This window comes from Rana temporaria, chromosome 2 (genome assembly GCF_905171775.1).
Source record: "Rana temporaria chromosome 2, aRanTem1.1, whole genome shotgun sequence".
Taxonomy (NCBI): Eukaryota; Metazoa; Chordata; class Amphibia; order Anura; family Ranidae; genus Rana; species Rana temporaria.
In genome coordinates this window covers 260,166,178-260,272,608 of record NC_053490.1, presented here as the reverse complement: position 1 = coordinate 260,272,608, position 106,431 = coordinate 260,166,178, and the positions used below count along the sequence as shown (strand labels likewise).

At 43.9% G+C, this 106,431-nt stretch overlaps 1 protein-coding gene across 4 annotated transcripts; it reads right to left on the bottom strand.

Moving 5' to 3' along the window:
- Positions 1-1,536: 1,536 nt before the first annotated feature.
- On the bottom strand, positions 1,537-85,624 carry LOC120926699 (NADPH--cytochrome P450 reductase). Of its 4 annotated transcripts, none has more exons than XM_040336850.1 (16): positions 85,523-85,624; positions 58,446-58,647; positions 35,943-35,991; positions 34,667-34,795; positions 28,838-28,987; positions 27,785-27,909; positions 27,586-27,675; positions 26,523-26,621; positions 25,288-25,404; positions 24,312-24,430; positions 23,279-23,460; positions 19,104-19,253; positions 15,307-15,574; positions 7,576-7,721; positions 5,814-5,899; positions 1,537-3,518 (listed from the first exon to the last, which is right to left on the bottom strand). In XM_040336850.1, the coding sequence occupies exons 2-16, from the start codon at positions 58,631-58,633 to the stop codon at positions 3,374-3,376; spliced, it is 2,043 nt and encodes a 680-aa protein (XP_040192784.1). In that variant the 5' UTR covers positions 58,634-58,647; positions 85,523-85,624; the 3' UTR covers positions 1,537-3,373. The 4 variants fall into 4 exon arrangements, with proteins under 4 accessions (XP_040192784.1, XP_040192785.1, XP_040192783.1 ...); XM_040336851.1 differs by having other exon boundaries at positions 85,529-85,593; XM_040336849.1 differs by lacking the exon at positions 85,523-85,624 and adding an exon at positions 61,411-61,484.
- Between the last annotated feature and the right edge of the window lie 20,807 nt (positions 85,625-106,431).

The following is a 106,431-nucleotide window of genomic DNA, read 5'->3' as shown; positions in this document are numbered from 1 at the left end:
GCAATTGTCTGTTAAAGCGACGCAGTCCCGAATCGCAAAAAGTACTCTGGTCTTTGGGCAGCAATATGGTCCGGGGGGTAAGTGGTTAAGAGGCGGGTGAACAAGAAATAAAACTCACAAATTCTGACAAACTCCAAGCATTGATTATGCAAGAATGGGCTGCCATCAGTTGGGATGTGGTCCAGAAGTTGACTGACCGCATGCCAGGGCGAATTGCAGAGGTCTTAAAAAAAGAAGGGTCAACATTGCAAATAAGGGCATTAGACAATTATGAAATGCTTGTTATTATACTTCAGTATACCATAGTGACATCTGACAAAATGATCTATAAAACACTGAAGCCGCCAAAAACACAAAAAATTCAATATTTGTTCCATTCGCAAAACTTTTGGCCACAGCTGTAATGGTAAAGAGGTTTCATAGCTTCTCCGGTTCCAAACTGAAGTGGCTTGGAGAAGCTACAAAATATCTTAAAGCGGACCTTTAGTCATTTTATTCATCTTTCCATCTATTAAATCTTCTGCCTTTGTTTTAAATTTGGATGGCAATTTCTTTTTTTCTGCCAGTAAATACCTTATACAGTCCACTTACTCTTTCGCATCTTGTCATTAGCTTAGGCTTATGACATCATGCACAGCTCTCTCTCTCTCTCATTCTTGTGAGAGTTTGCCAGGATGGGTCATAAGAGGGCCAATGAGAGCAGCAGAGCTGGAGGTGTGTGTCTGTGTAAATCCAGGAAGTGAACAGGCAGCAGCTTCAGCTGCCCACAGTTAAAATGGCTGCAGCCAGACTCAGTGGAGGGAGATTTCTGCAGCATATTTGGCAAGTACAGAATCACAGTATATATAAAATATGCAAAGTGGGTGGAGGGAAGCTTCAGAATGGCAAATATGTTTTTTATTACAAATTATGTGGGCAGACTACAGTTCCTCTTTAACACAAGCTCACTTGAATGTAACCAACTACCACTAGCTATACATTGTTTACCATAACACATCATTTTTTCATTTATAAGCTGAACTGTGAGTGACTGTTATACGACACCAAATTAATGCCACTATGCTGCCATGTATCAGGACACAGAATTACTGCTGCTGTGTAACAGAGTGCAACCACTGTTATGTTACGTTACAGGAGACTAAATGGCAATTTATGCCCACTGCCATGTTACTGCAGCCTCCCTCCAGGCAACTGCGACTTTGCCTGCTGACCATGCTTTAACATGCCAATTCTCGGCCCCCATGCTCCAACTGCCCATAGCCAACATGTAAAAAAATAAAAACTATTTTGTGGTAATGCATGCATTACTTCAAAATACAGTGCCTTATCATGGACATGTTTGTGTGCTGGGGAGCCAAATTAAATGTATGGCACTAAGGCAACATTCCTGTGATGCATTCCAAAGCTGACTTTATGCAATGCACTTTAAGGAGTGATGCAATGTGCGTTAATGCACTGCTCACCTGTGATCCTGGCCCTACGGGTTTTTGTTAAGGTCATATTGGATTTTTGTATAAAATGAACAGGACTCCAAGAGAATGGAAAATTTATACTTTATTTCAAAGGTTAATGTGTATTTAAAATTATTTACAATCATAATTTGTAACAATATTTTCATAAAATTCCAATAAGCATAAAAAAAAATGAATTTGATTTGGAGTAAGATGCAGAGCTGGAAAATGTTAAAATTTTTAGTACAGAACATTGGCAGGCAATATGAACTGCAGCAAGACAAGAAAGCCATGCTGTAACCCTGAAACAAGCAGGTGGTGTGACAAATTTGCTTTGTTGTCCACAGACAACCAAGATCATCAGTCCAGAATGAACAGCAGCTCTGAACCAAAGATCTTGGCTTGTGCTCCAAGTGGTTATAGGAGAACCTACAGTTGTACAGAATGGTCATCTACTGTGTTTTTCTTACATAAGGCAAGTAGCTTCCAGGGTTTAAAATCTTAGTACATTCCAGCGGCTTGTTCTGTACACTATGCTTATCAGTGCAGGTTCTTTAAGTAACTGCTGTAAAATCTAATACACTACTCCCAAGACAAACCATTTATAACCGATAAGGCATGTGAAAATCCAATGAATCACATACTGGATACCACATGTAGCCCAAATTATTCTAGAGTACAAGCAGATTAAAATTCATTTACCTAACTATGCTGTATCAAGGAATAAATAAGGTCCTAGGTGTTGGGGTACAAAGCACATTTAAACACAGGGTGTCCTTGGTTCCAAGACACCAAGTCTAAGACTGATTGTGGGAGCACAGAACAGTGAGAAGTGCTTACACAGCAAAGTAAGAGCTTGCGACAGATATAAAAAAAAAAAAAAAAAGAAAAGGAGAGGGGTATACCAAGGTGTCTTTTATATGTAAATATAAAACTTCCATTTATAGAACATTGCTAGAATACACATCTGAACATGTCTTTGTAGCAGTAGGAGGTTCAGACTCTATTCAATAAAGGCCTGCTTGAGAAACAAGCAAAAACATACAGGCATTTTACAATCAATGGAACTTGTATCCATTTCTTCTTTTCACAATTAGTAAGCTTTGATGCACAGGACTACAATAATTGCCGAGTAATATTTTGCAAGAACAAAAAAACAAGTCAAGAACAGAAGCCATAAAAACATTAACAAAGACTGGAAATGAAATGCAAACCAAAGCCAACTATACATACAAGGCACAAACAAAAAACACTGTTTCATGGACAATTGTATGGTAAGAAGTTTTGAAAGGAAGGAGAAATAAAAAGGAAAACACATTAGTCCTAACCTATAATCCACAGTAACCCATTAAACCAGCAAGCTCCAAAGTACTTTATGCCTAGACAAACTGCCCCTTCAACATTACAAATTGGCTAAATTGTATTATTTTATTTAAACGATCACTGAAAATCGAATGATTAAGAGCAAGTTCAAAATTAATTCAAAAATATTTAAGAGGTAACACGATTTGTTGAAGCAAAATGAGAATTATGCCAATTGCCAAACTTTACTGAACAGGATGATAGGTTTCATGATTCTGGTTCTTCTATGTATAAACTGATATTGCATTACCCCAAAGAAAAAAGAAGCCAAAAATGTTTTGGATAGAATAACAGCAGATCCTTGGAAGGAAATGCTACTAGAGTAAATGTCCTTCAATGACTGATAACCGTATGCAAACATAGAAGCTGCTGTGTTGACGGGTACAGTTCAAAACAAACTGAATACAATACATTTAGAACAGTACTAAAACAAGGCAGCTGTGGCTCTTCAGAACTGGTGCTAAAGACGTGCGTTATCTGTAAAACTGTTCATGAACTGGCTCATGTTGAATCTCCGACAGCAGCTGAGTGCCACCTTTAGAATGGGCAGACTGCCTCTATTAACTCCAAACATCTTGAGAATAGCGGCCCTTGGTCATTAGTTTCTTAATGTAATCCACCGCCAGAGCATGATCCATCTTGCCAAATTCCTCCACAATGTCATAGAAAGTATTCTGTACATCACGCGCCATATAACGGGCATCACTGCAGATAGAGAAAAAAAAAAACGTTAATGTTGCCCCAAATGGCTGTAAAAGTCAACAAGAGTCATTAAGTAATACAAACAATCCTGTGCTCATCTGCTTAAAAATTAGGACTTTTATTTTCTGCAGTTCTACAGCAAGCATTTTTCTCTTTTGTGGGACTCTTGTACGCAATATCATGTAAAACGGTCAATGGTGGCTAGAGGAACTCCCCATTTATCATTTGTGCTTTCCATGTACAGTGAGGAAAAAAAGTATTTGATCCCCTGCTGATTTTGTACGTTTGCCTACAGAGAAATATTCAGTCTATAATCTTAATGTTCGGTTTATTTTAACAGTGAGAAACAGAACAAAAATATCCAGAAACGCATTAAAAAAAAAGTTATAAATAGATTTGCATTTTAAGGAGTGAAATAAGTATTTGATCCCCTATCAATCAGCAAGATTTCTGGCTCCCAGGTGTCTTCTATACAGGCAACAAGCTGAGACTAGGAGCACTCTCTTAAAGGGAGTGCTCCTACTCTCAGCTTGTTACCTGTATAGGAGACACCCGTCCAAAGAAGCAATCAATTAGATTCCAATCTCTCCACCATGGCCAAGACCAAAGAGCTGTCCAAGGATGTCAGGGACAAGAATGTAGACCAACACAAGGCTGGAATGGGCTACAAGACCATCGCCAAGCAGCTTGGTGAGAGGGTGACAACAGTTGGTGCGGTTATTCGCAAATGAAAGAAACACAAAATAGAAACACAGAATAACTGTCACTCTCCCTCGGTCTGGGGCTCCATACAAGATCTCACCTCATGGAGTTTCAATAATCATGAGAATGGTGAGGAATCAGCCCAGAACTACACAGGAGAATCTTGTCAATGAGGCAAGATTGGGACCATAGTCAGTAAGAAAACAAACTAGTAACACGCTATGCCATGAAGGACTGAAATCCTGCAGCGCCCACAAGGTCCCCCTGCTCAAGAAAACACATGTACAGGCCCGTCTGAAGTTTGCTAATGAACATCTGAATGATTCAAAAGGAGAACTGGGTGAAAGTGTTGTGGGGGGCGCAGGGGATCAAATACTTTTTTCCCCCCTCACTGTAACTGCATAAAAACACAGCTCCAGTTTTTAAGCTTTTGTCTTTACTGTCCTCATGGTCAATCCTTTCACCAAGAAGTGGCGAAACACTGAAAAGTATCACACAGAATTTTAGTGCCAGCTGTGGCAAGAATCTAGTGAAATCCTGTGGTTGGATTTACAGGTACATTTAGATAGTTATGGTCGCTGAGCTTGTACAAAACAATTACAGGCTGAAAACAGCTGCAGCATAGATGTTCACATGTAGTATTGCATGATTACCTGAGGTTAGGGACACATGATTGCCCCTGGATGCATTAGGTTGTGTGGTCTGTCCCAATCACAGGTATTCCCTCCATGTAAAATGAAATGAAATGCCCAAGGGCAGCTGCGGCCACTATTACCTTGTCCGTTACCTGAACAGACTGAGTTAATGCAACTATCTACATCCATCTGTGAATCCATATGCAGAAATACACTGGATTCTTGGGCAGCCGACACTAAAATCCAATGTGAATGAGGTCTTTAAAATGGCTACTAAACACCAAGACCCAAGGTTACAACTTGTCTCCAAATTAGGGTAAGTAGAACAGTTACAGGTGTACAACCATACCATTGACTTGGAAAGAAAACTAGTCCTGCCTATGTCATTAATATCAATGACCACCCTCGTCCCATATGAATGTTTATACAAAATGCCTTGGCATGGTCACCATGTAGCATATTCTTTGTTCAGTGATCATACAAAAGGTTTTCAGTAAACATGTCCAACTTTAAAATTGGGAATTACATGAATAATGTGTGAATTGGGAATTACATGAATAATGTGTGATACAGACATAATACTTTCTATTTATGTTTTTGGGAGTTGTCCCCAAGAAAATATAACTGGTGCAGTCGGAATGCTATGCAGGGACTACATAAACGCACACGTGCAAGTATTTTTATGTGAAACAACGGAATGCTGTTCCAAATCTACCCCCATTGTTTAGTTATTCATTTGCAGAGATTCAAATTAAACAGTGTAAATCTGGTTACGGACGCTACCAAGAGAACTGCATATGTCAGTGAGATGAAGCCAAGAAACCAGGTTTCCCTGCCGGATCCTCTGCAGCAGTTTCCTTTATAAAAGTTCTGCCAACACACGTAATATTCACTGCAACAGTACAAAGTCTAAACAAATTCAGACATTGCCAGGACTCCTCATTGAGTTGAGATTACTCACCCACATATATAGATATGAGCATTCTCCTCACTAATCATCTTCCACACATGTTCCTTGTTTTTCTTAAGAAGATGTTGGACATAGATCTGTAAAACATGAATTAAAGCTTTATGCCACAAGGCAAATCCAAAGTACACTATATATGGGACCTATACATCAATCCTTTAGACACGAGTAAAAAAAAAAAAAAGAAAAAAAGAAAACCTCACTTGCAGTAAGACACAAGCACAGCTGACAAAAAACAGAAATAAGGACTCAAACCGAAAAAGCAAAAGCTCATTATGGTCATACAACTATACAGACTTTATATACGGAAACAGGAATATATGTAGACATATGCACACCAATTATACATATACACACACTCACAGTACATTAATTCTAATTATCGTCTTAGTTCTATGGTGTTTGCTCTGCCCCACTTTCATGCAATCTTTAGGTCTTGTACTGAGCCGCATGAAGTTATCATTCTGTAGTATGCGGTCATCTGGGGGTGATTTCAGCCATTGCAACTTGTTTACTAATGTAATTTGTAATAATTTACAAACACCTTCTGTTTAATGCTAATTAGGTTAGTCCTTGCTAGACCTTTCCCATATCTTTTATGTTCCCTCAGTGTTATTCACATAGACAGTGCTCAGGAAAGTAAGGGCGTATTTACGCTGGCACTTTTAACAGGTCCCAGGTGTGGTTCACTCCCTTGGTACATTGGTTTGTGTAATGTCAGTGCTCCGAACCATGCCTGGGATTGGTCAGGTATACCGTGCCCGGGACCACTTGGAAAAGATGGTCTGGTAAAGTTTGCTTCAGTGTGAGTGTCAACCATGTCAGAACACAGAACTCTCCACAGAGAACAATGCACAGAAGCAGGGATCACTGTAAACTGGTTAGCAGCAGTGATGCCTGGGAGCACTTCCCCGTTGGTCTACAATCACACTAGACTAAAAAGGAGTGGGTACAATCAAACTCAAGCAAGGTTCAGTTCAACTGGTCTCAGTGTGAGTGTTAGGACTTAGGAGGATGTTGCATTTGGGATGCAGTGTATTTATTACAGGCAGTAATATAGATCCTGTTGTTCTAATGGCGTTTCTTTGGTCATAACGGGTTCTTCTCCCCGCAAAAGCATTGCTTGGGAACATCCCAGCTAGTTATTATAGCTGCTTTGTCCGTGATGTATGATAAAGAAATTAGGTACTTAGGTACTTCATGTGTAGGAGGGGTTATGTTACTAAATTTATATAAATAGAGGAGGACTTTCTGTCTTTTTGGTTTGAGGGGAGAAGAACCCGTTATGACCAAAGAAACACCATTAGAACAACAGGATCTATATTACTGCCTGTAATACACTGCATCCAAATGCAACATCCTCCTGAGTCCTAACACACTTGATAAAACAAATTTGAGCCAAGACTGTCTTTTTGGTTTGCCAGTGTCCATTCACCTATAGGTGGCATATAACCCAGTTAGTTATTATGGCTGTTCTGTGTCCCGTGATGTACGATAAAGAAATATACCATAACAGACCATTTAACTACAACTATAAAAAGCCATTATTAAATTAAATCCAGTATAAGAATGGGATAGATGCAATTGTAATATGCAAACCAGAGACCACCTACCACCACCAACTTATTGCACTCTGGTACTGCTCAAAACCATGATGAACAAATAAGACTTCAGTGAATGTACAGCGTTTTCAAAAAACACACTTTAAAAATATGGCCCATCATAAAGGTCATCTTAATGTTTTTTGTTTTCATACCTTTTCATTCTGATCTCGAGAGAAAGCAACATTTAGCTGAGTAAGAACACCATCTTTGTGAAATCTGGCAAGTTCTTCTTTGTACAGATAGTCTTCATGTTCATGTCGGCAGCCATAGTAAAGAACAGTCTCTCCGACCTCCTTTCCTGAATAAGAAAATGAAGTCAGTAAGGAATGGTACACATTGGCTACATTCCTACATGTCATTTACACCATGGCATAGGAAGAAAGGCAAAACAGTGAGTACAGAACTCTTACAGAGCACTGGTTAGATAGGTGTCTTCTATTAAACATAAGGCTGGCTATAGAAGAGTCCGTTCCCCTCCCCCAGTTAACCAACTGACCCAATTCCCCTATCCACACATTCAAGGTGGATGGGGGAATCCTCTTGCGCCGTTTCTTTGGATTTTGAAAGGCTGCACACTGCGGCGCTGATCGAACATTTGGCCATATGGCCACTGTTGGTTGGAACACATTTCGCCTGGTCCCTGCTGAGCCAGTCAAACTTTGACAAATATATGGCCAGCTTAAAGTGGAAGTAAACCCTTCTATCGTTTTCAGCCAAGGAAGCTGCCATATTTGCCTCTGTTTAATATACAACTGCCACGATGCTGCACATGTGATCAGTTATGACACCAGCCATTGGATGGTTTGACAGTTTGGTTGAGAGCACAACCAATGGGAGTGTTACATTTCCTGCACGTGCTGGAAATGAAACCGTTTTATGGATGGGTTTATTTCCGCTTTAAGCATATGTGGCATTCTAGCTGCAGGCAATAAAGTCATTGAGCTAGTTTGTAATAAGCAAGTCAGGGAATGGCATTTCCACGAGAGATAATTACACTCATTTTATGTCTCATGACAGATTTACTTTATTACAGGTACTTATATAGCACCATCAATTTACACAAAATTTTACATATACAGTATATTGTAGAATCATATCAGTCCCTGCCCTCAAGGCACTTACAATCTAAGGTCCCCAATTCACAGTTAAACATACACATACTAGGGCCAATAAACCTATGACTTTGGTGCGTGGGAAGAAACCAGAGTAGACAAAGGAAATCCACACAGGGAGAACATGCAAACTCCAGGCAGGTAGTACCAGGGTTGGAATTCAAACTGATGACCCTAGTGCTGCTAGGCCAGGTGTCTGCAACCCGCGGCTTATATGAACCTTTGCCGCGGCTCCGGGGCACCTTTTGAGGGTAACGAGTAATCTACCTGATTACTCTTACCCTTGCGGTAATGCCGTTCCCATTACTTGGGCAGGGTTACCGCAATTACATCTACCACGCGGCGTGCGGGGGGGCCCTGTGGCCACAGGCCTGAGCTGGCCTGTGATTCGGTCACGGCGCGTCATGTGACTGGCCACAGAGCTGGCCTGTCTGTGCTCGCAGCCCGGGTGGCACTGGCGCATGCACGCGCCTGGAGTCTCCCGCCCGCCTGTCACAAAGAGAGCTCTCAGCTCAGCCGCCATCTCCCCCGCGGAGGCTCTGCTCCGGATCAAAAGACTCAGCTGAGCTCATCGGCACCGACCGTGGCCCCAGTGCGAAGAGAGAGAGACGAGACGACACAGACAGCAGTAAGAGCAGCGCAGGTGAGGACTGGCATGTGTTTGGAAGTGTCTGAACTGGGGGGGGGCGGCCTAGTCTAGGGCTGGGGGCTGGGCATGTGGGAGGTGGAATCTTATTATCTGATATTGTACAGACAGTTATGCATTTGCTGGGCATGTGGAGGTGGAATCTTATCTGATCTAATTGATATTGTACAGTATTGCATTTGCTGGGCATGTGGAGGTGGAATCTTATCGGATATTGACAATATCAGATAAGATTCCACCTCCACATGCCCAGCAAATGCAATACTGTACAATATCAATTAGATCAGATAAGATTCCACCTCCACATGCCCAGCAAGTTATTTTTATAATGACGAGGATTAATTATTATTTACATCAGGCACTGATTATGATTTATGGTACACTGGGGCCCTGATTAATTTTCTATGGCATTTTGGGGCATTGGTCATTTTCTCTGGCACTTTGGGGCAGCAATTAGTTTTTTATGGCACATTGGGGGCATTGTTATTGGCTGTGTAATGTGCTGTTCAATTGCATTCTTTTTTTTTGGTTGGAGTGCACGATCCTGTATATAGCATTAAGGTAAAAAACAATATATGCAGTGTTATATTGGTTTTAAATGTCGCAATGGTTTTGCGGCTCCCAGTTTTTTTTTTCTTCAGAAATGGGTCCAAGTGGCTCTTTATGTCTTAAAGGTTGCAGACCCCTGTGCTAGGCAGACGTGCTAACCACTTAGCCACTTTACTATCCTTCCTGTACAGTCAGGCAATTTAACTTGCACCAGATGGGTTTAGTTTTCCCTGTACCATGCAATACTATTCTTTATAGTAATATAAAACATTTGTTCTTTTACCGTGCATTGGCAGCCCTTTCCCAAATGAATGCGTATTAATGCATCAAATACAGCAGGTTTGTCTGCATGCAGCAACACACTACAACAGAACAGACAGGTGCGAAGAGGCCCTAAGGCTGGCCTTAACAATGCATTGCAGTTACCCATGGTCAAACATACTGCAATGCATGATGTGTGGTGCCATGGTACTGTCATTCATTTGGGATTGTTCCGGTGGGAACCATCTGTGCGTTGTGGTGCACTGCATTGGAAAAAAAACATTGTGTCCAGTGCATTGGCAGCCTATTAAAATTGGGATGCCTTTTTTTTTAGCAACGCAAATACACTATTTTCTAATACAGAAATAAAAGCCACATCACTGCTTATATGTCCATAGAGTGCATATAGTGCATTCATTCATACACATACTAGGGCCAATTTACCTACCAGCTGTAGCTAAAAAGCAAAAATCTTCTGCACACCCCATCATAAATTAATATGGATCAGTGAAAATTCCATAATGCCCTTGTATGTACAGAGCAGTATTCTTTCTACTGATGTTATCTTGAAGTATTTGTCTATTACAAAACTATGACCTTAACCTATGTTAGACAAGTGAATACAACTCTGGGTCAGTGGAGAAGAAAAGAGATGAAAGGAATCAGGATCTTCGTGTGTTGCTACTTGAATGGGCAAACATCTATGTATGTAGCCAGCCAGGCTGACATCAGTCCATCAAAATATTAAAAGCAACATTAAAATTTAAGTTGCATGCAAGAGAAGTGTGCCAGAAGAAAAAAGAAAAAAACAAAGTGTCAGACCTGATTTTGGAGATCGACGAGAATTGGAATAACTGGACCACAAGGACACAAAGATATATTGAATGTGTAACTCGTAGAGGCTAGTCGTGCTAGGAGTGCAACCTCGTTAGTACCTGGTGCCCACTAGACTTGCCAAAATTGGACCTATGACCTCTCCTCTATGTTTCAGAGGATGTCAGCAAATAGGCATTCAATTCTACGTGTCTTTTTTTTTTTTTTATTAAAAAATATAGAGTAGATACGCCGTCGTAACTCCGAATCCGCGCCGTCGTATATTTAAGCGTATGCTCAAACTGAGATACGCTTAAATGTTGCTAAGATACGAGCGGCGTAAGTCTCCTACGCCGTCGTATCTTAGCTGTCTTTTTACGCTGGCCGCTCGGGGCGCTTCCGTAGATTTACGCGTAGAATATGTTAATGACCTAGATACGCTGATTCACGAACGTACTTGCGCCCGCTACGCCGTTTACGTAAGGCTTACGTCCGGTGTAACGTTGCCCCTGCTATATGAGGCGCAGCCAATGTTAAAGTATGGACGTCGGAACAGCCGTCGAATTTTACGTCATTTACGTAACTGGTACGTGAATGGTGCTGTGCGTAGGTTACGTTCACGTCGAAAGCATTGAGCCGACGTAACTTAGGGAGTATATGCGACGTGACTGAGCATCCGCGGATCATTAGTGCAAAAATTTACATGGGGTTACGGCTACTTTGAATACAACACGCCCACTACCTTCCACATTTGAATTAGGCGGGCTTACGTAGCGCATATGAGATGCGCTACGCCGGCACAACTATACGCCAAGCTACGTGAATCTAGCTCATAGTTTGTGTGACAAACATATGCCAAAATTAGACAGTTTTGGACAAGAATTCATGCACTGATCCACTTAGGTACCAGGATCAACATCCCCAAGAATGCACTCAAGTTTTTTTAAACAAGCCTAGAGGACATGCTTAGACACTTTCAGACACATTCCCAGACACTTATCTTCTGCATATTTCTAGCTGCAAAATTATCAAACACAAACACCTAAAAGTCTTTGGTAGTTGATATCACAACATGAAATGCAAGATCATACTTAACTAGAAAATAGTAAACACCCTGTAAAACAAACGGGTGACAATTGAGAAGGTCTAGGATCCATGGATGCATTCTATAAAACCTCCCACTTAGCCTGAATACTGGGAAATGGATAGAGCGGGACATACACATTCTTTCCTCACTACTTTATCTTTCCACCCATATCTTTCTTCTGCTTACTCTAAAACAAGCTGATCCTTGCATTGCGTTGTACATGCTAGAAGATCACTGAGGCTGAACTAATAATGTTCCAAAATCTAAAGTAAAATGTATTCTGATCCTGGATAGTCTCTACTATTACATAGGGGGAACACTTTGAATACACCCTTTGAATACTTATACTCAGACCCTGCTCTCTAGATTTACAGTAAACTATGCCTTATGTAATGACTTGCAGATATACTGTATTTGTGAAACCTACATTATGACAGTGCTTACTTTGTAAACCTTGTATAAGGCTGGCAATACACAGTTCAAATCTTGCTGGGAGAAGACAGATTTCTTATTCCCCTGTTAGCACTGTCTGTGTTGATGGGGGAAACCTGTGGTTGCAGGAAATAAATTTGCACAGTGTATGGCCGGCCTAAGGATGGGTCTGTACAATTGTATATTCCTTTGTTATAAAACAAACCAAAAACAAAAAGGAAAGAAGCAGAACATCTCTGCAATACATTCACATTTCCCCATGTTCCTTCCATTTTAAAACCCTGCAATGCAGAAAAATAACTGTTGGTCTGCCAAAATGCACCCAGCTATTAAATCCAGTTGCGGGCTGAGAACATAAAGCATTTTTGTGGATTGAGGGGGCATCAGCTCATCCCTGCCATCTTTTGCTAAACTCCCTATTCTACTGTCCACAACATAGAGACAAATCATTCTGTTGTTCAAAAGACAAAGGATTAGGAGGGCTTATTTGACTCCTTAAAGCGGGAGTTCACCCATTTAAAAAAAAAAAAAAAAATCTCCCCTTAGCTTCCTGCTCGTTCGGTCTAGGGGAATCGGCTATTTATATTAAAATATAAGCAGTACTTACCCGTTTTCGAGCTGCATCTTCTTCCGTCGCTTCCGGGTATGGGTCTTCAGGAGCGGGCGTTCCTTCTTGAGTGACAGCCTTCCGAGAGGCTTCCGACGGTCGCATCCGTCGCGTCACTCGTAGCCGAAAGAAGCCGAACGTCGGTGCGGCTCTATACTGCGCCTGCGCACCGACGTTCGGCTTCTTTCGGAAAATCGTGACGCGATGGATGCGACCGTCGGAAGCCTCTCGGAAACCTGTCAATCAAGAAGGAACGCCCATTCCCGAAGCCCATACCCGGAAGCGACGGAGAGGATGCGTCTCGTAAACGGGTAAGTACTGCACATATTTTAAAATAAATAGCCGATTCCCCTAGTAATAACGAGCAGGAATCTAAGGGGGAAAAGTGCCCTCTAAGGGTGAACCCCCGCTTTAATGTGGTTGTAAAGGTCACCCGCAACCCCCCTGGCCGGTCAGTGTCACCCGGTGGCGGCAACATTTACTGCGGGCTTTCCTCCAGGTGACCGTCTTCTAGATCTCCTCGTGTCTCCTCCATTGACCATTGACGGGTCTCCTCCCTCCTCCTTCTGGTGGCCAGCGTAGCTTCTCCTTTCAGACACGCTTCATGATTGACCAGGAGGAGAATTAGTGTGAAAATAGCTTCTCGCCCTTTTGGCTAAGATCAAGTGTCGTATCCGTTCTTATCAGTTGCCAGGAGGTGGCGCTATGCTAACCGTCCCCAGTACAGGGCGAGGTGGCAAGGGATGGCGGTGGCAGATGCAAAACCTTCTGATGGGGACGGAGAACCATTGGGTCTTGGCGGAGGGCCGGGTCCCTGGCCTTCTGGTCTGGATTTGATGCAGTTCCTAGCCTTGCCAGTTTTTCGGGAGGGAACGTTGACCCCACCCTACTGTTAAGGGGGGGTTAGGATTTTGGCTAGTACCTCCTGAATATAATTAGGTAGGGAGCGAAAGAGGCGACGGGGGGGAGCTTTCACGCCTTGGCTCTCTCCCTGAGCTTCCAGAGCTCTCGTTCCTTCCTGGTAGGGAAGGGGGCTGTGACTGTCCAGGCTGTTGATCAGGGTTGAGAGAAAAGCCTGTGGTGATTGTGCACCTGGAGTGGCAGTCCAGGGGTGCCGTACCCGTGTGTGTCACTTTATTGTATTTCTTTGTTGGTTGTCTTACACATTTTGTCACTGTCTGATTAGTAGGGTGTGGGTCCTCAGGCCTGCGCTGTACGTCTTGGGAGTGGGTGGACATGGCCTTCTGGCTTAGTTCGCCTGCTCTAATGGGGTCTCCCTTCGGGGGAGCCCCAACTAGTACTTGGGTGGGTCTGTTTCTGCAGACCTTCCAAAGAACGGGGTCCATCTGGTTTCGGCCAGACGGACCAAGTGAAGTACCTCAGTCCCCATCTGGAGCCTAACGCCCCCGGGGATCAGGGTAAGGTCCTTCCTAGTGGAGGACAAGTGTAAACACCCGTTGCACGTTTTGTGTCTCTCTTTAGGCGTGTGCACTTTTTGGCACCGGGTGGAGTTTTTGGGTGCGTTTCACATGACATGGGCTTTTCAAAAAATAAATAAATCAGTGTGAAAATAGAAAATAATTTTAATTCGCTATTGTCACACAAATGGGCGGGCTCGGAGCGCAGTGCTCTGCGCCAGGAGCCCACCCTATTTTGCAGCCCATTGCAGCCTCTGGCTTCAATGAAACCACCCCCCCCCCCATTGGAATCCATTGTCCGGCGTCCCAGTATGTAGATCAGGGGGCCAGAGGCCGCAGCCCCCCCCCCCCCCCCCTATGGACAGGCCGCCACTGCTCTGTATTAAGGTAAAAACCTTCTGTGTGCAGCTCCCCTCAGCCACCCTTAATGCTTACCTGAGCCCGATCTCGTTCCAGCGATGTGCGTGAGTAGAGACTCTCTAGCCTCATTGTATCAGACACGGCAGAAGCCTTTGGCAATCACAGCCAGTGAGGAGGGAGCAGGGGGCAGGGCCAAACCCTGCTTTGTGTGTCTTATGGGAGAAAGCAAGTAAAAGTGCCCCCATAGCAAGCACTTGGCAGGGAGGGTAGGTAGAAGCCAGACGCGCCAGCAGGGGACACCACTGCACAGAGCAGGTAAGTAAAACATGTTTATTGTTTTAAAGATAAAAAAAATTGAGCCTTTAGAACCACTTTAAGAAAACACAGGATGTGCGCATAGAACCTCTCTCCCTCTTTTTTGCACCTATTAAACAGATATAACAAAACACTTTAAATAGTTTAATAAACCAAAAGAATACAAATAAGTGAAGTTCATGATCAGGGTTTGCATGCAATTTAGAACTAAAAAAGGAAAAGCAGTACACAATATTAACACTAAAGCCCCCCCCATTGCCTTTGTAGTTGTCAATCAACCTACCTTGCTGCTTTAACCATTCTCTTTCCTGTATAAATCCGACAAATGGAGCAATGCCAGTTCCAGGCCCAATCATGATGACAGGTGTACTAGGTTTAAAAGGCAGTCTGAATTGTGACTTGCGGACATACATGGGTACTGTTGATTTATGGCCGTTGTCACATGGTTGCTTGTTTTTAAGCCAGTTTGTGGCAACTCCTTTGTTTGCTCGGCCAGTTTTGGTTTCATAATCTACCAGCACTGCACAGATATGTATGGAAGTGGCGTGAACCTGAAACACGGGACAAAAATATTCAAAAAAATGGATAGTAAGCCATATAAACATGCTACTACTAAAGTCAAGTTAATGAATGCTTTCCTGAAAATCCTGATCACCTTAATACAATTCAACATTCTGTAAAACACTATAAAACAGTGGGAGCCACACTGAGAAACATTTACCAATTGCCAACCACTTTAGGCCTCATTGCACACTGGGAATTGTTACAGCTGCCATTTTGGGCATCAGACATTTTTTTTTTTTTTTTAACTGCCTCTAAACTCCCCTGCATTTTATCCTATGTGTTCATGCACACATAGGCCTTTATCAGCAGTTTTTGGCAGGAGGAGAGTTTAGGGGCAGGAAAAAAAAAAAAAACCCTCTGCCAGCACATTCTGAAGCAACAGCATTTTGCTTAAACAGAGGAAGTAGTCCTTAACAACCAGTGATTAGCTGGTCGCCAAGGAGCGGGCGGGAAAGCTGGCTGGCAATTCTCATAACAATGGATGACTCATTCGCTGTCAGTGGGATTCCCCACTGACAGCCAAATGTAAAGAAAAAAATAAACATATTGTCGGCAAAATAAAAACGTAGCGGCAGAGGAGATGAGCGAGCGCTGTAGATCCAAAGTCAATCACGACTGCTTCCGCCACCACTGACCCAAAAAAAAAAAAAAAAAACTCGTTCCCAACGAAGGCTCCTGCCATCTGGCAGCTCTTAAATAACTTACGGGTGGGGCCAGCCGGTGATGCTGCCGGGTGGTACCGCCCCCTTGAGAGGTCACTGACTCACTGACCAAGGGCATGCTGGCTGTCATGCTGCCCCTTTGTTGTTTCTTTTTTTGGGTCGGTGGTGGCAGGCAATGAATCTCACCCGAGGGACCCCCCCAAAAAAAACAACGTTATTAACTTTTTACACTTTCTTGGTGAGTAGGGGTTCCCCTACTCATTCAATTGGTAACCCTACTCATACAATTGGGGGAGAGTTCCCCTCAAGATCCATACCAGACTCAAAGGGCTTGGTATGGATTTGGGGGACCCCCACACCTTTTAATCACATTTTTTTTTTATTGCCTGCAAAGTTTTTTTTTACATTCAGCTGTCAGCAGGGAACCCTGCCGACAGCTGATGGCACATCCGTTTGGTAAGGATGCGGCAGCCAGCTTCCTGACATGCTCCTTAATGCTGAAACCATCAAAACGTAGCTTACACACTAAACACTGCTAAACGCCAGCAATTTTTTTTTTTAAAACATTAACATTGTACACGAAATTGGGCCAGATTAACAGGAATCGTCTGAATTTCTTTCAGTGTATAGCTGGTTGTTCGACTGGCTTCTGTCAAATGGTCCTGCTGGAAAACTTGCATTTAATTAGCACATGCAGCCTGATCAGTGTATTCTGATGGCAGGGGAGTACTGCTGTCAAAATACAAAACACACAGGGGGGAAGATTTCCAAATCCACAACGATTGTGTGGATGTGGAAATCGGTTCCAATTTTTTCATTCAGCTGGCTGGCTGAACAAAATAACTAAACGGTGTATGACCAGCTTTAATTTTGTAGCAAGCAATAGAGAGATCATAAGAACAGAGGGGGAGCCCAGGGTTCCATAGTACACTGCAGAAAATAGATATTACAAGCAAGACGATAATCCTATCATACTATCAGGTACACAAGACCTTTAGTCATTACCAAAGAACATCTAAAAGCAGTACAAATGAAGAAGAGACCTGGCAAGAAGCCTGTACAGTTTGAGGTTCCATCTGGATGCCGGGAGATCAACATCTGGCATTCCACACATGTGGCAAAGGGCTTGAAACACCTCCAGATCCAAAGCCCATTCCAGAGATTCAGATGCCAAAAACTGAAAAAGTCTGCCTGCCAGGTTTAAACACCCGGGAATCGGATAAGGTTGGAACATGCAGTTCTGCCCAAGAGTGGATTAAATCCCCTTCCTTTTGCACAGTTAGACTTCTGGTGCATTCTTCATGGTTCATGTAGGTCATGGCCCAAGCATTATCCCATCGAATTCTCACTGGGTGCCCTTGCAATTGAGGGTCTAGCGATTAAAGGGAAAACAAAGTGCTCCTAGTTCTATGAGAAGGTATGAAAGACTTCTCCCCAGCCTGACATTCATGGCAAGAACCTTCCATATCTTGGATGAAAGGGCTTCCCTGATTCTAGCACCAAGTTGGAACCTTGCCACATCAGGGACAGTTTTGCCTTGTAGTATAAACAAATGGTGCAGTCCAAGGACAAAGTCTACTTGTTCCATGCTGCCAGAATCCAGATCTGGAGTGAAGCTGGGCATACAGTACAGCCTAAAAGGAGGCAACCATTAGACGCAAGATGCTCATTCAGGCTCAAATCGAGTGTCTCTTTGGGCACTGAGGGCTCGGGCATGAAAACGAAGGAACAGACATTTTCCTGGGGGAGGAAGATCATGTATTGCCCAAGTTCGAATCTCCAGCTTGTAGCCTTTGAAATGACACTGTGGTCCCAGACTTCAGAGACTGCCTGGGACTAACAGATGTTTCCTTATTCTGGCCAGTGGGGTTTCCTCATCCCGGGCATACCCCTAAAACGAGTCTTTAGGGACAGAGCTCTGCCGCTGGCAGACCATGGCCTGAAACCTGTATAGCACCCCCTGTGGCTAACAACGAGATGACAACATGCTAAAAGGTGAGCACCCAGGTAGGATCCAGTGCCCTCTTCAATTCAGCAGGGTCCGGGTGCGGACCTCTAAGGCTCAGCCCAGGAGTCAACTGATCAGTAGTAGCCACAGTGGCTTTAGTACAACCAGGGATTCTGGATCAGAGAGAGGGCAAAGGTAAGCCTCTCTTGGTAGAGAGAAGATGTCTATCAACTAGGAACACTAACAAAATTGAGGCTAGCTGGGAGTAGCAGGGGTCTTCAAACTTTTCAAACAAAGGGCCAGTTTATTGTTCTCCAGACTTTAGAAGGGCCGGAGTGTGTCCAGCGGGGGCAGAAAATGTCCCAGGCCTGGCATCAGTGAAAATAAATATGGCTCCAGAGTTCGTGGTCAATAGGAGGAGGAGTAGTACACCTAATTAGTAGCAGGAATACCAATACCAGTACCAATACCATCATTGGTATTGGTAGTAGAAAAAGCACTCTGCTGGTATCAGTGGGACAAATAATGCCCCAAGGGTCGGATAAAGGCTAGCAAAGGGCCACATCTGGCCCTCGGGCCACAGTTTGGAGACCCTGATCTAGAGTATACACTGGGAGCTTTTTATGCCAGTATCCAAACATCTAAAAAGGTAACCAATTGTAAAAACTAAAGATCCAGTACTGTACAACTAAGAAAAACAATTCATAGGAAGAAACCGCTGTACGTAAGCATTTAATTTACTTTCTTTTTTTCTTTCCCCCCTAATTTTCAAGTTGTTAATTGGTAAACCAACAGGAGACATAGGAAATGTGTACTTTATACTGGAAAAATTGCCACTTCTTTGCTTAAAGTTTCCCAAGTAAGCTGTAGGATATGTAGAGTACATATGGTTGTGTTAGAACTTACCTTAGAAGAAGAGGCAATTGAATAGTAACGAGCCTGTAAACGGGGCAACAACTCACAAAGGTGGTCAATTGGAGGTCGTAATGAAGACATATCTTCCAGAATAGCCAAAATATTCCTCCTTGCTTCTAAAACCCAGCTGAGATACAAAGCCTACGAATATTTAAAAAACACATATTTAATAAGAAAGTGATTTAATAATAAAGCATTCAACAAATGTCGCTTGCCGTGTAATGTCTCATATTTTTTATCAAAGGGTTTTAAAAATAAACAGCCATTCCCTTCTTCCACCTAACAGCCAATGCTCAAATTGCAAAATGAACTGAAACCAGATAAACACAAACACATGCTAAATGTGTGTTAAAAACAAACTTCTGAAAAGATACAATATCCCATTTATAGGACAGCATTATAAGAGAAATATGGGTTTTGCAAGAAAAGATTATACTCATCTAAGTGGATGCAGCAACGATCCTCCACCACCAGTCAGAACTTAGCAATCAAAGAAAGGGATCGCTCAGTTCTCCCCTTTCATTCTGAGCAGAGAGCCGGGACTGTCAGTCACTGACTTTGCTTTGCCTCTCCAGCGCTCACTTGAGTGCTGGGCTGTGAAGGGGACAGGAGAGGCTGGCTCAGGCTCTTGGTGGATCGCTGAGAGGCCAACCCAGGTACCGGTCCAGCATTGTGGGTGGATCCTGACCATATAGTCGGGATCTTTTCTGAGCCCAACTAGCTCTGTGACGTCAGACATCAGCAGGCTTTAGTCCACTGTCGGCCAAAAAAGCTTTGGCTGCACTTCTTTAACTACTTCAATACTGGGCACTTTTACCCCCTTCCTGCCCAGGCCAATTTTCAGCTTTCAGAACTGTCGCATTTTGAATAACAATTGCAATGCTGTATCCAAAACAACATTTTTATCTTTTTTTTTTTTCTTTTTAGACGGATAGAGCTTTCTTTTGGTGGAACAGTATTTAGTCACCACTAATTTTTTTATTTTTTGCTAAACAAATGAAAAGACCAAAAACGTAAAAAAATAAATAAAAAAAATAATAAGTAATTGTTCTCCTTCGCTGATGTGCACTGATGAGGTGGCACCAATATGCAGCCTTTATGGGCACTGACAGACATCACTGATGGGCACCGCTGATGGGGCTGCACTGATTATCAGCCACTTATCGTCTCTCCTCTAATTACGTGCTGTCAGCATGAGTATAACTGACACTTCCTATTTACACTGATCATCTGTATTTGGACACTGTGATAGCAAATGCAGTGTGTCCGAGTGACACACCACAGATTCCCCCCACTGAAGCACTGTGTAAACCAGGGGTCTTCAAACTACGGCCCTCCGGTTGTTCAGGAACTACAATTCCCATCATGCCTAGTCAGGTCTGTGAAGGTCAGTGTGTTACAATGCCTCATGAGATGTGTAGTTCTACAACAGCTGGAGGGCCGTAGTTTGAGGATCCCTGGTGTAAACTGTTGGCACTATATAAAATTCTGCATTATAATAAATAAATTATTATTATAAATAAAAAAAAATCACAATTAGCTATTATTACTATTGCATGGTGCAATCAGATGGCATGGGAAGGTCAACTATCTGAATGCGTCTGAAAATAAGACATTAAGGCTTTATATGCACACTGGGACTTAAAAAATTCCAGTTCCTTTGTCAGAAAAAAAAGCAGGCTCATATACAGCATTTTTGTACACATGTTTAGGCAGTTTTTTTTTTCTTTTCTGACAGAAAACTCCAATAAAGACACAAGCCAGAAGGTTTTTTTTTTTTCCTGCCTCTAAGCGTCGGTTCACACAGGGGCAACCCGACTTGCAGCACGACTTCAGCATGACTTGGAGCAACTTACAACGCGACTTAAAGTTGCCTCCAGGACAGGCGACTTTGGTTTTGGCCAATCACAGCATAATCAGCTCTGTGGGAGGGAGGGGTTTGCCTGAGTAAACTATTTTCTTTTCCTGTAAAGTTGCTTCAGTTAAGATGTGATCCGACTTTGGAGGCAACTTCCATTGAAATCTATGGGGTACAAGTTGCCTAGAAGTCACCTTGAAGAAGTACATGAACCTTTTCTGAAGTCGGAGCGACTTTGGTAGTGTGCATTAAAGCGGGAGTTCACCCAAAACATTTTTTTTTAACATTACATCTAGCATACTTAGCATACTAAGGACATTTACTTTCGGCAGGTAATTTTTTTTTTCTCCGTACATACATTTATATTCTGATTTTGTCCAGGGCTTCCGGGTTTCCGATGACTGCGGGACTGGGCATTCCTATCCTTCGGTTAGATGATTGACGGCTTATGAAACAGGTCCCCTGTCGCACAACGCGCGTCACCAGATTTACGGAAATAGCCGAGCTGCGCAGTCAGCTCTACATGGCAGGCGCAGCCAACTAAACGAAGGAACGCCCAGTCCCGCAGTCATCAGAACGCGGAAGCCCTGGACAAATATCAGAATATAAAAAGGTATGTACGGAGAAAAAAAAAAAAAATTACCGGCCGAAAGTAAATTAGTCCTTAGTATGCTGGCTCTAATGTTAGAAATTAGTTTTTAGGGTGAACCCCCTCTTTAAGACGGCTCTCATTCACTTCAATTTCTCATGTCGCGCAATTTCGAGCGACACAAGTCAGATCCCAAGTCACGGTAGTTCGAACCGGCACTAAACATTGAACTTAAAATATGCCTCTAAATATCCTTAGGTGCATAGACACATAGGATAACATTGAGCTGCTTCTACAGGCAAAACACATTTTTAAGCCAGCGTGCATGGACCCAAATAACTCCGATGTTCCAAAATAGTCAAAAAGCTGAAAAGAGCTCTGACACGGCAACATCCACTCATAATGGATATCATTTATGGGTAAAATTATAGTCATCATATACTTCTAGTTACTAATCCTAAATTACCAAGTCTGTTTACCATATTCTGCCCCACCACAGATTATAGTAGATAAAGTCTTGGTGTATTAAATAATTAAGCCGTAAGCTAAAAAAATAAAAAATAAATAAAGAAGTCTTGTGTGCAATACTAGTCAAACAGTAACCCGTTTCTGTAATTAAGTTAAAGGGGTTTTAAAGGCATAAGGTTTTTATACTAATGCATTCTATGAATTAAGATAAAAAAAATAAAAACTTGTGTGCAGTAGCCCCCTTAATACTTACCCAAGCCCCATCTCCATCCAGCGATGACAACGAGTCCCTCGGATGTTCGGGACTCTCCCTCCTGATTTTCTGAAACACAGCAGCGGCGCAATTGGCTCCCACTGCTGTCAAAGTCAGTTAGCCAATCAGGAGAGAGAGGCGGCGGACCGAACCGCAGCTCTGTTTCTAAATGACGCACGGAGCTGCAGATCAGCAAGCTGCTTGCTGTGGGGGCACTCGATAGGAGGGGAGGGGCCAGGAGCACAGAAGAGGGACCCAAGAAGAAGAGGATCGAGGTTACTCAGTGCAAATCCACTGCACAGGGCAGGTTAGTTTTTTAAATAGCAAACATTGTTCTACATGCAGATGCACATCACCAACTGCTTAAAGTATAGCTAAAGGCAAAAGTGGAGAGGGATTAGAACATCAGTCAGTTTGTGCTGCTGTTTGCGCCCCCCTTAAGGAGATTCTCCCTCTCTATTTGTCCCGTTTACCATAATCATTGAAAATTTAAGGAGAAAGGAAATCCCACATTTTGAATTGTCCTCAGACAAGTAACAGAGGGGAAATCTTTCAATGAACTGGTGACTTGGGTGTCCCCAAGGAATTCCCCTAACTTGTAGGGATTTCCTCTCCAGTTTGGCCAAGAGAACTTTTTTTTTTTTTTTTAAAGAAATCCTCGCAATGGGACACAAATGGCAAACTCTATCCAAAATAAAAAAGGAAAAAAAAGCTTTGCCTATAGTTCTACTGTAAGCTTAGTCTATGAACATGTAGGCAGCAGAGTGACAATGCTGCTTGTGCATAGGTATACAGTCCATGAATTCTGCTCACCCTAGGCCAAGCAGAGGAAGAACCTCTAAGTTAAAGTAAAACACAAAGCCTTAAAATAAAAAATAGAAAATAAAAATGTGTATGGGTTTACATACACTTCAATTTGTACTTTTTTTTTTAATTACAGTGTTTTAAAAAAGGAGTTTAGCTATGCTTAAGCACAATAAATTCAGCATGCAGCTTACCTTGCCTTCAGCTGCAGATGAAGCCATTTTTCGCAGGTTCTCCTGCTCTTTCTGATCGGTGGCATACTGTGCAAGTTCATACAGAACATTGGTGCGGGGAGGATTGGTAATATCCAGATAGTAAGTGAGAGCTGTGCGGTATGTAGTAGGACAAGGGAAAGGATGCTTCTTGTTGGATTCCTCTGTAAAAAAAAGAATGGTATATTTAGCTATTCATAACGGGCAGAACGGTTATCTCTTGTGTGATACAACTAGACGTACTGGTAATTCCTCCATTAGGAATTTTTCAGAACATTCTTAGAGTGGTTGTAAACCTTCCACCATTTTAAAAATAAAAATGACAAACATGTCTATACTTACCTGCACAGAGCAGCCCTGATCCTCCTTTTCTGGGGTCCCCCACTGGTGCTCCAGACCCCTCCTCTTCATCAGGTGCCCTATGGAAAGCATCCTTCACTGGGGGTACCCTTGCAGGCTTGTTCCAGAGTCCTGCTGCCGTGTTTATTAACATAGACTTTGGGTCTCGGCCCTGCCCCAGTGTTAGAGGATTTGATTCATAGCAGCAGGAGCCAATGACTCCTGCTGCTATGAACCTGTCCAATGAGGAGACAGACAGCAGCTGCTGCAGTCATGCACATTGCTGGATCGGATCAAACTCATGCAAGAAGAAAAAGGGGTCTGGGGGGTGGCAGCAGCACAGTAGTTTTTTTTACCTTAATGCATAGATTGCATTAAGGTGAAAAACGTTAAGGCTTTAGAATCACATTTAAATGACTGTGTATAAAATTGTAAAGATCTTGGAATGTCAACGTGACTTTCATTTTAAATGTACAATATAGCATACTACCATTAAAAAAACAAAACAAAAAAAAAAAAAAAAAAAAACAACTGTACCCTTCTTGGGTCAGAACAGGGTACATTGCATGACACTATTTATCAGAGAGTTGTGTCACGCTTTACTGCTTACACAGCGAGTTGTATGAGGACAGGGACAAAGTTTACCTGAAATGCACAAACGCTTGGAAGAACTTACCGTCCAGATTGTTCAAAGATATGACAGTGTCAAGGTCTGCGCTCAGAATCTCTCCCAGCTTGTTGACTATAGAGGAGTCATTTGCTGGATAAACTGCAACGTGATCGCCTGACTCATACCTACAGAAAATTTAAAAAATAAATAAGATCAAAATGTCACTAGAAAGAAAATGTAATTTATAGGCAAGGGATTTTACTTTATAAAAATAAAGCTGCAGAATGGCAGATCACACAGAAAACGTAGGGATAACAGATAAATGGACATATTACTGCTCAATTTAATTAAACCCCAAACCCAGCCAAAATGTATTTTTCGATTGGAGGGAGCAGGGAAGGGCTCTCTACTGGGTGTATGCACATCTTAGTTCCTAATGGGGAAATTTCCCCCTTATTTTCGGGAATGCAAGTGACGTAAAATGTCTGCAACAGAGACAAAATACATTTACGGTAAATAGTAGGGAAGAGGTAAAACTTCTGATAATATCTGAATTGGCGTTAGTGCCTTCCTGTCCCGGTGACACCAGCAACACTCATTTCTTCTACGGGCATTTCAGAGACAGGAAGTGAGGAGGCCAACGATGACCTAGATGTTAGATGTCCTATTTGAACACATTTCGTGAAAATGAGCATGTGGTTTTTTTTTTATATAGTTCATACTCACCAATGTTAATCACGTGATCCATGTACTTTTTTGTTTTAAATTTAACTAAAAATATGCAGTGCAAATTTTTACCGAAACAAATTATTTGACTTACAAAATAAAGCAGATACTGACACTGTATTGGTGTTGCTAGAACCAAAAGAGATTGCAATGTGTGTTGCCATATCCGTCACCTACTGTAAACAGCTTCTGTCTATACCTGCCTGACCTCATGTTTTTATGGATTATATAAATGACTTGTTCATATTAACAGCTGGGTGAGCAGGTTGTAAACATAGATAATAAAAGAGAAGAAAAAGAACAGATAGCAGAATACCTTATCTTTGATCCATTTATATCCAGCTCAAGGTGCATCAAGTGGCGATCTCCACCCTCGTTTAGCTTACGGTTCGCAGTTACGTCAGCCAGGAATGGATTTTTAGCGTCAAATGGTCTGCAGGATACAGAACATGATCACACACACTGTATATTTACCCATGTGCTGCAATACCAGATTTTAGCATTTAAGGCTGGAATCGCATTGTTGCTGTGAGTTAACGTGCCTTAAGCTGTCAGTTAACAATTCTTTCAAAGCAGTCCATTCATTTGAATGAGCTGCCTAAGGCTGGGTTCACACTATACTACACGACAGTAGTACGACTTTCATCCTACTTGGCTCTGCGTCATTGGTCCTACATCCATCCGACTTTCATGAACAGGATACTACTTTAATCCGAATTTGTGGTAGTCCGACTTGTTCTTTGACCAATCAAAACAATCCCAGTGTGAGATAAATTCATTTTACTGCTGCTGTAATCACATGTCGGAAGTCGGATGGTAAGGACAAGGATCCTACTTTGATCCGACTTCAATGATATTCAATGGGCTGAAGTAGGATCAAAGTCGGACCAAAAGTAGTACAGGGAGCATAAATAGACAGAGATTGCCGCTCCAGGCAGGTCTTGTTGGGTGCAATATTCTTCTCAGGGACTGAGGGTGCTAGCAATGCACATGGCAAATAAGAACAAAAGATGATCAGGACAGCCGCACTCCAATCCAACGTAACTTTAATGTAAAAAACTGGAAACAGGCACTACAAGTCACAGCAACGGAACCTAGGACAGCTGACGCGTTTCACACTAACTCCAGTGTTTACTCATAGCCGATTACAGGGAGCATTTTCAAAGTCGGACCAGTTAAGACGGCTCTCATAGGGAAACATTGATTTTCACACGTCATGCAACATGAGCTACCAATGTCGGAGCGTTTGTCAAACCAGCGTGAACCCGGTCTAATGCACTAAAAAGGTTCATGCACCATTTTTGTAATGCAGCCCACCACAGCACACAGCAATATGTGTTTCACCAGGTGCAATGGAGTACCATTGAGGATTAAGGGCACTGCATTACCACAGAGCAACAGTGTGAACCTGGCCTTGGACATATGGATAGGCATGCAGAGTCCAGTGTTGCCAAGCGTAAAACAAGCTACTGCTCTTAGGAATAATTAGACAACTTTTCCCATCGTGATTATTTTAACCAGGGAAAAAAAAAAAAATGGAGCTTCACTTACGGCTTCTGTGTTTCATAGCTCTTAAGACGGCCCATTTCTCCGGTGTAGACTTTGTTCATATTCTCATCAGTGTGCACCACTAGCTCATACTGACGAATGCTGCAAGAATATTAAATATTACACACATATACATATACATATCACTGAATGCAATACTTCTACCAGAGGAAAAAGACATTAAGAAACTTAATAACTGTCCGATTCATTTCCACATTTCTTTCTACTGGTACACGAGTTGCTGACTCAAGCCGCTATCCTAAGAACTGTAGCTATAAAATACTTTTTAGCACATGCTGTATGATAAAAGTTACTTAAAATACTTTCTTTGCAGTGACCTGATAGAACAGTAATGAAATCTGCGTTAGGTCACAGGTGTCAACTGTCTGACAACTAATTATTTATCACATAAGCTACTAAATAAGGTGTGGAAGTTTTGTTTTGCATTATTATTATTATTATTTTAGGTCCTTGTATAGCACCATCAATTTACGCAGCGCTTTACATATACAATGTACATACATCAGTACCTACCCTCAAGTAGCTTACAATCTAAAGTCCCTAACTCACATTCATATTCTAGGGCCAATTTTTAGACAGAAGCCAATTAACCTACCAGCATGTCTTTTGGAGTGTGGGAGGAAACCCACGCAGTCACAGGGAGAACATGAAAACTTAAAGCTGGTACACACGGGCCAAATATCGGCCAGTTCAACAGATACCGGCCGACAGTGAGCCAGTGTGTACAGCAGCCTGTCTGACAGAAGACGGTCTAGTGACCAACTTCTGTTGAACAAGCATGCTGGAAAACCAGCATATGATTAGCATTGGCAGTGAGTGCCGATCAGTGTGTTCTGGCACAGGGGGCAGTCCCCGTGTCAGAATACAATAGCTTAGCGGTGGATAACGCCACACCAACATCAGCTTGTACCGCGACCTCTCATTTTTTTCCTGTTTAGCCCGCTGGGTTAAAAAAAAACTTCCTGTCTGTACCTAGCATTAACACTGTCTCAAAAATTTACATTGTAAATTACATCACTTCACAAGAATTTCAACTACAAAATACCTGGACTCGTCGCCTGTAGCTTCCACACCAAAGTGTTCACATACTGCAGGCCAAAACTGCTCACGCCATGTGATAAAATCCTCTTCCAAGCTGAGCAACAAAGGGAACAATTAGGCCGAATTTAAAATAAAAGAACAACATTTATTATGTCAACAAAACATTCATATCTTCCATCTGCTCACCAATCTCTTTTACTTACTTGCCATCATCATCTCCCATGCCCACCTCAAAGATTCTCTCAGCTCCCAACTCCTCCAAACGTTTGTCCACATATTTGCCCATAGCATTAAAGTGCTCGTATGTCTTGTTACCCAAAGCAAACACCTTAACAAAACAAAAAGAAAATATTCTGAAGACATTTAAATAATAGTTGGTTACGGGTTAATGTTAAACAAACTTCCAGTGTCCTGTTAATTCATAAGTTAGGGGGTATGGCAGTGGCGGTGTGTCCATAGGGGGCGCAAGAGCGCCGCCTCCTCTCTCCTCCTGCACCCTATTAATCAACAATACATAGCTTCATGCATTGCCCACTATTCAGGTGTCCGGCCCCCTGTTGAGCGACGGTCATCTGAATAACAGCGGTGGGTGTGTTTTGGAAGTGCCCAATTAAAGCGAGATGCTCCAATAGGCTTCACGATTAGAGCCTGTGGGCTCTAATAGGCTTCCAAATGGTTAACCAGAGGGTGCAGAGGCTGTGCGCTCCCTGGTTAAACAGTGCTGTGTTAGGGAATCACTTCCCTAACACTGCCTCACCTCTCAGCCAATCAGGTGCACCGGGTCTGGTTACCGGTCACCCGATTGGCTAAAGTGACATCGAGGGCGGGAGAAGACGTCGCTGACCCGAGGAAGGCAAGTGCTAGGCTGGGGGGAAACTGGCGGCATTAGGGGGCACAAACTGGCGGCAATTGAGGGGACAAACTGGCGGCAATTAAGGGGACAAACTGGCTGCGTTTAATTGGCACAGTGGCGGCAATTTTTTTTTTTTTCAGTTTGTTTGCGCCCCCCAAAAAATTTGGAGCACCAGCCGCCACTGGTGTATAGGTAAATGTATATTGCTCTATATGCCTGCATGATGTAGAAGCAGTGGGCATATTTGCAACAAGGATGCACATAATTTACTTTAAAATAGGCTTCTAACAGTCAATAGATCCTTAAATTCCGATATACCATATCGGTAATACATATAGAACTATTAATAAAGTTTAAACATTCACAGTAAGGAATAAACTGCAATTATTAAATTAGCACTTACAGCGAACTTAAGACCAGAAAGATCAACATCTGCTTCTTGTAACCAGTCATAAAAATCCTGAGCATTGTCTGTAGGGTCCCCTTCACCATAGGTGGCCATGCAGAATACGGCAAGGGAGTTTTCAATTTCGGTAAGACGACCCAGATCAGCCTACAGAATAGCAATATGTTGATTATATATAAAAACTTAAATAACATACAAAAATATATACCTATACATACACATACACACATACACCACACACACATTTTATATTCATTCTACAATCTCTCTCTCTCCCCCTCTCTATACACAAACAGTATACACACACACACACACACACACACACACACACACACACACACACACAAACTTTAATATCAAGCAACCTAAACATGAACTTTTATTAAATAGCACTCCTGTGATCATTTGCCAGCACTGTACAGCAGATGGTTAGGCACACAGTAAGTTTGTATTTTCAATATAACAGCCCTATTTGCATGAGTTAGGATGAGATTAGGATATTTGATTCCCGGGACCCTTAAAAGCATGAAAAACTCCTCCACTAATGCTATAACTGCTAATGGCAGTTCTCGCATTTCACCAGCTAAAATGCTGTCAGTGACAAATGGGACTGTCTCTGTAGACTGCCTCTCATTGTCTAGTTACCTTTCTCATGGTAAAGAAGGCAGTCAGAGTGATGGCAGTATAAGAAGCCTGGTATTAATTATCCCGGTTCCTTGCATGCATAGTCCTGTTTTCCTCATGAGGAATGCCCTAATTGATTAAATATGCGGTGAGTGACAATATAAAAACCTCTACACAAAGGGCTCTGCAGTTGCTAAGTTCTAGCAAAAGGACACAACATGATTTGAAAGAACACATAAAGAACACAAGCTACAAAAATCATCAAAGTGCTCAACTAATATTTAGGATAGAATATAATAGTCAGTTTTATTTGAGAACAAACAAACAAAAAAAACACATGTGCTGATGACTTCAATAAATACATGAAAAATATAACAGCAACCATCAAATATAACACACACACACACACACACACACACACACACGGGATAACAATACAACACTAAAGTACATTTTGAATTTTTTTAATTCATGTAACATTAGCTAGTCACTTTTTACTATTATGATATTTTGGAGGTCAAGATCCCAAGGTTGAACAGATAACATCATTGCCTTCTCCATGTGACGACACATAAAATAGAGACTTTTCTACGTAGACCTTTGTTAACCTCAGAACATCTTCTACCCACACAATGCAATTAGAATACAAGTGGCTCAAAAAGTCTCTGGGTAAGGCTTAATATACACAGGACATTTTGAAACCTCTCCTGAACTATTTAACTTAACAGATAGGAACAGATGTTTAAAAATGTCAGTTTTTGCTGAGTTTACGTTTTAGAAGCTTTTTTTTATTTTTTATTATCAAAAAATAGTAATAATCAAAAAATAAAAAATAAATGCATGCAGGATGATGTTCAGAGGCATTTGAGATGCCAAATGCCTCTCAACATCCACCCTAAACGCATTTGTTGCTTTAAGATAAAAGAGCGGTCCCCGCACACTGTGCAGGGACCGCCCTGTCTTTTCTCCGCTCTCCCCTATGGGAGGAGACTACACATCAGAGATCCAACAATACAGGAGATCCTTTACAGAGGTTCAGAAATGCCCTTGGGCTTAGGCATCAAGTATAATCTCATGTATCCTAGTAGGATCCATGTACTGGAGAGAAAGACAGATAGCTTGATTCTTCAAACAACCCCGCTGCTGTTTCCAACTGGCTGGATGCCCGTTAACGAGAGGACACGTTTTAAAATTATTAAATCTTTACCTGCCACTACCTCACTCTAGGCAATCAAGAGTATAAGTGCCACATTATGGGTTAAACCTGCTCAGGGAGAGCTTAGCTGTTCTAAGTTTTTACACTTCGTTTCCTGTGGGAGACACCCCTTTATGTGAAATGAAAGCTCCTTGACTATTTACGGGTGTACCTCACTATGAGGCCAAGCTTAGCCCGCCACATATGGTTAAGCAGCTGCGGTCACGCTCTCCAATATTGGTGTGGCTGTGCGGTGAGGGGGGCTGGTACTTTCCCTTGGGCGATCTCCATAGCAGACCATTCTCAGTTGGATTGGTTGTTCCTGATTATTTTATAGGGTATAGACCCCAGTACTGTAAACTGTTCCACAGCTATGCAGTGGGGTGGGCAGGATTTGACCTTTTCTGTGAAGGTTATTCTTAAAATGTTGTTCTGTGTTGGCTCATGTGTTGTCCATAGTCACTATGGGGGAGATTTACTAAAACTGGTGCACACTCTCGGTTTCATTGTCAAAGCTTAACTGAACAAGAAGAAGTTAAAAAATAATTTTTTACTATGTACAGCTTTATGTGCACCCATTTTAGTAAATCTTCCCCTATGGGTCTCTTCCTGTGTCACACCATTGCATTCATGAAATTCCTTTCCAGATGGGTAACCAAGAATACAAAAATCATCAAGGCAATGACATGGAACATTAGGGGTCTTGATTCTAAGTTCAAGAGGGCTCTGCTGTTCTAATACATGAAATCTCATGCCCCTCATATCCTTCATGTACAGGAGAGGCATTTGATGGGTAGTAAAATCCTCTTCCTTAAAAAACAGCCTTTGGCGCAGAAAGCATTCCATGCTACATACTCTTTTTTTTTCCATAGTCCTGAACTACTGATGGTATGCATACTAACCCCTATGTTCATATTTTCTTTTTGAGTTTTAATAGGATGGCCGCACACCAAAAAACCTTTAAAAAGGTAGCCTTTAATAGTAAAAAAGGAAAACAGCACTACAGCTTAGAAGCCCTATGTTCTATTAGTTATTACTCTGTGGAATCGAAGATATAGTATAGTCAATGTGTATATTACCCCTCCATTTAGCGCAGACCTTTTTACACACTGTATTTAGACAAACTGAGGTCATATTGTCCTTTAAAAATGCTTTTTATTGGGGACTTTAATGCCACATTATTGCTTGACCCTTACAGACCCACTCCCCTCTAGAGCAGGGGTCTCAAACTGGTCCCATCACACCTTTGTCTGTGGGAATCATGCTTGTAACTGTTGTTTTGCAACAGCTGGAGGGCCGCCAGTTTGAGACCCCTGCTCTAAAGCCTCCACAGGTGTCCTCTCTCCCTGGGCACAGGCAGCCAACATGACTGAGGTCTGGAGATGGAAGCAGTTCACCCGCAGAGTCTACTCCCATTTACTACTTCTATCCTCATCTTGTATAGATTTTGCTTTTTGTTAATTCTTTCCTGCTTGTGTATTTGAGACAACATCAAGGAGAACTCTAAGAACACTGTCCCCTAGCCCTAACTATACAGACCTCTCAAATGCACAAGAGATCACTGTGGAGGTTGGGTAAACAGTGGATCTCCCTATCCCAGGGCTATAGAACATGTCCCCAATACTATACAGAAATGCTGGCAAGCTAATGAGACAGCTGGCAGTAAATCTGCGCAAAGGATAGATATGAGTAGTCTACTTTAGTAAAACATCCGATTACTTTATTTTACCAAATAAAATGCGTTTTATGGCTTTAAATTGCCACTTACTCGGTTCAAGGTGATAAAATTGGTATAAAGTTTGTGGCAACGATGTCATCAAGGTGAATCACATTTCACAACAAAGCAGACAAATCATGCTTATCCTTTGAACAACCACATTGGGTGCCTCTGCCATTCCAACTTCCTAAGGGCCCTTTTTGCACTGACTTTTTCTACCACCTTGTCCACCCATCTGAGAACCCACACAGAGCACCCAGGGTGGCAATGCCCAGTCATTGAAAGTGTCCACACAGACCCTATGTGGAGACAGGTTTTCTCTACCCATGCACTAGAAAAACTGAGTGTTCCCCCCTAGTTGGGTGACTTATTTTGGAAGCATTGTATCCTTGTTTCTAGCGTAATTTAATTTTACACTATAAGGGCTCTCCCGTCTCACTCTTCTTTTTCAGTGGAAACTCTGAGCTTTACCATAAACCTCTGGCCAGCTCCTCAGTATAGTTCAGTCTACAGTCTACAACCTACCACCACACCCAGACCCTAAATGAGACATCCAACTCCCCTGACCTAGTATGGGATGCAAGGCATTCAAGGAAAAAATATATCTCACTGCAGAAAGCTATTAGATCAGAACAGGCATCTCCCACTCAACATCTGTAAGAAGCAAAGGACATTTAGGCTGAGCTATATGACTCCTATCCTATAACAATTATGAACGACTTATGTTAGCCAAAAAGAGGTTACATTTACACGTTGCTTAAATTATTACAACTGACAATTACTGTATATACAGGAATTCTTTGAAAATGGAGCTAAAAATTGCAGGTTGCATGCCAAGCTTTCCCAGAATGGCAGACCTCTCACTGTTGTCTCTGATCTTATATCCAAGCACCTCAACAACCTCCCCCCCCCCCCCCCCAAAGAAAACTTTGAGCCCTACTCCACCCCCACATACAACGGAAACACAAATGTGCTGGGTTGCCTAAAGCATCACCTATGGAAAATTTAGGGTACCAAAGGTTTGTTACAGTTTAACAGACGCACACAATTTTAAGATTTGACATGCTAGGTATCTATTTAGTTGGTGCAATATTATCTTTTATATTTTACCCAAAAAATCTGGTAATATATTGCATTTGTGCATCCTAAAATTAAAATTTGCGTTTTTTTACTGAAATTTTGTGCTTGATAAAACCATTTCCAGGTGCATATTTTGATTTTAATGAAATGCAATCAGTGATCACCCTTCTCACTAAAATGTACAATATACAATCAGATTGCATAGCATATGGCTAGGTTTATACACCCAAGTTTACTAGTTGTGTTTCCAGTGCAGTCAATTGTTACAGAGCAAACACACATTAAAAAACACACAACATAAGAAACACCAAAATATCCCATTAACCATATGTAGTGCAGCCAGTTTAAATCAGCAGGCTGCCCTATGTGTCACAGGAAAAAAGAAAAAAAAATGTGCACTCCAACTATGCTAGATGTGAATGGGCAAGAAAGTGAAATTGGTGCGATAACACAAGAACAATGAGGCTACATCCAGATCTGTGCGTTTTCTTGCATTTCAGAAGTGTGCTGCACAAAAAAAAAAAATAGGATGGATGGGCTGCCCTATGTGTAATGAGTGAAAATACTACAAAATGCCTCTCCCCTTGCAAAAACAAAAATTAAAAAAGCATGTGAGAATGCGAGTTCCCACTATGCAGAGTTTTAAATAGGGATTGACAGCTGAGTGTTTCTATCCACTCCCTCCTATGTACTTGTATATAAATGGCCATACACTATGCAGTCTGATTGTGTATTTTAGTGAGAAGGGTGATCACTGATTGCATTTCATTTAAAAAACATGCACCTGGGAGTGGGAGGGTGGATGATGCAGGGCGTGTGCTAATGAGGTCAGCTGGTCAACTCCTTCCTGTGTCATGACCTAAAGTCTGATCAAGAAGAAGACATTACTAATGGAAACGTGGATTAGGACAAGAAAAGTAAGCGACTCTAGATTTAATGGAAAGCTGATATTTTTGCTAAAAAAAGTACATGAATTCTATATTGGTGCACAGAGGAGCTGTATATGTGTACACATTTAGATTTTAAATGGTTACATTTTAGACAGACTTCCTAATCCTCAATATAAATATACCTTGTGTTCTCAGATTGATAGACTGGCACTGACGGAAATGCTGTTCAGCACTACAAATCAAGAAATAGCGCCTACATTAGTAATAATTGTAACTTGAACCACACCACACAGTGCTTGGGTAAGGGATACTTCACTCACCATTTCAAACTCTTCAGGGTCCGCCGACATACCACGCATGCCATACCGGTGAGCATCTTTTGAAAGTCGATTGGCAAACTCCTCTCCTGTTCCTGTTTGAGACCCATAAAATACAACTATGTTTTTTCCCTACATACAAACAGGGGGAAAAAAGTGCCATTAGTTTTTGAAGTACACCGAATCCATATGGTACAGGCAACAAAGTCAAACGTTACACCCCCATGTTAAGAATGCTTGTTTTTTAGCATGACTGACATACATCTGCAATCTTATCAAACTTGTTTATATGCTCTTCACATGCAGCGGTGTAGAATCTACAGGACCTCACAGAATTTTTACTGCTTAACACAGCAGAGAAAAATCAGTGATTGAAAGAGAGCTGTTCAAATAACTTAGCCAAGGCACATGACCGTATTGAGGGTGTACCGTGTAACAGGGTGCAAATAAGACCTTTCCCATCCCCAAAGCCAGGCCTCTACTGTGACCGCAGCATGGGTGTGTTCTTGTCCCCGCACCCACTGTCACTTGACAGCACAGCTGTGTTTGGGGCTCAACACCCACAACCGCTTCAGGGCTTGTAGTTCATTCATACACAGAGCTCGGTGTATGAATGACACGGCCATACAGGCGGAGCTCCGCTCGGCCGCGCAGTTTTCAAAAAGTGACAGCTAGTACAGCCAGTTGGAGGGAGAGAAGGAGAAGTCAAGTTTCAGATACGCATAGAGAGCAATACAGGAAGATCGGTTCCAGTAATTAAACCCCCCCTACTGATCATCCTCCCTGCCCAAATCGGATTCCCCCTGTTGGCCTGGGCCTGTACAGGAGGACCAGTGGTACCCCCTTATCAGTGGCCCTAGGAGCGCCTACTACCGCGATCTCCAGCTTCCATGGGGATCAGTCAGGTATGAAACTTGCATACTTCTACTGGTCCAAGCTTAAAATACACAAAATAACAAAACTGCAGTGAAATTTTGTGCCACGGTTTCCAACTGCCGCATTTAGTCTTAGTTTAAAAATAAAGGATATTTACTGGTTGCTACAGAAAAAAAAGTTTCAGTGTCATGGACCAACCCCTTAGCGTTGATGAGCAGCTTTAGTAACCGTCATTATTCAGTCTCTAGCTAGCACAAGTTAACAAGCCACTTCTTTCCAGTAAATGTATTTTACTTACTCTGTACATAGTAAATATGAGAAAGACCACTCCAATACAGCGCAATACATCAATGTGCATAAAATACATTCCCACAGACATCACAACAACACAATTATAACTCACCGTCTTTTTCATCTTTTCCACAAAGCTGCTCTCCCTGGAAGAGGTTGTCCTAGAGATAAAAAGCACAATTTTACCACTTTTGTTTCATAACAAAGAAAGGTTTATATTCATGTGTACAACAAATCAATAAAAAAAAAAAAAATGAATTACACATTGTATGCATTAAGATAAAATGCCTTCTGTGTGCAGCAGCCCCCCCCCCCCCCAACACTTGCCTGTGCCCCACCTTTGTCCAGGGATGTCCACAAATGTCTCAACCATCTGATATGCTCCCTCCCGAGTGGCTCCATTGGCTAGCTGACTTTGACAGCGGCAGCAGCCAATCAGGGGAGAGAGGGGGTGGGGCGTCGTGTCTGAATTGACACAGGGAGCGGTGACTCGGGTCAGGTGCCCCTATAGCAAGCGGTTTGCTGTGGGGGCACTGAACAGCAGGGAGGGGCCAGTAGCATAGAAGAGGGTCCCAAGAAGAGGAGGATCCGGGCTGTTCTGTGCAAAATCACTGCAACAGAGCAGGCAAGTATAAAAAAAAAAAAAAAATCTTACAAAAACAACGAGACTTCACAATCACTTGAAGGAACCCCACTCTCCCCAATAAAATATTACAATGAACGATTACACATCAAGTACAAACTGTATGTCAGGGATAGAATCAGGATATAGAATCAGGATATAGAATACCCTTTGCATATGGGAACTTCCTCTCCCATTTCTTAGATTGAACTTAGGATAAGGTTCACATATATGTATCCGATGCATTTTTGATGCCCATTTTCATGCGTGTTTTTGGGATGTGTTAATGTTGCTATGAAAAGGTGTCTGTCGTCATACAGGAAACACACCAAAAGTGCATGTACAATTCCACTGAAATCTATGCACTGGTGGAAACTGCATAGATGTGAACATGACCCATAGAAACCAATATAAAATGGACTGTAGTGCATTTCTGCAAATGCAGAGAAAAAATACATAGGCTTGAAACTAGCCAAAAGGCAAGACATGTTAGTACAAAAAATAAAAACAACAAGCGCACATCATGTTTGAATTTAGTTTATAAAAGGGAATGCTTAGGGCAAAAAACAATTCTATAGAACCCCATGTGTATTTTATGTTGATTAAAATACACAAAAAAAAAAAAAAAAAAAAAAAAAGGGAAAAACACACACACACACACACACACACACACACACACACACACACACACACACACACACACACACACACACACACACACACACACACACACAGTATATTAGTCATATCATCTTTAAGTAGACCTGCACAGATTTGGGGAGAGCATGTAGAGAAGGGGTCCAATGCACGTCACAACCTCTGGTGTATTATATTGCTACTATAACATAAGGATAAGTACTGTGACTATTGTAGCATTTCTGCTGCCAATCTCTAATAAAAACGTATTTAAGAAACCATTCAAGACCGTCTGCGTTCTTGCAGCACAGAAAAAACAAAGAGAACACACACACACCCCACTTTACTGAATTACAAAGGTATATATTTACAGTAGCCCAAGAAAAGACAGCATTTAATTCAGCTTGGACACAGCACTAATAGACTGAGCATGTCTGAGCTGCACTCCCCTAGAGAGAGGAAACATGAAACTTGTGTTCTCACGAGCAGAGAGTTCAAACAGCACTGGAAACAAAACCAGGAAAGTCTGGCTCCGTCCAACTTTCTCAGCTACATTAATCTGCACAAATCACTCTACAGAGACACATGGGCCCCGACCACGACAAATTGCACTAACAGATAGTCCATATCGCCAAACTCACCCAACTACTTTGACATTCTCTTGCGGAACTGAGCTGAAGCATCCCATCTTCTTACTGCTACTTTATGAGTCCTCTGAGTTTAGACAGCACTGGGTTTATGAATACCCCACAGACAAATTCCCAGCGAAGGTCCAAATGTCTTTTCATTCTCCAGCCATAGTCAAGTACGCAGTGTAGATGATCAGATTGCTACAAACAGTTAACACTGTTGCAGTCATTTAGGTAACCAATTCTTAAAGCTTTTTTTTTGTTTTTTTTAACAAAGCATCCCTCTGGAAAGAAACTTATTAGAAGCCGTTTAAGCAGCACAAGGGAAAAAGTAAAGAAAAAAAAAAAAAAACACAAAAGAATCCTTCACATCTGGCAAGAATGAAAAAATAATGGGAAGGGAGAATGAAAGATCCCAAGATCCACTGCTTCTTAGCTCCCTCTCCTCCCCTCCTCCTTTCTTCCTCTTCTTGCTCTTTATCTGTGTAGAATAAGTAAGCCCACACTCCCCTTCCTTCCGCCACCATCAGGTTTCCCAGGAAACTGTGCATCACAGACGGGATCCCCTTCTAGCCTCCCACTCATACTCATTTACTAGTTCTTACCCTTAAATGTCTCACTAGATGACACATCAGGCCTACAATTATTACAATTGCACTAAAAAACAAAACAAAAAAAAACAAACACATGTTCTAAAAATGTTAACTTAGTAGGAACGTAAAAAAAAAAAAAAAAAAAAACTTCCATCCATTCCAAATGTTTACATATTTCCCTACTAGAGGTTTCTTGGCCGTGCAGCTTAGCAAGTCATTTTGTAGGGAATCCTCTTTTAGCGGCAGCTGCCTACTCAAGACAGAACTGCTTACAGTTAAAGCAGAACTCCAGACATACTGCTACATACATATACAGTAGGTGTCCCATTTTATCTACTGAATGAGAAGTGTAACGTCTCGGCATTTACATACCTTAGACACACAACACAGCCATGCTGATTTTTTTTTTTTTTTTAAAGCCTGTGGCGTGCAAAACACAACCCAAAAATTCCACCCGGTGCAGGAAAAAATGTGCACACACAAAGAGTGACCAACGTGCAATACGTTGGCCGGCCCTCCGGCCTAGGAAACAAAAATTCCACTGGTCCTAGCCAAAAGGCCCGGCCCTAGCGGCAGGTGTCAAAAAGGTGTTTGTGGAGATTAGTGACCAAAAAGGTGCCACAAGTGTCCCTCACACACTCAGTGCAATGTATGGCACCCCTGGACTGCCACTCCAGGGGCACTACCTCCACAGGCTTTTCAACGGTCCCTAGCCCCCGGTCCGGACCAGCAGCATCCTTCCCAGCCAGGAAGGTAGGAGAAGAGGTCGGGGAGAGCCCACCTAAGCAGGCTACTACCCACAACCCCTATCTCTCCCACCTAATCACATTCTGGAAATACTACCCGCTCCTCCCGGTAAAAAAAGAGGAGCAAGGGTTCTCTCCAGAACAACCGACTGGGGCAGATACCACCAAATCCAGGCCAAAGGCCAGGGACCCGGCCTCTTGGCTTCGACCTCATGCCATTATTGTTTCAGCACACTGTCACAAGAATACTGACTAAACAATGAATCAATGTCAGGAAATAAAGGAGTCACATTTCCAACTATGCTGTGTGGATGAGGTGTGCAAACTCCAATACTGCCTGAACAGAACTTTCTGCTGCAATTTAAGCGGAGCTCCAGGCTAAATTGAAACTAGTTTTTAATAATTTGTTATGGGATATTATTTTCTTCTTTGCCGCTTTGTACCTCTTTTGTTCTCCTGATTGTCCTACCTTGCCACGGCAAGGTACGTCATCTCATTTGCATCGGCTCCTCCTCCCCCCCCCACCTTCTGGGACTTGTGCGTCCCAGAAGACGACGGGCCCTTAAGAAAGCTCAGCACAACTCATGCATGCACAGTAGGAAACCAGCAGTGAAGCCTTCAGGTTTCCCTTAATGCAAATGGACAAATTGGCTTTGGGTGAGGACATTGCGGGCTCCCTGGACAGGTAAGTGTCCTTATATTAAAAGTTAGCAGCTACAGTATATGTAGCTGCTGACTTTAAAAAATAAAAAAATTCACCCAGGCTGGAACTGCTCCCTTCAAAAGCAGAAGTTCAGCCTAAAATGAACTCTAAAATCTACTGACAAGCACACTCTAAGACAAATATATTTAGCCCTGTAAAGCAAAAATGGCTACACATACTTTTTCTGCAGTGATCCCGTTCATTCTCCAGCAGCGGATGCTGTGTGGAAGAGACAGCCGACAAGTGCTGGGAGATGCCTGGAAAGTGACGTCACCCATAGAGTTACTATGGGGCTTCCATTGTCGGCTGCCTCTCCTGCACACTGAAGCCGCCACTGACAGCTCACCGTGAGACTGAACCAGATCAGCTGCAGAAAAGGTATGTATAGCGATTTTTGCTTTACAGGGATAGATAGGCTAGTCTTAGAATGTGGCTGCCAGTAGGTTTAGCATTAGATAGTTTTAGAAAGAACTTCTACTGAAAAAAACAATCTAATGCTAAACCTACTGGCAGCCACATTCTAAGACTTCTGCGGGCAAGCTCGGCAGGACGGGGCGTGTTTTTTTTATACTGTTCTTTTAAAAATACAAGGAAAAATTGTGTCACTTTTATTCCTATTACAAGGAATGTAAACATCCCTTAATAAGGATTGGAAAAAATAGAGTTACGTACCGGTAACGTCTTTTCCAGTAGTCTTTCAGGACAGCCCACAATTGAGAGATACTCCTCCTCTTCCTCTATGAAACACTGCGCCAGCCCATAAATTTCTCACTCCCCCTGCCAGACCTCAGTATTTATACGAGCACCTCCGGTCAGCTGGGGAGACACAAGAACATGTTAATAACATACAATTACATATCAACATCATGTCCTGGTCTTGAAATCAGACTTCCTCTATTCGGGTGGGTACCCAGGGCTGTCCTGAAAGACTACTGGAAAAGACGTTACCGGTACGTAACTCTATTTTTCCCCTCCCGTCTTTCAGGACAGCCCACAATTGAGAGGATAACCGAGAACTTACCAACTAGAGTGGGACTATGGCTTGCAAAACCTTTCGTCCAAAGGCTTGCTCACCTGCCGAAACCAGGTCCACCCTGTAGTGTTTAACGAAGGTGGTGTAGCTGGACCATGTTGCTGCTTTGCAAATCTGTTCCGGCGTTGCTCCCGCTCTTTCTGCTTGAGAGGTTGCCAGCGCTCGAGTGGAGTGTGCTTTAATTCCTGTAGGGATATCCCTACCAGCCAAAGTGTATGCTTGCTCAATGCTTAGTCTTAGCCACCTGGCAATAGTGCGCCTGGATGCTTTGCATCCCTTCCTGGTTCCAGAAAATAAAACAAATAGTGAGTCTGACCGTCTAAACGGTTTAGTCACCTCTAAATAATGTAGGATACTTCTCCTAACATCTAACGTACTGAAACGTCGTTCCCTTTCCCCCGAAGGGTTGGAACAAAAAGAGGGTAAAACTATATCTTGACTCCTGTGAAACTTTGAAGTCACTTTAGGAAGAAAGGCTGGATCGGTCTTGAAAACGACCCGATCCGGGAAAATAACACAAAAAGGGGGTCTGATCGATAGAGCTTCTAGCTCGCTGACCCTCCTAGCAGTGGTCACTGCAACCAAAAAAGCTGTTTTTAAGGTTAAATCCCTTAGAGAACAATTATCTAAGGGCTCAAAGGGAGTACCCGTTAGGGTACGCAATACCAGAGACAGGTCCCAACTGGGGAAGGGTGGCCCTCGAGCTGGTCTCTGTCTGGATAGTGCTTTAAAGAACCTGACTATCCAGGGACTGGTGGCCAGAGGTTTTTCTAAATACACCGTAAGTGCCGAACCTGCCCTTTAAGGGTGCTAACCGAAAGACCCTTATCTGCCCCACACTGAAGAAATTCTAAGACAGCCGTGGGGCTTTGTACAGAACAGGGGCAATTTACACACCATTCGTTGAAACGAAGCCAAACCTTCTTGTAAATTTTGCGGGTCTCCTTTTTTCTACTATTAAGGAGGGTGGCAATTAAACCTTCGGAAAATCCCTTGGATCTTAGTATGGCTTCCTCAGTAGCCACGCTGCTAGCCTCCACCTGTGGACTTGTGGACATAGGACTGGGCCCTGTGATAGAAGATCCTCCCGCTGAGGTAGAAATAAGGGTGGTTCTGCCGCTAACTGTTTGAGGACTGAGAACCATGCCCTCTTGGGCCAGTAAGGAGCTACCAGGACTAGAGAGGTGTGCTCTGATTGGAATTTTCTCAGTACTGCTGGAAGAAGTACCGGAGGTGGGAATGCATAGCATCTTCCGAACTTCCAGCTTTGGGACAGGGCATCCACTCCCCTTGCTCCTTCTCCCTTGTTCAGGGAGAAGAAACAGGGGGTCTTCGCATTTTCTCTTGAGGCGAAGAGGTCCACCTCCAGAGTTCCCCATCTCTTGTTCAGGAGATGAAAGACCTCCTGGTTGAGGGTCCACTCGCCCTCCCTCAGCTGCCTCCGACTGAGGAAGTCTGCTGTTACGTTTCTTTCTCCCCTCAGAAAGACCGCCGAAAGGGAGAGGGTGTGGATCCCGGCCCAGCCCAGAATCTCTGCTGTCAGGACCGACAAACTTTCGCTTCTCGTGCCGCCCTGCTTGTTTAAATAGGCTACGGCCGATGAATTGTCCGATCTCACCTGAATGTGGTGCCCCTGGAGTTCCTCCTGAAAGAACCTGAGGGCTAGGCCCACTGCCCTCAGCTCCTTCCAATTGGAAGATCTTTTTAGATCTTGGAGACCCCAGGTACCCTGCGCTGGAAGGGATCCCAGGTGCGCTCCCCAGCCCTTGCCGCTTGCGTCTGTGGTTACCACCCGAGACACCGGGATAATCCACAGACGTCCTTGGGTTATGTTGGTGGCCTTTCTCCACCACCAGAGGGATCTTTTTACCTGAAGGGGTACTAGAATCAAGGAGTCTAGGGCTTCTAGGCTGTGATCCCAGACCCTTAGTAGGAAGGCCTGCAGTGGGCGAAAGTGAATCCCTGCCCACTGTACGGCTGGGAGGGCAGATGTCAGCAGACCTAGCGTTGACATCAGGGACCTTAGTGACACCTGTTGATTGTTTTGGAGGGAAGCTACTGCTCTGTCCAACTTCTTGACTTTCTCTACCGGGAGGAACACTCTTGAGAGAGTAGAATCCAGCAGGTACCCTAGGTAAGTGATCTGTTGGGATGGAATTAAACTGGACTTGTCTAGGTTCAGTAACCACCCTAGGTCTGTTAGAACCTTCTTGGTCACTTCCAGGTCCCTGGATAGCTGCTCTGGCGAGGCTGCGAAAAGTAGCAGGTCGTCCAGATAGGCTATGATGGATATTCCCTGAAGTCGCAGAAACGCTAAGGGTTCTGCCAGGATTTTGGTAAAAATCCGGGGCGAGGAGGATAGCCCGAATGGCAGAGCCTGGAACTGGAGGTGTACAATCGTTCCCTCTAGGTCCACGGCCAAACGCAGATAACTCTGAGAATTCTCCGCGATCGGGACGTGTAAGTATGCGTCTCTGAGGTCCAGAGATACCATGAAACAATTGAGGGGAAGGAGGGCTCTGACTGTATAAATTGATTCCATACGGAATTTCCTGTATGAAATGGATCTGTTCAGAGGTTTTAGGTTTAGGATTAACCTGTATTTTCCCGAGGGCTTCTTTACCACAAAGATGTGTGAATAAAATCCCCTTCCTTCCTCTGCCCTTGGAACTCTGAGGATGACACTCTGATCCTCTAGCTCCCTTAGAGCTCCCAACAAGGCTTCGGATTTCTCCTTGTCCCTGGGTAGATGGGTGACTAGGTATCTCTGGGGGGGAGGTGATGAAAATTCCAGTCGGTATCCCCCTCTTATGACCGCCAGGACAAACTGGTTTGGGGAGATTGATTCCCATTGTGGGAGAAAGGTCCCCAGTCTTCCTCCCACCCTGACTAACAAGTCATGGGTTTTTAGGGGGCTGGACAGGAGGGTGAAAAATCGCTCCACCTCTGCCTCTGCCCCTGGGGGTCCAAACCCTCTTTTGGCCTGCTGGTTTGGCCCCTTTTTGCTTATGCGGACGAAACCCCCTTCCTGCCTGTACTGTGACTCTCTTTTTAGGAGGAAAGGCTTTCTTTTTGTCCGCCGTGCGGTCTAGTACTGCTTCAAGGCCCGGGCCAAAAAGCAGGTCCCCTGTGAAGGGAATACCACATAACTTGGATTTAGAGGCGCTGTCGCCAGTCCAAGTCTTGAGCCAGAGGGCCCTTCTGGCTGAGTTAGCCAGAACCGCCGATCTGGCCGACATGCGGACTGACTCCGCTGAGGCATCCGCTATATAAGCGACTCCTTGCAGGATAGTAGGGAAGGAGGCTAAAATAGTTTCCTTATCCGTACCAGCTTCAATGTGCTCCTGAATTTTAGAGAGCCAATGCTCCAGATTGCGAGCCATTACCGTGACGGCAAGTTCTGGTTTAAGATTCCCCATAGTAGAATCCCAACATTTCTTTAATAGGGAATCCATTCTTTTGTCCATAACATCGGACAAAACCCCCATGTCCTCGAACGCTAAATCCGTGTTCCTGGACACTTGGGAGAAGGCGGCGTCTAATTTGGGGCTTTTGTTCCAAACAGATAAAGGATCCTCTGAGAAAGGGAATCTCCTCTTTAGGGATCTGGAAAAAAAGGGTTTCCTTTCAGGATCCTGCCACTCCTTCTTAATGGTCTCAACCAGTATATCATGTACTGGGAAGACCTTTCTCTCTTGCTCCTCCAGACCCCTGTACATTCGATCATGGAGGGTAAGAGGTTTCTTGTCGGTTTGGATACCAAGGGTTGTGTAAACTGCCCCTAAGAGGTCCTCTACCTCATCCAGTGACAATTTGTACCTAGAGGGCTTCCTGGACTCCCCGTCCTGGTCCTCTCCCTCTGACCCCTCTTGAGAATCAGAGGTGGCACTATCTGGAGGAACCTGTTCCTCTTGGGAAGGGCCTGCGGAAACATCTGCCATAGCTGCTGCAATGGGTATGACAGGAGCAGGACCCTGAGCCTGTGGCTGGGTTGTAACCTGGGTAGGGACAGCCAAAGGCTGTAACCTCTCAAACAGAGAGATTTGAATGAGGAGAACGTGGATGACAGTTCTTTAACAGAGGCTGCAAGTCCTGACTCCTGTTCTAATTAATTTTCCCTGACCAGGGATTGAATGCAATCCCTACATAGGACCTTAGTCCATGTTTCTGGAAGGACATCCCTACAGGAGGCACACTTCCTCTTTGAGCTATGCCTTCCACTTCCCGTTTTTTCAATGGCTTTCTGAAACACAGAAAGGGCAGAAAACAACAGTTATAAAAAATTGAAAAAATTTGGTTACAACCCTGGGAGTGCACCTAGCCCCCTATAAACCCTGGGACTAAGGACTCCCCCTCCCCTGGCCACCCAGGGGGCTTGCCTCCCCATGCATTGAACCCTACATGGAGAGGCAAACCTAAGCTAGAGAGCGCCCCTCCCCAGGGTACTCTTACCTTAGGCTCGCTGGAGGTAGCGTCAGTTGTCAGGGCTGGCTCTGGAGATGCTGCCGACATGACTGCAGGTGGCTGCTTGCTGAGAGCTTCTCCTCGCCTGTGCGAGATCCGACTCCCTCCAGCGTCCGCCCGGACCTCCTATCAGCACCGCGACCCGGAACCGGAAGTCGCGGTTCAAAGGGGAGACATCCGCTCTACGCCGGAAATGACGTCACCCGCCGTCCAGCCCGCTTGGTTCAAAAAAATTCTTTGCGGCCTGTAGTACAGGGCGAGCCTGGATGTCCCCCCCGCTGCGCCCCGCTGGACGAGATAGGGGTCCCCCGCAACCAGGAGCCGCGCTCGGCGTGGAAGGGGTGGCTAATGGTGGGCCTGCACCGCACCAGGATTCACCTGGAAGCCTCTGCTTCCTTAAGGTAAAATAGATGGCCTCAGTCCTCTGCCTGAATTGGCCTAGGTTCCCATGCACAGTGTCTCCCCACCGGAGGAAACACTAATACTGAGGTCTGGCAGGGGGAGTGAGAAATTTATGGGCTGGCGCAGTGTTTCCTAGAGGAAGAGGAGGAGTATCTCTCAATTGTGGGCTGTCCTGAAAGACGGGAGGGGAAAAATAGCACAACAAGACCTCTTAAAGCGGTGGTTCACCCTCCTTAACATCATTCTAGCATTACATTCGGCATCGTAGCGCGAGCTACAGTATGCCTGTCTGTATTTTTTTATGTCCGTACTCACTGTGTAATTGTATATTGAAGATTCCGACTCCCGCGGGGAATGGGCGTGCCTATGGAGAGGGAGGATGATTGACGGCCGGCTCTGGCACGTCACGCTCCCCGAAGACAGCCGGAGTAGGTCTCGGCTCTTCACGGCGCCTGCGCACAGGCTATGCGCAGGCGCCGTGAAGAGCCAAGCCTATTTCGGCTATTTCCGGAGAAGCGTGACGTGCCAGGGCCGGCCGTCAATCACCTTCTCTCACCATAGGAACGCCCATTCCCCGGAATCTTCAATGTACAATAGCACAGCGAGTACGGGGATAAAAAATGTAAGACCGGCATACTGTAGCTCGCGCTACGATGCCGAATGTAATGCTTTTTTTTTTTTAATAGGGTGAACCCCCGCTTTAAATATGGGATCAAAAAGACCTCAGATCTCATATTTACACTAAAATGCAATAAATTTAAAAAAAAAAAAAAAATCCCTTTAAAGCCCTGTACACAAGATCAGTTTGCCTGATGAAAACAGACCGATGGACCGTTTTCATTGGAAAAACCGATTGTGTTTTCCATGGGTGAAAAAAAATAGAACATGTTTTAAAATATTCCTATGGATAAAAAAAAAACGATAGAAAAAAAATAAAAAAAAATAAAAACGATCGTCTGTGTGGAAGTCCATCGATCAGAAATCCAGGCATGCTCAGAATCAAGTCGACGCATTCTCGGAAGCATTGAACTTAATTTTTACGTCACTGCGTTGGACACGGTCGGATTTTTGACCGATGGCGTGTAGGCAAGACTGATAAAAGTCAGCTTCATCAGATATCCGACGAAAAAAATCCATCGGATTAGATTCCATCAGATATCCGATCGTGTGTACAGGGCTTAAGAGCTATGGGCAGAAGTGACGTTTTAACGTCGCTTGCGCCCTGCAATTGTATGGAGCCGAGCGGGGGCCATCTTCCCCTCACTGAGCTCCATGCCAAGCAGAGGATAGGACGTGACTCCGGTAAGCGGCGGAGTGCACCGGAGAGCGGCGGGTGGGAGCGGCTATGTTGAGCCCCTCTCCCGCCACCGATCAAAGTGATCTCACGGTATTCCACTTTAAAGTGCTGCCATATAATGACGGCAGGCGGTGTGTAAGTGGTTGAAATAATCAAATGTTGATGCTTTGCAGCCTGAAATGAAGAAAATGTACCATTTATTGTTCTATCCAGCTGTATTTACTAACTAATAACATCCAAGTGAAAGATAGAACACCAACATATCAGAAAAAAACAGAACCACCGAGTTAGAAATAGGATTTCCCCTCTAAAATTGATTTGTAAACTGAATATAGTGTAGCCAATTACCGCTTCAATGGCACAGAAAACCATTTGATTTTCAACTGTGATAAGCTGTGGTCATTTTGATTAGCTCAGCATGAAAAGAGCTTTCCTGGAGCATTTTAGTCCCTGGTAATGTAACTGAAGCAAACCATCAACTATGGGTGGCAAGGCACTATTGAAACATCGCCAGGAGGAAAAAAAAAAAAAAAAATATGTTTAACCACTTCAATACAGGGCATTTTCACCCCCTTCCTGCCCAGACCAATTTTTAGTTTTCAGCGCTGTCACACTTTGAATGACAATTGCGCGGTCGTGTGACATGGCTCCCAAACAAAATTGACGTCATTTTTTCCCCCCCACAAATAGAGCTTTCGCTTGGCGGTATTTGATCACCCCTGCGTTTTTGTTTTTTTTTCGCTATAAACAAAAGAAGAGTGACAATTTTGATAAAAAAAAAAAACAACAATATTTTTTACTTTTTGGATTTTTTTTTTTATATATATTTATTAAAAAACACTTTTTTTTTCCCTCAGTTTAGTCAGATATGTATTCTTCTACATATTTTTGGTAAAAAAAAAAAAACGTCATTGACGCCGCCAGCGGCGGGCGCGCGCCCCTAGAGGCCTGGGAAGGAGAAGACGTCATATGACGTCTACCCAGAACAAAAGCCTCATTGTCCCACCGTCATATGACGGTGGGCAAGTAATTAAAGGCCTCATCAATGCCTGGAAGCACAGAGAAGTACATTAGGAAGGTATTTGGCAAAACACAGACCCTCCCTGGATCGGGACGTCACTCTAAACTGGATGAAAGAGCCAGGAGCAAACTGGTCAGAGAGGCTGCCAAGAGCCCTACAGCAACTCTGAAGCAGTTGCAGGAATTTATAACCAAGAGTGGTCATTGAGTATAACAAATTCACCACAAATGTGGCCTGTATGGGAAGGTTGCACGAAAAAAGCCACTCCTCAAGAAGGGCCACATTTAGTAAACACTGAGCCTTTCCAAAAAACACACCTTGAAGATCCAGAGGTCACATTGAAAAAAGTGTTCAGATATTTTATTTTATTATTAAAGCATGGAGATGTAATATCTTGTTATGGGGGGGGGGGGTGTTTCTAGCTGCCAATTTAACCCCAACTGTTCTAAAATAATCAGGGTTGTTATGGGGTTCAGGCTGTACTCCTAAACATGCAAGAAAAATTTGCATTTTGCTGCAGCGGGTTCCTGAATTGCACATGAGTGCAGGTCAAGCTTGCAGTGCCAATAATTATTTGCCCACCCCAGCGCTTGGAGAAGATGTGCATTTTGCCATGCTACAAACAAGCCAAAATGTCTACTGAAAAAACACCCGATGCTCTTCTACCAAAAAGGTTCTCCAGCTACTTTGGGTTGCTTCTCGCACCTAGGGCAACAAATTTAAGTGAATAGGCGCTTTTAAACACATGAAAAACCTAGCAGAAAAAAAAAATGAAAGCAGGAATGCACGTTCCCGCCATGCTCAGGTGTGAATGGAGCCTCAAACAAAACAGATCAGATTTAGAAGACAGAACATTTTTGTTGCATCCCTAATTTGGATTAGGATACATTGGCACTATGATTTGATCGGAATTTCAAAAAAACTTCACAAAAAGGATTGCATTGTTGAAGGTGTACTCAGGAACGAAAACTCAGATTTGATATATGATTAACCCCTTCACGCCGTCCGTACGCAAATATGCGGCTTTGGCTTGAAGAGGTTTTCCCGGGGCGATGCCTGCAGCTACACGCATCACCCCAGTAACGTTATTTAAGAGCAAAACCGTCGGCTTTCTTGGGATAACCACCGAAATGCTTTTAAGTGCAAAAATAGGATTTTTTGTACTCACCATAAAAACCTTTTCACTGTAGTCCATGGATGGACACAGTTTCTTAAATCTTGACAAGTGGGTTATGTTCCTGTTCACAGGAGAGGATCTCCTGTGAACAGGAACATAACCCACTTGTCAAGATTTAAGGAGCCGTGTCTGTCCATGGACGATAAGAAAAAGAGGGATTTGGGGTCTTAAAGACCCCTGATCCCTCCATAAAGAGTACCTGTCACTGACTATTACTGTCACAAGGGATGTTTACATTCCTTGTGACAGCAATAACAATTATCAGAATTTATATTTTTAAAGAGGCAGTGTAAAAAAAAAAAAAAAAAAGTTCCGACCCTTGCAGAAGCAAATGCAAGTCGCGCAAAGTGTAAACGGCGTACCAACCACACATGTGAGGTATCGTCGTGAATCAGAGTGAGAGCAATAATTCTAGCACAAGACCTCCTCTGTAGTTCTAAACTGGTAAACTGTAAAAAGTTTTAATGTGTCACCTATGGAGAGCAAGTGGTAAAGAAATTGAATAGACAGCCGCACTCCAAAAGAACCTTGAGTAAAAGAACCTTGATGGTTGTCTTTATTGTAAAACAAATAAAAAATAGCACTACAAAACACAGCAAAAAATGGGGATAGCAGCCTATGCGTTTCACACTATCAATTAGTGCTTAATCATGGCTTAGTAGTTTGTCGCTATTAAACGAGTGTGGGCAAATTCAAAGCATGACATGTTAGGTATCCATTTACTCGGTGTAACATCATCATTCACGTTACACAAAAATAAATTGGGCTAACTTTACTGTGTTTTTTTTAGATCATAAAATGGACCCATGCAACTGATCAATGTATTTTGGGTCATAAAATGTGTTTTTAATACATACCTGCAAACAAATTAGACCGTAGCACTAAACCACATATGTTAAAACAGAATGTGCTTGCAAGCCAAAGAAAAATATGTCCTGAACCAGTTCATATAAAATATCTAAAATCTCTGCAAATCATGCCCATTTCATGTAATTTATAAATCATATAAGACTGAATATAAAATAAGCCATAGTTGCACAGTTTGCAAGACAAGCTTCAAGCAGTCAGTTAATGCGTAGAAAGTTCTGCAATTTTATTTATTTATTTTTGGCAGGGGGATTTGACAGATCGGTCCTACTGTTCTTCCAAAAATTTGGCCACAAACACAGAAATATGAGATGTGCTTACAATGCTTGGTAAGCACTGTAGTCCCAGTTTGACACTGCAAAAAAAAATTACTTACAAGTGAGTGAATGAAACTTTGACTTTCAAAAAAGGAGATTCATCTTTAAACCTTCCAGTGTAAACTGTTGCATTGCCATTTTTAATAAAAAGGAACCCCCTCCCAAAAAAAAAAAAAAACCCTCAAACCAGACAGCTTGATTCAAGGAGACAAGATCGGGAAACCGAGAACAAAACTGAAAATTGCACCTGAATTCTTAACCATAGATCTTAGTTTTCCCACAGCCCGTAAAACGAGTTCCCTTTTGTTAGACAGTTATCCTATTTTGCTCAAAAGTTCACATCTGAACCTTCCCTGATGGGCCTCCTTACCCAGAAGGAATCCCTTAAACAAACACATTGCTGTAGTTTTGCTCAGCAGGAAAGCCAAACAGCAGATCTTCAAACATGTGTCTCTGTAATACAAGTATGCTAGTGGTTAAAAAAAAAAGAAGGAAGAAGGAGGTCATAATTGTGCGTATGCAAAAACCATTTCTTAAAAACTGTGCAGACGTGCCCAATATATACGTGCAAAGCTTCACTAAAACTCTCAAAAGGTGCTTGTAACTAAAAGTTAAAAAAAAAGGTGGAAATGGCCCATCACCACTAGAACTAGGTTACGCTCATATTTAGAGTGCAATAAGCAACAGTGCCAAGGGCAACTCCCTAAAATGCCACACACACCTCCAACAGCATGTGGAGGTCCTACACCCCTACAGAGACTGTCAGATTTAAATTTCATGTGGCTGTGCAAAGCCCTGCCTGCAGAGTCATATCATTCATTGATAGAGATTCTGAATGAATTGACCCCCCATCTGCCACCATGGCAGACAACGCCCAGTTCTCAATGGAAGACAAGGGCAGTGATCACAGCACTCACAGTCCATCTACACTTCCTCCAGCTCTGCAACTGAAAAATCTGAACTTTGGTACAGATTAGGAGCTGGAGTAAGGCCTAGTACACATGAGGAGAGTATCGGACGAATGATCGTCTGTTTTTTGCATGCTAGTTTGCATATCGAAAACTAAATAGGCGTTGTGCAAAATTCTTGTACAACAGAATAAAAAAGTGAAGTAATGTATTTATATTGTACTTTCAGACAAAATCAACGAAAATCGTACAATCTGGTATCGAACGAGAAAAAAAAAGGCGTTTGTCCATTTTGTACAAAAAGCTGGTGTAATAACCATCAGATTATTGTACTATCGCTTCACTGTTTCCAGTTTCTAACAGCATGTCAAGCAACAAGTCCTGCACTCTTAACCCCCCGGGGCACTGTACACTGATAATGCTCCTCCCGATGATCATACCGACAAGCTGCTCCTTAACGCGGTGTGTGTGTGCGGACAGCTTTCCTCCATAGCCAAGAACACTGCTCTTGCCTACACTGCCCTGTCCCCCTTACTGACATACTAAGGCAGGCTGCAAATGATGGGCACTGGCAGGCTGCATTTAAAGGAACCTGGTGAGGCTGCATTGATCTCCTGGTACCACGTCTGCAGTCTGACCATCTCCTGTACCACGCTCCAGTCTCTACCACGTCCCCAGTACCACATCCCCAGTCCCTGACCATCTCCTGTATAAAAGTTTTTTTTTAAAACAGTTACTTTCAGTGCTGTTTCGTCATCGGTTTTCGGCCTAGTGTATTTTAAATTTTCGGTATCGGTACCAAAAAAAAAAAAAAGCCCATTCGGTGCATCCCTATTAGTAATGCTTTGCGGGCCCATTTGCAAAATAACTGCATATTTTTTCTTGCAAATATACAGTATGTGCATTAGTTATTTTTTGGAAAAAGGTGTAGTTAGCCTTTAAAACCCTGCCACCACATCTTCGAGTTCCTAAATAACCAGAACGGTATTCAATATATAGACTTGTAGTAGTTTATATCCTTAACCACTTCAGCCCCGGATCATTTGGCCGCCAAATGACCATGCCACTTTTTGCGATTCGGTACTGCGCCGCTTTAACTGACAATTTCTAGGTTGTGCGACGTGGCTCCAAAACAAAAATTTATGTCCTTTTTTCCCCACAAATAGAGCTTTCTTTTGGTGGCATTTGATCACGTCTGCAGTTTTTATTTTTTGTGCTATAAAACAAAAATAAAGCGACAATTTAAAAAAAAAAAAAAAAAAAAAAAAAAGCAATCTTTTGTACTTTTTGCTATAATAAACATCCCCAATTTATTTATTTTTTTAAAAAGCGATTTTTGTCTCAGTTTAGCCTATAAGTTAAAAAATCCCAAATAAAAGAGTATATTGATTGGTTTGCACAAAAAGTTATAGCGTCCACAAAATAGGGGGTAGTTTTATGGCATTTTTATTTTACTTGTTATGGCAGCGATCTGAGATTTTTATCGTGACCGACATTATGGCGGACACATTTGACACTATTTTGAGACCAGTCACATTTATACTATAAAAATGCACTGATTACTGTATAAATGTGACTGGAAGTGAAGGGGTTAACCAGTCGGGCAGGGGTGTCAAACTCAATTTCATCATGGGCCGCATCAGCATCATGATTGTCCTCAAAAGGGTTGGTTGTACCTGTAAGATTAGATGTCCAGCGCATCCCCTCCCCTTGCATTAGATGTCAAGAGCCACCCCACCATCAGAAGTTGAGTTCCCCACTCTCGTTTGCATCACAGTGCACCCCCTGACCTTATGCTGCTGCTAGGAAAAAGCTGGATACATTGCTTGAAAGAAGAAAGTAAGGGTCTGGAGTAGGACCAGAGGAGGCCTGGAGCTCTCCTGCAGTTGCAGGAGAGGTGCGAGGGCCACATGAAATGGCCTGCAGGGCCGGATTCGGCCTAGCGCTTGACACCTGTGTGTTAGGGGGCATGGCTTACTGTGACACGTCACTGATCGCTGCTCCCGATGAGAGGGAGCAGATGATCAGTGTTGTGTCACTAGGCAGAAAGGGAAAAGCCTTGTTTACAAAGGCATCCCCCCGCTCTGCCGTTTCGTGATGGAGAGCGAGGCACGCCCTCTAGGGGACAGGTTCAAAGCAACATATATATATACACACACACACACACGTTGCTTTGCCTGCCCGTGCCATTCTGGCGACTTTAATGTGCGGGAGGCAGTCAGCAAGCGGTTAAAGTAGAAGTTCATTCTAACACTAAAATCTGTAAATCTATAGACACCCGCTTTCCAAGACTAACCTATCTAGCACTGTAAAAAGAAAAAAAAAGAAAATTAAGAAAATCACTATACATAGCTTTTTTGAAGCTGGTCCGGTCCCATGCTGATCTGTCAGCAGCGACTTTGCTTTGATGGCGGGTGCAGAGGAGGCACAGATCACTCAGCGCATCCATTCGGAGAGCCAGTGGCTGTGCGATAGTCTGATATTGCTTTCTTGCGAGTACCCATCAATGTTATTAATAAATCAGTTTTAATTGTACTTCACTATGTGATTTGCTTGCTTCTTTCTGACTAGATGCTAATGTCACTGAGGCAGGTTTATGTATGCAATCCAGTGGCTGTGTGAGGCATTTCATTCTGAAGTTCAACAGATTTGAGGCACATTTAACTGTGCGAGGGGGAACTTGAGCCAGCCTTCCAGACGTAATCCATCATTCTAAAATCTCTTATGATATAGGGGTCTAAATGTTTGGCAAGCTGCTTTATTTGTATAAAGGTGGCCGGGTGCATATTTAGTAAAGAGTTGCTGCAGGGGATCGTTTCAGGATGAAGAATTGGGGAGGGGGCCGATAAATATGCAATTGCTTCAGAGCATGGCGCTGTTGACCCCTGCAAGACTGAACATAGCCTCTCTGTCTTCTCGCAAGCCCTCATGGGTAGGTTCCCCTTCATCGCCAAACACAAAACCATCTGTAAGGCTCTCCCACAGCAATCCAGAGCCGCCAAAGTCATATCCCTTCGGAGAGCCTTCTGTTGTCTCCCCCAATTATTCTTGCTCTGCATGCCACTGCAGAGCCCGATATTGATTGTTCGGTTCCATCTCCTACTGGACCAGCCTGTTGAACTTGGACACCCATTGCTCCTGGGGCTGCTCGCCCATGAATGGCATCCGCAACTCCGTTGGTCACTGGCCTGTTCCCAGCAACCTGGAGGCCTCCAGTCCAGAGCTCCACCCGATTCTGCTGCCTGATCTCCAGGTATTGATCCGCAGACACAGACCTGGGGTAATACTGAAAGGGCAATCCACAGGACCCCCTCGAACTCTGATGCCAGATCCATATCTCCGCTGGGGCGACCTGAGACTGCTATCCTGATCTCGGATCCCAGTGATGGTTTGGACGTGTTTCACCAACGTAACAAACCCTGTACTCAATAGGAGTATGTCCGCCCATATTAGCTTCCAGCACAATCCACGATCCCTTAGCCCACCCAGTCACTAGTCATAACTCAGCGTAGGGTGAATAACAGCATAAGGCTTTATTGAAGAACACAAGCATATATCCCTGGAGACAATCCCCCTCCTTGTTGCCATAGAGACACAGGGTGGGATAAACTTTACATCCAATCACATCAGTACATTCAAACTTAACACATCTGTGAACACTGGTTGGCCATCTGTGCGAATCGAATCGGAGGGCCTATAGAATAGCCGTGACCTGTCATCCGCCTGCTCCACTCATTGTGGCCCACGACTGGTTACCAATTTTGCTTAAGTGGCCCTCGCTCTTCAAAAGGTTGGGCACCCCTGATGCAAGCCAAAGCATCTGCTTGTACAGTATTCAGAACTGCAATGTGTGAAAATACTGGCATTCCAGTTGCTAAAAAACAAAAACCACCACACTACTGTATTAACAAACATCATGCAAAATGCATGCTTGTTTGTGCAAAAATTTAATGTCAGTTAAATAGAGGGTATTGCACCTACTGAGAAGTGCCAAGGGTGTATGCAGAAGGAGAGGAATTTTATAAGTACACTGCTTTAGCTTGCCTTAATGTTCTTTTTCTGTACTTAACACAAGGTTTCTACATGTTTTGAAACCATTAAATACAGTAGAAGCTGCTGTACGCGGCCCCCACCTACGTTCCACCTCTGTTGGGCCTGTTGGAAAGCGCAACGTGCTTCGCGCATGGGCAGTAGGAGCTTCACTGTTTCCATTGCGTTAAATGGCGACAGCAGCACCCGACAGCCAATCTGAAAATCGACTGGAGTGACAACATCGGACTCCCTGGACAGGCAAGTGTCCATATTTCAAAAAAAAGTCAGCAGTTACAGTATTTTTAGCTGTTGACTTTTACTGTACGTCCCCCCCCCCCCCCCCCCCCCCAAGGCAGAACACCGCTTTAAGTTAAACAAGACACCTGCTGCCTCGTAGGCTTCTCTCTATTATTCACATTTACTAGGTTAATTGTGCACCAGGGAGATAACTTCTGGAGCTCTGACGCTGCTCAATGTGGTCTTAGTTCCATCAAGAGCAAAGTCGCTGGAACTGCTGGGTGGATGGGCGGCAGAGGGGAGTGGAGGGCATAGCTGCTGTGTGTGTGTGCGCTTCTCTCCCCTCAGAGCTGAAGTGTGTCCCTCGGGAGTGCATCAAACCTGTCAGGTATAAAGCCCCATACATACAGGCCGACATTGGCAGGTTAAATAAAAAACGGACAATATTTGGCCAGTGTGTATGGCAGCCGGCCTGACAGAGGCCTTCTGTCGGAGGAGCATGCTGGAAAACCAGCAGCCGACCAGCTCCCCATCAGCGCTCTCAGCCAATGGCTGAGATGGCTGAGATAGCTGATCGGAGTGTTCTGGCGGGGGGCATCCCCATCAGAACAAAACTGCTCAGCTAGGGGAAGTTGCTGGACTAACGTCAGATTATTAGTACAACGTACTCATAGCGTGTACCAGGCTTTAGTAATAGAGAGAAGTCCTTGAATTGAGCTTTCTAACATTTTTGTAGGCAATTTGTTTTGCATTTGCAAGGTATATAAGCACTGCCATTTGTATTCATTTCAATATTCCTTTGCCACAGAAATGCTCTGATCAATGGCTGTGTGGCAAACACTGTTTTTACTATCTTCATTGTTCTGAGTCTTACCAGAATCATCCTCCTTTTCTATACTGTCACTGAGGAGTCTTGCCACCCCTGCTCTGATAACATAGTATACAAATTCATGGAAATAGATCTGACAGAAGCTTGTCGTAATATGATTTATTACTACATTTCCAGTATTTTGTATTCTGCAGTATAAAATTACTGAAAAGCAACATTTTATATTCATACTGTCATTTACATATTACATTTTTAAACCATAAAACAAAAAAACAAAACAAAAAAAGGAAGAGGTTTTACTAAACATTTAGCAACTTTGTAAAACCAAGCTTCATGTAAGAGTTTATTTTCAAGCTTTGAGGACACCTAGAGGAAATGTTTAGTTATCGCCACAGTGGTGGGATTTTCCTTGTTTCAGTTACATCTCAAGACCTAGAAATCTTAAAACACATTTTTACTAAAAAAGGTCATGAATATTTAATGCCATTGAAATGAATGATAAAAGCCAATTCTAAAAAAAAACAAAAAAAAAAACAACATACATGAATAATGCAGTTTTGTATGTTTTTATTCATGTTTGGCCAGTTTGCTCTCCCAAACACCTGGGTGACGTCTGTATGTAAACTGTAATTTTACAGTGATACCACTAGTGCTAGAATCGCCAAAAGACATATTCCTGGCTGGTTTGTTTACAAACAGAAACTGGCCTGAAATCTGTAATTTAGAGGTGCCAAAGCTACAGTTACTAAAAACGCCTTTCACACTGGGGCAGTGTCAGCATTAGCAGTAGTTTCATCGGTGCTTTTCGACCACTAGCGGGCGCTTTTAACCCCCGCTAGCGGCCAAAAGGGTTAATAGTGCCTGTGTTGCAGCGCTGCCGAAGCGCTTTGCAGGTGCCTTGGCAGCGCTGCCCATTAATTTCAATAGGCAGGGTGTTTTGGGAGTGGTGCATACACCCTCCCGCACCACCCCAAAGATGCTGACCTTTTTCCTGTCCTACAAGCACACCACCCCAGTGTGAAAGCACTCAGGCTTCCACACTGGGGTGGCTTGAGAGGCGTTTTTCAGGCGCTATTTTTTAGTGCTAAAACGCCTGAAAAGCGCCCCAGTGTGAAAAGGGTCTTAATGACAAATTCCCAGATGCCGTTTGTAAATAAACCATTTCACTTTTAAGGGGCTGGTTCACACCATGAATTGCATATACACACACTGTGCCTTCCTGTGCAATTCACGTGCTTTCTGGGTGCAGTGCAATCGCAGGCTATTCATTTGAATTGGCTAAAATTGTGCAAGACTGCACCAAAACGTAGTGCCTACACTACTTCATAAAATGCACAGCAACTGGATTGCATGGTACCACTGTACCATGCTAATTCGTGCACACAAACGCACTGTGTTTGGGCTGTCATTAGGTCAACACCGACACCGCTGCAGATGACAAGTGCAGTGCGTTTAAAACGCTTTGTGGGAAACGGGTGACGCAACACGTGGTCTGGTGGGAACTTGCCCTTAAAACATTAAAATCATACTGCTCCATAATTTCACATACATTTTTTATATTTTTTCCTCTCTTAACTAAAGCTTGCAAATCAGCCTTGAAATAATTTGGGGGCTGAATTTGGCCCTGAAACAGAGCCAAAGAAGCACAGCATTTCTGTGCAGTGCACGCCACAGCTGCCTTGAAGATATGTGAACCGGCCCCATAGACAGCTGGTCAGTATATACACAATTGTTTCCCCATCATTTACTTAAAGACCCAATAAATGTGAGGTCCTTTACTCTCCCATTGGCCTTTGGTGTGTGGGTATACGCACCTGGTTTCAGTTTTTAGTGGAAGTTCAAGGCTTGCAAACTTCACGCTGTGTTTACTAAGCACCCAATGAACCAAACTTTGCCTGGTTTGCTCATCACTACGCAAGTGTGAAGGGGCTCTATATTAGCTTTGGGGGAAAAAATTGTGGGACTATGGAGTGCAGTGAGGTTTTAAACTCAGATTGGTTGCCTTAACCCTAATAAACTTGCATTTTAATGAAAAGGTACTTTGCCCAACATTTGTAGTCAAACTTGCATTTCCAAGCAAAATTAATGATAAAAACACTTACACTGTAGGTTGGATTTTAGTGAATTCAACCGTCTCCTCTTTCTTCTTGCGGAAAAAGAACCAGTAACTCAACACGCCAACAATGAGTGAGAAAAGAAAAAGATCTGCCACACTAAACATGGTTTCCTCAGCAGGGATGTTCCCCTCCTCTGCATGGCACACATCTTGGTTAGCACAGGATTCACCCATATTTATTTTGGACACTGAAAGAAAATGAAAAAGTGTTAGTAAACAAATCCAGCAATCTTGGCTCATGGGGTCAAAAAGATATGGACATTGAGATTCAGACTAGGTGGCTAAATTCAGAGCATTTGTATGTGTGCGCGCATGCATACAAGCATGGAAGATATTGTCCTTGCACTCTGACACAATGCAAGAAAAAAAAAAAAAAAACATGCAACACTACATTTGAACATAAAATGTTTAACACTTACAACCTTTGAAGAGGACGAGAGATCAAAAGAGGAGCCTGGTGAACTTTCACTATATGTGGAAAATACGCACAGACACTGCACTAGTCTAGAGTTTACAGCAGGTTTTTGTTTGGTGATCACTAGAAAGTCACACAAGAGTAGGTTTTCTTCAGGTAACAGGATCCTTGAATGACTCCACTGTACAGATAATACCGGCTATGTATGCTCCATACTCAGATTCTGATACAGGACAGACAAATACCTATCGACACCAAGACTTTTCTGCTGTCAAACTTTAGTACATTATTACCCTGTAATATACTGCGTCCCATTATGAAAAAAAAAAAAAAAAAAAAGAGAAGAAGGAGGAAGACGTGAGAGATGACATTCCATAACGCAATCTCCATCTACCATGGACAAACTCATCTTAATCTTTGGACCTTCAGCCCTGGTTCACACTGGGCTGCGGGAGTGAAGCCGTGCGAGTTCAGCTGAACTCGCACGATTTCACTCCCGCTGGCAGTCCCGATTTCGGCCGCGATTTAAGAGACATCTGTGCAGGTTTCTGCACAGATGTCAATGTAAATCGCGGCCCGAAATCGCAAAAAGTAGTACAGGAACTACTTTTTGAAATTGGTGCATCGCCGCACCGATTAGGATGGTGTCATTGCCAACAAATGCCGCCGATTTGAGATGTGATTTCACATGTGAAACCAAAACCTCTATTTGTGAGAAAAATTATTTGGGTACAGCGTCGCACAACTGCGCAATAGTTAAAGTAATGCAGTGCCGTATTGAAAAAAAAATGGCCAGGTCATGAAGGTGGTAAACCTTCCAGAACTGTAGAGGTTAATAAGTTATTGTTCAGCTAAACAGGAGTATAGCTGGGCATAAATTGTAGTGGCTATGGCATCCATCTTGAAATTGAAAAAAAAAAAAAAATAATAATTAGGGGTTTACTATCTATTGGAACTTTCCATACCACTACAGAATCTTTTTTGCCAATGTGAACGACCTTACGTTCTGATAAAGAGCAAGATGAAAAAATAGAAACATAAAAAATAAAAACTTTACAGATCTCCAAGGCAGTAACCAGGACAAATGAAATTTACATGGTAAATTGCAACTATGCTGTATATCATAAAACATGCACGGTATGTCTAAGTTCAAGGTTGCTTTGGTATTTAATCAAACAAAAAAGGTAATACACAGAGTTAATTGTCTATGACAAAGGTTGTCATGCAGTTCTAGTGAGAAAAGAAAGTTGTCAGCTGGAGTCCAACAAGGACAGATTTTTATAGCATTGTCATCTGCCTCTGTATAGTGCATAGTTAAGCAACAGCAATAAAATGCACAACATGGGAAGATAATGAGTTTCATTCATAGCTGTGGAATATACTTGCTGCTTAGCAAATTAATCTCTAAAGGAGACAGGATGATGAAAGAATAGGGACACATTCGTACTTTGCTCTCTTCAACCTATCTAATCTATCCTCAACATGTGGTTATTTTAAAGCTTTAAACCACAGGTGTCAGCTCCAGCCCTCCTCCAGACCCCTGTTTTCAAGCAATGCATCCAGCTTCTTCCCAGCAGCAGCATAAAGAAGGGGTGCACTGTGATGTAAAGGAGAGTGGGGGACTCAACTTCTGACGATGGGGTGGCTCTTGACATCTAATGTAAGGGGCGGGGAAGCTCTGGACATCTAATCTTACAGATACAACCGGCCCTTTTGATGACATCATAATGCTGATGCGGCCCACAATGAAATAGAGTTTGACACCCCTGCTTTAAACCCTCAAACACAGAGATTTGGACTCCAGAGATACTTCAGTTACTGACTTTTAGCCCTGGTTGACATCGGAGCGATTTGGCATACAAACTGAAATGTTAAATTTGAAGGCAATGGCACCTTCTGAATCGGTAGTTTCTGTATTACTTTTGGTGACTCCAGGGTGCAATTTCACGCAGATGTCTCTGAAATCACCCCCAAAGTCAGGACTGTCACGCAGGAATGAAACCATGCAAGTTCAGCTGATCTTGCACAATTTCGTTCCTGAGGTCAGTGTGAACCAGGGCCAAGTGACTTTCTGGACAGCTTTCAAATGCTTTCCTAACAAGTGAGGTCTAGCTGGAGAAGCAGCTAGAAGTCAGTAGGTCTTTGCAGTCAGGGACCCAACAATCACACTGCCTGCACACCAAGTGCTCCGTTTCAGCAAGCAGGCACTTGACAGATTTTCCTTGCAGTAAACTGTGGTGATGGGATTGGTGTAATGCAGGTTTAAACTTTTTTTTTTTTTTACTAAAAAAATTACGGTAATTTGAAATTAATCTTATTTATGGTTCCGCACATCAGCAAGGTGTATTCAATGCCATTTGGCGTGCTGTGCAAAAAAATGCAGCACTCTTGTTGTGATGTGATCGGGGGACTTTAAAACGTTAAGTTCACCTTTGTACACTAAAGCTAAAATTCCAGCTCCTCTATGCACCAATATAGCATTCATGTACTTTTTTTGCAAAAATATCAACGTTCAATTAAATCTATAGACACTTACTTTTCTTGTGCTCATCCATGAATCCAGACGTTTCCATTAGTAATGTCTTTCTTCTTCACAGACTTGAAGTCATGACACAGGAAGGAGTTGACCAGCTGACCTCATTAGCACACACCCTGCATCATCCACCCTCCCACTCCCAGGTGCACGTTTTTTAAATGAAATGCAATCAGTGATCACCCTTCTCACTAAATATACAATCAGACTGCATAGTGTATGGCCCATCTTTATACAAGTACATAGGAGGGAGTGGGCAGAAACACTCAGCTGTCAAGCTCCATTCACATCACTGCATAGCGGAACTCACATTTCCACATGCGTTTTTTTGTTTTTTTTAGCGAGGTGGAGGCATTTGAGCACCTGAATGGGCTCCCCTACACACAACAAATCGCCCCAAAGAAGCTTCATAACTATTTTTTAGAATGGAGCTTGGTGTGTTTTTCTGCGATTGACTAGATAGGGGTTTCCTCCTATTATATAAATTTGGTAAATCTAAAAGAAGATTGTATAGTGTGTGGCCATGTTTATACACCTAAAATTACTAGTTGCGCTTTCAGTGCCATTAACTGTTAACGGCATAAACACAGAAGCATACACATTTTGCCATGTGTAAAAACAAATGGCAAATGTTTTAAAAAAAACACAGTAAAAAATACACAACCCATGAAATTGGTGCAATAACACAAGAACAATGAGGCTCCATTTGTCCATCTGTGCGTTTCCCTGCAGTGCAGAAATGCGCCGCACCAAAATTTTCAGTAAAAAAATAAAAAATGCACCAAGCTTCACTCTAAAAAATAGTTCTGAAGCTTCTTTGGGACAATTGCTGTGTGTAGGGGAGCCCATTCAGGGTGATGGGCTGCCCAATGTGTGAGGAGTAAAAATGCTCAAACTCCTCCCCCCTCGCTAAAAAATTCCACGCATGTAGGAATGCAAGTTCCCACTATGCAGAGTTGTGAACGGGGCTTGACAGCTGAGTGTTTCTGCCCACTCCCTCCTATGTACTTGTATAAATATGGGCCATACACTATGCAGTCTAATTGTGTATTTAGTGAGAAGGGTGATCACTGACTGATTGCATGTCATTTAAAAAACGTGCACCTGGGAATGGGAGGGTGAATGATGCAGGGTGTGCGATAATGAGGTCAGCTGGTCAACTCCTTCCTGTGTCATGACCTAAAGTCTGAGGAAGAAGACATTACTAATTGGATTCATGGATGAGCACAAGAAAGGTAAGTGCCTATAGATTTAATGGAAAGCTTTGATATTTTTGCAAAAAAAAAAGTACATGAATTCTACATTGGTGCATAGGGAGCTAGAATTAAAAAAAAACATACCCTTTAAAAAGGTGAATGACATTCATCCAGAGCAGAAAAATGTCCATCAATGCACATAGGGGTTGATCTGCTAAAACTGGAGAGTGCAAATTCTAGTGCAGTTCTGCACAGTAGCCAATCAGTCAAGGCCTAACTGAACAGGCTAAAGTTAATTGGCTACCATGCACAGCTGCAGCAGATTTTACACTCTGCAGTTTTAGTATATCAACCCAGGAGTGCAAATGAGCCCTCAGGTCATCATTGTACAGCACAAAGTAAATTCAAGCAGCATATGCAATACTATTGGTTTGAATAGGCACACAATACAATGAATACACATTTATCATGCTCCTGAATATCCAGGCTGAGCGTCATACCTTGTTGCACAATCTAAATAAGGTTTTGCATACAGTATTTTCCCCCAATCTGTAACAATGTGCTTGCTAAGGAATCTCACATAAACACTTTTAAAAGAATTACTGTGTCATGCTACATCTTTCTTAAAAATAAGGAAGGAAATCACATTCTATCCCATGTGGTTTTCTGATGACTCTCAATGAGAAAGATGCCATTTTTATTATGCAAGCGTTACTCAGAAGAAAATAAAGATCAGCATGGTCTCAGGAAATCTGAAGCATGGATCTACAAGTTGGGTATGCTAGAGACAAAAGCTGTGCCAACCGGCTATTTTTTTTACACCTTCAAAAATGTAGTGACTTTTACATTCAGTGCATGTGACTGAATTGGCGATATATATCAAATTGCTGGAAATTTAAATGCCAGAGATCAAGCACAAATGATGCAAATTCTATATGCCATTTTTTGTGGAAATCTTGCACTCCCTAAACTTCCCACCAACCAAGGGGGACATTAGGGTAGATTGGTTTCTATCAAATAGTGCCCACGCATGCGCAGTACGAAAGGCCACTCCAGTTGATTTCCCGATCAGCTGGCATGATGTCACCATAGCACAAGCACACATTGTAGGAGGCATTTTTCGATGGGAGATACCATTTGACAGGCAGAATTGAAAGCTCTGAAAACAGTGGAGGGAGACCGTAGTTGTCAGATTGAGCCTCGCTTTTGCGGGGCAGGTTGTGGCTGTGTTGCAGGGCCGGTTTTGTCTGTTTTGCACCCCCCCTTAGACACAGGCAAAACCTGCCATTCAACACACCAAACCGACCCTGCAACAAAGGCAAAACCAGACCTTGAGCACACTGCAAGACCCCTCTCACACTGGCTCAGTTTGCAGGCGCTATAACACTAAAAATAGCGCCTGCAAACCGACCTGAAACACTGGAGCGGTGCGCTAGCAGGACGGTAAAAAATGTCCTGCTAGCCGCTCCAAAGATGCAGTGTGTATATCGCTCCTGCCCATTGAAATCAATAAGGCACCGTGGCTATACAGCCTCAGCAGAGGTGCTTTGCGGTGATTTTTAACCTCCTTCTCAGCCGCTAGTGGGGGAGGGAACTGCCCGCTAGCGGCCGAATAGCGCCGCAAAATTGAGGGTAAATTGCCAACGCCGCCTTAGTGTGAAAGGGGCCTAAACCTACCCCGCAACCTCGAAAGCACAATGTGACAACTATGGTCTCCCTCCGCTGTTTGCATAGCATTCAATTCTGCCCTTTAAATGGTACCTCCCATTGAAAAATGCCTCCTACGATGTGCACATTGGTGACGTCACGCCAACTGATCAGGAAATCAGCTGGAGCTGCCTTCCGTACTGTGCACGAGTGGGCACTTTTCGACGGAGGGCACTATTCGATAAAACACCGGCCCCATGAAGTGTTGGAAAACCACTGATAAAAATACTTAATTTGAGGATGGAGAGTGCAGAGTACAAACCACACACTTTTTTTATCTAACACATTAGTGTATAGATACTGCAAACTGGTAAGGGGCCACAAGCAACTCTTTAACTGTTCACATTTTAGGAGCACTACAGATTCCAATTTCCCAAAAATCATGAGCATAAGTTGGTAGGTTTCTTGTATGCCTATGCCTTATGATCAGCATGGACCATACACCACTCCTCCAAGCACTGTTCTATATCCATCCAAGGTTATGGGTCTATAAAAGTCCCTTTTACAAGGCCACTTAAAGCGGTAGTTCACCCACAATCCCATGATGTTACCATCGAGACAGGCATTGTAGCGCGAGCTACAGTATGCCTGTCCCGATTTTTTTAACCCCGTACTCACCTTGTAGTCGTCCATCGTAGATTCCGGCTCCCGCGGGGAATGGGCGTGCCTACGGAGAGGGAGAATGATTGACGGCCGGCCCTGGCACGTCACTCTCCCCGAAGACAGCCGGAGTAGGTCTCGGCTCTTCACGGCGCCTGCGCACAGGCTATGCGCACGCGTCGTGAAGACCGAGCCTATTTCGGCTATTTCCGGAGAAGCGTGACGTGCCAGAGCCGGCCGTCAATCATCCTCCGTCTCGATAGGCACGCCCATTCCCCGGAATCTTCGATGGACGACTACAAGGTGAGTACGGCGGTAAAAAATTCGTGACAGGCATACTGTAGCTCGCGCTACAATGCCTGATTTTAAGGTAAAATAAAAAAAAAGTTTTTTTTCCCGTCGATAGGGTGAACCCCCGCTTTAACAGAAGAAACAAACATTTTATAAAAGCTTACACTAAAAGTTTGTTAAATAAAAAATATATAATAATAATAATAATAATAATAATAATAATAATAATAATAATACAGTGGCTACAACAGGCAAAAAAGTTGTTTGTTTCAGAAGATCAGTAAAACGGCAACCTTTATACACTGCTCAAAACACCGGCAAAAATCTCATGCTGGATATCTATACTGATATGGACTGGGTAATGTGTTAGGAACGAAAGGATGGCACATCATTTGATGGAAATGAAAATAATCCACCTACAGAGGGCTGAATTCAAAGACACCCCGAAAATCTAAGTGAAAAAATGATGCAGCAAGCCAGTCCATTTTGCTGAAATTTCAACAACTCAATGGTCCTCAGTAGTTTGTATGGCCCCCAAGTGCTTGTATGCATGCCTGACAACATCAGGGCATGCTACTAATGAGACAACAGATGGTGTCCTGGGGTATTTCCCCCCAGATCTGGACCAGAGCATCACTGAGCTCCTGAACAGACTGAGGTGCAACCTGGCGGCACTGGATGGACCGAAACATAATGTCCCAGAGGTGTTCTTTTGGATTTAGGTCAGGTAAGTGTGGGGGCCATTAAATGGTATCAATTTCTTCATCCTCCAGGAACTGGCTGCATGCTCTCGCCACATGAGGCCGGGCATTGTCATGCACCAGGAGGAACCCAGGACCCACTGCACCAGCGTAGGGTCTGACAATGGGTCCAAGGATTTCATCCCAATACCTAATGGCAGTCAGGGTGCCATTGTGTAGCCTGTAGAGGTCTGTGTGTCCCTCCATGGATATGCTTCCCCAGACCATCACTGTGCCATCCTGGAGGAGTTGGACTGCCTGTGCAATCTTTATAGGGTCCAAGTCTCGCCTTGTGCTACCAGTAGTGACACTGACCCTATCCAAATTCAAAACTACTGAAAAACAGTCAGAAAAGATGAGTAGGGGAAAAAAAAAAAAAAAAAATGTCAGACACCTCCACCTGAAAAACCATTCCTGTTTTGGAGGTCGTCTCATTGTTGCCCATCTAGTGCACCTGTTGTTAATTTCAATTAACAGTAAAGCAGCTGAAACTGATTAACAACCCTCTCTGTATACACCCCTCCCCCTCTGCTACTTAACTGACCAGATCAATATGCCAGGAGTTCTGATTCAAAACGTCTTCCTTTAATTATTTTTGAGCAGTGTATTTTGATTTGGCCATAATGACTCAAAAAGATGGAACCCATTCAGATACCTCATTTACAGAAACTGCTGTTGTATGTTAAGCTCTTATATAGTGTACAAAATCAGTCCTAGCAAATGGTTTCCTTCCCATCAAAGCCAAAAATATGTCCATTACCACAATTAGGCAGGTCTATCTTGTGTTGCCTTTACCCAGAAAAAAAAGTTTGTACATGAGGTTATGCAGCCATGCATTAGGATGATGACTCCGCACCACTGCCCACTGTTTGCCAAGATGAACCAGCTGGCAAACCATAGCAGGTAAAATTGTAGTAGTAACTACAGACAGTATACTTGCTGGGGGCACCAAGGGTAAATTTGTAAGTAGGGAGGACAATGTTCCTAAGTAAAAATAGTACTGCGCTCAAACACAACAATACATAAAACAATGTCACAAAACATCTCATGTGTGGAATCCAAGTGAATAAATAGCTACTGTCCCTTTAAATGACATGGGACAATGGTATTCTTATGTTTTGTGACATAGTTTGTGTTAATTTTATTATTGTTGTGCTTCCCATTTTACTGGGAAGGTTTAGTTTATTGACCTTTTAGTGCTAGCTGCGGTTTTCTTTACTTTTTCTATCTCCAGGACAAGGTGCCTGTACAGAGAACTTCTAACTTTTCCTAGCAAGACAATACCAACATTTCACCTACAAAGCAAACCTGTGGCTATACCAAAGTTTGCTACTGCAACCTACTATGCAACGAAGGCACCTCGACGAGGCAAGCTTTCCATCCAAACCAAGAAGTATCCGCTTATTGGAGCACCTAGGCATTCTGGACAACAACCTGACAGTGCTGAAGTAGGTAATCATTTTACACTTGGCTTTAAAAGCGGAGGTCCAGCTGTGTAAATGTTTTTTTTTTTAAAGTCAGCAACTACAAACACTGTAGCTGCTGACTTTTAAATAAGCACTGTCCAAGGTGCCTACGATGGTGGTCGCCCAAGACCGATCCATCCTCCGGATCGTGTGCCGGCGCCGCCATCCTCACTGCGCACTGCTGTCTCCTGGGACACACAGGTCTCAGAAGACAGAGAACCCCATTTCCCAGGAGGCAACGCAAGGAGGAGAAGAGAGAAGATCACCGCGGAATAGGAAGATCTGCCTACCAACAGCCATTTCTGGTAAGTATAAAAAAAAAAAAAAAATTTTTGGAGCCGTTTTGGCTATTTTTTTTATCTTTTTTTTTTTTTTAGGGTGGACCTCCACTTTAAATTATACTGACCTGAAAGGATATAAACACACTTGGTAATCTAACTACCCCATTACAGTTGCAAAACCAATATTACCAAAATGGAGTTCGGTTACAAAAAAAAAAAACTAAACAGTGAGAACAGGGTGGGGTAAAACACACACCAATAGTTGTAGACTCTTCAAAGAAAACCTGATTTAGGCAGTTTGACATCTGATAAGATTATACATGCATATACATATTATACATCCATAACAAGCAGGTACAACCACACACCCACATGTCTTTCTGGATTAGCCTTTTGGGAAATGAAGACTTGTTTACAACTCTAGGCCTGTTGCACACGGGAGTAAGGCTGCATTCACACCTTGGCGTATTTACGCCCGACGCTCGTGCTGCTGGAGGGGCGATTTTACATTGTTGTCTATGAGATGGTTCACATCTCACGCCGAACGCCTGAAAACAAGTCCCGGACCCTTTTTTTCAGGCGGCTTTCGGCATAGACAACAATGTGTTGTAAAAAAAAAAAAAAAGGTTAAACGACCCGTTTTGTCGCGGCAAATCGCGGTACAATACGCCGCAATTTGTCGCGGCAAAATACGCCGCGTTATAGTGTGAATGCAGCCTTAAAAATTCTGAAATGAGATGCATTGTTGTCTATGAAACATTGCACACAGCTGAGTAAAGATCAGTAATACAGCATTGAGTACAAAGCAGTAAAACAAAAATAGAAAATAAAATTTGACATCTCAGTGCAGCAATTTGCGTGTTTAAAAGGTTATACTCTTGCACACCTTCACTCAGGTCGTTTCACAGTTTTTGGCCCCTTCAACACTGGCATTACAAGTTCCTGGGTAAACATCAGTAAATGATGCCTGGGTGCAAGGGGAATTAAAGGAAAAAAAAAAAAAAAGCGTACACACTCATCCGCCGCTACCAAAGCCACCCATACACAGATTGGAATTCCGTTCAGCAGAGATTCGATCCAAATATAGGCAGGCTGATCCTTCGATGGGTTTAGGTACAACCCAGCCTGTCAGTTTTTTTACATTCAGTTACAGCCAATGGCTAAAAGCAGCTAGCAGTGATCTTTGTATTCTGCTGGACGGGATGGCTCTCTGTCAGCAGAACACAATAGCGCTGCGAGAGGGATTCCCTCATTAACCATGCCTGTGTTGAGGGGGAATCAAGCAATTTATACAGCCTACAATGCATCTGGAAAGTATTTACAGCGCTTCACTTTTTCAACAGGTTATGTTACAGCCTTATTCCAAAGTGGATTAAAATTCATTACCGTACTTTTATCAAAATTCTACAAACCCCATAATGATAACAAGAAAGACGTTTTTTTTTTAAATCTTTGGCACCAATTACAGCCTCAAGTCTTTTTGAGTATGATACTACAAGCTTGGCACATCTATTTTTGGGCAGTTTCTCCCATTCTTCCTTGCAGGACCTCTCAAGCTCCATCAAGTTGGATGCAGAGCGTGAGTGCACACTGCACAAGCATTTTCAGATCTTTCTAGAGATGTTCAAAGCAGGTTCAAGTCTGGGCCACTCAAGGACTTCCACAGAGTTGTCCCATAGCCACTCCTTTGTTATCTTGGCTGTGTGTTTAGGGTCATTGTCTGTTGGAAGATGAACCTTCACCCCAGTCTGAGGTCCAGAGCACTCTGGAGCAGGTTTTCATCAAGGAGGTCTCTGTACACTGCTACATTTATCTTTCCCTCAATCCCAACTAGTCTACCAGTTCCTGTCTCTGAAAAACATTCCCACAGCATGATGCTGCCACCACCAAGCTTCACTGTAAGGATGGAATTGGCCAGGTGCCTGGTTTCCTCCAGACATGATGCATGCTAGTCAGGCCAAAGTTAGATTTTTATTTCATCAGACCAGAGAATTTTGTTTCTCCTGGTCTGCGAGTCCTTCAGGTGCCTTTTGGCAAACTCCAGATGGGCCGTTGGGTGCCTTCTACTAATGAGCGGCTTCAGCTGGCCACTCTACCAAACAGGCCCAATTGGTGGAGTGCCATCGGGCTCTTGGTCACCTCCCCGACTAAGGTCCTTGTCCCCGATCGCTCAGTTTGGTCAGGTGGAACACTCTAGGAAGAATCCTGGTGGTTCCAACTTCTTCCATTTAGACCCCTTTCACACTGGAGCGGTTTGCAGGCGCCATTGCGCTAAAAATAGCGCCTGCAAACCAACCCTAAACAGCTGCTGCTGTTTCTCCAGTGTGAAAGCCCAAGAGCTTTCACACTGGAGCAGTGCGCTAGCAGGATGAAAAAAAAAAGTCTGCATCTTTGCATCTGTGTATGGAGCGGTGTGTATACCGCTCCTTCACCACTCCCGCCCATTGAAATCAATGGGACAGCGCGGCTATACCTCTGGCAATGCGCCTCTGCGGGCGGTTTTAACCCTTTCTCGGTCACTAACAGGGGGTAAAACCACAGCCGAATAGCGCAGTGAAATTAGCGGTTAAAGCGCCGCAAAAATAGCAGCGCTTTACAACCACCGCACCACACGGCTCAGGGTGAAAGGGGCCTTACAGATAGAGGCCACTGTGCTCATTGGGACCTTCAATGCTGCAGAAACGTTTCTGTACCCTTCTCCAGATCTCTGCCTCAATACAATCCTGTCTGAGGTTTACTGACAATTACTTTCACACCTAAGCGTTGGGGGTGCGGGCAGTAAAGCGCCGCTATTTTTAGTGGCACATTTCGCTAGCGGCCAAGAAAGGGTTAAAACCGCCCGCAAAGCACCAATGGGCGACAATGACTATTGATTTCAATGGGCAGGGGCATTTTAGGAGCGGTGTATATACCGCTCCTAAATCGCTGCAAAGATGCGGCTAGCAGGACTTTTTTTAGGCCCCTTTCACACTGGGGCAAGAAGCGCCGCTATACCGTCTTAATTGCCACGGTATTCGGCCGATAGCGGTGTGGCATTAACCCCCGCCAACGACTGAAAAAGGGTTAATACCGCACGCAATGCGCCTCTACAGAGGCCCATTGCCAGCGGTATTACTGCGGTGCCCATTGCCTTCAATGGGAAGGAGCGGTAAACACACCGCTCCTCTCTTTGCTCCAAAGATGCTGCTGGCAGGACTTTTGGAGCGGTCCTGCCAGCGCATCCCCACAGTGTAAAAGCCCTCAGGCTTTCACATTGAGACTGCAGGGAAGGAGTTTTTCAGGTGGTATTTAGGCGCTAAACCTCCTGAAAAACTCTTCAGTGTGAAAGGGGCCTTACCGTCCTGCCAGCGCACCGCTCCAGTGTGAAAGCCCTCAGAGGCTCTTTCAAGGCGCTATTTTTAGCGCCTTAGTGTGAAAGCAGCATTAATGGCTTGGTTTGTGCTCTGCTATGCACTGTTAACTGTGGGATCTTATATTGACAGGTGTGCCAAATCATCCAATCAACTGAATTTACCACAGGTGGACTCCAATCAAGTTGTAGAAACATCAGGCACCTCAGCTCAATTCCGTGCGTCATGGCAAATGCTGTGAACTTTTATGTACATGTGATTTCAAACTTCTTTCACGTTGGCATTATGGGGTATGGTTTGTAGAATTTTGAGGAAAATAATGAATTGAATCCATTTTAGAATAAGGGTTGTAACATAACAAAAATTTGGAAAAAGTGAAGCGCTGTGAATATTTTCCAGAGGCACTGTATATCTCCACGTTGTTCGCAGTCATACATCTGAGGGATGTCTCTAGACCAGTGGTCTCAAAGTACCGGCCCGCGGGCCATTTGCGGCCCGCGGACCAATTATAAATGTAATATAATATAATATTATATAAATATAATTTTTTTTTTTTTTAGCTGGCGCCATCTGGTGGTGAGCCGTTGGCATTACAAGTTATTACCACCAGATGTGTAAGCTGGCGCCATCTGGTGGTGGCCGTTGGTATTACAAGTTAAGCATTACAAGTTAAACAGCAATTCTAATGTCATTTTACACTATTTTCACTGCCATATTCTTCCCTCTAATTAGAACCCCCAAACATTATATATATTTTTTATCCTAACACCCTAGAGAATAAAATTGCGATCGTTGCAATACTTTCTGTTACGCCGTATTTGCGCAGCGGTCTTACAAGCGCACTTTTTTGGGAAAAAATTACACTTTTTTTAATTAAAAAATAATACAACAGTAAAGTTATCCCCATTTTTTTTAATATTATGAAAGATAATGTTACGCCGAGTAAATTCATACCCAACATGTCACGCTTCAAAATTGTGTCCGCTCGTGGAATGCCGACAAACTTTTTTACCCTTTAAAATCTTCATAGGCGACGTTTAAAAAAATCTACAGGTTGCATGTTTTAAGTTACAGAGGAGCTAGAATTATTGCTCTCACTCTACCAATTGCGGCGATACCTCACATGTGTGGTTTGAACACAGTTTACATATGCGGGCGCTGCTCACGTATGTGTTCGCTTCTGCGCGCAAGCTCGTCGGGACGGGGTGCGTTTTCTGGCTCCTAACTTTTTTAGCTGGATCCTAGATTCCAAGCAAATTTGTCAAACCCTGACTTACACCAGTGCTGGTGGTAATAATGCGCTCGCTGACACCAGTGCTGGGGGTTAATAATGTGTTCGCTGACACCAGTACTGTTGTTTTTGAAGTTTGAAAGTTTGCATGCGGCCCCCCATGGCATATGAAAACTTGTCTTGTGGCCCTCAGGTAATTTGAGTTTGAGACCCCTGCTCTAGACTGATACACACTGCCTCACTGCATTTCCGATGTACATTTCTTTAGACAAGTAGCTCTATGATTATGTTCATTCTTGTGTACAGATGGACTGATGAGTGCTGTAGGTCTTCTCTGGTTTGTTCTGAATTACTAAGGTGGTTAATTATCTGTAATTTTTCGTCGCAAAATTGAAAACAAAGCATTAAAAGTGTGTGTGTGTGTGTATATATATATATATACACACACACACACACACAACTCCAGCTTTCCAACATGATCACATATCATGAAATCCAGTCAGCATCCTCTTTTTGAAAACATATTTATGAAAAAAATTAGCAGTGAGGCAGAGATTAGGTCTGAGGTGTGAAGGTGCATAAATTGGGGCTGATCTGAGGCGTGAGTGCAGGATGTTAATTTCTCACTACTACTCAAATAGTTTAGAGCATTTACTTTATATAAAATCCTTTTCGTGATTGAGAGTGTGAAATTGACATTTTTCTGCTATAAAATCTGCACGGCCAATTTCTTTGAAAACATTTTTTGGCACACGGTGCTCAAAAGGTTGCCGACCCCTGGAATAGACAAGATCACAGAATTTACATTATAACCTGTAAGCTTACCTAAATGTTACAAATCTTATGTACATTGTGTTCCACAGACATACCTGAGGCTCTCCAAATATTTTCAGATGTTACAACGTAGTCCTCAATTGCAGTACAAAACTAAAGCACACCTAGTTTTTTTTTCTTTCGCAATTCTTTATTTAGACATTGTGCCTTTACAAAAGATTGTGTCAGTAGTACTACAATAAATGTGAGCAGAAGGTCCACAAAGAACCAGCAAAATCCTGCAAGAGCACAACTTTGCTGTGATTTTCCAGTAACACTAAACTCTAAAACAAGGTACACTATATTACCAAAAGTATAGGGACACCTGCCTTTACACACATGAATTTTAATGGCATCCCAGTCTTAGTCCGTAGGGTTCAATATTGAGTGGGCCCACCTTTTGCAGATATAACAGCTTCAACTTTTCTGGGTAGGCTGTCCACAAGGTTTAGGAGTGTGTCTATGGGAAGATTTGACCAGTCTTCCATAAGCGCATTTGTGAGGTCAGGCACTGATGTTGGATGAGAAGGCCTGGCTCACCATCTCTGCTCTAATATATCCCAAAGGTGTTCTATTGGGTTGAGGTCAGGATTCTGTGCAGGCCAGTCAAGTTCCTCCACCCCAAACTCATTCCTCCATGTCTTTATGGACCTTGCTTTGTGCACTGGTGTACAGTCATGTTGGAATAGGAAAGGGCCATCCCCAAACTGTTTCCACAAAGTTGGGAACATGAAATTGTCCAAAATGTCTTGGTATTCTGAATCCTTATCCCTTCACTGGAACGTAGCCAACCCCACACCAAAGGTGCCAAAGTAAAGATACATACCAGCAGAGCCTGAGACGTCAGGAGCCACCAGGAGATTGAAAGACACACTCATATGCTGGTACCTTAAAGCGGTAAGGGGACACCTATACCCTTAGGCCGCGTACACACGATCGGTTAAAACTGATGAAAATGGACTGAAGGACCGTTTTCATTGGTCCAAACCGATCGTGTGTGTGCCCCATCGGTCAGTTAACCTTCGGTTAAAAAAAATTAGAACTTGCTTTAAAATTGAACCGATGTACGCCTAACCGATAGGTCAAAACTGATCATTAGTATGCAAAAGCATCGGTTAAAAAGCCGCGCATGCTCAGAATCAAGTCGACGCATGCTTGGAAGCATTGAACTTCGTTTTTTTTCAGCACGTCGTCGTGTTTTACGTCACCGCGTTCTGATACGATCGGTTATTTAACCAATGGTGTGTAGGCACATTAGACCATCAGACAGCTTCATCGGTTAACCGATGACAACGGTCCTTCGGACCGCCCTCATCGGATGGACTGATTATGTGTACGCGGCCTAAGTTGCAAGAAGAACCAGCAACCACCTATCAGTAGCACTCCATACCAGAGATTGACTACTAGCACCAGCATGTTCACCCTGATCACTGTGCATAGCCATCCATCCAGCTTGCACCTTATGGACATTATCTGCACTGCGTTTTTCTTTTTTTTTATTAATTTTATTTCATTTTATGGAATTTTAGTGTGACTATATTTATTTATGGTTGCACTTGTCACATGATGATGCCATTTTAAAGATTTTATGAGTTTATTCTCACATCTATTTTGTGGTACACTTTTTCACAGTATTTGGACACTTTATTAGTCCATTGTTTATCCTGTCGCAGCTGATTATTTATATTTTTGCTATTTTGACCATTCATTTATTGCCTTTCAAGTGTACCTGTCACGTAAGCACATTTGTACTTTATCACCTATTTAAGCACAGCGCAGCACTACTTCTACATTTATACTTACCGAGGTCTTGATACTACCTTCAGTGCTTGCTGCAGTACCCCACCTTTTAGACTTGGCCAGCGCAGGAATATCTTTTTATTACTTTACAACCCCACACCATAATTCCCACCTCCACAAATGATTTGGACCAGTGCACAAAACAAGGTCCATAAAAGACATGGATGAGCAAGTTTGGGGTGGAGGAACTTGACTGACCTGCACAGAATCCTGACTTCAACCCGATAGAAAACCTTTGGGATGAATTAGAGCAGAGACTTCGAGACATCATCCACATCAGTGCCTGACCTCACATATGTACTTCTGGAATAATGGTTAAACATTCCCATATACACACTCCTATACCTTGTGGACAGCCTTCCCAGAGGAGTTGAAGCTGTTATAGCTGCAAAAGGGTGGGCCAACTCAATGTTGAACTCTACATGCTAGTACTTGGGTGACATTAAAGTTCATGTGGGTGTAAAGGCAGGCGTCACAATACTTTTGGTAATATAGTGTGTATATTATGTAAATGGAGGAGACTGGAAAGGAAATAAGCTGGAAATCAGGGGGACCAAGGGGAAAGAGAAAAATGCGAAGATGGAGCCAGATGCTGATCCGAGGGGTGGGAGGGGCGAGAAAGGGCAACGCACATAGATCCAGAGACAATTCCACAAGTTCAAGTGTGCCCAGGGGCAGCTGGCATTAATTCTAGATCCGGGCTCAAAATTTCAATTCCTGAGCCACTAGCCCGGCCTAATGCCCTGTACACACGATCACTTTTTGTGATGAAATAAAATGACATTTTTAAAAATGTCATTTAAAATGATCATGTGTGGGCAAAATGTCATTTTATGTCTTCTGAAAAAATGACAAACATGCTTGAATTTTTTATGTCATTTTTTAAAATGTCATTTTTTGTGTCATAAAAATCGTGTGTGGGCAAAAATGACGTTTTAAACCCGCACATGCCCAGAAGCAAGTTTTGAGACGGGAGGTAAAACTACCATTCATAATGGAGTAAGCACATTCATCACGCTGTAACAGACAAAAAAGCACCAATCGTCTTTTACTAACAAGTAACCCGCTAAAAGCAGCCTCAATGCGAATAGAACTTCCCCTTTAGAGTGCCGTCACTTTGTTCATCATTTTTCAAAAACGATTGTGTGTGGGCAACATCATTTTTAATGATGAAGTTAGAAAAATTTCATTTTTTTTCATCACAAATAGTGATCGTGTGTACAGGGCATTAGAGTTACTCGCCACCAGTTGCCCCATCCAACCCCTCCCCTGCCCCCGCCCCTAAACACGCCCTTGTAAATGATCTCATGAAATTACACTAGTAAGTGTTTTAAGCAGAATGAAGTTCCAAAAATAAATATTAACAACAACGTTAACCATATTAACATAAAGCAGGGGGGGGGGGGGTCGACAAAATCTGGGCGCCAGGTCGCAATTGCGACAAGAAATTGTGACCTGGCCGCGGCTATGCGGGCCTACAAGGCCGCGGCCTCAATTACCGGTCACCGTGGCGATCGCGCGGTGGGGGCCCACGGAGGCACAGGCTCACGTATGCGTTCGCTTCTGCGTGCAAGCTCGTCGGGACGGGGTGCGTTTTCTGGCTCCTAATTTTTTTAGCTGGCTCATAGATTCCAAGGAAATTTGTCAAACCCTGATAAAGCATATCGGTACCCATCAGTGCAGCCTCACTGTGCTCCATCATCACTCTCGACTAATCATTGCCTGGATGATGGATCATACACACAAACGGCATGTCCTGCTGTGTGTCAGAGAGCTGGGTCTTTGTTCTGTGGCACGGTGTAACAAGGACCCGTCCCCCCTAGACAGCTCGTGTGGAAGAGGAAGAGAAGCGAGCGCTTTAGCCTGAGCTCAAAGCCGGGCCAGGGCAGTCCGGCCCTGTCACTCTGCGTCCTCCAGCTGACAGCTTTGTGGATGATCGCCTCAGCCACAAAACCAGCCTTTTACAGCCACTCAGAAGGGCTGTCCCTGGAGCCCACAGCCACCCACTCAGCCTCTTCGCAGCCGCCCATTCAGTTTACGGCATGGCTTGGGGGCAGAGACTAGAGGTCAGCTGACTGGTGAGGAATGTGAAGTGGGAGGGGCTGGAGACCCCATCTCTTGATTTCGGCATATGTGTCACTGCTACGAAACACAACAAAGTCGGAGACACAGTGAGTAACACTACCTGTGATTATAGTTGCCATTAAAAGTCCCCACTACAGTTCTCAGATCAGCAGGTGACCTTGATCAAGAGCACCTAAGTTGGCACTAACCCCAACTCCCCACAAGCACTGCCACTCATCCCATTCCCCCCCACCAAAGGAGTAAGGGAAGGAATAATGTAAGGGAGAGGAAAAGAGAGGGAGCAACAAAGAAAAAAGGGAGAGAAAGAATAAGAGAAAGAACAAGAAATATGGTTAGAGAGAGGGATGGGGGGGCCCAAGAAATTAGGATAGACAGAGATAAAAGGGAAAGTAAGGAGAACAAAGAGAAAGAGTGGTACATGCTAAAATGTACCAGAAAGAGTTTTAATACTGTACGAGTGGAAGGGACTCAGGGAGCGCTAAATGTCCATGGGTTGGGGGCGCAAATTCCTTTTCTTGCCTTGACAACCCACGCTATGAAGAAAAATGTACTGTTAGGGGTCCCACAACTTGGAAAATTTTATCAAGGGGTGACGGCACTAGGAAGGTTGAGAACCACTGTGGTAGACAAAGACATATGTATCAGACTGTGCTTCTGCTTCTTTGCTGAACTGTACATCACAGCTTAGTCAAAAAGGTGAAAGCAGTGGAGTCTGAGTGTGTGCTGTGCTCTCCACCTCCCCCTACAGTGCAATACCCGATAGTGCCATGCATATGCATTTATATATGTATGTGTGTATGTTAGAGCTGCACGAATAGTCGTAGAAAAAAATGTAATCTCGATTCAACCCCTTTCACGATCCTAATCTGCGATTCTATGTAAACATTGCAGCCAAGCTGTCAAAAAATAAAAGCAAAAACGTTTATCAACATTCCTCAGCACAGAGATAGCGAAGAGAAACAATGTATCGTTTAGTTCTTTTAGTACAAAGGGAAGAACTTTGGTTTGTAAATGAGGTCAGTTTAACCACTTAAAGACTAAACTTTTTTTGACACTTGACGCTTAGAAGTTAAAATCATTATTTTCTGCTAGAAAATGACTTAGAACCCCCAAACATAAATATTTTTAAGCAGAGACCCTAGAGAATAACGCAGGGGTTGTTTCCATTGGCGATTCTGCCAAGTTAGCCCAATTTTTTTTTTGTATAAATGTGAAAGTTGATGCTACGCCGTGATCTTTATTCTAAGCAAAAATATTGTGATTCTCATTTTATCCAGAATCACACAGTTCTAATGTATGTACGTACGTTATTTTAATCCTGGCACCTAATCCTGTATGAACAGAACTGCTTTAAGGGCCCTATTATAATAGCAGCAAAGACTGCGGCTCTCGTAAAAGCAATCCGTGCTCAGTTTGCTTTTCAGAGGCATTTGACAAGCAGTGAAGAGGCTAGATGTTACATTCTCAACACCTGTTGTAACCCCCTAAATGCAGCATCACTGTGCCGCAACTGCATGCAATGCACACACCATCCCCACAATGCAACATGGTGGTGGCAGCATCATGATGTGGAGATGCTTTTCTTCGGCAGGGAAAGGGAAGCTGGTCAGAGTTGAATCTTGGAATACCACCTGTTAAAGTCTGAAAAAGACTTGAGGCGGAGGTACACCTTCCAACAACCCTAAACATACAGCCAGAGCTACAATGGAATGGTTTAGATCAAAGCATATTCATGTGTTACAATGGCCCAGTCAAAGTCCAGACCTAAATCCAATAGAGAATCTGTGGCAAGACTTGAAAATTGCTGTTCACAGACGCTCTCCATCCAATCCGACAGAGCTTGAGATATTTTGCAAAAAAGAATAGGCAAAAGACTTTCAATTATAATTGCAGGAAAAGGTTGCACTATAAAGTATTGACTCGGGTTTTCGACTTTTCCTTCCACTTCACAATTATGTGCCACTTTGTGTTGGTCTATCACATAAAATCCCATTTATGTTTTTGGTTGAAATATGACAAAATGTGGAACATTTCAAGGGGTATGAATACTTTTTCAAGGAACTGTACCCGTTTTCCACAAATAGCTGTTAGGAATTAGCAAAGCACAGAAAGGGTCATCTTTCAGAAATGCATAATGCATTTCTCTAGTAACCACATAAATTTCCAGTTTATGGTTCCTAGCATTGAAGACTATAGGCCTGGCGTATTAAAAGGGGTTGTAAAGGCAGAAGTTTTTTTTTTTATCTTAATACATTCTATGCATTAAAGGGGTTGTAAAGGTACAATTTTTTTTTTCCTAAATAGCTTCCTTTACCTTAGTGCAGTCCTCCTTCACTTACCTCATCCTTCCATTTTGCTTTTAAATGTTCTTATTTCTTCTGAGAAATCCTCACTTCCTGTTCTTCTGTCTGTAACTCCACACAGTAATGCAAGGCTTTCTCCCTGGTGTGGAGCGTTGTGCTCGTCCCCCTCCCTTGGACTACAGGAGAGTCAAGACGCCCACAGCTCCTTTCTTTATCTGCAATGTAGAGGGCGTCTTGACTCTCCTGTAGTCCAAGGGAGGGGCGAGCACGACACTTCACACCAGGGAGAAAGCCTTGCATTACTGTGTGGAGTTACAGACAGAAGAACAGGAAGTGAGCATTTCTCAGAAGGCCAGGATACTATAAAAGGGAATAACGAAGTGATTGTCAGGACACCTATGAAGACTATACAATTTCTGATAACATAGTATAGTAGCACTTGATTATGAAGTGGGCAAGATTTATGTTTCATTTATGTTAAATGACATGTCATGGATGCAAGATTTATTTTCTTGTGGAATCATCGCACTTTTTCAAAAATAAAGAATTTATTAAACAAAAAATAAATAAAATCTGTCGCTGCAGATCGCTCAGGTGTGAATGAAGCCCAAGACTTTCAAAGCAAAAATATTTCTATTTTTTTTCATTGATATCCACGATCTCATTGGAGTGATTGCACTTCCCTGTGACAGCAGGACAAGAAAACCTTGTTTACACTTGCGTTGAGAGGCAAACCCTCTCAAACCCCAACCAAAATGAACTTTGGATTGATGGCTAATAAATAACCTGTTTAACTGAGCTGACCTAACCACGTCCATTCGCACAAGTGTTGGAGAGCTGTCATTACATTACCAATGAATCTTGGGAAATGTAGTTTAGTCTGCAGAGCCAGGATCTGGGGGAAAGGACATTAGGCACCTCCTACAATAGTCCAGACCTGGCTGCAAACATTGGGGACAATTTACATTTAGAAAAGTATACTGTGAAATCACAAGCTTATTTTGGAGTTGGGATTTAATAAAATATTTTGGGAGTATTGACACCAATTAGGACAAGGACATTTGCCACTTTATAAAACACCCTGGAGGAGGAGTGCAATAAAGACTAAAAACTGCAAAGCTAGTACATTCCATAACAACCCCCCATGCTTACACTCTACCTTCAGGATGAGCTTGTTTGACAGCCTAAAGCGATAGTAACCACTTCCGTACCGGGCCAGGTCTGCCATTCCTCTCCTACAGAAATAATCACTGTGAGTAAGGGTCACTTTGATTTCACGGTACCACGGTCACTGCACCAACAACACGCTTTTTTAAGCGCTTGCCTCCTGGGCCGGGCCTTTCTGCTGGGACCGGAGACATTTTTTGTATTGCACAATGGCCACTTCTTCACTCTCCTCTCCACTATCCCTTTCCCCCCACACTTTATTTAATTTATTGCCTATGTTTGTCACGTTTTTGTATTTTTATGTTTGGTACACATTTTTGCACGGTGTGATGAGTAGGGTGTAGGTCCCTGGGCCTGTCCTGAAAGTCTTGGGAGGGGGTGGACATTGCCTTTTGGCTTAGTTCGTCCTCTCTCATGGGGTCTCCCTGAGTACTTGGGGGGGGGGGTCCGTTTCGGCAGACCCTCCAGAGAAAGGGGTCTGTCTGGCTTCAGCTGGACAGACCATAGTGTAAGTACCTTGTTCCCTGTCAGGAGCCCAACGCCCCGGGGGATTCAGGGCAGGGCCCCCTTGATTTAAGAGGACCAAGTGTACCCGCTGTATGTTTTTGTGTCACTCCTTTATGTTGTGCACATTTTTTTTGCACCGGGTGAAGTTTTTTGAGTGTGTTACACACACACACACACACCATGGGCTTTCAATAATTTGACATAAAGATTGTGTCATATGTGTACTATACCTATTCATATCTTCAGATTTTTTTTTACCATGGTAACATTACACTGACAATTATTGCACAAGATTTAGAAGATGCAAACAGGACAAACATTTTTCTTATTGATGTCTGTTTGTTAAGCTTTATTATATCGGATGTTCAATTCAGAATTGATTTCACTGATATCAATGGAAGGTTTACAGTACAATGTGGTATAAACTGATGAATTATAAAAAAAAAAAAAGAAAAAGAAAAAGAAAGGGGAGAAAAAAAAAAAAAAATCCACTCCTACAGAAAATTACTCAGAAGTTAACCCCCAAACATTATATATGTTTTTTTAGCAGAGACCTTAGCGAATAAAATGGCCATGGTTGCAACTTATGTCACACAGTATTTGCGCAGATATAGATTATATATATATATATATATATATATATATACACATATATATATACACACACACACACACACACAATTGTTTTGTATAATGTGAAAGATGATGTTACGCCAAGTAAATAGATACCTAATGGATAACATGTCAGGCTTTAAAATTGCACGCACTCGTGTAATGGCACTTAAAAATCTCCATAGGTGACGCTTTTAAAATGTTTACTGGTTACCAGTTTAGAGTTACAGAGGAGGTCTATTGTTCTCGCTCTGTTTGCAGCGATACCTCACGTGTGGTTTGAGCGCGGTTTACATATGGGAGTGCAAACTACATATGCATTCGCTTGTGTGTGGGCCTGAGGGGGAGCTTTAAAATGTATTTTTTTACACTCTCCCTTTTATCTTTTTTTTCTCCCCATCACCTTTATTCCTATTACATAATATAGACATCCTTGTAAGGCACGACCGGGCCTTCATTATGGAGATGTCTGGGGTCAATGAGACCCCAGACATCTCTTCTACCCTGGAAAGCATGAAAAAAAAAAAAACACACACACACACACACACAGAGATCGCTGCTTTCCAGAAAAAAAAAAAAAAAAACTTGTAGTGTTTACATCGGCCAGTGCCGTCATAACGTCGCTTCCCCCCTCCAAGGGTCATATAGAGATGGTCAGGGACCATCCAGTCCACAGCCAGCTCTATGGTAAGCTGCTGCCACCGCCAGATCATTAATCCGGCCTCCGAATCGCACAGGAGAGCCCGGAGCGGCTATGCTGCCGTCTGCTGTGCCTCTTTTCTCATTTCTCCAGAGTTGAGTGTCGCTAATACAGGGGGTGTGTTACTGGCCAGATCACCAGGTGAAAACAGAGGGAACAGCCCAAGAAAAGGAAACTAATGCAGCCACCACCTTTAATGATTGAAAAAAACAAATAATTTAATTGCAGTTTACCAAAAGTGATTTCTCAGCAAAATAAAGCATTGCAACATGAATGGGTGGGGGGGAGTTTGTTTTTATTATTAAAAATTTGAAAAATAATGTATTTGATTTGTGGTGCTCAGATACAGTGAAACTGCTCTGTCTATAGCCAGCTTAGGACAATTGTTTAACCATTTTCCAATGGCTACTGTGTAAAGCTGTACAATTAATCATTAAAAATAGCGATAGCAAATCAACCCCCCCTCCAGATCTTAACACAGCATGTCCACGATTTAGTGCAGAGTTCTCTGCTCACAACTGACAGCTGTCAAAAAAAACAGGCAGCCTGCCAAGATTCACAACATTCCTCAGTGCTGAGATAACTATAAATAATGTACCTTTGGTTCCTTAGATCAAAAAGTAATGAACTTTGTAAACGAGGTCAGTTTATCCAACTATAGACTAAACCTTATTCAGACACTTGTTGCTTACAAGTTAAAAATCTGTATTTTTTGCTAGAAAAGTACTTAGAACCCCCCCCCCCCCCCCCCCCCAAAAACACACAAACACACATATATATAAAAACTTAGCAGAGACCCTAGAGAATAAAATGGCGGTTGTTGCAATATTTTATGTCACACAGTAAATGCAGTCTTGCAAACACAATTTTTGTGGGTCAGCTGCACGTTGGCAAAAGCACAGGGGGCAGTGTGAAGCCGACCTACATTGAAAAACATGCTTTCTGTAAAACAACTTCACAAAACTTTGGAACAATTGTTTAACAAATGAGATAAACAGCAGAATAAAGTCTGAATAGGTGTTCTGAAGCAACTGGGAAAGACATATTTATGCCGATTTCCATTTACACTTTAAAATAAATAAAGAAAAATAAAAATACATAATTTTTGCAACACAATACCAAAGGAGAGCATTTCAGTACAGACTGTGAAGAAGTTAGTGACATACGTATAGGCCCAGAGATAAAATTCTGAACATTGCTCTAGGCCAGTGCTCAACTTCCAGAGCTGTGCAGCCCCTGACATCAGCCTCAGAGAGTGCGCAGGCACGACGCAGGAGATGCTCAGAGAGTGCGCAGGCACGACGCAAGAGAGGGTCAGAGAGTGCGCAGGCACGACGCAAGAGAGGGTCAGAGAGTGCGCAGGCACGACGCAAGAGAGGGTCAGAGAGTGCGCAGGCACGACGCAAGAGAGGGTCAGAGAGTGCGCAGGCACGACGCAGGAGAGGGTCAGAGAGTGCGCAGGCACGACGCAGGAGATGCTCAGAAAGTGCGCAGGCACGACGCAGAGGGTCAGAGAGTGCGCAGGCACGACGCAGGAGAGGGTCAGAGAGTGCGCAGGCACGACGCAGGAGAGGGTCAGAGAGTGCGCAGGCACGACGCAGGAGAGGGTCAGAGAGTGCGCAGGCACGACGCAGGAGAGGGTCAGAGAGTGCGCAGGCACGACGCAGGAGAGGGTCAGAGAGTGCGCAGGCACGACGCAGGAGAGGGTCAGAGAGTGCGCAGGCACGACGCAGGAGAGGGTCAGAGAGTGCGCAGGCACGACGCAGGAGAGGGTCAGAGAGTGCGCAGGCACGACGCAGGAGAGGGTCAGAGAGTGCGCAGGCACGACGCAGGAGAGGGTCAGAGAGTGCGCAGGCACGACGCAGGAGATGCTCAGAAAGTGCGCAGGCACGACGCAGATGGTCAGAGAGTGCGCAGGCACGACGCAAGAGAGGGTCAGAGAGTGCGCAGGCACGACGCAAGAGAGGGTCAGAGAGTGCGCAGGCACGACGCAGGAGAGGGTCAGAGAGTGCGCAGGCACGACGCAGGAGAGGGTCAGAGAGTGCGCAGGCACGACGCAGGAGAGGGTCAGAGAGTGCGCAGGCACGACGCAGGAGAGGGTCAGAGAGTGCGCAGGCACGACGCAGGAGAGGGTCAGAGAGTGCGCAGGCACGACGCAGGAGAGGGTCAGAGAGTGCGCAGGCACGACGCAGGAGAGGGTCAGAGAGTGCGCAGGCACGACGCAGGAGAGGGTCAGAGAGTGCGCAGGCACGACGCAGGAGAGGGTCAGAGAGTGCGCAGGCACGACGCAGGAGAGGGTCAGAGAGTGCGCAGGCACGACGCAGGAGAGGGTCAGAGAGTGCGCAGGCACGACGCAGGAGAGGGTCAGAGAGTGCGCAGGCACGACGCAGGAGAGGGTCAGAGAGTGCGCAGGCACGACGCAGGAGAGGGTCAGAGAGTGCGCAGGCACGACGCAGGAGATGCTCAGAAAGTGCGCAGGCACGACGCAGATGGTCAGAAAGTGCGCAGGCACGACGCAGATGGTCAGAGAGTGCGCAGGCACGACGCAAGAGAGGGTCAGAGAGTGCGCAGGCACGACGCAAGAGAGGGTCAGAGAGTGCGCAGGCACGACGCAGGAGAGGGTCAGAGAGTGCGCAGGCACGACGCAGGAGAGGGTCAGAGAGTGCGCAGGCACGACGCAGGAGAGGGTCAGAGAGTGCGCAGGCACGACGCAGGAGAGGGTCAGAGAGTGCGCAGGCACGACGCAGGAGAGGGTCAGAGAGTGGTTATATGCTTCAGAAAAGGGGCATAGACAGGAGACACAAGCCTGCTAGAGATCACTACTGTGATATTTCTCTAAGTAAGAACAGAAAAAAGTAAGATCATGGTAAAGAAACACACCAAGTCATTTAAGTATTAGTCTACAGAATGTTTCCTTCTCTGACCTGTGAAAAGACCTAGGTAAGGAAAACACAGTCTGATTCTTTCAGGGGCCCTGAATTCTATACCAAAGGGCCACCTATCCCCCCAGACCGAGCAGCCAGCCCTTATTCCATAAGGTAAGCCTTTGCTAGACCCTGAGTGGTGAGCATTGGTCATAGAAATACTATGACAGCCCATATTCTGTCACTGAAATCAATGACATTCATTGCGGGCTGTCAGTTCCGGCTCTAGGACCCACCGGTGACACCTCTCATGCGTCTCCTTGACAACGCGTGTCACTAAAGTGGTCGCACTAAGGAAGGCCCGCCAAGCAGTTAGGTTGTAGAATGCAGCGTCACACTCACCCGCACCTGTCTTCTCAGCGCCACACTGGAGGAACAATGCTCCGCGCTGTCCCCGGCTTCACACTACTGGAACGTCAGCTGACTCAGGGACGCCGCCAACACACACAGAACAGGGGTGTATGACAACCATCCAAAGGCGCGACCAACCTGCGGCCTGTGTCGGCACCCTGTGAATTTGGGCGAATATTTGCAGCTCATAGGAAACATATTTCATTCATTACATATGTGAAGTATCCTCTAAATTGCATCTATATTAATGGAACCAATAGTGCTGCACCCCTTTCTCGGCGACAGCTCGTGTTGGTACAGTCCAAACCCCGCCCTCTTCCGTGGCCAGTCGTATCGGAGAACAGAGAACCTGTTACTGCTGAGGGGCCTCTGGAATGGGGGCGGTGCCTGGGGACTGGCGTCACCCTGGGTGAAGTTGGGCAGAGGTTAGAGTTTTATTAAAGGGACAGTAGGTTGTGATGTTACGTAACGAGCGTAGGAGGATGCGTGCAGCAACGTGCAACACTGTGAAATACCACGATCTTCAGAATGAGTGTATTATGATGAAAATGTAAAGTAACCTGGAAGTACAGCAGGGAATAAGAGCTACAGTACTACTCTCTTACATAATAGAGGAAATGAAGACACTCTGATTTGAGTTCAATCACTGATATTGATGGTGGTGATTTTACGTACAATCGTATTGATTCATTTACCATCTGGGAGAAAAAGGCATTAGAAAGTTCAATCAAGGACCAAAGCGCTAAATAAAATACTTTGATACGATCGGACCATATAATCAAAATTGATCGAAAACAAGTTTTGAAAAATGTGTAAAATGGTCTGTGCATCTTAAAAAAAATCAATACATAAACAAAAAAGTGCAATAACATTCATATGTCTTTTACCACTTAAGCCCCGGACCAAAATGCAGCTAAAGGACCTCGCCCCTTTTTGCGATTCGGCACTGCGTCGCTTTAACTGACAATTGCGCGGTTGTGAGACGTGGCTCCCAAACAAAATTTACGTCCTTTTTTTTTTCCACAAATAGAGATTTCTTTTGGTGGTATTTGATCACCTCTGCGGTTTTTATTTTTTGCGCTATAAACAAAAATAGAGCGACAATTATGAAAAAAATGCAATATTTTTTACTTTTTGCTATAATAAATATCCCCCAAAAATATATAAAAAAAAATGTTTTCCTCAGTTTAGGCCGATACGTATTCTTCTACCTATTTTTGTTAAAAAAAATCGCAATAAGCGTTTATCGGTTGGTTTGCGCAAAATTTATAGTGTTTACAAAATAGGGGATAGTTTTATTGCATTTTTATGATTTTTTTTTTTTTTTTACTACTAATGGCGGTGATCAGCGATTTTTTTCACGACTGCGACATTATGGCGGACACTTCGGACAATTCTGACACATTTTTGGGACCATTGTCATTTTCACAGCCAAAATTGCATTTAAAATGCATTGTTTACTGTGAAAATGACAATTGCAGTTTGGGAGTTAACCACAAGGGGGCACTGAAGGAGTTAGGGTTCACCTAGTGTGTGTTTACAACTGTAGGGGGGTGTGGCTGTAGGTCTGACGTCATCGATCGAGTCTCCCTATAAAAGATTTAAAATGCATTGTTTATTGTGAAAATGACAATTGCAGTTTGGGAGTTAACCACAAGGGGGCGCTGAAGGGGTTATGTGTGACCTGAAGTGTGTTTACAACTGTAGGGGGGTGTGACTGTAGGTGTGACGTCATCGATTATGTCCCCCTATATAAGGGATCACACGATCAATGACGGAGCCACGGTGAAGAACGGGGAAGCTGTGTTTACATACAGCTCTCCCCGTTCTTCAGCTCCGGGGACCGATCGCGGGACTCCAGCGGCGATCGGGTCCCGCGGTCCCGGTCACGAAGCTTTGGACCGGGTTGCAGGCGCCCGTGACCCACGGCGTATATGTGCAGGAGGCGGTCCTTAAGTGGTTAACTAATGTGAAATAAAAAAAGTCAAAATCCAGTGCACGCCTTTTCATTTAAAGTGGCTGTGAACCCTTATATATACAGGACCTTACGAAAGGGAATAACTCCGTGATGGTGAAATGGTCTCCAATAGCAGAGGAATCTTTTCAAGTCTTGAAGAAGGCTCTTTATGCACAGTCAGTGTTGTACTCCCCCCATTTCTAAAAAGATTTTTTGGTTCAGACGGATGCGTTTGAATTAGGTATCGGGGCAGTACTATCACAGCTACTCAATGGGGAAGAACACCCTGTGGTGTACCTAAGCAGAAAGCTCACTGACCATGAGAAAAAGTATGCAGTCATTGAAAAGGAATGTTTAGCCATAAAGTGGGCCGCGGACGTGCTAAGGTACTATTTGTTCGGGCGAGGACGTGCTAAGGTACTATTTGTTAGGGTGATAGTTTGATCTAATAACTGACCATGCTCCCCTGAAATGGATGGCACAAAAGAAGGAGACTAATAGACGGGTGAACCATTGGTTTTTGTCTCTACAGGATTACTCCTTCACTGTAAAACACAGGCCAGGTGTTGAGATGGGCAATGCAGATGCCCTGTCCCGTGTTTACTCCTGTTGGGCCACAGGTGTTCCAACCCTGGGATTGAAACAAGGGGGGAGGATATGTAGCTAAGCGTCCCAGAGAGAGCCTGGGAAAGTCCTGTTCCGGGGTTTATACATCTCCCAGGCTCCACACATACAAGTTCAGGGATCTCTGATCCATGGTCCAGTTTGGATCTTGGTCCTCTCCCCCAGGCCAATTTAAACTCACGTGACCTGTGACAGACAGCCTGTGCTCTCAGCCTGGGAAACACAGACAGCACTGGTGTGTGAGAGCAACAAGGGGTTAATCCATACCTCCCAACTTTCTGAGATGGGAATGAGGGACACCTATCAGCAAAAGTATGCAGGCATAGGACACACCCCTTGCCACGCCCCCTTAAAGGAGAATTGTACAAAAAAATAAGATTGGTTAAACCCACAAGTGCTTTTTTTACCACTACTATTTCTTTATATTGGCTTTTGGAATTTACAAATGCAGCAATTTAGAAATCAGATGAAAGTTTAGTGCGGGAAACACTTTATGAAAGATAAAAAGTACATTTTATATACAACTATATAGATCAGACCAAAATGAGGGACAAATGAGGAGAATGAGGGACAGAGGGACATTGCTCCAAATCAGGGACAGTCCCTCAAAATCAGGGACAGTTGGGAGGTATGGTTAAAGCGGTGGTTCCCCCTAAAACTAATTTCTAACAATAGATTCGTAAGACCCGTTACACTGCGGGTAGGCTGGCTTTTTTTTTTTTTTTTCCGTACATACCGAGATCTCCCCGTCTCGTCCCTAGGCGGTGGGCGGAACTAGTTGATTGACGTTCCTCGGAGGGGCGCGTACGTGACGTCACGACTTTCCGAAAGAAGCCGAACGTCGCTGCGCATGCGCCGTATAGAGCCGGCTCTATACGGCGCATGCGCAGCGACGTTCGGCTTCTTTCGGAAAGTCGTGACGTCACGTACGCGCCCCTCCGAGGAACGTCAATCAACTAGGAACGCCCACCGACAAGGAACGAGACGGGGAGATATCGGTATGTACTAAAAAAAAAAAAAAAAAAAGCCAGCCTACCCGCAGTGTAACGGGTCTTACGAATCTATTGTTAGCAATGTGTTTTAGGGGGAACCACCCCTTTAATCTGAGTCTATGGAAGCTGTAGGCTTGCTTAGCCTGGTAGTTAGGACCTGTATATATTGTACAGTGCCGAGACACAGCTAGGTTATTGTTTTGCTACTTTTGTTTCTATTTGTTTTGTTTTTTTGGAACACTGTACAGCACCTGTATATTGACTTGTATATAACACAAATAAACACTGTACTGTTTGTCACTACTTCACTGGAGTTGGTATCTGTGGTACCTGTCCCCCAAGTTACTATATATATATATATATATATATATATATATACTCCATTGTCAAAAGTATCGTGACACCTGCCTTTACAAGCTCATAAACGTGAGTCCTCACCGCAACCCAATGAAACACCTTTGGGATGAATTAGAGCGGAGACTGCAAGCCAGGCCTTCTCATCCAACATCAGCGCCTGACCTCTCAAATGGAAGAAGAATGGTCAAACATTCCCATAGACACACTCCTAAACCTTGTGGACAGCCTTCCCAAAAGAGTTGAAACTGTTATAGCTGCAAAGGGTGGGCCAACTCAAAATTGGGCCCCACGGACTAAGACTGGGATGCCATTAAAGATCGGGTGTGTTAAGGCAGACGTCACAATAATTTTGACAATATAGTGTGTGTGTGTATCATTATGTGTATATATATATATTATGTGTATATATATATTATATATATATATATATATATATATATATATATCAATTAAAACACCCATGGTTTACTGTGACATGTCACATGTTCTATAGTTTCAAACTGGTTAGGGTGCTGCCCGTACTTCAAGTCATAGGAATGTGAGTGTAAATAAGTGGAAGGCAAAAATCTTCAACATGTGCCAAATTCCTAAATTTGAGATCTGGGTGTATTGATCCTTATGATGCAATACATACGTAACAATCGGATTTAGGAGTTGCAGAAAAACGATATCAAGCTTGTGTATTATATAGTCAGTAGAGTACTGATGAAAGGGTTCTGTAATAGTCCTATGCCCTACCTTTTAGTGAGAGCAATTGAGTTTGCAGAAAGGGAAACACCTTACCATAATATCTCACATGACAGTGACACCACCATGAAACATAATCTTTTGTAACCAGAGTTCATATTTGTCTTTGCTACATGTGCAGTAGTAAATGTTGCAATCATTTTGAACACTTTATTTTAATGCACACCTACAGTGCCTTGAAAGGGTATTCATACCCCTTGACATTTTGCAAATTTTTTCAAGTTACAACCAAAAATGTAAATCTATTTTATTGGGATTTTATGTGATAGACCAACACAAAGTGGCACATAATTGTGAAGTGGAAGGAAAATGATTAATTGTTTTCAAATTTGTTTGTGTGGCGTGCATTTGTATTCAGCCCCCCTGAGTCAATACTTTGTAGAACCGCCTTTCACTGTAATTACAGCTGCAAGTCTTTTTGGGGAAGTCTCTATCAGCTTTGCACATCTAGAGAGTGACATTCTTCTTTGAAAAATAACTCAATCTTTGTCAGATTGGATGGAGAGCATCTGTGAACAGCATAGGTGTGCGCAGCCTATTGTATTAGGGTGTGCACCCCAAAGCTAAAACACACGTGAACACCACCTGCTGTCACAGGGAGGAGGCTCTGGTGGTGGGAGACAGTTGATTGGGAGCATATTTTGTTACATCCTAAGAATAGGTGTAATGTGTTCCTACAGTTGAACCTAGCCTTTAATATAATGGGGGGGGGGGGGGGATTTACACTGCCCACTGGGACCCCAACCCCCCACCTGGTGCCACCCCTGGATAATGCACATGGGGTGATTAGGGTGTGCCCAGGCACATCCGGCACACCCTGTGCGCACGCCTATGGTGAACAGCAATTTCCAAGTCTTGCCACAGATTCTCAATTGGATTTAGGTCTGGACTTTGGGCCATTCTAACACATGAATATGCTTTGATCTAAAACATTCCATTGTAGCTCTGGCTGCATGTTTAGGGTCGTTGTCCTGCTGGAAGGTGACCCTCCACCCCAGTCTTAAGTCTTTTGCAGACTCTAACAGGTTTTATTCTAAGATTGCCCTGTATTTGGCTCCATCCATCTTGCTATCAACTCTGACCAGCTTCCCTGTCCCTGTTGCAGAAAAGCATCCCATCAACATGATGCTGCCACCACCATGTTTCATGGGTGATAGTGTATTCAGGTTGATGTGCAGTGTTAGTTTTCCACCACAAATAGTGTTTTGCTTTTAGGCCAAAAAGTTAAATTTTGGTCTCCTCTGACCAGAGCACCTTCTTCCACGTTTGTTGTGTCCCCCACATGGCTTCTCGCAAACTGCAAACGGGACTTTTTATGGCTTTCTTTCAACAGTGGCTTTCTTCTTGCCACTCTTCCATAAGGGCCAGATTTGAGTAGTGCACAAATTATAGTTGTCCTGTGGAGATTCTCCCCCCGAGCTGTGGATCTGCAGAGTTATGATGGGCTTTTTGGCTGCTTCTCGGATTAATGCTCTCCTTGCCCGGCCTGTCAGTTTAGGTAGACGGCCATGTCTTGGTAGGTTTTCAGTTGTGCCATACCCTTTCCATTTGTAGATGATGAATTGAACAGTGCTCCGTGAGATGTTCAAAGCTTGTGATATTTTTTATAACCTAACCCTCCTTTAAACTTCTCCACAACTTTATCCCTGACCTGTTGTTATGAATCTGCAGTAATGATTCATGCCCTGTCTGCTTACCTCTCTGCGTGTCTTCAGCTTAGAGACCATGCGCTTCTCACCTGTGTCTTTAAGTAATCTTCCCTCAGAAGGGCTCGACCCAAGCCCCTAACAGGAAACACTATTTAAACTTATGCACTGCAAGCCAAGCCTTGCCGATCAACATTGTGTTAGGCTCAGGGGCGGACTGACCATTGAGTCACTCAGGCACTGCCCGAGGGCCCCATGCCACTAGGGGGCCCCATCAGGGTTGCCAGGCTCAGTAAAACCAGGGACAGTATGTAAAAATCTATGTTTTTTTAGATCTGTCCCCGATATGTCCGAAACCGACATGCTTTTGATGTGAAAATCCCGAGATTTTAGCTGCCCCGCCTCCTGGCGTGGTGGCCATCTGTAAGCCCAGGGGCCCCATAATATTCTATTGCCCAGGGGCCCCATGAGTTGTCAGTCCACCCCTGGTTAGGCTTCCTATATAATTTTCCATCTGTCAGGCAAGGCTTTAGCCTGGGCTGCCCCACTGTGGAAAAATAATGTCTAGTTTCTTGAAACTCTTTCGGGAACATCTTTGAGGAACCAGGTTGTGTCTCTTCAGCGGCCAGAGCCCTTTTATGCTTCCACCAAGAGTGTGCTTCTGTGTATGCTCTTCATTTTCGTATACTAAGTGCTGAGCTGGAACAACGAGGCATTGGTCAATTTTTCCCTTGAACGACGAATTTGCGGGAAGAACCATCTCCGTTGATCTGGATGATGTGATCTCCCTGTGTAACCAGATCAATATTTGCTTTTAGGAAAGGACCTTAAAAGAGACACCAGCACTCCTTGGTTCTGAGGTCCCCCTCTCTCCAACCGGTGGAACATCCCCTGCCAGCTGAGAAACCTATGCAGTTGGGCCAGACAAGGCTATCTCCCGAGGAACTTGCTAGGCGCAGAACTCTGGGCATGTGTCTCTATTGTGGGGGCAAAGGTAATTTTCGTGATACTTCGTCCGGGAAACACTTGGGTCTAATGCATCTGTAAGGTGGAGTATTGGACCTAGAAATATCACCTTCCTTCTTTTGGTGTTCCTTCATGTTGGCGCTTACTCTCATTCGGTCTTGGCATATCTGGATTCTGGAGCCACTGGCAATTTTATGGACTGGAGAACTGCATGTTCCTTGAAACTTACCCTTTTTCCTCTCACCACTCCATTGGTGGCCTCGGCGAATGATTGCACTGTTCTCCCAGGCGACCCTATCCGCTTCCAGACTCTTCCTGTTAGGATGTCAGTAGGGATACTCCACCAGGAGTGGATATCCTTCCTTATCTTACCTAAGGCCTCAAATCCTATCGTATTGGGTCTTCCTTGGTTACGGCTCCATTCTCCACACATTGACTAGACTTCTGGGAAGATCCTGGCTTGGGGTTCCTCCTGTTTCTCATCTTGCCTACTCAAGGTTGTCCCAAAAAAGAGACTTCTTGTTGCCACCATCTCAATATCTTCTGCTCTTCGCACTGCATATAGAAATTTCCAGGATGTGTTCTGCAAAAAGTCAGATGAGGTGCTCTCTCCTCACAGATCCTTTGACTGTGCTATTGACCTTGTTCTATTGACTCTGCCCAGGGGTCATACCTGCCTCTTGTCCATCCCAGAGACCCAGGCCATGTCTGAGTATGTCGCTGAAAATCTAAAGAAAGGGTTCATACATAAGTCCTCATCACCTGCGGGAGCAGGGTTATTTTTTGTTGCCAAAAAAGATGGTACTCTAAGACCCTGCGTTGACTATCAAGGCTTAAACTCGGTGACTATTTTATACTAAGTTGGATCTTGGGTGCATACAATCTGATCCGGATACGGGAAGGTCGGCGAATGGAATGCTGCGTTTAACACTAGAGATGGGAATTACGCATACTTGATTATGCCCTTTTATCTGTGTAATGCCCCAGATGTGTTCCAAAACGTTGTCAACAAAGTCTTCAGGGATCTACTTTTTGTAGTCATATATCTGGATGACATTCTTATCTTTTCGGAAAATCTGCCTGATTGTACTTCATCGCCTTAGAGAAAAAAATCTGTATGCCAAGCTGGAAAAATGTTCTTTTGAATGTTCTGAGGTCCTGTTTCTGGGATGCTTTGTCTCTAGTTTGGGTCTTCGTATGGATCCTGGAAAGGTCTCGTCATTACCAACTGGCCTCTTTCTGCTAGGCTCAAGGTCACACAGCGATTTCTTGGGTTCACTAATTATTATGGGCAGTTCATTAGAAATTACTCCTCCATTGCTGTGCATATTATCGCCTTGACCAAGAAGGGTGCAAATGCCAAGGAGTGGCCCCCTGAAGATGTCTCTGCGTTTCATGATTTGAAACAGGCCTTAGGTCCAGAAATATCCCGGGGATCCATTTTTTTTATTGAAGTGGACACTTCTTCGACTGGAGTGGGAGTAGTGCTTCTTTAATTCTTTGAGGAAAAACATCAACCATGTGCATTTTTTCTCCAGAAATGTTTTCTCAGGCAGAGAAAAATTACACTATTGGTGTTCTAGAGCTTTTTGCAATTAAATTGGTGTTAGAGGAGTGGCATCATATCTTGGTGGGTTCCCCTCACTCCATAACAATTTTAACGGATTATAAAACTCCTCAGTACTTACAGAATACCAGACGACTGAATCCCAGACAGGCCAGGTGGATTGTTTTTTCTTTTCCTGTTTTAATTTCACAATTACGTACAAACCTAGTTCCTGCAACAGTCAGGCTGATGCACTCTCTAGGTCATTTGAAACTCTGGAAGAGGAGCCCACCTCTGAACCTAAACCGATCATTCTGACCTTTGGCATTCTTGCTCATTCTACCACCATGGAGTCAAAAATTTGTCCTGGCAAGACCTTCATCCCCACTGAGCTAAAAGCTAAGGGCCAGATCCACGAAGCCCGGGCGCAACTTAACTTTTCGGATTTAAGTTACACCGCCGCAATTTTTCCAAGTTAGTGCCCGATCCACAAAGCACTTACCTGGAAATTTGCGGCGGTGTATCCTAAATCCGGCCGACGCAGGGCGGGCCAATTCAAATGGGGCGAGTCCCATTTAAATTAGGCGCGCTCCCGCGCCGGACGTACTGCGCATGCTCCGTTTCCGAACTCCCGCCGTGCTTTGCGCGCCGTGACGGAATTTTTTCGAACGGCGACGCGCGTAGCGTAATTCCGTATTCCCGGACGGCTTACGCAAACGACGTTGATTTTTAAATTTCGACGCGGGAACGACGGCCATACTTTAGACAGCAATACACTTGCTGACTAAAGATAGGGCAGCAAAAAAAAGTGTAAATTTGCGACGGGAAACTATACTAGCGGCGACGTAGCGAACGCGAAAAACCGTCGTGGATCGCTGTAACTCCTAATTTGCATACCCGACGCTGGTTTACGACGTGAACTCCCCCCAGCGGCGGCCGCGGTACTGCATCCTAAGATCCGACAGTGTAAAACAATTACACATGTCGGATCTTAGGGATAACTATGCGTAACTGATTCTATGAATCAGCCGCATAGATAGAAACAGGGATACGACGGCGTATCAGCAGATACGCCTGCGTATCCCTTTTGTGGATCTGGCCCTAAGATCCTTAGTTGGAGACATGATTCCAAGGTGGGAGGTCATGCTGGGTTCCTCCGATCCTTCCTGTTCATCAGTTGCCACTAGTGTTGGTCTACTCTCCACCCAGATGTCAAGGACTTTGTTAAGGCTTGTCGTGTCTGTGCCCAGTCTAAATCCTCCACACAAGCTCCTGCTGGTCTTCTCATGTCCTTGCCCATTCCTAAGGAGCTCTCATCTCACATTGCCATGGACTTTATCCCTGATCTTCCATCATCTGAGAATAATATGGTCAGTTGGGTGGTAATCGATCAGTTCTGTAAGATGGCTCATTTTGTTCCTCTTCCATGTCTCCCATCTGCTTCCTGCTTTGGTTCCCATTTTTGTTTGAGAAATCTTCCACCTCCATGGGGTTCTTTTCCATAATGTTTTGAACAGGGGTGTTCAATTTATATCTCACTTTTGCAGAGCCTTTTGCAAATCCCTCAATATTGTCCTGGATTTTTCCTCTTCTCACCACCTTCAATCCAATGGACAGACTGATAGGGTTCATCAGGAGTTAGAGATCTTTCTCCACACCTTAGTTTCTGCTCATAATGATTAGTGGTCCTCTCATCTCCCGTGGGCAGAATTCTCTCACAGTAATCATGTTAACATCAGTTCTCAAAAAACACCCTTTCTCACAGTTTAAGGAAGACACCCTCTGCTCCCTCTTCCTATGACATGTTCTCTGGACATTCCAGCTTTGACCATGCTTCAAGAATCTTTAAATTCTATTTGGGGTGACGTTCATCATTCCCTCTCCGGCAGCTGCTGACAGGTTCAACGGTTTTGCCGACCGTCGCAGGCGTAAGCCGCCTGCTCTACAGCCCGGAGACAAAGTCTGTCTTTCAACCAGGAACATCAAGCTCCGGGTTCCTTCTCTGAAATTTTCCCCAAGATTCATTGGCCCATACACTATCATTTCTAAGCTAAGTCCGGTTTGTTTTAAACTTCAGATACCTAAAAGCCTCAAGATTTAAAACTCCTTTCATGTTTCCCTTCTGAAGACTTTATTCCTCAATAAGTTTTCTCGTCCCCGCCCAACCACGATTCCAGTCTCTAAGAATAGTCATGAGTACAAGGTTAGTCAAATTCTATATTCTTGGCTCTGTAAAGGCATTCTTCAGTACCTTGTACATTGGAAAGGGTTTGGTCCTGAGGAGAGGTCTTTGATACCTGCATCTGATGTCTTTGCTCGTCTTTTGAGGAGGTTTCATTTGGGCTTTCCCTCCAAGCCTGGGCCCAAGTGGGGGAAGAGGAGGCCTTGTAGGGGGGTACTGTCATCAATCTGCAGTAATGATTCATGCCCTGTCTACCTGCGTACCTCTCTGCTTGTTTTCAGCTTAGAGACTGTGCGCTTCTCACCTGTGTGCTTAAGTAATCTTCCCTCAGCAGGACTCCACCCCAGCCTCTAACAGGAAACACTATTTAACCTTGTGCACTGCAAGCCAAGCTGCCAAGACCCCTGATATTTCACCAAATCCCACCACCAAAAAATAAAAAATAATATGTTGTAAAAAAATAAATAAAATACAATTGTGAAAAATAATATAATAAAAATAAACTACTAACACTGTCCACTGCCCTACTGACATCGTCCACCACTCTTACTGACTGACACCATTCAATGTCCTACTGACACCGTCCACTGCCCTATTGACACTGTCCACTTTCCTTAATATTTAGTAAGGGCTTGCTAGTAAATGTCTTTAAAAAAATAAAAGCTCTGAACCGGCGATCTCTTTCATGTTATTAAGGTCGCTACCTCTCAAAGGTTGCCTACCCCTGACATAGGGAATAAAAAGTCCTGTATGTGATGCATTTTTGGTGACAGGTTTGCTTTAATGAGGCATCAAGGAGCTAAAATACAGCTGCTACCAGGATGTGTGAAAACGATAAGGTGGCGTCAGAGCTGCCAAATCACTTCAATCTGACAGCCAACAGTCAGCTTGTCAGATTTACATAGCTGCCAAGAGTGTGTGTAAAACCTCCTGCTGCCACTGATGTACAATACACAAAAATGGCAGTAAAAAGGTTGAATATATTACTTTTTTAAACAAAAAATATGAGTTTAGTGCCACTTTAAGTTACCCATGGGCCTAAGATGATCAAAGATTTAAAGATTCACAATATGTCTACTAACAGGCAGGGCCGGATTCCTGACAAGGCCACAGAGGCCAGGCCTCGGGGCGGCAGTGGGTGCAGGCAACAGGGGGGGGGGGGTGAAAAAACCCAGCCGGTGTCCTGCCGGAAAAGATCCCCCCGGCGGATAATGACCCCCCTGTACTGCGCAGGTGCAGTACGAACCACAACGGAGCCTCCAAAGTTAGTCGAAGATGAATAACTGAGTCACCTGTTACAGGGCGCCTGCGCAATGACCACGATGCAGCGGCACGCTTCCGATGCTCGCGCAGAGCAAGGGCCGGTGTAATACTGTTATATCCTGCAAGAGGCGGGTGTATTACTGTTATCTCGTGCAAGGGGTGAGTCTGCAAGAGGCGGGTGTATTACTGTTATCTTGTGCAAGGGGCGGATCTGCAAGGGGCGGATCTGCAAGGGGCGGATGTATTATTGTTATCTTGTGCAAGGAGCTGGTATATTATTGTTATCTCGTGCAAGGGGCGGATCTGCAAGGGGCGGGTTTATTACTGTTATAAGGTGTATGGGGCAGATGGCTCTGCAAAGGGCGGGTGTATTACTGTTATATCGTGCAAGGGGTGGATGGCTACAGAAGAGGGCAAATTTTAAAATGATGGACAGAGATGATAAAAATGTTGATGGGCATTTTCAATACTTGTCAGAGTATATTGTTATTATGCTTATGTATTAACAACATGTATTATGGATATACACCATTTAAAAGTAATAAACCCGCCCCTTGCACAAGATAACAGTAATAAACCCGCCCCTTGCACGATATAACAGTAATAAACCCGCCCTTTACACGAGATAACAGTAATACACCCGCCCCTTGCAGATCCGCCCCTTGCATGAGATAACAGTAATACACCCACCCCTTGCACGAGATAACAGTAATACACAAGCGCCCCTTGCTCTGCACGTGCATCGGGAGCGTGCCGCTACAGCTGGCACAATGTTGTGGTCATTTTGGGGCGGCATTGAAGGACCCTGCTTTGAGGCAGCAAAGGGAGTAAATCCGGGCCTGGTAACAGGTGTATTTTAATTAAAATAGGGTAAGAAAGAGAGTTAAAATCCCTGTCAGGGTTTTTATGCCATCCCTGTACCATTGGGGAGATTTCCCTTTCACTTTTTGCATGCTTTACCCAACATAACTACGGTTAGTGGAAATCTTTCTAAAGGGTTGGAAATCTCCTCTGAGACAGCTGTCCCTGTTGGAAGACACCTTCTATTCCTGTTCTGGTGACAACTTCAGGTTTTGGATCTCCCATTCTGTCCTGAGGACATTGGTCACCTGGACAAATCAAGAGGGTAAATCTTCCCAGCGGTGACATCCCAGTGAGAGCAATACAAATCTGACAAATAAATGGACGAGAACTGGACAGCCGCACTCCAAAATCACTTAAAAAATGTTCTTTTTATTTTTCAACTGCACAAACAGTCACTGCAAACCAACAAGATACAGTATGGCCGACGCGTTTCGCACTTACAGTCAGTGCTTAGTCATGGCTGAGCCATGACTAAGCACTGACTGTAAGTGCGAAACGCGTCGGCCATACTGTATCTTGTTGGTTTGCAGTGACTGTTTGTGCAGTTGAAAAATAAAAAGACAACTTTTTTAAGTGATTTTGGAGTGCGCCTGTCCAGTTCTCGTCCATTTATTTGCTATCATTAGCATTGCCAGCACCTTGGTGGTTCAACAACCCTTGATTGCTCACGGGGCTCACCTGGAGCGGTGAGATATCTGTCTGTTTGTACAAATCTGACAAAGATTTTATTCTTTCATCTTTTAATCCAAGACTAAAAAAACAAAGTAGAGACTTTAGATACATGTTAATTGTTAAAGACCTTTTTCTACTTGTTAATGTATACACTTTAATGGCTAAAGGTTCACTTAAAGTGATATTAAAGCTGTGCATTTTTTTTACATTAAAATAACAAACATGTCATTCTTACCTGCCTTGTGCAGTAGCTTTGCACAGATAAGTTCTGATCCTCCTCTTCTCGGGTCCCCTATCAGACCCTCCCTCATGCCGAATGCCCCCAAAGCATGCAGCACAAGAGCCTCAGAAAGCCAATGCTCCCGTGCACAGCACTGGGAGAAGATCAGGCATGAAGGTAAAAATCTTGAGCCTTTCGAACCACTTTAAAGTGAGGTTAGAGATCATTCGTATAAGCAGCCTCTTGACTGTACAAAACCAGCCAGCCTTCAATTAAGTCTAAAGCCAAAACTTTTTAATTTGCTTAGCATGCCATCAAGTGTCCCATTCAAGAATTTTCTTTACCTACTGTTCCACAACGGGAAGTGGGAGAAAAGTTAGGTAAATCTCATCTAATGGCGCGTACACACGACTGTTTTTCATGACGAGAAAAATGCAAAATTGGTCATTAAAAACGATCGTGTGTAGGCTCCGAAGCATTTTTCCTGACGTGAAAAATGGGCATTAAAAATTTAGAACATGTTTTTTCTCGACGTTTTTTAACTTTGTAATTTTTCGCGTCGTGAAAAATGGTTGTGTGTAGGCATTAACGATGGGGAAAAAACGCGCATGCTCAGAAGCAAGTAATGAGAAGGGAAATTTGCATAATCAAGCCCAAAGGGTGGCACCATTCGAATGGAACTTCCCCTTTATAGTGCCGTCATACATGTTGTACGTCACCGCGCTTTGCTCAAGCATTTTTATTTCATGTGTATGCAAGGCAGGCTTGACAAGAATCATGTCGAGAAAAACGTCGTTAAAAACGGTCATTAAACATGACATTAAAAACGGTCGTGTGTACGCGGCATTAGACATTTGTCACCAAAACAAGTGTTCATTTTGGAAGATATCCCTACTCTGTGTCCTAGTAGCAGCCAAGATCTGAATCTTTCTAGCAAGGACACAGTGAGCACTAAAGGGCTCTAATCTTTCCACATTCTAGCCAAAACTTAAAAAAATATTTTGTCTTTAGTTACACTTTATTGGAAAGACGATTTTTCCTTCCTCCTCTTTGCAATGACTTATTAATTGAAGCCACCACTTTTTTCTCTGCGCATGAGACTTCAAGGGCTCTTTCACATTTTCTTCCATGCTACAATGCACTGGTGTACTGTACATTGTGTAGAGGCGTGTTATGTGTTGTCGCAATGCATCAGGCTGTTTTTGGGGGGTTTTGTTTGTACTTTATTGAAGTGTCAAAAAACGACATTTCATTTAACTGTTTGCTGCATTTTTACAATGCACTCTGTGCTGCATTTTTAGGACATGCACACCAACACGGATGTATGTGTCTTTGCATTGAACCTGTGTTGATCTGCATACATTAACAGACATGGGGTGAACAAGACCCTAAATTTAGTATTCAGATATCTTCCAACTGCCCCTCTTTTCAGTACACATTCTTTTTAGAGTTGGTTGTTGGTGGCTGTGGACTGTGAGGACAAAAGACAAGCATTAAGAAAAACATGGCACTTATAAGAGACCATTACACAATCTGTCTGGAGATTTCTGGATTGGGCAGCTGTCATCTCATGTTTATAGGCTATGTTTAAAGTGGAGTTCCACCCATAAATATAACATTACATCAGTAGTTTTAAAAAAAATGTCATTAGTCCTTTAAGAAAAACATATTTTTTTTTAGATGCCTTCAAAGTGTTGTTGCTAGGCAGAATAGTTAATCTTCCCACTTCCTGTACCTAGGTGCTTAAGCTTCACCGCACAGACTCCTGGGAATGTAGTGGGTGTAACTTTCCAGGAGTCTGTGCACTCCCCAGTCTCGAAGAATCATGTGACTTGGACAGTACAGGTGCTGAAGCCTGATCTGAAACCTATTACATTGCTTGTGCAGCACTGAGCATGTGCGAGGTCTGCAAGGCTGAAATCCAGGAAGTCATACAGTCTGGCTTCATGATGCCCACACTTAAGATGGCCCCAGTCAATTTCTATTTTATAAAGTGTCTAAATGCTGTAACAACCTAACAAAACGGACCTTAGTTTACAGACTAACTTTACTAGAATACATTAAGCTTGTGTATTACAGGGGTATTTATATTTAAAAAGTGAAATTGTGGCCGGAACTCTGCTTTAACTGGAGTTATATAGTCATATATTATATAGTCATTATTACTATTATTATAATACAGGATTTACAGTTTACACAGCGCTTTACAACATAAGGGCAGACAGTACAATTACAATACCATTTAATACAGTAGGAATCAGAGAGCCCTGCTCCTTTAGAGCTTACAATCTAAGAGGGAGGGTCAAGAGATACCAAAGGTTATAACTGTGGCGGATGAGCTGATGGAGAAAATAAATGTACAGTTGTTAGGTAGAGTTTTCAGGGATCGGCTGAAAGGGGACAGAGTAGGAGATAGTCGGACAGAATGGGGTAGGGAGTTCCAAAGGATAGGAGAGGCTCCGGAGAAGTCCTGGAGGCATACATGGGATGAGTTGACAAGGGAGTTAGAGAGCAGGAGGTTATGGGAAGAATGAAGAGAACGATTTGGTTGGTATTTTGAGACTAGGTTAGTGATGTAGCTGGGGGCAGATTTGTGGATGGCTTTGTAAGTTGTTGCTAGTATCTTGAATTCATTTTGTAGGGTGTGCAGAAGTAGTGGGGGTATTGGCATAGACGGTTAGCTGACACTGAGCGGTTTGTAAGGTGGATGATAGACATGTGCAATTTTTTTAGTTACGAATACGTTTTCCATCAATTTTTGTTATTTTAGTTGATTTGTTAACATACGAATGAACGAACGAACGGTTTAGCGCAGTTAATAACGAATAACGATATTTTCAAAATAACGAATATGGAAAACAACGAAGATACGAAAGAAGAAAGAAACGAAAACATAGAAACAACGAAAATACCCAACCCAAAAAAAAAAAAAATTACGAAAAACAAAATGAACGAAAATGCAAACTTACTAATATTCGAAGACCGAAAAGAAAACAACCGAAATGCCGAACAAAGAATAAAAAACGAAAATCAAACCTAACGAAAAATAAATTACGAATCTTCGGAAAACGAAAATTAAAACAACGAAAATACAAAATAATGTAAATTAGCTTTCATTAGTACTGAAATATTTCTGGACATTGACCAATAGCCACTGAGCACTGTCCCTTTCCTCTGAAGAGGTTTGTTCCTTCCCCCAATGAGCTTCTTTCTCATTACCTCCTGGCTCCTTGTGTCTTTTTCTGTGTTAGACTGCAGTGCATCTAATTTCTAGATTTGTATTTGTAATATCTGACATATTTTAGTTTTCTTCTACGTCAGACTTCATTCTAGACAGGGTGTGTGTGCTAACTAAGACAGTCAAGTCAATCACAGTAAAGTGAGAATTACAAAATTATGACGAGTAGTGTGTCGAATGAACGTAAAATGTATTCTAACAGAATTACGAATGCAGAAGGGGCGTGGTCTGGACATGGCTGAGTGAGGACGTGTGCCTGAGGAGCTCCCGGTCCGACCCGTCCTTACCCAGCTTTTCAGAAAATACCTACTGGTTTTAACCGGCATGTACTCTGCTGGTAAGAGGAGAGGAAAGACGCAGCAGCGAGTACCTCCCAAGTCCAGCAGAAGCGGGGATATACAGAAATTCCTTACCAGCGCCGGCGGCCTCTCTCCGGTCCTCAGGATGGCGGAAGCTAACAGTCAGGGACCACATGGCGTGCAATCCCCGTGGACCTCGTCGCCGGCTCTGCAGCCGCTGGCGGGGCCATCAGGGGGCCTGGACCTCTCGACTCCGGGGATCCTTCAGCCCGAGCAGCAGGAGGGGGTACCATCTACCCTCGCGCCGATGACATGGAGCCCCGATGGAGAGCTGAGGGCATTGCTGCGGGCCTTGCCTACGAAGGCTGACATAGAAGATATCGTGAGCAGAGTAGAGGCAACACACCGTAAAGAGATCGCGGCGGTACAGCAGGAGGTGCAGACCCTATCCACGCGGATGGGAGCCGGGGAAACATCGGTGGCCACGCTTGAGGGCCGGATGTCGGCAATGGAGACGGCAATGGCGGCTCAGGCGAACACTATCCAGGCACAGCAGCTCCAGCTCGAGGAGATCGAGGACCGCAGCAGACGGAACAACCTGCGCCTGAGGGGCCTGCCGGAGGCCACAGGTATGGAGGATCTCAGGGCCTCGGCTATGGAGATCTTTAGGTCCTTAACAGGTGACCACTTCCCTCCCACCTTGGCATTTGACCGGATTCATAGGGCACTGGGCCCCCGATCGACGGACCCAGAGAGACCGAGAGACGTGATCTGCCGGATTCACCAATACTCCCATAAGGAGCTGATTCTTCGGACGGCGTGGGAGAAAGGAGACGTGGAATTTGATGGTGCCACGCTGCGGATCATGCCAGACCTATCCCGGGCAACGCTGCAGCGCCGAGCACTTCTGAGGCCTGTTCTGGAGGCCGCTAGACGCACCGGACTTACATACCGATGGGGGTTCCCGATTTCGGTTACCTTCAAGAGAGCGCAGCACTCCTTCACTCTCAGGTCCCCGGCGGATTTGCCAGACTTGTTTGTTTTTATGGGCATAGACCCCGTCGCGGTGCCGGATTGGCTCCAGCCGCTGCCGCGCTACTCTGCACGCCCGGGGCCACCCGGCAGGAGGAGAGATAGGTCATCTAGCCTGCGGAGGAATCGGCGTAGAACCCATGCCATAGCTGCGGAAGCGGAGAGGGAAGATTAACCAGGAGCGTGGATGAGGTGAGCCCCTGCGGTTGAATGTCCTGCCTTGCCTGGCGTTATCCCACACTCTTAGTTTTGGGCCTCCCCTGACCCGTTCGTGCTCCCCCCCCCGTTGGCTGTTTTATTATATCCTCGTTGCGGCTTTTTCCCCTGTCCCATGTTTGGCCTGGCCCGCGGCACCCCCGGTCCGCATCGTCCCTTGGTTACGCACACCCTGGTTGATCCGCTCTGTTCGGTGGATTCCCATGCCGTCGGGGGGGGGGTGGGGGGGCTACGGGCCGCCCGCGGTGAGAGTTGGGCTCTGGTTTGCCCTGGCCTGAGTGATGTCTGCCCTCCCGCCCCCCAGTAGCTCCATGGCTGCTCCTTTCTCTTCTCTTCCCTTGAGGGGGAGGCTTTCCCTGTTGTGGGTGGTGGGGAGGAGGTGCGGTGTTCCCCCCGGAGACTGAGGTCCCAGTCAGGACTTAGACTCGGCATGCTGACTATGGGGATGCCCGTTTGGATGACGACCTGGAGATGGAAGCATAAAGGAGGCCTGACTGAGTAACATGATCTGCACTGTCTTGAACATGGGGATGCGGGACGAGACTGTGGCAATGATACTGGATTTGCGCGGGGATGGGGGTCTATGGGGGGGTGTGGATTGGAGAGGGGGGGGTTGATGTGTTGCCCCCGGGTGTTGCCTGGGGGAGGGTGAGGGGACTCGCCAAAGGTTCTCTAGGATTTCGTAGGGGTGGGAACATGGTCTGTTTAGAGGAATGTAAGGGGGCGGGACCGCCTCAGTAGTCGGGTGCAAATGTTAAGACTTATGAGGCCTCAGAGTTAGCAGTTCCTCCGGGTTAAAATGCTTCAATTGCTATTGTGTTTAATAGAGTTATGTATGTACATGTTTTAAAGTAGGTTGCTAATATGTTTCTTTCTAGCTGGGAGGGGTGAGGGCGGACTGGGGGGCTCCATCCTTGGTCGATTCCAACCCCTCTCCCAATTAGGACGAAGCCTACATCCTGGGAAAGCCAGGGTGCGCTTCTATACAAACGGATTGTTTGTACATTTAGCTAACGGACGCTTGGTTAGTCCGTTTGGTGACCGTCGTCGCTGACGGCACAAATTCTCTTGCTATTCTTTCCTTTCTTTCCACACTTCACTCTTTCTCTTTTCTATCCTACTTACCCCTTTGGGGGTACCTTTTCCCCCTTTTTACCCCCCCTCCCCCCTGGGCCTGAGGGACAATGGACCACATTAACATTTTCTCTCTGAATGCAAAGGGGCTTAATATTCCCGAAAAGCGTGAATGCTCCTGAATGATATCAGGAGGGCGCGCGCGGATGTAGCGTTTATTCAGGAAACGCATTTCAGGACAGGCAACCCCACTTGCCTTAAAAGCCGACTCTTCCCACACGTGTACCATGCCACGAATGCGGCCGCCAAGTCCAAGGGGGTCTCCATACTGGTTTCGGGGAGAGTCCCCTGGACATGTACTGATACATTGACAGACCCTGACGGAAGGTTTCTATTCATTAAAGGCGTGATCGGGGACGTAAAGGTGACGATGGCCACAATATACGCTCCAAATGACCATCAAGACACGTTTGTTCTTCGGGCAATGAGACGACTGGCAGATTTCCGAGACGGTCTGCTGTTCCTGGGGGGAGACCTGAACGTGCCCTGGTACCGGCGGTAGACACTTCCTCGGGTACCTCGTCATTGAGCGCGGGTGTTCTCAAACGTATTTCACGGAATCTCCACGATTCCCAGTTGATAGATGTCTGGCGGCTACTCCACCACGGAGAACGTGATTATACCTTTTTCTCCTCACCCCACAAGATCTATTCGAGGATAGATTATATGTTTGTCCCTCATAATCAGTTGGAGGGGGTCCGCGCCATCGACATAGGTAATATCACGTGGTCGGACCATGCACCCATTACTATGCGCTACTGCCTCTCACCGGCGGCGTTTCTGAAAACTAGATTCTGGAGACTCAATGAGAGTCTTCTACAAGACCCGACAGTTCTGTCAGATGTGACGAACGAACTGAAACATTACTTTCAAACCAATGATACTGAGGAATGCGACCCGGGGATCCTGTGGGAAGCCCATAAGGCGGTCATACGGGGAACCCTG

Excerpts from the sequence above, each read along its gene's own strand:
- LOC120926699 (XM_040336849.1), bottom strand. The coding sequence starts at position 61,447 with ATGGAAACGTCTGGATTCATGGATGAGCACAAGAAAA. Across the intron at positions 27,676-27,784 it reads ATGGGAGATGATGATGGCAA|CTTGGAAGAGGATTTTATCA; the intron begins GTAAGTAAAAGA and ends TTTGTTGCTCAG. Across the intron at positions 7,722-15,306 it reads AGAATGGTTAAAGCAGCAAG|GAAAGGAGGTCGGAGAGACT; the intron begins GTAGGTTGATTG and ends TTTCTTATTCAG.